The sequence below is a fragment of the Molothrus ater genome, chromosome 9 (genome assembly GCF_012460135.2).
Source record: "Molothrus ater isolate BHLD 08-10-18 breed brown headed cowbird chromosome 9, BPBGC_Mater_1.1, whole genome shotgun sequence".
In the NCBI taxonomy this organism is placed as follows: Eukaryota; Metazoa; Chordata; class Aves; order Passeriformes; family Icteridae; genus Molothrus; species Molothrus ater.
This window is the reverse complement of record NC_050486.2, coordinates 525,583-655,785: the sequence shown is the minus strand read 5'-3', so window position 1 is coordinate 655,785 and position 130,203 is coordinate 525,583. Positions and strand designations below refer to the sequence as shown.

Sequence of the window (130,203 nt, the reverse complement as noted above, 5' to 3'; positions counted from 1 at the left end):
ACATGGAAAAGCAGCAGTCCTGTTGCTGGGATGTTGTTAGGAGGGCAGTTTTAAAGGAAGAATCCTGCAGATAGCAGAAAAGTCACCTCCAAGGAAGGGATGGGAAAGTGTAAATAAATAAGTGTTGAAGATGCTGTTAGGAAAATTAATCCACAAACACCAGAGATTTATGTCCCAAAAAGAAGACAGAGGAGTCCTTTTTGACTGTATGCTAATAAAGGCAGAGGCCATGGGGCATTCCCCTGGGATCTCTCACATTTTTGGAGGACGCAGCCTCCTTTTTATCCCAATTTCCCAGCCACATTTCCCTTCTCTCTTTCCCCATTTCTGAGGTACCTGAGAGGTTCAGACTTCCCAAAACACCTGGTACCAAAGATTCCCCTCTCATGTATAACCCTCCCTTTTGATTTTTAATTCTTACGGAATTTAGGGGTTTTTCTTCCCCATTGTTTCTTTCACCTTTCAATGTCTGATTTCATTTATCAGCAAACCTAAAGTTTATTTGTAAAATCAAATCTCTTTTTCCATTCATCAATCAGTGGAATCCTTCCCATTGTTTCTTTTATCTCCCAGTGCTGATTTTATCTACCAGCAGACCCACAGCTTGTTTGTAAAGACAAATCCACTATTCCTGTCAATGCCCAGGTCCTCCCCACTGGTGTATCCCAGAGGAAAAGCCCTCATGCCTCACTGGGGACTTGCTGTAGCATGTTGATGGAAAGGATAAATCATCTGCCAAAGTCTGTCCTCAGAGCTGTGGATTTCCACATGGGCTCTTCCCAGCTAATGTAGCCCAATGTCTGTGTGAAAACACAAACACATTGTGGGCATTTTATGCTGAGTGCAACAGAGATAAAAATTAGTACAATGATCCATTGGCAAGGTAGGAATGTGCTGGAGATGGGAGAGCAGAATAATTATCTCCTCATGGCTGACATTTGCATACTGAGATGCACCCAAGAGGCCTTCGCACAGCCACCTGCCCAACTGCTGATGGGAGGATTTTTATAAAGACAGTTTACTAATTGCAACCCATTCCTCTAGCCCAGGCAGGGGTGGTGTCTGTTCAGTGGAGCCATGCACCGAGGAAGAAAACCAGCAGCACCAGCCAGCCTGGCTATGCCTGTGTGCCCAGGAGATGTGCTGAGGGCACCAGCCTGGCTGTACCTGTGTGCCCAGGAGATGTGCTGAGGGTGCCAGCCTGGCTGTACCTGTGTGCCCAGGAGATGTGCTGAGGGCACCAGCCTGGCTGTACCTGTGTGCCCAGGAGATGTGCTGAGGGTGCCAGCCTGGCTGTGCCTGTGTGCCCAGGAGATGTGCTGAGGGTGCCAGCCTGGCTGTGCCTGTGTGCCCAGGAGATGTGCTGAGGGTGCCAGCCTGGCTATGCCTGTGTGCCCAGGAGATGTGCTGAGGGCACCAGCCTGGCTGTACCTGTGTGCCCAGGAGATGTGCTGAGGGTGCCAGCCTGGCTGTGCCTGTGTGCCCAGGAGATGTGCTGAGGGTGCCAGCCTGGCTGTGCCTGTGTGCCCAGGAGATGTGCTGAGGGTGATGCCAGCCTGGCTGTGCCTGTGTGCCCAGGAGATGTGCTGCTGCTGCTGCTGATGCCAGCCTGGCTGTGCCTGTGTGCCCAGGAGATGTGCTGCTGCTGCTGCTGATGCCAGCCTGGCTGTGCCTGTGTGCCCAGGAGATGTGCTGAGGGTGGTGCCAGCCTGGCTTTTCCCTCTGAGCAGCCCAGAGTGCAGGTGCATGAGCCAGAATTTGGCTTCTGGGTAGGGCACAGAGAGGGAGCAAGAAGCTTTCTGGTGTCCCAAGAAGCAAGTGAACAAAACACATCCAGTGGTGGCTGGTGCAGACTGAGGTCCAAGGAAGGATCTTCCTTCTCCACCCTCGAGGAGATATTGCTACAACATCAAATCAATTTTGTGCCATAAAGCCAGCAGCCACAAGGCCTGCAGGGTTCTGCAGCCACAAATACATTTTCTAGTGCCTTTCCATGGCTGTAGGTGAGTCATCACCCTTGCCTTGCTCTCCAGGGTTCCCCTGCTTCTTCAAATCTGCCATGAAATAGGAACTCACCGCTCACGGGGCCGAGGATGCTGAGAACCAGAGTGCAGCACCTCGAGCATGCCAGGCACATCCTCCTGCCCCCAGGTGGGCCAGGCCAGCAGGCAGCTCAAACCCCAGCATGGCAGCTCCCAGGGCTGCTCACATGGAGCTGCCTCTGCCCAGCAGAATAAGTACCTCGAGCAGAAAAAGGCACTGTTTCCTTTCCTGTGCTGGTGCCAGGGAGAACTTAGTATTCAAAAACTGTTTTCGGATGTTTCACTTCACAGCTGGCGAATGAACTCAAAGAACTCAATAAACCTCTTTGTGAGACATTATCTCTGATTAATCTCTCAAATGAGGTTGGCACCTGGAATTGCATAAATCTTTACCTGCACATTGTAGGAAACAGGGGAACGGGCCGTCATCAGAAAGTGTGTTATAATGGGAGAGTCCCAAACAGCAAATAAAGAAGAAATCCTTGTAAAATTTTCCTCTCGATCTCCTCCTGGCAAGAGGAAATCAACTTTTGGAGGAGATGAGTCCTTGGAGGATTTTAGGAGATAGGGCAGCACCAGGGCCTTCAGCAGTCTGCAGATATTCCAGAGGCACTGCCTTTCCATCAGACATCTCAGGAAATGTCCAAAAACTTTAAATGGTGCTGCCAGCTCAGGAGCAAACTGCTTCACAAGAGCTGCCAGCTTGCAGATCCCTGCCTGATCCCAGCTAGCTGCTCTGGACACGGTGTGGTTCCTGTCTCATCCTTCTCCTGGCTAGACTGGCTTGCTGGAGCACCATGAACCTCCAGCATGTGCCATCAACCTCCTACGAGTGGGACACAGCCACCAAAGCCACCTCCCTGAAGCAAGACAGCTCTGAAAAATGGTTGGAAAGGAGAGAGATGATTTAGCAAGTCTTGAACAGCTTCATGTAGAAATAGCATCCAGAGTGTTCTATCTTGCAGGGGATTTTGAAATTTATCTGGGCATCCTTTGCTTTGGTGCAACAGATGGTAGGGAGGCATGGTGGCCTGGAATATTAATGCTTCCTCCAGCATCCATGTCCTCAGAGCAACTGGCAGCTCCATGTTTTTGCTGAGCCTCATGCAGCCTCATCTCTCTCAGGGCTGGGCTCTTCCCACATCAGCAAGGAATTAAAATGTGTGGCTCTGTCAACAGTGGCCCCCTCAAGGGTGGGGCATTTTGCATCAGAAAAGCTTCAGGGCAAAGGCTGGGGCTGGGAAGCAGGGATGTGGTTATGGCAGGGATACCATCCACTTTGCCCAAATGGGAAAGTTAGGAAAAAATAAAAATGCAGTGAAGCAAATCTGTTCTGTGACTGTAACCACCACCATTGCTGGAAAGGGTATTCAGCCTGGATTTTAAGAGTTGTCTTTTATTGATGCCTAATGTTCCATAACCAGTGTCCAATGAGGAGCAATTAAGCATTCCCTTAGATAAAATGTATGTCTTCAGGCAATAACCAGGCAAAGGATCTTCTACTATGATGTCAAGAAGTGGCTTTGTACCATGGAACTAAGTGTGTCATAAAAATCCCTCTGCTGCCCTGCAATGGCTGCTTTCTCCCTGCTCCTGGCATGCTGCAGCAGCTCCCTGCATGCTGGAGCAGGGGAGCACTGCCTGCCTCAGCTCCCAGCTGCTTGGTGAGCAGTGCTGAGCCCAGCCTGCCCTGGTGCCTCAGACAGCTGCACCTGGCACCTCCAGGAAGGGCACAGTGACACAGCTGCACAGTTCAATACACCAGCAATCACACAGATCCATTTCATGGTGCCCACTCAGAGATCTGCTGCCTGAGCTGCAGCATACTGGGATGCTGAGCAGCACACCAGCCTTTCTCAGCCCCAGGGAGGCCTATAAAAGCCAGCAGGACGTGGAGCAGCATTTCAGTCCCCTCCAGGGCTGTGTAGGGAGGAGCTGGCATGATCTGCCATGAATCTCAGCCCTCCCAAGCATGGTGCTGTCAGCAGGCCAGGTGATTTCTGCTGGGAGGACAATGCCATCAGTCTGGTGGCTCGTGCCACCCCTGCTTTGCCCTGCTGGGACTTCTGAGCATTGCTCTCCTGGCTGGCTCTGTCTGGCACACTCATCTCTCTCATACCTCACACCTCTGTCAGGCACTTCCCAGGGGCTCTGCCTGATGGAGCTCTGCCTTTATTTTTCTTACAAGTAGAAAATTACACCTATACTATTAAGTGCAAAGAACATGAGTGCTGTGGTGCTCAGGGTTTGAAAGGCAGTGTGTACTGATGGCTGCTGTGCCTGTGCCATCCTAACGCTCGCTCCTTGATTCTTTTGTGTTAAGAAGGGCAGCACCAGGCTCAGGGCACGTGGACTATGTCCCTCAATGCTGGTTCTGCTCTTCTTCCGTGGGTTCACATGGGATCCTGGAAATGCTGCCAATGCCCACAGTCAGCTAAAGTCTGGAGCCTTGTGGAGACAGCAGCAGCAGTGCTGGGAATGCCCTGGCTGCAGCAGGTCTCCTTGCCTCCAAACCCAACCTTTCCAAGGGACATACTCTGGGGATTTGTTTCTGTCAGGATCAACCTTAAAACAGATTTCTGCTTCTTTGTCTTTTCCCCCGACATCCCACTGAACACCACCCAGTGGCCCTTATCACATTTCCACATTTCCAGTCTGGAAGAAATCCTGCCCTTCTCCTGCTTAAACCTTGCCATGATGACCCTTTAATCCCTCCTTTCCTGGGCTGAGCAGCTTGCCATATACATCTCCTTCAGCCCCAGCTTTTGCAAAGACAAGCCCAGGAGCACAATGGCCCCAGTTTTCAGGAGCACAGGAATAAGCTTGGCATTTAATCTGCTGTAGCCCCAAGTAGGATTTAGCAAAGGATCTACCTGTAATTGTCAGTGCCTAAAGGACTATTAAATATGTCCTTTAACTGGTTTCTGAAGGACTTGTACTATTTTAATAAGCATCTCAAGAAAGAAAAGCTCTCTGTGAAGCGTTAGCTCTGAGATCCAAAAGCAATCTCACTAACATACAATATCAAGTGTGATTGACAAGGCCAATACCCATAAACCATGCTGATTGACACTAATTAGCCTGCCAGCCTTTAATTGCTTCTGATCATGTTCTACATCACTCTGATTAAAAAAATTAGTCCTATGCAAAAAAATCAATGCAGCAGGGGGTGGTTTGAGATCTTGGCTGGGCCCTGAGCCTTCACGCTGCCTCTGTTCGCAGAGCATGGACACATCTTTTCAAAGGGACATCAAGGAGCAGGCAGGGAAGAAGCCTGTTAGAACAAACCCCTCCTGCTCAGGGTAGGTTTTCTTTGGAGGATTCCAAGTGCGGGAAGAAGGGGAGAGTAGCTCAGCAGGCAAGGTGAGGCCAAGGCAGCAGTGTGAGCTGCAGCGTTATGGGCAGCAGGAGCAGGGGGCAGGACTGAGCTGAGGAGCTGATGGGATGATGGCCAGGCTTGTCCCCTTGGTCACTCATAGCCTTGATTCCCCACAAGCCCTGCTCAGAGACTGGGCCTGGATCTCTTGAAGACAGCATCACACTTGGCAGAGGAGCCTTCATCTCACCGAGCCCCTGACCTCCATGGATCCCATGTCCCTGCAGCTGCCCCTCGTGCCCATGAGGGTGGACACCCACTGTGCCCTCCTCTGAGAGCCTGCAGCTTCCCATCAGGCTTGGAACACCAACCATGGCCAGGACCAAGTCTTGTTTTTCTCTCCTGTCTCTTATTCCTTCCCTGTGACTGCCTTGGAAGTGCATCGTGCCCTGCTCCCTCTCTGCTGCTCCCAGGGTGGCTGTGGGGACAGGCGCCAGCCCCCGCTGTCCCCTCCTGCTGCTGCCCACCTCCCCCCCGGCAGTTCAGGGTGTGGCAGCTGCAGGACCCAGGAAATGCCTCCCCTGTGCTGCTGCTCTCACTCCCCTGAACAACTTTCAGGAAGTTTTTCACATCCCCCAGAGGGGCAGGGCAGCAGGATGAACTCAGTGGGTTTGGTGCTGAGGACAGCCCAGCATGGGGCAGATGCTGCTCCATCCCACACTCTCATGCAGGCTGCCAGGGTCCTCCCTTTGCTTTTCTGCTTTCCTTCTCTGCCACTCTTGGTTTTGCCCAGCCTGGATGCAGTGAGGGCGTTGATGAGCAGCAAGACTCAAGAATGGAGGGCAGCAGGAGAGGGACACCAATGCTGAAGAGCAGCCTCGACCAGGAAAGAGGGGCTGAAACCATCCCAGTGCATGAGTGTCTGAGGGGAGCTCCTCCCCGGTTCTTTGTGAGGCCAAGGACATCCCAGGGGTTCATCACCTCTCCCCTGACCTCCTTTTGATGCCTACAAGCCAGAGCTGAGGAGCTTTGTGGAAAACACTGTTCCCATGGCAGCCAGCAGCAGCTCCCAGACCAATAACAGCTAAGATATGATCACACTCTATTAGTTTGATAATATCATTTATAGTTGACTTAGAACTGCATCCTATCTAATTAAAAGGGAGCTGCTTGTGAAAAGCACAAGAGCAGAAAAAGGCAGAGAGGATCCTTGCCCTGAGCTCTGTGCCTGTGCAGATGTCTTGTTGGTGAATGGCTTTTTATTTCCCCTTCCACACTGGAGCTAATTTCATCCCTCACCAGAACCAATGTGACTCATGCCCCCAGCAAGAGGCAGATGCAGTAAGTGAGCACTGAGAGGGAGGGGCAGCACTGCTCTCCAGAGCCAGTGTCATCTGGAGCTCCTCTCTTCCTTAATTACACTCCTCTGTCTCCTGGGCTTTTCAGGGCCTCGTGTTTCTGCAAAGTCAGGAAAAAGCAGGAGCAAAACCACAAAAGGCAGCCCAAATCCTCCTCCTCCTCCTCTTCCTCGCTGCAAGCAGACAAGCAAAGGGAGGATGGTACAGGGCTGGCTCAGCACTCTGCTTGGAAGTGTTCAGCTGGAGGCACAGGAGAGGGCATGGATTCCTCACAGAGATATGTCTTGGCAAACCACCAATTCCTGTGGAAAACAAAATGCTGCATTTTCTCTTACAGCCATTATGTCAGAATTCCCCAGAATGCCCCCAAATTAGGAGAGGAAAAGGAGAGCTTGCATGCTCAAAGAAGGAAGGTCGGAATAGGACTGTGTCCTATTTTCCACCTGTGGGCTGCATGCTTGAGGCCGTTCTCAGCTGCTGGAGCAGTCTGGATGCTGTGTTTGCTCCCTGGACCTGTGATGAACAGAGCCCAGATCAGTGTGTGGGCTGGTAAAGAACCACCCATCTCCACCTAGATCATGGCTGTCTCCTCTGCTGCAGCTGGCAAGGAGCTAAAACACATCTGGGAGCTACCTGGAGCTCACCTGAGCTGGGAAGAGAGATGAGGATCTCCTGAGCTTCACAGCAGGGCTCTGCACATCTCTGTCAGTGTGCAGCAGCCCAGCTGCCCACTACAGAAGTCATCCTGAGCATGAGCACTGCTGCTTTCACAGGCAACTGGTTGCCAGAGCTGGAGAGAGGCTGGAAAAGATTTGAAGGATGCAGGTGATGCTGATGAGGGAAACGCAGAGAGGGAGGTCCCTGGCAGCTCATGGCCCTGCGGAGCCGCTGCAGCCACTGTGGCCTTGTGAGGGGAAGGAGGGACAGTGAGCCTGCTCGGGTCCCACCACCTCTCACTGGTGCTGGGGGGTGTTTGTGACACTGGGGACATCACAAACTCCTGAGCTGTTTAGGTGCTCTTGGAAGATTTGCCCTCTGTCCCTGGGCAAAGGCACTGAAAGAGCTTCCAGCCTGAAGGATCCAGAGCAGCTGTGGCTGAGCTCCCTCTTGCATCCCAGAGCATCCCCAGGGAATTCCTGGTGCTGTGCAAAACCAGCAAGGAGCTCCTGCCCGTGCTCCCCCCTGTCAGTCCAGGACAAGCCCTCTGGCCACAGCATCCACAGCACAAGCTGCTGTCCCAGCCTGCCCTGAGGGCTGCCAAAGACCTGGCAGCACTAAGCACAGCTAGCTGAGAATTCCAAGGCAATACGAGCTGCTGCTTTTCTTCAAGATGTGTTTGCTGGAGCACTTCCCAAGGGGAAAGCTGTGCAGAATGCTGAAGGCAGAGGGGCAGCTTGCACAGGGCTCAGGGACTCAGGGGAGAGGGGAACAGCAAAGCCCCTCATCCAGTGCCCACCCTGTGCAGGGAGCTGTGCACTCCCTGCAGCCTGGGCACAAGCTCTTCCCTGTTCACCCCTAGGCTGCCTCCCAGGGCAGGGGGATTTCCTCTGAGCAGGGCTTTCCCTAGATAGTCCTTCAAGGCTATCACCAGTGTCTCACAGCATCATGGCCTGGCTGCTCCTGCTGCACCTGCCCTGACAGGTGAGATTTTCTGGGCCATCAAAGCACACAGGGCTGGCCAGGAGTCCTCATTTGGAGAGCAGAGACCTGCTTGCCTTTCAGAGAGTGATAACAGAGCTGTGAAATTTCATCTGCTTCATTCTGCAGGCAGCCTCCAGCACGCTGGTGTTCCCACAGGCTGCCAAGCTGTCTGTTCTCACTCCACACTAGCTGTGCTCACTGCAGGCTCTCACCTCTCCATGTCAGCACCAGCATCTCCCTCATGGCTGCAGGATCTGCTCCTCAAAAGTCAAGCTGCCAGCCCTCAGTTCTCACACAAAATGCAGTTTTCTAGGTGCTAAATCCTACTCTTGCAGGCTTTGCACTGCCTGAAATTCAGGTCCCAATGAGCCTTTCCCTGTCAGAAGGATGCAAGTGGCAGCCTCTGGCTTGTGCCCCACTGAGGAGCTTGGGGACCAGCTCCCAGCAGAGCTGCACAGCCCTTGGCATAGGGACATTGCCACAGGACCCTCCCCTGTTTGCCTGGGCTGCTGCTTCTCACCCTAAACTCAGAACTTTGATGTTGCATTGAAATTCTTCTTCATTTAACATTCCACCTCATCCAGGGAGGATCTCTTATCAAGACCCAGGGCCACCTTTCCATGTCGTTTGAGGCCATCACCAGACTTCATCTCACAGTTTTCAAATGCAGCTGTTCATTCTCTCTGCAAAACACCACCTTTCCTTGGCTTTCAGCTGGGTGCTGCCACTGTCCTGCCAGGGAGCAGAGCCACAGGAGCTGCCTCCAGGAGAGCTGGACTGGCTGTGCCACACCCCGGGCAGGCTGCACTTGCTGGGGGCTGCATTCTCCAAGCCTGGTGCTCCTGCAGCTGCCTCTGCTGGCTCCATCCTGACACTTTCAGGGGACACACTGAGATCCTGGCTCATACCAGGAACAAACTCTGTGAGTTATTGCAGCTCTGTCCCTACCAGAGCTTTCCCTGGAGCCTGGTGGCAGCTCTGCTGATGGGGCAGAGGCCACTGATGCCTTAAGGTTTAGCTTTCATATTTTCCAGATTCTGTACTGCATTAGTATAATGTATAGTTAATATAATCTGAACTCCATATAAAGTGTTGGCAGGTTCTCCTCACAGCTCAGTCACACAGAACAATCCTTTTCCAGCCCCAGAACCAAGGGCACCACTGCAGCTTCAGGCCCAAAAAGTGCAAACAACAGGGAATGATGGAGGAGAGCAAACTGGGAGGATGGGACTGCATCACCTGGAGCTGGAATTGGACAATTAACCCAAACATGGAAATGGACCAAAATTTATAAAAGTGTGAAAAACTTATAAAAGTGTGACCCAGGGTCCATCTTGGGTCCATCTCAGGCAGAGCCATGGCCAGGCTCTTGTACTGCCCAAGGTGTATCCTGTGAAGGCCTTTTTAATAAATCCCTATTTTATTCCTTCAACACTGTCTAGCCTCTGTTCTAGTAGCCTCTTTAGGCATCACTGCACGTGGGATTTTGCAGCTTGTGGCTGGTCACTGCTTCCCCTGTCAAACACTGTCAGGAGGAGCACAGTCAATAACTGGAGCTGATGAACTGCTTAAAGCAGAGACTCTTACCCCCTGTTAACACACACCACCAGGATGCAGGAAAATTAAGCAAACTCATGAAGCAGAAGCCAAATTATCTCCAAATGGGTTTTCTTTCCAGAGGTGTCAGTCACTTTTCAAAGTATTTTCCCTAGCTGGGGATGATGAGGGAAGATGTCTGGGATAAAGGTGCTCTCTGCTGCCGTCACGCAGAGCGGCTGTGTGACAGCCTCTCCACCTGACAGGCCTGAAGAATCAGATCATTTCTCTGTAAAATCAGCTTTCACAGCGATGTCCCCGGGAGCTGAGGATGACAGGCTGGCAAGGAGCAAGCAGCCATGGCAGGATGAAAGCCAGCAAGGGGCAGAGCAGCTGGAAAAGCACGTGACAGCAGCCTGGCCAGTGGTGCACGAGCTTTAATGGAAAATGAATTCCAGTCCATACATTTAAACAAAAAATGAATCCTGTCAAACCCTGTGTGTTTTTTCCCCCTAGTTACAAGGTTGATGGTTAAAAGTAAATGTGGTGATGTTACACATAGGCACCTATCATGGCATCAGCCAGCAGCCTGATTAATACACAAAGGTGTGCGTGTGTGCAGTTCATAGTCTGAAGATTGGCTCACAGAGGGATATCAAAGTACCTGGGAATGGAAAACCTTCACCCAATGGTGGCAATTCTGTGGCACCCCTCAGACAGCAGTCTTCTGTTGCATTATTTTCTTATTGAGATGATTTAAAGTGAGCAGGAATGGGTTTATTTAAATAATAAGCAGGCAGGGCTGGGAGCTGCTGTGCAAAGCTCCACATTTATCTCCCCCTCGAGCTGGTGCCTGCAGCACCCATTGCTCAGCCAGCAGGATGCTGCAGGTCAGGCCCTGCTGCAGGGCAATGCTCTTCCCCTGAAGCCCCCCTGGCCTGGAGGGCTCTGATATAGCCTCTGAAGTGCAAATCAAAGCAGCAGCATCCAAGGAGACAACAGAGGGGGGAGAAGGGAGCCTCCAAAGGCCGCTGGGCACGGGGCCAAAGAGAATCTATTTTTCATTGCTTCCTCCTGGCCCTTGCCCTGGGCTCTCCCTGCCCGAGGGAGGGCAATGTGTGCTGCCACTGCAGCCAGGGCCAAGGAGCTGGGAGGAGTCAAGCCCATAAAAATAAGGGGTCCCTGAGCTTCCCTGGAAGGCCCTGGGCAGCTGGGGTGCCCCTGCCTCCTCCAGCTGTGCCTTGGGGTGGCTGCTCCTGCCCAGGGTGGGGTGATCCCTGCAGCACCTGGCCCTGACAGAGCAGGGGCAGCAGAGCTTGTCACCAGTCACGTCAGGAAGTGTTTTCCCTTGGGAATTACTCCTGACAGGCAGCTTGCTTCCTTCAGATGCTCATGTGCTGCTGCTGTTCTTCTTCCTGCCACCCTGGCTGTGGTCTGCACCTGCTCAGGATTTGCTCACATTTATGGGCTGCTTCTGAAATTGGTCACCCTCTGTCACATAATTCCTCCAAAAATCCCACTCAGGACCAAACTCGGGTGTGAGACCAAAAGCATCCAAGCCAGAAGTCAGGATGCTCTTGAGCAAACCTGTCCCAAGGAGCCTTCACCCTCATCAAAAGGGATTAATAAAATGGCTGCATCTGCAAAGTTTTTGCAGAAGAACCCAGCTGCTTTGCCTTTTAAGTATCTATGACCCTTTTTATTTGTGAATGCTCAAAAATATCAGCTTATGCTCACGTTGGTGGAAAGGAAATGCATCACGTCCGTTTAAGAGCAGAAAATAAGGAGGGAATTTTCCTGCCATATGGAAAAGCTCCTCTTATTATCTGTATAATAATTGCACAGACTTGCAGTCTGCAGATAATTTGCAGAGGACAAGGTGCTCTCACTAAGGATAAAAACTCATCAAAAATAAACCTCTTTTGCCGGAAAAATATTTAATTTGGATTTGAGTCAGGGTTTCAAGCTCATGCAAAGTGCCTTTGCAAATCGCCCCCCACACACATGGTACCACCTTTCTGATGAGCACAGTGAATGACTGTATCTCCAGGGCTCAAAGGAATTCACTGTTTTCCACATCAAGACATTTCCTGACAATTTTTCAGCTGAAGCACACAGGTTCTTTGTAGAGGCTTGATCTCTCAGAGCACAAGGGCATTTTGCTGAGCCCCATGATTTCTTTCTGGATGTCCACCCTGCATCCATGGGCCAACACCTGAGAACACACCTGGGGGGTGATAACTGGCAGTGCCTTTATGGAGAAGGCAGCTTCAAGTGCTCCAGAAGATGGAGACCATGCAGTCTAGCCATGTCTAGGGCCAAAGGCAGCTGGGAGCTGGTCTGTGTGCCAGGACCCTGCTGGGCCAGCCTGGGCAATCCCACACCCACTGTCCTGCTTTGTTTCATATGTGTCATATATAGATTTGTTTCATATATTGATTTCTTTAAGGAATAAGCAGGCATTCATGCTGCATCCTGGCACCAGAACACGCAGCATTCAGGGTGAGGTTGGGCAGGGAAGGGGTCCTGCTGTGGGCAGGCTGTTCCTCATGTGTGCTGCTGGCCCTGCATCCTGCACGGCTCAGCTTCCACCCACCAGCACCAGCCCTGATTTCCCCAAGCCCTCACCAGCCAGTGGCTGTTTCCTTCCTCTTGTGCTTCCAAATCAGTGTGAAGCGGAAAGCAGCAGGAAAGATTTCCATTTGAACGCTTCGAGGCTGATTACACTGCAAAAGCAACTGGGAATAGGGCAAACATAATCACAGGTAGCAGTGTGAGCATCATTAAATCAGGCACTGAAAAAGCAGCCTCTTCCAAAAAACTTCATTTCCTCTAATTCCTGCCTTTTGCCAGGCTGGTGAGGTATTTATAGCACCTTGTTTGGTATTAAAATCCCTGCAGATGCTGTCCACAGAGCACACCCGCACTTGCAGCTGATTAATGGCAGCCTGCCACAGGTGTCACCCCTCCAGAACTGGCAGACAGGGCTCAGCCCCCACTGCTCTGCAGAGGGGATGGCACCTCAGAGCTTTTCCCCAGAGCTGGGAGTTTGTTTATGTGTTCCCTGGGAAGGGAAATTCTGGGGAGGCAGCAAGCCTTCAGGAGAGCAAAGCAAAGACTTTCTTCATCATGGCAAGGAAAAGCCCTTACACATGGAAGTTGTCAAAAGGATGGCCTGAATTATTTAGGGGGAGCTCTGTGATGCCTTCACAGAGTGCAGCGAACTGCTGTATCTACAAGGTGTGTGGGAAGCAGCTGCTCTGGCATCTGACACTGAACATCAGGAGAAGGCCCAGACTGGAAATGTTGTTTTTACAGCATTAATTATGGATGATGCTCCAAGCATCCCCCAGCAGATACCCTCTGCTTGGAGCTTTGCTTCTCTGTGAGCTACACTGTGGTTGTGTTCACAGGGGTTTTAGGATGAGGGAAGAGATGAGAATTTTGACTCTATGTTTCAGAAGGTTGATTTATTATTTTATGATATATATTATATTAAAAGAAAATGATATACTAAAACTATACTAAAAGAAAGAGAAAGGAGACATCAGAAGGCTAGCAAAGGAAAGGAATGGAATGATAATAAAATCTTGTGACTGACCAGAGCCCCAACACAGCTGGACTTGTGATTGGTCATCAGGTTGAAACAATTTCACATGCTGGGTAAACAGTTCTCTAAATCACATTTCAGAGCAGCAAAACATGGAGAAGCTGAAGTTTCCCAGCTTCTCAGGAGAAAATATTTTAACGAATGGATTTTTCAGAAAATATGTCTGTGACACTACACTACAACATCAGCCTGCTCCTGGGAAAGACGAGCCCCATGAGCAGGTGGAAGGGTGCAGGGGCAGCACAAGGACACCTTGGATGAGGCTGGTGGACTCAGTAGTTACATGGATTTATTTTCCACATGTGTCCTTTTGCAGGGATGCACCAGCACGGCCCGGTTACAGGAATGCCTCTGCTCCTGGGTTTGGGTGGGTTCAGCTCACTTGAGTATTTCAGACCTTCCTTTTTCCTTCTAAATGAATGCTAAGCCCTCAGCAGATAGGATCTCTCCTACTTCAGCATTTTCATGTAAGCTTAATTCTTGATGTTACTAGAAGGTGGTGTTCTCTCAGAGTTGCCATAGTTACTGATGCATGTGTTTCTGATTTCACACGCTAATGACTGTCCCAGCCTCTTGTTCGTGGAATAAACTATGTAACCCTGAAAGCAACATAAAATGAAATATTAAAGCACTTACGGTTCAGAAAGCAGACATCATGAATCAGCAATTGGAATTAATTGTATTATCAAGCCTGGATTAAAATAATCCAAGCCTCTAGGCCAACCAAGAGATCAGGACAGCCCCCAAACCAAGTCTGAGAGGCAGGGTGGTGTTGTGGGGAGTGTCAGCCCGTCCCTGCACACCAAGATTACCCAGGCAGTGCTCCAGCTTTGCTGCTGCATGAAATGATGGAGAGATTTGGCAGCCTGGCACCAGAGGGGCAGGTGCAGAAGCCGTGCCCTGGAGCAGCCTATCCTGAAGAGCAGCATCACTGTGTGAGGGACCAGCCCCACTTCCAATGCTTTTCTCCTGCCCCAAGGAAAGAGGAGCAGCAGATGTTCTGGATAGCACTGGGTAGCACCCAGAGTGGTGTGGGGATGGGTGAAGCAATGGCCATGCAGCAAAGCCCAGCCCTGCAGCCTGGCTCTCGAGTGTCCTAGTGGCCTCTGTAGCTCTGACTCCCACCTGGAAGGCTGATGAGGCCCTCCTACCACCCCAAAGCTGCCATCTCTGCCTGCTCCCACAGCACAGCCATGCCCTGGAGACTGCCAGAAGTTCTCATCCATCCCTGCTAGCCCCAAGCCTGAGAGTGGCTCTGTCCTCACAGAGGTCCCAGGTGAGGAAGGTGGCCCTGTCAGAGGCATTTTCTTCACCTGAAGACACCTGGGGTAGGTGAGCAGTGGTGACAGGCCAGAACTGCCTTTCCCTATGCCTGTGCCGATGCAACTCATTACACACTTGACTGGCTTGAGACTAAATTATAATAAATGCATATTAAAATATTTCCATTTCCAGCAATGGGGTGGAAGGGCAGCATTCCCCTGCCAATGCCAAGCTCTGCTGACAGTGGCCCTTTCCCCTGGCACTGAGGGGCCATTGCCTTGTCCTGCAGCACCCCTGTGTCCCTGGCAGCTCCCAGGGCTCCCATTCTCCCACTGTGGTGTGCTGACCTTGGCTGGCTGGCAATTAAAATAGATTTGGATAGTCCCAATTAAAACAAACACCGATTAAAGCTGAGGCAGGCTGGGCAGCAGCAGCAGTGTCCTGCCCTTGACCCTCCTGCTGGCTCTGTGTGCTCGTGCCACACAGGGAGCTGGGCCAGCACTGCCTGTCTGTGTGCTGGACAAGCACCCAGCCCATGGCAGCCTTGGGACGGGATCCTGACCCAGAGCCCAAATTCAAGTGACCCTTCCAGAGGCTGGCCTGTCCTCTGGCACACCTCCTGTCCCTTTCCAGCTCTGAGCATGGCCAAGCTCTGCCTGGGAGAAGTTTCATTCTCAGTGCCGTGGATGCAGGGTTATTTTTAACTCCCTCTGGGCTCTGGCAGATGGCAGCTTTGGCAGGGGATGTTTGCCATGTCCCAGTGCCAGGCTGAGCTGGGCTCCATCCCTCTGGGAGGGATGCTGGGGGCTGGGATACCCAGCAGGGCTCTCTCTGCAGGTGTGCGGTGCCAGGCCAGGGAGGCTCCCTCGGGGAGAGCCCCAGGGCCCAGCCAGGCCTCTCCTCTCGCCACCCTGGCACTGTGGGCTGGGAGCACGCAGGGACAGCAGCAGGGAGGCTCCTTCCAGAGCCTTCCTCCCGCAGGGCCAGGCCAGGCAGCAGAGGGAGGTGACGCTGCAGGCGGGCACTGAACCCTGGGGGCTTGGGCACAACAGGGCAAGGGAGGTGCCCCATGCCCTGGGATGCTGCTGGTGCTGAGCCCTCAGCCTGCTCTTGGCCCAGGGCAGCGGGGAGGGCAGGGGTCCTGCTGGTGGGGCTGAGACCCTGCTGGGTGCAGGGAGGTGCCGTGGAGAGGAGGTTCATCCTGCAGCCGTTCCCTGCTGCTCCTGCAGCGGGCAATCCCCAGGGGAATCTGAGGCTTCTTCTTTCTGTAAGGAGCTGTCCATGCCAGGCCAGCACACTCCCCTGTGTGCTCAGCCCAGGCTGGCTGCTGCCAGCACCCAGCCCCCAGCTCCTTCTGAGGGCTGTCAGCAAGGCACCTATGGCTAACCTGGGCACAAGGGCCCCCCACTGCACCTGGGGGGTTACAAGTGCCAGGTCCCTGAACCCAGGAGGTTTCCAGCTTGCTTTTCCCTGGTACTGAGCCCCTCAGACAAATAGGGTTGCAACAAGTTGAGATGAGGAGGAGAGGATAGGATGGGAATCACAGACAGACAGACAGACAAGCAATAGGTGTGCAGTGCACTGAGTGCTGTTTTCCACAGGAAGCCAGGATAAAATCACTTCTACCAAGCTGTGATCACATTGCTCTGTGTCCCAAATCCTGACTCCAAGGTAATAAACCCTTCAACCACCTTTACACCAAAGAGTGACTAAAGCAGCTCAATCTGTCTTGCTTATTAAAGAGCTGGGTGAAGCATAAACATGCCCCCACTCCTTAAGCACCTGACCATGGAGAAGATGTATGACATTATATAGTGTCACCATCATATTTTCTGAAAAATCCTCTTTGCCCAGGATTCTTCTCCTGGGAAGCTGAGAGGCCTCAGAGAAAAAGGAAAACAATATTATCTCACTTGCTTCTCCTGTGTTTTGCTGCTTTGGAATGTGGTTTGGACATTGTTTACCAACAGGTGCGTGTTTGATTCGTTTCATGTGAATTGTTTTTACTTAATGACCAATCACAGCCAGCTGTGTCAGGGCTCTGGAGAGAGTAATGGGTTTTTCATTAGTATCTTGTTAAGACTTCCATAAGTATCCTTTCTCTATTCTTTAGTATAGTATAGCATTCTATAATATTCTATAATATAATGTTCTGTGATATATCATATCATATCATATCATATCATATCATATCATATCATCCTTCTAAGAACATGGAGTCAGATTCATCATTTCCTTCCTGCCATGGGGGACCTCGAAAATACAAAAACAGGTTTTCACAGTAGATGATCAGGACAGTACAGTGTCCAGCACAGAAAACACAGCAAATTTCCAGCAGAAAATGCAATGACAGCTTTGCTTGCAGGAGCAGCTGACTGTCCAGATGATTACCAAGACCTGATGGGCTCGGTGCCACTCATAGCTGGGTCACCCACAGATAGTTGGCATCCTCTGGATGAGCAGGGAAACCCCCTCGCTCAGACACATGCAGGTGCCCAAATGAGGAAACCCAAATGAGGAAGCCTACACAAATCCTGCTTGCCCCAAGCTGCATGTGAGCACAGAAGGGCTGCCCCAAGCAGGGGATGGTGCATGGACAGATCTTGGGAGAAAGCAAGCACTGCATGGAGCAGGAGGACAATCTGTGAGTGAAGACAGGAGATGTAAGAACCAAAGCTGGAGAGGAAGGCTGAGCAGGAGTCCTTTAGAAAAGGCACAGGAGAGCATGTATTCTAGGCAGGCTTTCACAGTGTGCTCTGTAATGGGCATATTCCCTATAAATACACTGACATAATGCCTTTCCTCATCCCTGCTGGGGGCACTAGTGTATGCTTTGAGTTGTCCCATCATTGCCACTTCCAGTTCTTCAGCTTCCCTCTGAGTTGCAGCTTTACCTTATCTCTCTATGTACAATAGAGGAAAGAAATTGTGAAAGGAGGAAAGCAACTAATAATGTTAATTTTTTATTTCTTGTTAAGTTGCTGAAAAGACAACACTGATGTAATTCCTTAGCACAGCATGTGCTCAGAAAAGACAAGAGCAAGGATGCGGAAATATGTGATGGCCGCATCACCCTCATGTGATGGCATGGAGCTGGCCATGTCTCATAGGTCCTGGCTCCTGGCTCCTATCTTTGTGGAATTCCAGAGGTCCACAACACCAAGGGACCCTGAAGGAGATGTAAAGCAGCATACAGAATCACAGAAAGGCTTGGCTTGGGAGGGAACTTAAAGATCATTCAGTTCAAACTCCCCTGCCATGTGCAGGGACACCTTCCATTGTCCCAGGTTGCTCCAAGCCCCGTCCAGCCTGGCCTTGGACACTTCCAGGGATCCAGGGGCATCCACAGCTTCCCTGGGGAACCTGTGCCAGGGCCTGCCCACCTCCACAGGGAAGAATTCCTTCCTAACATCTGAGCTGAATCTCTGCTCTCTTGGAGGTGAAGTATTTTGTGAGGCAGCTCAAGATGCACCAGGTACTCGATGGTCCTGCCAGCCACAGCTGTGGGGCTTTGCAGACCATGGGGGGTTTTCAGGTCTCTGAGCTGGTCTCACAGGCTCTGGGGATGGTGGTGAGCACCAAAAGCATTCAGACACCTTTTCTGTTCCATACCCTCGGAGCCTGCACTCCTGGCTATTTGCCCGGAGCAGCAACTCAGTCCAGAGATTCCTCAGTAATTCTGGGAGGTGTTAACTTTACTGTTTCATATTATATATTTGCATACATGCAATTTACATTTCCTATAATCGAGCTGCCTCAGTAATTGGGCAGCTGGTCTCAGAAATGCTGATTTACTGCACTGCTGATGACATAATATGTGTTTGTGCTTGCAAGAGGCAGCCACGAAATCCCTCTCCCCTGAACTGAATCCCACTATTGATTGCTTCTATTGGATTAATATTACCACGAGCTTCTGGTTTAGTCAGCACATTTGATCCACTGGCAAGGATGTGCCTGTGTCTTTTGCCACAAACTGAGTTTCCTGCATGGGACACATGCATGTCCCCTCTCTTGGCACTGATGCAGGGGAATAACAATCCCTGACCACTGGGAACAGGAGCAAGACTGCAGAGAGTGCAAACAGTGAATATCACCTTGAGATGTTTATGGTTGTGTTGGGTTTTGCTCTGCCAACACCTCCTGGGCTGGGAACAAATTCCTGCTGCCTCTGCAAAACTCACAGAATGCTTTGGGTTGGAAGGGACCTTAAAGATCATCTTGTTCCAGTCCTCCTGCTGGGGGCAGGGACACCTTCCATTAGGTCAGGTTGCTCAGAGTTCCATCCAGCCTGGCTTTGAACACTTCCAGGCATGGCTCATCTCCCCCTGTCCATCACCAGATCTGGCTTGAAGACAAGCACAGGGTTTTGTGTGGCTGCTGAACTCTGGGCAGCAGGGGTCACCAGCCCTGGCAGCAGCAGAGATGCCCAAGCTGCCCACCCCACATCAGCACAGCTGACTCAAGGAGGACGATGCACAGGACAAATGGAAATGGCAACAAAGTGTTCCCATTGCAGAGCAAGAGCGCTGCAAGCCAGCTTCCCACACGGCCAACTGTCTCCTGTGCTTTTTCCGTTTGGTTTCTGTCCAACCTGAAATAAGAGCAGTCTCCAAAGGGAGGCATTTGTCACTGCCCAAGAGGACTTGCACGCAAGGTCAGCCTGGACTGTTACTGCAGCAGGGCTTGATGCTGCCTTGCTCTGGAGAAGGGCATGAACACCCTGTCCCCAAACCTTCATCCACATTCCCTTCCAGCCCCCTGATGCACAGCAAAGCAATCTGCTGCAGTACAGACTCGACACAAGTAAAAAGAGCAAGAAAAGAATTTTGCTTGTAGACATCCTTATTCTTACAGCCTGGCTGATTATTTTTTTCCTGTAGCTGGTAATTCCTGTAATTTCTTATTTCCTAAAGGAAAGCTTTCTCTTAGAAAGCAGAAATGACAGGTGCTGGTGTGGGTTCACACCATGCTTCAGAGGCTTGCACATCCCTGGCACAGTAGAGAGCTCCTACCAGGGGACACGGTGTCACTTTGCATCACCCACCAGCCTGGGACATCCAGCAGCACAGGGCAAGGAGCTTTGAAAATTTCTGTGCAGTCCTTTTGTACTGTGACTTACGAGACCCTCTTTTTCCAGCACTACACAACACAGTGGATTCAGACATTCCCCTTCACGTGTGGTTTTGGGTAGCAGAAAACAGGCGCCAGGAGGATAAATGCGAGTGAACGAACGACAAGGAGAACGTCACAAAAAATGAAAAGCACTGGAAGAGAAGACTTGCAAACAGCGAGCTGAGGCTGCCTGGAGGGGACTGGGGAGCACATCTCCACCTCTCTGATGGGAGCAGCCCCACACCAGTGAGTCCCAATCCCCAGCTCCCCACAGCAGGTGGGCTCGAGCAGATTAAAATGCCAGCCTCCCCACTTCGCCCATGCTCATTTTCTCCTGTCTCTTAGTAACTGGTTGGTACAGGTTATGTTAATATGGATTTAAATTCTCCAAAGAGCAGAAAATTAAAGGAAATTATGAATCAATTTACATTTCATCTGATTCATAAACCTACACACTCTACAAAATGAGTTGATTTGAAATAATTAAGGTTAAGAATGTCCTCATCACCTCTTCAATACTCCTACTAGATGCACTGCATCTTCCCTGTCTGCTCTTGCTCTCTTTAGCATTTCAAATTACACGTCCTCTGTTGTTTTTTTCCAAGATACCGCAAATTTACCAGGCAATTCAATAGTGATATGTAATAATAATAACAACAGCAAAACCAATAATGATGGCAGCAGGCTGTGTTTGCAGCAGGAGGAGTAGAATGCCGAAGGGAGGGAGATGGATGGCGAATTCCAGCTTAGATACAGTCCTGGCAGAGCAATCCCATCACGTGCAGTTTGGGAATCAGGTTATTTATCAGCCCTCTCACATGTGAGAGCAGGGCATAGCAGTGGGACTCCTCCCCAGCAGGCAGTCCCTGAGTCCAGCAAACATCTTCCCCAGAGAGCTGCTGGAGGCCCCATCCTAGAAATGTTCAAGATCAGGCTGGACAGAGTTCTGAGCAACCTGCTGTAGTTGAAGATGTCTTTTCTCATTGCAAAGGGATTAGACTAGATGGCTTTTAAAGGTCCCTTCCAACCCAAACCACCCTGGGATTCTGTGATCTGCCTTTCCCTCGCAGACATCCATGCTCTGCTGTCAGAATTCCTTCTGCAGAGCTGTGAGGATAGTCGCTCCAACCTTCTTAAGATTTCTCATTAAGGTAATTTTTTTCCCAGCAGGTTTCACTGTCAGGATGATACATTAAAATCAGCTCCACCACAGCTGAGTCACATGTGAATAGCCCCCAGTGAGAAGCAGAACCCACTCACCACGCAGAAATTCTAAGGGGAAATAGAGAAGGGACTTTTCCATTACCTCAGAACTGGCAGGCCATCTGTATGGGAAGGTGACCCAGCTGAGTCTCAGGCCCCACAGAGCAAATGTGTGGCAATTTTCTTCACCTATTGAAGGTAAAAGAGGGAGAATGGAAGTTCTTGTGGGTGTATTTTTGGGCAATGGGATGACGTGCTTCGGCATGTGCTTGCTGCCATTGCTGCTTTTATTGGCAATTATAGATTTGTCAGTGATTACAGTAATTCTCCTCATTGGGAAATAAACATCAGCTACATGCAGCTCTGTGGTGGCAGCAGTATTTCTCTCCAATATCCAAGTCCTTTCTGTCCATATTGTTCCAGCCATAAAGCAGAAGGAAAATGTCATGTACCTCCAATACTGCTTCCAAGGGTCTCCAGGGAGTGACGACATGTACTTTCTCCACCTGACCTCAGAAAAGCATTATGGCAGGGATTTGCAGGCAGGAAATCCCCCAGTTCCCAGCTTGGAGTCAGGATGCAGCAGGCAGAAGGGTTCCTGGGAAGCAGGGTCCGTTGGCATGAGGAGGCAGTGTCTGCTGCCAGCCGAAGGGCTCTGCAGGCACCTGTGATGTTAAATAGAAGTGAATCGTGTCTTTCCTTGGCTTGCCTTGGCTTGCTGAACCCTGCAGTGCTGTGCAAGGGGCAGGGGGCTGGATTTGGCTGGAGTGACACAGAAGCTCAGCTTCCTCCTCTGTGCACGGGCCCAGCTTCACCCACTGCCAGCCAGAGCCGTTGCTCCACGGTGGATGGCCCTGAGGCTGGTGGCCAGCTCTCTGCCATCTCTGGGAGGACAAGGGTTTGTGTCTTCCTCCTCAGAAACAGGCCCAGGGGCATGCCAGCCTGCACAGGCATGGCAGGGCAAGGCAGCCACGTCCTGGCCTCCTTTGGGAGGAATAAGGCCAGGAGATGAAGGGGACTTGCTGCCCTCTGCTTGGTGCTTGGGAGGCTGCATCTGAAACAGAGCTGGTTTGGGTCCCTGCCCCAGATCAGGAGAGACCTGGAGAAATCAAAGGCAGCTAAAACAGTCAGGGCCAGATGCAGGGCTGGTGATAGCCCTGTCTTGAGCTGGGGGCTGGACTGAGGCCAAACAGCCAACTTTGGTGATTCTGGAGTTCAACACAGAAAGCCTTCCCTGGGAGGGAGGGACTGTGATGTCTTTGGGGAGACAAGCACATCACCTCTTGTCATGCTGCAGAGACAAGCTGAAGGTACTGAACCCCTGTGAGCAGCAGTCTGAATTTCAGCCCTGCCAAAATGACTCAGCTGCATTGAATGGTGAGACAAATGTCCAGGGGCATGTCAGACTCTGGGAAATGCAGAGCAACTACAGCAACCCTGCTGACCAGGCAAGCCTGTGGCTGGGGAGAGCAGCTACGCTCTTCTCTTCCAGCCTTCCAGGCTGTGCTGTGCCTTGGGAACTATTGCAGCTATTCCTCCTCTTCCTCCCTGCAGTGTGGAGCAGCAGCCTGGATCCCACTTGTTGATACAAGTGCTGTAAATCCCTCTTGACAGGTTTAACAGTGACTCAAGGGCAGCAAGGAATCAGCAAAGAATGGATGTGGCTCCTGCCAAAGCTGAGGTGCTTCCCCCAGCTGCGCCCGGAACACGCACCCACCACGGCCAGAAAGGTCACTCACCCACTCAGAGATAAAATGCCAAATCACAGCTGACATTTAACTTAGACTCCTCTTACTGAGTGTGCTGCAACAGGCACCTGAGCCTGCTGCAGGCTGTGCCAGCCCAGGCACGGGGAGCCCTGGCACTCCTGCAGGTGGGCTCTGCTCTGGGGCTGTGGGACATTGGGACTGCTGCCATCCCCAGGAGCCAATGGCCACAGGCAGCACAAATCCTGCTTGAACCTCTCCTGCAAGCCCCCACAGTGAGAGATCAGCCCCTGGTGCTGCTGGCTGCAGGGGCTCCCAACCAGGCATCCTGAGAACAGCTCAGGTCATGCTGCCAGCACAGCGAGGGCTGAGCTTTCTCCTGCTAAAGGGGCTGGAAGTGGAGCCACAGCTGGCTGTGCCAGCAGTTCCCTTGGGGGGCTGCAGGTCACTTCTCTCCTAAATAAAGCCATGGGGCACAGTCATGAGAGCAGCCCTACAGCCCAGTGGCCAGGATGGCACATGCCCTGCTGCTCCCTGCTCCAGTGCTCAGTGGCACATCCAGAGCACACAGCGAGCAGCCCAGAGTGGGTCCTGTCTCTGACATCCCCCTCCAGCAGCACCAAAAATGGCACTTGGCTGCCAGGCTGCCTGGCTCTTACTGCCCGTGCCCTGAAGCCACCCAGCCCCCCTGGCCTCGGGCAGGGCTTTTCACCAGCTGCAGAGGCTGTGGAGGGACTCCCTGTGCCTTGTTTTCCATGTTCTGCTCTGCAGACCCCTGGGCTTGGGTGCTCGTGTACTCCCAGCAAGGCTGGGAGAGTCTGACAGGCTGTTTGCATGGGCAGCAGGAGATGTGATGGCAGGGATATCAAGCTGTCATCCCCCTCATCTCGTGGCTGAGGTAACGGTGGGAGGTGGGTTTGCCTCGTTGAATCCCTCTTCAGATGAAAACCAGCGAGCATCAAGCTGCTCTTGTTCACAGATTCCTCCTGTTGGGTTTCTAATACAAGGATCCAATTTGCTCAACACAGCTGCAGATTTTGGGCTCCTTCCAGCTCCGTGTGTGATACAGAAAGGCTGCCTGCTGCACAAAACGAGCTGTGCCCCTCCCCTTGCACTGCTCCCTGAGCACACCGTCCCCATGCCCCAGGAATTGGTACACACAGGAACCTTCCCTTTACTTTTAAGGATCTGTTGCCCAAGGCACAGAGTTTGAAAGAGGGAGGGGATGCCCAAACTGCCACTGTGCAGTCACATCATCCCCTTTTTTACCCACAGCTCTTTCCCAAGGCACTGGGACCTCTCCCTTTAACAGAGGTCGTTTGGTCCCTGAACTCTTTTGCTGCAAGATTGAGGTGTGTGGCAGAGAAGCAGAGCTGTCCAGATGGAGTGGCTCTGGGACCTGCTTGCCCAGGTGCAGAGGCAGCAGAATTCCCTGTTTCTCAACTGGAGGGGGGCAGCAAACACTCCCTGGCCTCTCCACTCCTCTGAAGCATCCCAATGCTGCAGGAGAGGAGGCTAACATGGAAGGGGATGCCCCCATCCTCCCTGTACACAGCTCTGAGCTCACTCTTCTTACCTGTGCCTTTTTCTTACCCTGAGCAGCAGCGTGGGTGGGCAGAGCCCCCTGCCCATGCCATACTCCCTGTGGGTGGGATTACTTTTCCATGCCTGCCCAGAGCCACACTCTGACACAGCTTCCAGGGGGCAGCCAGCGTGCTTGTCTATCCAACCATCTTCCCTCTGCTTCAGCAGCAACCCTCCAGAATCCAACCTTGCCCTGGGCAGGGCCTTGCCAGGCTTCCCCCAGGGTGGGAGCTATGGGAGCTGTGGGGCTGTGAAACCACGGGAGGGCTGCCAGCCCCTGCCCATGGGGCTCAGCACCCACAGCTGGGCACTGTCTGTGACAGATCCCATCCTGCTGAGCAGCCCTGGCAGGGGATTGATCCCCCCTCAGCACCCTCCCACAGCAGGACAGCACCTCTGCACCTGGTGCTGTCCGTGCCAGGCCCCAGGAGTGCAGCCCAGGGCTCTGACCTGGGCAGGGGCAGGCAGGGGCAGAGCAAACCCTGCACCTCTGCTGCCAGGGCAGGCAGGCACAGGGCCCTGGTGCCACCCAAGGGTCACCCTGCTGTGCTGGCAGCGAGGGCACAGTGGGGCAGGAAGGGGACAGGCAGGGGCACTGTGCTCATGCAGCTCCAGGCAGCTTCATGACAATGTTGTCCTACTTATTTAATCTTTGGGAAAGATGCCTGATGGGTTTTATAAAGTGTCTGAGTGCAGCTTATGCTCTTGGGTTGCAGGAAATTAAATGCCTTTTGGTTGTCTCTGAGGGTAGTAAAGAAAGAGCTCAGGAGCCTTATTAGGCTTCATTTCCATTTCTCTCCATGTTGAAGGAATACTAAATAACTTCATCTTGGTGGACTTGAAGTATCTGTCATTTGCTTATCTGCAGGACAAGCCACAATATAGAGTATTACAAGCTCAAAATCGAAAAATAATCTTACTAATTTTCCCATTTACTTTATTTTTCACTTTTTTTTTCCTATACCCATCATCCTGCAATTGTAAACAACTTGGGCAGCTGAAATACTGCTTCTCTCCAGTTTCACTGCCCTGACTCCAGTCCCTGAGACTCCCTCTAGAAATCCAGACATGCAAAGGCTCCCACAAGTTCTTATGCTGGGCTCACATTTCTCAATTAGAAGTCTCCAGGAAAAAGTGCATCGTATTTCATCTTCATTTTGGGCTCAGAAGAGTTTTCTCCTGTGAGTTTTGGATCTTTTCTTCTGAACAGAGCAGCCTGAGGGGGCCAGGCACAAAGCAAGTGCAGGATAAAGTGACTGAACCTGCCTTTAAATTGGCCCCTGAACTCCTCCCCTGGGTTGCTGCACCCAGGAAGGCTCCGAGGCCTCGGGACGGCAGGAATTGGACAGAAAGGGAATAATTGACCTCCAGGGAGGAAAGGCAGCTTTCCCTTGGGCTGCTGTCTGGCTCTACACCCCTGCTTGTGCCATGACTTCCCAGGGCTGCTGAGCAGGTGGTCGGGGTTGGTGGGAGGTGGGTGGAACTCAGGGCTCCTGGGAAGCAGGAGGGGGCTGCTTCTCCTTTTCCTAAAAACAGCACAAAAGGCCACCTGCTGACTTACTGCAAGAGATGGAATTTATGGTTTTTTGACATTTTTGTTTCCATGGGACACTCCTCTTTCATATTCTGTGTATTAAAATATATTTCAAATGATTGTTATGTCACAGGGAAGTGGCATAGCCATTTTCATACTGACCTGATTTATAGATTCATAAGCTTTAGGGCCAGAAGGGGCTATTATATTATGATCTGCAGAGCTGTGGCCAGAGTCACTTGCCTGATGATTCCCTGCTTCAAGCCCAGTGTTTCTGGCCAAGTGACAGTCCATCTCTGCAGAGAGAAACCCTGTCAGAGCCAGAAAGCACCAAATGCTGGAGAATTCACATCACCTGCAGACACCCCATAGCTGTGTGGCGTGTGTGGCAGTTGTCCCCAGCTGTCCCCAAAGCTCCAGCGTGGCCAGCTCCCAGCTCACTCTCCTTTAACACGGAGCTCTGTTCATAGCAGGACAGAAATCCTGCTGCAGCTGTCTCCTTGCAGAGATCTGGAGCAGTTTCAGAGCTGGCCCAGGGCTTGGCTGTGGTTCTGATGCAGCTGGCAGCTACCATGGGGCCAGGAGCATGCCCAGGCTCCCCTGCTCACCCTGCCCATCACCTGCCTTGTCCCCACAGACCTGAGCCTGTCACAGCCAGACACCACAGACTCTGCCAGAGCCCCCAAGCATTTCATTTATTTTCCTTTCCTTAGTGCAGAAGTGCCTGGGGGTGGGACCTGCGGTCTCTGCAGAGGTTGCTGCTCCAACCCCAGGGGTTGTGAGGACATTTAGGAATTGCTCTGATGTGAGTTGTCCATCTGCCACCTCCAATCCTCCAGGGAGTTTTACAAGTGAAGTGGGCAAAGACCAACTCATTCCCCACACCCTGAGGCTGCACAGGAGCACCAGCCCCAGTGCCAAGTCCCCTGGAGTCACTGCAGCAGCTGCAGGCAGCTGTGGCACCATGAGCTGCTTCACCTGCACACACAGCGGGGCACCAGGGATTAAGTGGACTCCAATTTTATCGTCAGGGTTCATTAGGTTAATTAACACTGTGGACACACTCTGTTAATCAGCTTTGCAATGGGAGAGTGGTTTCAGCAGGAGTCGAGGAGCTGCTCAGAAGCTGCTCTGCTAATGGTGCTAAATCCAATTTCATGCAATGGCACAGTGCAGGGAGATGATTAATGGGTTTCATGTCTCCCCAGCTGTGGGGACTGTCCCAGCTCCCCTCAGGTCAGAGGGACCAGGTCATTGCTGGCTGTCAGAGAGGCAGAGCCCCCTTTGCTCCTTGAACCATCTCAGCATATGGGCAAGGGAGAGAAGAAGTTTTTCAGTGCTGGTGTCAGCATCCCAGTGCCAGGCAGGGCCAGCCCGGCTGACCTGAGCCCACCCAGGCCAGGCCCCCACTGAGGCTCCAGCCAGCAGGGAGGTGCTGATGCTGACAGCAGAGAGCACTCCAGCACAGCACTGAGGCAGGGCAAGGCCTCAGGGACTGGTAACAAATTTGCCACACAAATATATCGCTGGAATCAAGGGTCTGATGGCATTTGGAAAGGATTTGCATTTTCATATGTCTGAGAGGAAGATTAGAGACAACACCTTCAAAAAAGCTCTCATGGGCTATTCCCTCCTCCTCAGAACACAAAAAGTGACTTTGAAATATGAAACAGCATTGACTGCAAATAAGTTGAAATAAAAGTACTCGTTGTGTGACCCAAAGGATTTCCTGGTGGGGAAAGCTATCACCTGAACAAGGAGGAGGATGTGATGGTGCTGGCTTGGAGCCTGGGCTGCCTGCAGAGCAGTGACACAGCTGTCCCTGTGGCAGGGGACAGCCCCGGGCTGCTGAGCTCAAGCATGAGGAGGGAGGGAGGTGGGAAATAAGGATCTTTTCCCACATGAGAAGGAGGAGAGAAGAGGTGGGCATCAGTGTGTGCTGCAGCTAGGCACACTGACTGAAGCACTGGTGCTCGGATAGCAACCCTCAAAACTTCCTCCCAGTAAATAAGGAGCATCTTTAACTGGGATTCAGTGGGTTTAGAGTGGGCAACGGGGAGAAAACCCATCCCCATCCTTTGACTTTTGCAGGGACTCTGCACATCAGATAATTCTGTGTTGCTCTTTGATGAGATCATGTCTTTGGCTGTAAAGGTAACAGCACAGAAACAGTGAAACACTTTGGCTCTGCTGGCGTTTGAGTCGGGACAGCCCGGCAGTCTGATTTGAAAAGTTATCAGGAAAAGACACATTATGTGAATTAAAGTGTGTCTGACAGGCTCACTTTTAGAAGGCAGCTGAGCCAGAAGCCCTCAGCTGACAGCATTGGTGGGTCAGGGCTCAGCATTTGTGTCAGTAACATCCCTGCTGGCAGCATGCATCCCTGGATGAGGATGGGCAGGGCTGGGCTTTGCAGGCTGTGCCAAGCACAGGGGCTCTCAGGGCGCTGCCCTTTCCTGGGCTCAGCCAGTGTCACTCTCATCTCTCCCTGTACGGCCGTGCTGGCATCAGTGGGCTCCTCTGGGGTGTTGCTGTCCTTGTGCCAGGGAGCCCAAGCAGCTGCACACTGGCTTTTCCCCCCATCCCCACAGATACTCAGGTGCTGGTTTAGAGGCACAAACACATCCCTGTGCCCTTTTCTTACGGGCGGTAATTTCAGCCTCTGTTCGGGCTGCAGGAGCACCTTGTGCCACTGGAATCGTGTGCTCTGATGTTTGTTAGAGTGCAGGATTACTTTCCATTGATTTCAGGCTAATCACACAAAGAAAAGCAACATCTGCTGAGTGAATGGGCTCCCAAGGAGAATTAACTGCTCTCACACACAAAAGAATGGGAAAGAGTTGAACCAGCAAGATTCTCTTTAGCAAGAAGAACATTTATTTTTAGCGCCTCGTGTGGCCCAATCTCTCCCTCCCTCCCTCCTTTCTGACAGCACCAGCTGGAGGCGGGAAAATACCACTGGCACTGGCTTTTCTCCTTCCTCCCCATCCTCACATCCTGACCCCCTCACTGACTGAGGCACTCAGGAAAAAATGCAGTTCCTAGTAGGCCATCCATCTGCAGAGCACATAAACTTATATGCCAGTAAAATGAGAGCAAGTGAGATGATTTGAATCCATGCCAGGGCTCCCCATAGCACACAAGTCAGCTGCACAAAGGTGGAGTGGGGAGCCTGGGTAATAAGATGGAAGCAGTGGAGAAAAGTATCCTAACAAGAGTGTGGTAATTAGGTTGGGCTGTTTGTTTCCCTTCCCGGGAAGAGGCAAGCCATAAATCAGGGAGGCATCTGCCGTGCACGATCCAAGGGCTCTCAAAGCAGTAGGAAAAAGCCATCCATCACTGTTAGCAGGAGGAGGATTCGAGTTTAAATTACAGATACTCGAACTATGCATTTGCAATTGTTTGGAAACAAAGTTTTCCTTAATTTCTTCCCTTACTCTGGGAGGGGGCTGAGCCAGCTACAGCAGGGTTCAGCTGATGCCTAATCAGGCCCCAAAAGGAGCAGAAAGGAAAAATTAGGTGGGGACCCGAGGGCTCAGGTGTAGCTGCTGAGCTCCCCCTGAGCCCCTGCACCCACTCTCACCCTCTTTGCCTTCTTCTCTTCGTGGGCATTTTTCCACAGTACGTTTCCAAAATAACCTGGTCCTTGAAACCAAGGGAGGGACAATGTCAAGAGCTTTCTTCCTGCTGAACACGCCCTCTGGCACGAGTCCCATCCCACTGACCTCTCTCCTTCCCCAAGCCGCCTGCAGGGAAGCAGCTCCTGTGCCCAAGGAAAGCAGGCTCCTTCCCTCACCAGGCACCTGCTCACAGCCCAGGGCACATCCCTGCCCCCTGATTTTGGACAGATGCCATTCCCTGCGTGCTATCTTCAGCTAAGGCTGTGAAAATGGTTCCAGTTGTATCCCAGCTCCCATCTCCTCGTGTGAGGCTCAGTTATCCCCCCCGTGCCCACCTCACAGCCCGCTGCCACATCTCTGTTCCCTGCTCTCACCCCACTGGCACGCCCAGCACATTGCCACATCTCTTCCCAAACCTCCTTCCATCCACGTGTCCATCTGTCCTGGCAGCAGCAAGCACCCGAGCCCCCAGGCGCTCACCTGAGCCACTCATCCCTCCTTTCCCCAGTGTCCAGGGATTATGTAAATTCTGCAGGACTATTAACTGTGCTGCTTTAATTCTCCCCTGGTATTTACAATCATTGGGATTTGGGAGCTGATATATATTATTGTTTCATCTGAATATATCTCCAGGCGAGAAAGTTGAGCTGCAAGCACAGAAATGTTCATTGCCCAGATAGGAGAGGTCCCTTAGGAGAATATATCAGAGCTACAGCGTTAGCATGTAAAATATGGGGGAGTGGAGCGAAATATTGCCTTTGCTGGCCAGCTCCTATCACCGGGGTGTGGGAAGGGCTGCGGGAGAAAGGCAGAGCTGAGGGAGGTTTCCCAGCTGGGGGCAGGGATTGGCACGGGTCCCCAGGAGCGCAGTGAGTGCCAGGCCAGGGGTTTGTGTGCGTGGACTCTGCCCCAGCAGGGCTGGGCACGGGCGGTGCTCTGGCAGTGCTGCACCCACGGGCACTCCCGCATGCCCTTGCCCCGGGAAAGGCGAGCAACACAACGACTCCACCGAGCCAGAGGGACCCTGCCCAGCCCGGGGGCCCCACACTGGCTCCCAGCCCTCACTCACCACCCTCCTGAGCAACCTCGGGTCAATCCCCGGATAAGTGCGGGCTTGTGGCAGAATTAATCACTGTGGCAGTTTACAAGGCAATTAAAGGAAGAGGCCATGTGTCTGATTATACAGCAAATAAGCCTTGGCGAATTACAAACGTATCAAAGGTAGTTCCAATTAACTGCAGGGATCCACGGGAGAGAGCACCCAGGATAATGCCTCCTCCTCTGCCTGGTGTCCTGCACTTGGGAACTGAGCAGTAACAGGTGTGAAGATCATCAGCTGCAGTCCCTCATGAAGAATGCCAAGTATTGTACTTATTTATCAGCCAAAAGTGAGGGATTGCTACCAGAAGCCTGAACAGCTAGACACTGCAATTAACATATTATTTGAATATGGCTACATGCTTGCCGCACAAATGAAGAAGATGTTCTTCTGGCTCCTTAGAAGTTAAGAAAAACCATATTCCTTGTCTCTGCTGCAACATAAAAGCCACAGCCAGCATCACATCCTCAGGATTGGGATCATAGGGACAAGATTAGCCTGGAGCCCCCGGTGCCTTGAGCACTTCCTGCAGAGATGGGAAGTCATGCTGTACAAATTCCTCCACCTAGAGACAAAAGCAACCTCAACACCTTTCTTTCTGCAGTGATTCCACCTTCAGAACAGCATCGTGACAAACTGGGAATGAATTTCAGATGATGTCGTGCCCCTGGAGTGGCTACAGGTGGCTGCAGTTGCCAGCCCATGGCACAGGCTCTCACTGCAAGGAGCATCTGTTCATGCAGCTACTGATTAGTTCACTGACAATTACTGCAGCTGATAAAGCTGAGAACAGTCAAGAGTGATGTTTATGCAGAGTGTGTTTCCCATAACACCATGTAAGGGTGTTTAATGGAGATAAGAGCAAGAGGAATATTGTGTGGGATGGCTCCTGCAAAGCTGTGAGATGTCCAGGGGATGTGGACACTGCCCCAGCCTGCTGTGGGAATACTCCTGCTCCATTTGTGGAAGTTCCTAGGGGTGGGCTCCCACTGCCACCAGCTCCCTGCCATGGCAATGGGGCTCTGGGTGCCCCAAATCTTGCAGGCTCTCACGGCTGCCCTGCAGGCTGTGCTGGGGCTGGCAGGGAGCAGTGTTAATTTTAGCCAGCACCTGCTCTGCTGCAGGGAGTGTATTTATTTCAGAAGCAAAAACAAGTGCTTGTTTTTCTGAAACAAAAATGTTTCAAGACATGGGGTTTGTGGAGAACTTCCAAAAACTTAGGATAATTTCAAATGGAAAGGAAACCACTGTGTAAAGATTCAAAATATCTATGAAAACAAAATGTGAGTTTTCAGGTGGTTTGATTAAGCAGTCTGTCTGAATCCCACTGGATATCAAAGATGTGTCTGTGTTTTCAAAACCAGCTCTGAAGCTGTTTCCAGGCCCACCTCTAAAATAAATAAATGCATACATAAGTGTGTGCCTGATGAGAATGAGCTCTGCCAGCTCATCAGAATAAAATGTCAGCAAATGCCAGCAAGTTCCTGACCTTAATTCCAACAGCCTTGCCTTCCTCCCCTTTCTGAAGTTATTTGCTTCCTTCCCAGACCCTGCTATTTAGCTGTTGATCACCATGTTTTATTGGGCAGAAAAAGCAGGCCCTGATGGTGCACACCTCGCCTGGTGCTTCTGCCACTTGGGGCTGTGCAGGTGACTGCAGGGACAAGGTGACAGCCAGCCCAAGCCCACCACGGGCTCACAGGCAACGAGCTTGGGGATGCCCTGATGCCTCACAGGTGCCTCTAGTGCACTCTCCAGTTGTAGGGCCATGACCCTAAAACAATTTGCTGCTGTAGGATTTTGTGGAAGGACATCAAAGCAATGGGGAGCACCGAGCTGTGAGCTGGATCCCACCTCTGCTGTGTGACTGCCTGCCTAAGGGCCAGTTTTCTTTACCAATTACTGTGCAGAGCTGCAAACTCTGCCATCTGCTCTCTTCTTCTCACAGCCATGCCCTGTGATGTTTCCCATTCCCACCTGCATCCAGCACAACAAAAAACATTTGCATTCCTGGCCAGAAGCCCTTCTATTATTTCTCTGGGAGGAGGAGCCTCCTGAGCACAAGCAGTGTGTGTTCCCCAAACCCACTGTGCTGTGCTGCATAAATGAGAGTTCATTGAGCCCTTCTTTGGGGAACACAGGCAGCAAGGGAAGGGGTACCAGCGTCCTGGGGCTGGGCTACGTGCTCACCACTGCCACCTTTGAGGGCAGCTATCTTCTCCTCCTACAGTGCTGTGGCACAGGATTGTGGGGCAAGTTTTGGGTCAGGCTGCAGCTTCATTGTGCTGGCCCCAACAGTGTTGGAGGTACAAAGTGCTCTGCAAACATTGCATTTTAGGTTAGATAAAAGAGGTTCCTGCTATAGACTGTGGATATTACAGTAACATATAGGACTTTGTGGTGGAAAAATGTGGTATTTTCATCGTGGTTTTTTATAAGAGTGAGACTAGGTGTTGCAGGCTGACACTCACAGGCCAGCTTGCATTTATAACATATTTGTACAATATGATCTCTTTTCTAGCTCTGAGACCTGCCAAGACTTTGGGATGCTTTTGGATAAACTCAAACCACCCTGATCAGCTCTTCTGGGTCCTTTGCTGCTGGGCTGTGTGGCTCACTGCAGAGCAAGGCACAGGCGTGTTCCCAGGTGGGTGAGGATCATCTCTCCCCGCTGGGTGCTGCTGGGGGGCTCAGGGCTGGAGGCGGCCCCTCAACGGGCACACAGCGACACTTTATCTTTTGGGCTTTATCTTCTGATGGCATCAGCTGCACTAGAACATCTTCTCGACTTCACAGGATGCCAAAGCAGTCTGTGAATGGCAGCCGGGGCTGTTTCCCCGGGCTCTGGTGCACAGCAAGGGGGGAGCAGCCTACACCCACGCACACCCCGAAAGCTGGGGAGAGCCTGAGGAAGGCGATCGCGGACCCTCCGTCCAGTCTGGGTTTGCCGTGCCGCATTTCTCGGCCTTCCCAGGAGATGGCAGGCCAGCCTTACAAATCCACATCCCGCAGATCCCGGGAGCGGCGGCACCGGCACCGGCACCGAGCCGTCCCCAGCCCGCGGGGCTGCTGGGAGGGGTCCCGGGCGAGCCCCAGCCGTGGCTCAGGGGAGCAGAGCCGTGTCCCCTGCCACCCGAGCCCCGGCCCTGCTGGGGTCCCCTCGGGCTCGGGGGACACCTCAGCCCCGACCGGCGGGCACAGACGGGCGAGCCCCGGTCCCGCCACCGGGTGGGGACGGCCGGGGATGTGACAACGAGCAAACCGGTTACACAACCTCGACGGGTTATTCCAGGGCTCCTAATTATTGATTTTCAATGGGAGGAGACAGGTTCTGGACTTGTAGGCCAAACACGGGCGTGAGAGGGAATTTCCTTCCCGGCCTTCCCGGATCTCCTGTACCTCGTGGTGCCGGGGAGCTCAGCTCAGCCTGGGCTCGGCAGCCCGAAAGGCACTCCCAGCAAGAGGCCGTGGTTTGGCAGGGAGCTGCAACGGTAGGGAGGTGTAAGGTCACTGATCGCAGGGGGGAAAGAAAAAAACAAGAGAGACCGCGCTGATTTTTGTAACACAACGAGGAGGTGGAACCACCGAAGTGCCTAAGCTGCCTGTGCGAATGGCTGGAGCACTGCCTGAGGCAGTGACTGTCCCCCGGTCACACCGGGCCATCGGGCAGGTGGCTTTGGGACAAGCTGGTCACAGCAGAGCTGCTGTCCCCTATGCTGCTGCTTCCCGTGCCTGTGGTGCAAAAGACCCACGAGTAACTGCAGAGGGAGGCTTGTCCCTTGGTCCAACCCCGATATTTAAAGAGCTGGCTCCGGGCACTGCAGCAGGCAGTGAGAACAGCCACCACACTGCAGGAGAAGCCAGAGGAGCAGGCTATGGACTGCCCAGGGCATCTGTCAGGAACTCCAGTGCTGCCAGGCAAACCCACTGGGACTGCCTGGAAGGCGCTGGTTTGTTCCCCAGGCTCTGAAGGCTTCCCATCAAATGCCCATGCCTGCACCTGGGGGAACATCTCCCCGAGGGCACCATTCACTGGGGAGATGCTTGCAAGCCCTCCCACACGGAATTCAGTTCTTCCCCAAATCCTCGGGGCTTTGCAGACTGTGGAAATTCTACAGTCTGCAAGAATTGTGTCTGTAATCAAATTTAGCACAGGAACAGGGCTCCAGAGAGGCAGTGAGATCTCTGTCCCTGGGGATACTTGCAATATGCCTAGACACAGCCCTGAGCTGCTGCTCTAGTCTCGAAGCTGAAATTTACCCTGCTTGGAGCTTTGGATGAGAGGCTCTCAGGGGACTTATGTGGTGTCTGTATCATTCCCAGCACCTGGGACTTCCATGCTGTCAGCCAAACCTTTGCTAAACAGAAACCTTCAGCAAGAACCATGGAGGAGATCCAGGCTCAAGAATGTTCTACCACCAGCTTCTGCATGTCCCAGGCTGAAGTGAGTCCAAGCAGGTGCTCAGTTCTCTGCACTGTTTTTCCCCATGGATTCCTGCAGGCACAGTCAAAACTGCAACACACGGCACTGATCCCCTGCCCTCCCCCAAAACCAGGACTAAAAGGTTTCAAGAGCCCAAGGCTCGCTCGTATCTTGCTTTCAGTGGGAAATCATCCCTTGATTCACTCGTCCAAGCGCTGGCAGCTCTGTGAAATCCCACCCTGGGCCTGGTATGGGGAAACTGGCAGCACAACAGATGCTCACATACACCTCTCATGGCACGATGGAGCACAGGGATTTCTCAGCTTGAGATACAATTGTTTGTGCCCAGACTGTCAACCGGGCCCCTGGGGGTGGTGGGGAGTCCACTCAGTTTTGAGTGGAACAATACATTTTTCAGATGTGGCTGAAGTGCTGTGGCTGGCACTGAACTGTCTTATAAACTCAAGTTTCACCACATTGATTCAGGCTGAAAAATCAATGGCCCTGGGTCTGTTCTGCCTGGGGAAGGATCAACATTCTGCCCGGGGAAGGATCAACAATCAGTGCTGCTCTTTGCACTGCAGTCATTTGGAACCCTGAGGGAAGTGGGCTCTGGCTGTAGGAACATGCAGGCATGGCAGGGCAAGGACTTTGGGAATTGTGGTTCTCTTGTGGAGAGGAGTGCCTCTGAGGCCCGTGTTGGCTCTTCAGGCACACGCAGGGAGATGATCTCTGCAGCATCCGTGGGTATCCAAACACCAAAGGATGGAGCCCTACCTCAGAATGCACTGTGCGTGTGGGGGTAAGGGATGCAACAGCCTGGACTTGAGGTCAGATCTAAGTGAGTTGCTCCCCGAACATCTGGAAAACAGCTCTGGGCTGCTTTCGGTGGGTGGGAAGCATATTCACAGCTTTCGGGACATTGGTAAGGGAGGGCCCAGTAGGGCGGGGGGGTCTGGTCTCAAGAGCTGCTCTTTCTTTAAGCGTAAGACGGAGATTTTCCACTTCCAGCCTGCTTGGTATCCACCGTGTCCGGCGTTGAGACAAAGATTTGCGTGTGGAGTTCCCTGGCGCGGCTCCCCAGCCAGGGGGAACGGGCGCCCGCTCCCGCCGGGGGGCGGCCGGCGCTGCCCACCCTCCGAGCCGCTCCCGAGGCACCGTTTCCCATTATCCCTTCTTTGGTTTTCCATGCATTTGAAGTTTGGCGGCGGGGCGCAAGCCCGGCCCCGCGCACCAGGTGTCAGCGGTGCCGGCCGGGGAGGGGCACGGAGCCGCCGGGGCCGGTGCCGGTGCCGGTGTCGGGGCCGGGGCCGGTGTCGGGGCCGGGGAGGGGGGCGCAGCCTCGCCCCCGCCCCGCTCGCTCCGCGCGGGCGCGTCCCCGCCCCGGGGCCGGGCGGGGCGGGCCGGCGGCGGCGGCAGGGCCGGGCGCGCTGCAGGGCTGCCCGGCCGCGGGGCCGCCATGCCCGCCAAGTCCAAGTACAACCTGGTGGACGACCGGCACGACCTGCGCATCCCCCTGCACAACGAGGACGCCTTCCAGCACGGCATCTGCTTCGAGGCCAAGGTGGGCGGCGGGCGCGGGGGAGCCGCGGGGGTCGCTGCCCGGCGCTGCGCCCCGGCGCTCCGGGATGCCCGGTTTTCCAGCTCTCTTTTGGCATAGCCGAGGGGATTTTCTGCTTTCCCCGGAGCCCTTCCCCTTGGCGTTGCCTGGTCTGCCCTAAACTCAGCCGCGGAGTCGGGCGAGGCTTCCCGCCTGTACGGTAGGGATGCCTGGACTGGTGGGACGGGTCAGGCTGGAGTGGGGTCACCCTCTTGCTTCACCCCTGCATCCCTCCCTGGCCCTCATCCCTCCAGGGCTCCGCGTGGTGTTGCTCGGGGACGCTGGCCCCCAAAGCGGGGTCCGTGTGCCTCTTTCCCGGCAGGGAGGAGCGGAGGGCTCGGGCTGCGCTCTGCGGCTCCAGCGCTGCGGGCAGCGCCGCTGGGATGGGCACGGCTGGTGGGGTCTGCACGGTGCCCTGGACCCGGGTGCTCCTCTGCTGTGAGCAGCCGGATGGACTGTGTGCCATTGGCGGTGCAGGCGGTCAGGGACACGCACCCGAAATAAACGCTTGCTATTCCTCTTTACACACATAAACCGTCCTTGCTGGTGGATTTGGCACGGAGCGCTCTTGGCTTTTTATCTTTTCTTTTCCGTTGGGACTTTTCATTCTCTCGCTCCACGTCGGCTGTGGCTCCCCGCAGGCTGGCACTTGCCATCTCGCAGCGGGCTGGCAAAAGCCAAGCTACCGAGCAAGGCACGCTGGCCAGCAGGAAACTGGGAAGGAGCTGGCCGGGAGATTTGGAAAGCGGAAACGTTAAATTCTGCCCCGTTTTTTCTTCTCTTGGGGAATACGGTTATCATGCTGACGGAGGTACTCAAGTGAGGTTGACTTAGGAGGAAAGCCTGGTGTAAAACGAGCGGCAGGAAGGCAGGCGTCTGTCACACACTGTTGTCTTCGGAGAACATGTGCTGTCAGGGGAAGAAAATTTGGCATCTAATTGTGTGCGATGCCCTCGGGGCAAAGGCTGCGCTCATAGGAAGGTGTCAAAGTGTTATTTTCCGCCTTTTCTCGGGCGGGAGGGTTCCTCTGCAGAGGCCATCACCTGCCCGATGGCAGGCACTGTGCTGCAGAGAGCAAAACAGTTGTTTATGGAGCAAACTTAAACCTTCCTTGCAACTATTTCCTGGGAAAGGCTGTTCAAGCTGAACTTCGCAGCCTTTTGCTCCTGAGGGATTGGAGCCGATTGCTGTTTTACTGTCAGCACCTGCTCACCCCTCACCTGCGGGGAGGCTGCAAAGCATCTCCCCTTCTAAATCCTGTGTGCCTCTTCTGTGCCACCTTCGGGTGACCCGGCTGGGAGGCTGGGCAGTGGGACAGGGTGTCAGCAGCCCCTGGGTGTGCTCATGGCTCATCTCTGCTCCACGCTGCTGCTCTGGCTGCATTAGTGCAGTGCTGCATATTAGCCTTTGTTAGCTCCTTTCTCTTATTTGGTATCCGGTGGCACGCGCTATTGCCAAATGCAATCCGTACCAAACCCGGCTTCCCAATTCCTGGGTTTCACCAGCAGCCCTTGATGCCAGATACGGAATGCAGATGGCTGAGGCAATTACTCTATCCTTTTATTAGATTGCTCAAGATTAATTAAATGCTTACATTCCTTTACTTCCTTTTATCCCCAAGAATCCCAAGCTCTTACACCCGCCGCAGCTCTTGTTGCAGCCAGGCACCCAGCACGAGTCACAAAAATGTGGAACTCTGATTTAGAGCAGAACTTTGGGGGAAGATTAAACCAGAAAAATGCTCATCTAGGATGTCAGGACTTGAGTGGCTGTCTCCTCAAATCCTCCTGGGGTAGCTGATAGTGCGGGCAGCGGGGATCCCGGTGTTCCAGCTCAGCACTGGAGCAGTGCTCTTTGCTCCAGCAGCCTGAGATTCCTGTTGAGCTTGCTTGGGGCTCCCTGCAGGGGGGTAGTGTGGGCCTGAGGCAGTGTGCACTGATTTATTGCTTTAATTTTTAATTGTATTTTTACACTCGGACCTGCTGCTGTCTCTAAGTGGCACATGTGGTGGGTGCAGTGCATGTTTTGGTCCATCAGTAGCAGCTGGCATCAGTGCTGTTGTCCCCTTTGTCCCTCTCCTGAGGGAGTCTTGCCATCCTGGGTGACTGGGTGGCCATAGGCAGTCAGAATTTGAACCTTTGTCAAGCAGAGGGTGATGGACGTGATGTGAGGTGAGCGGTGCTGTCACTTGAGCTGTGATGCCATCGGGAGGCTTGTGCCTCTTGTCCCCACTGGAGCCACTTGCAGCCATATGTGCTGGCACAGGGTCACCAAGTCAGAGCAAAGTGTCCCTAAGGATTATGTTAATCCATTTTCTGGAGATAAATCCAAGAGATGGAAAATCCCACTCCATCTTTTTAGGAACAGTAATGCATTTCACACTTTTGGATCTGTTTTCATTGGCCACTTCTCTTGGCACCAAACCCGGCTGTAACCCTGAGATGCCTTGGTCAGGCTGCAGGGAATCAGAGGAGCTGGCTCCAATGGGAGGCAGGATGTTTGTTTTCTTCTGTGTCTTGCATTCTGAATTGTTGATTAAAATCAAAAGCCTGGCCTCTTGGGTTAGCTGAAACATTTGGATGAAAGAACTGGGAGCTGCAGCATGGTGCAAGGGGAATGGACAGAAATTCCCACTTGTGCAGTGGTTTTCTGGTTAAATAAACAGGGATGTAGAGAGGAAATATACCTCCTGTACTCCTCCATGAGAAGGAGAGGGATGTGAGCTTACTCCTGATCTTCCCAAAGCCCTGGTGGTGCAGGACAAAACCCAAGGGCCACCTTGTGCAATGCCAGAAATTCTGTGTGTTCAGAAAGTGTGACTCAGAAAGGGAATGGAGTGGGGCAGTGGAGCCTGGCCCTGGACTCCAGACCCTGGTCTGTTGGAGTGCTGGGTGCTGCTGGGTTTGCTCAGGGAAGTTGTTACTGTCCCTCTCCTGGGAGCTGCTGCTGGGCTGGGGTTTCCCTCCTGCCCCAGGGGTCTTGTGGTCCAGAGCCAGGTCCCACCTACCAAATGCCCATTATTTGGAAACAGCTGTTACTCCCTCAGTCCCATGAATCCCTTTGCAGTGCCTTGATGTGCACAGTTTCCAAAGAAGGGGCAGGTGGCTGGGAGGACCCTCTCTGCTGCTCCCCGTGGCTGCCCAAACACATCTCAGTCCTTGGTGGACCCAGTACCTGTGGTCTCGGACTGCCTGGGCATCCCACATGCTGAAACCTGCTGTTCCTGATACCAGACCTGCTTGCAGGTAAAGGTGGGACTGGAGGTTCGGGAGGGTTGCTGTTCTGTGCAGCAGGTGGGGTTTTTGTGTTTGGCTGGTGGGGTGGATTTTTTTCCCTTAAGTGGTCTTGGCAACCAGGCACTTTCTCTCATTTTTGTCAGTGCTTTTCTCTGCTTCCGTGCGTGGGAAACTGAAGTTGAACTGAGCATCTGCTGCTGTCTATGTTTGGAGATGGGACATGGAGGAGACTTAAGTCTGATCCATGATGTCTCTTCCTCTGAACCTCTCCAGCCCACCTGCCTGCCACCTTCCAGGGACTGCGAGCACCGGCAGGCACTGCCAGTTGCTCCAAAGCAAAATCCTGTATCAGGGAAATGATTATAGCCTCAGGTGAGCACTAAGCAGGGAGTACATGTGTGTTTCCACTCGTGTGTATATTTTTATGTACCTTAGGGCTGCAAATAACAGCATTGGAAGTGAACTGAATTGCAGGCAGCCCTGATCGAGGCGTTCACTTCCCCTCCACTGCTTCAGGCTCCCTTCCCAGCAAAGGTCCCTTTCCTGGAGGGCTGGGAACTAGGAGACAGGTTGTGTGATGCTCTGCACCAGTCTGGCTGGCTGGGAGAGAGCTGGCAGCTCTCTCTGGGGGCTGTTTGTACTGGCAGCTCTGGTGTGCTCTGTCGGGGCTGCTCAGCCCAGAGCAAAGCTGCAGTGAGCCTGAGCTCGGGATTGCTCGCCCCAGGCTATAAATAACCTTCCCAATTCTGCAAAGGTTCTCGTCTGAAACAGTGGCATATTTCTGCCATACTTGTGGAGTCGGTTCCTGGGCTGCTTAGTGGAGCTCTTAGCAAAGAAAACTCTGTCTGGCTCTGGCAAAGCCGTGTGTGCCCAGGCTGTGGGGCCGGGCACGTGGGCTCTGCAGATGCCCAGAGGTCCCGTGGGAGCAGCAGGGGTGGGATGCTGCCAGCCCAGCTTTCTGCAGCGCTCTGGGCTTGCACAGCCCTGCTGTGGCAGGGTGGAGGAGCAGGAAGCTCAGGCTCAGTGTGGGGGCAGCCTGCCTGGGGGGGTGGAAACCCAGCAAATGGACGGTCCTGCTGCACTGCCTGGAAAAACGTCATCCCTCAGCACCTGCTGGGTCTGGGCCCTGCTGCACCATCACCTGCAGCACAGGTGTCTCCCCTGTTCAGGTGAGCCCTGTTTTGGCTGCTGGGAGGGGAGAGTGGGTGTGGTGAGTGTCCTGGGGCCCCCAGAGCTCGGAGTCTCTGGCACTTGAGCCCCGGGGCAGCTCCTAAGCAGGGCAAGTGCTGCTGGGACCAGCAGGCTCATGGGCACAAAACCGAGTGAAATCCACCTGAAACCACCCAAAACTGAATAAAAACAACCCCAAATGGAGTGAAAATGACCCAAAATTGAGTGAAATCCCCCCCAAATTGAGTGAAACTGACCCAAAACCAAGTGAAACCCTAAACTGACTGAAACCCAGAATTGAGTGAGACCACCCAAAACTGACTGTCCTTAAGGGCTCTGCCTGCCTGCTGTGAGGTCCCTGCTGTGTCCATGTCCAGTCTCCAGCTGTGTGGCTCTGGATGGCTCTGACACATGGCCTCAGGCTGCCAAGGCTGAATGTGTTGGCCTTGGGGTGCAGAGCTCTGCTCAGGGAGCAACTGGGCAAGGCTGAGGTGCCCAGCTTGGCAGAGCACCCATAAGCTGGAATAGAAGCCAGGGCCTTTTTCCATTAAAGTCAGCTGGCATTGTGAATTTTCCATCCCTTTTGGCCTCTGAGCCTGCACCACCACAGTGTGAGCAAACTTCCCCCTCTGCACCCAGCAAGGCAGGGTGTTCCTGAGGGGCAGGACAGAGCGTGCCAGCCCAGAGCCTTGGCTGCCTGGGCAACTGGAGAGCAGGAGCAGTGGGACAGCCAAAGTCCTGGGAATGGGCTTCTCCCTGCTTTCCCTGACAGCACAGCCTGGGGAGAAGCCCTTATCCGACAGACTGCAGGCAGACTGGGTGTTTCCCAGTGCTGGAGAAATAAGGAGGTTTCAGACTGGTGCCTGAGCACTTTGTCCCTCACTTTGTGGCACATGTAGCAGGGTCAATGTCCCAGTACCTGGCGCAGCCTCACACCACCGTGGACTCTGTAGAAATCTGGGGACCCTTGTGCCCTGCATCTGGCACTCCCTTCTGGCTGCTGGTACCTCTGGTAACCCCTCCTGGCTCTGAGGGTGGCCTGGGGCTGGTGCCAGTGTGTCCCCTCCCACTGCCTGCCTGCAGCTCCTGTAAGGAAGCAGTGGCTCCTCATCTGTGGGGTCTGTGGCTCAGGGTGGCTCTGGGAGCTGGAAGCCGGCAGGCAGCCAGGCCAGGCTCCCCTGTGAGCTGGGGATGATTCAGCCCTGACCTTTGCACGCAGTGCTGGGCTGGGAGCAGCAGGAAGGAGGCATCTCCTCCCCAGGAAGGCTTTGGCTGCCCACCTCTGCCTACCACCGATCTCATCAACACCCCTTCCAAGGTGTCCCCCGGCAGTGATGCGATTGGCCTTCGGTTTTCCGAAAATATCTGCCACCTGCTGCCACAGAAAAAGCAACTTCTCAAGAAAATTCGTTTCTGACAGAGCAGAAAACGAGCAGTATTCAACAGCCTCGAGGAAAAACGAGAAACTGAGTGACTTGTGCAAACAGTGCTTTGGCAAAGTGCTCCCCTTTGTTTTCTGTTTAAAAAGCAAATTTATTTTTTCCCTGGCATTTCCCAGAACTGGGCAGATCTTTTGTAAGCTGTGGGCAGAGGGTGCAGGCGATGTGCAGGGGTCCCTGCCCACTGAGAGCCTGTTTGCATGGGGAGGGGACAGCAAGCAGAGTCCCTGTGGCTGCTGGGAAGCCTGGTGGGTGCTGCCACCTCCCACAGCAGGGGGAGGGATGCCCTTTTGGGGCTCTGGAAGGATGGATGGAAGGCTGGATCGCAACACGGGCATGAGGAGCAGCGGGGCATGTGAGAAGGACCAGAAGCACCCTACAAAAGAGGTGCTTCATGCTGGCATCACAGCCTCGAGCAGCGCTGGCCTTGGCAGTGTGAGGGCTGGCCCTGCCTTTGTGGGGCTGCCAGGGTGGCACCAGGGACCCCCCTGGCTGCCCATTCACCCAGAAGGTGGCCTTTCTTCCCCTAATTGGGCTGGGGAGGAGGAGGCTGCCCAGGACAGCCTGTGGGGATTTGTGACCCCCTGGTCCCACTTAGCTCTTGGGTGTGGGTGAGGGACTCCAGCTCTGTCCCTCCATCCCTTGGCAGGGTGGTGGGGCCGTGGATCTCGAGGGGATTATTTGGAAAAGCCACATCCTTTACATACACATGTTCTCCCCCTTGGCTCGCGGGGCTTGGGGAGGGCGAGTTCTTTCACGGGTTTATTTTCTTTGTCAGCTCTTTTGCACAGCTTTATTCTCTTCCCTTTTGTCTCAGGCACCTTCCTTTGTCCTTCCTGCCTCCCTTTGCCGTGGGGTCAGCTGGCTGGCACGGATGCTGGCCTGACAATGGCCCTGCAGGGCTGGGACCACCTCTGTGTGCCTGGCACCTCGCTGGGGGCCCATGTGTGTTAAAGGAGGGCAGAAATCTGTGCCTGGCAGTGCCCATGCTTGGGGGTCTCTGAGCTCCTGCCCTGGCAGAGAGGGAGCTCAGTCTCAGGGGTGGGGTGAGTGGGAAGTATTGCTCTGTGGAGGCTCTGGCTGCTTTGCTTATCTTTGTCTTTGCCTCACCTGCTTGTTCCCACACCTATTCCCATAATTAAAATTGGTGCTGTGAGTAGGAGGGCTGGAGGAGAGTGGAGCAGGAGCAGCCCTCATTGCCTGCAAATCCCTGCTGAATATAGACGGTTTCTCAGACCATTCCCCAACTCACCTGGGAAGTTGTTTAGCTGAAAGACCAGCCCCCAGGTCCACATTTTGGGGGGATATTCACCACATTGTGAAGGGTTACTCTTCTGCAGCACACTTGTCACATGTGATTTCTGCCCTGAAGGCAAAAATAATCTGGAGAGACTTTGTCCATCTGCTGAGTTGTGTGAAATGTGTAAAAAATACCTGCCTGCAGAGTGGAAGGAGAGGGGGGTGTTTTTGGAGCTGTGAGCAGGGTGATTGTGAGCAGTGAGCCCACGCTGGGGTGGATGTGCCACGGGCTCTGGTGGGAGCACCATGGGCTGTGGGATACAGCAGGACACAGCTCTCGACACCAGGCTGGGGAGCAAAGGTGAATCCTGCAGCCTTTGTGACCCGTGCCCTTGGTTTGGCTGCATGTGGACATGAGCTGGAGCACAGAAAGGACAGCATCAAGACAACCCTACTGCTGATGCTGTTTCTCAGGAGGCCAATCTAAGGAGGTGGTGCCTGGCCCAGGGTGGTGTCTGGTTGTGCTTGCAGGGCACCCCAGCCCTGCTGGGCTCACACACTCACTCACTTGTGGCCACGGGGTTGTGGTGAGCAGCCAGGGTGCTTGGCATGGCTGGAATTCCTGTGGCCATGGGAGCCAGCTCTCCTGCCCAGCTGGCATTGCCTGCCCTGGCCTTGGCCAGGAACAGCCATGGCTGTGTTCTGCACCTGCCTGGGCAAGGAGAGCACAGTGGAAGGAGGGGGATTTCCAGGCAGTGACCTCATGCAGCTGGGAATAGCTGGAGGAAGACAGGCTTCCTCTGGGTGCAAAAGTCTGCCCTTCTCATATAGGATGAGAATCCTGCTTCCCCAGGTGGTCCCTGGCAGAAAAGTGATGTGGGAAGGCTTAGTGAGGCAGTGCCATAGGGATGTTTGCCTGGCAGAGCAGGATGGGGCAGGGCTTCTTCCTTAGGTCCTGCCTGGTGACTGCAGGTTCAGGGCTCCAGCTGCCTCTGCCCTCCTCCTCAGCTCCTGCTTTTTCCTGATGGTTTCCAGGCCTCACCTCAGAGAGGGGGATGTACTGATGTCTGAGATGCCTCTCTCAGATGAGCTGCCCCTTTGAAGGGGTGGCAGACTCTGTGCAGGGGCTGTGACAGGGAACTGCTGGGAGCTGTGGGCTCTCAGCAGGGCCCTGAGGGGCTGAGTGGCCTGGGCTGCAATTCCCAGTTATGTAAGGCTGCCCTGCACTGTGCAGCCTGCACGGCACGTGATGGACACGCCAGCTGTTTGGGGTTATTTTTATATCCTCTCTCTGCACATCTCCTCTGAGCACTGACTGCCCTGTGCTGGTCACTGGGCACTGCCTCTGTGACCCCCAGGCAGGAGCTGTGTGCTGGGGATGGCCTGGCTGAGCTGCCACGTTGGGTCTTAGCAAGGAGGGCTCTCAGAAACACAGGGCTCCCTGAGCTTCTGGGGCAGCTCACACACAAAGCCCAGCTTTGGTCATGCATCCCCTGCACCATGCCATCCCTCCTTGGAGGTGGCAGTCCCAGTGCAGCGATGCTGGGAGAGAAATAACCCCTCTGAGCAGCCTCTGCCTGAGCACTTGTTCAGGCCCTTGGGCAGCCATGTCAGTGCTGCTGCTGGGAACCAGCCACCTGGGCTTCCATGGTGCCAGCAGAGGTTGTGGCCATGCTCCCAGGAGCAGGAGCCCTGCTGGGTTTGGTGCCCGTGCTGCGCTGCCGAGGTTACGTCAGCCCTTGTGTGGAGATGAAGCGTGGGAGCACAGAGGGCCAGTAAATGGGCTCAAAACGCTTTTCTTCTAACTACACGTTTTTAGCGCTCAGCATTGACTCTTCATCGCTTGTCTGTTTTCTGATCCTTCTTCAGAATCTGCCCTCTTCCATTTTATTTTTAAAAAGGTTTTTGTTCCGCGTCTCTCCGTGCTGGGTCGCAGTGGCGCTGCCTTTGGTCCCCTTTGAATAGCAAAGCGGCTCCTTTATTCTGGAGGCTTGGCCTGGAGGCTCAGCATTCCTGCAGAAACAGCCACGGCTTTGGCAGGGCTGCAATTAAATAATGGAGGGCCTGTCACAGGACAGGTCGGGCCGGCTATTTTAGGGATATTCCAATATCCAGGTCTGTAATAGATGACTCACGGCAACCGAGGGGATACTTGCTTATACCTGTGTGCTTTGATCATGGCCTAGATGAGTGAGTCCCGCTGGCCCAACGGCTGAAATGATTTTATTGCTAGAAAAAGGGTTTTTGACTGCTTGCAGTGGTGTGGTGAGGGAACAGCTTCATGGCTGGAGGCATGCAGGCATTCAGGTGCAGCAGGCAAAATGCTGCTCATTCCCCAGAAGTGACCCTGGGTTCCCTCTGTGGATACCACTGGGGCCCTGGTGGGCCCATGGGGTTTCCAGGGCTGTTGGAACTGGACTAATCTCCTTTCTTTCCTTGCAGTACATCGGGAGCCTGGATGTGCCGCGGCCAAACAGCCGCGTGGAGATCGTGACGGCCATGCGGCGCATCAGGGTGAGTGTGCCCAGGCTGCTCCTTACCCTTCCCATCCCAGGCCTGGCCTTCTCCTCCATCTGCACCTGCAGCTTTGTCTCTCATCAATCCTGTCCCCCAGTGTATTGATAACTCTGTGTTTCACTGTCCTCCTCTCCATGTCAGCTGGGCCCGGTGCTGGCAGGCTGAGTGTGGCACAGAGTGCTGTTTGCAGCACGGCTGTCCCCAGACACCCCCTGTGCTAGGGCTGTGTGTGCTCACAGTGCTGCATCCTGTGCTGCGAGGCAGGGGTGGGCTGGAAGGTGCATGTGGGATGTGGCACCCCGTGGGAACTGTAGGGTACCCGTGGCTGGGAGCATTTCCTCATTTGTCAGTCCCAATAACAAAGTAACAATAAGCTACTTGTGCAAGAGGTTTCTTAGGGTTTTACTGCTTGTGTAAGAGTTTCAGCAGCATGAAAATTCAGGTGCTGCCTGGATATGGCAGCAGGTTAGCGCTAAATGGCAGTGTGCAAGGTGAGGTGCATAGTAGCAAGCTCTGGGGCTGGCCAGCAGTGAGCTTGTTTCAGGGTGAGTAGGTCAGGGGGTATGATCTGGTAATGAAATCATCTGGCTTCCCAAAGCACTTGCAGCCAGGATATGGGACACCCTTGCTGTATAATGCTTGGCCCATAACCAAGAGAGGAGCTTTTCTTCTGCTCCCCAGCCTCTGGCCAGCCCAAGTGCAAGGTGTTCACAGGGAGGGAGGGGAGCAAACCATGCACCCCAGAACTCGCTGCCCCCAGGCTGAAAAAAGCAGGAGCTTGACTGCTCTTCAGCAGGGGACAGCCCCTGGGGCTGAGCTGGCCCTGGGTGTGCTGGCTGCAGGCACAGGTGGTTTGGTCTGTCCTTGGGCCAGACCTTGCCCTGTCCTCCAGAGATGGCTCTCTCCTGGGAATAACACCCTGAACTGGAAGGGCCTGAAGGCACTTGCAGGGACATTGGGTAAAGGATGAGCTGTCTTTCTGCTGGTCTCATGGGATCCCATAAGCACCAAAGCTGCTCCTGTTGCTGAGCAGCTGCACCAGAGCTCTGCTCCTCTCAGCCCTTCATGCAGACTCTTGCTATAATCTCATTTTCTCTTTCACCAGAGGAGGAGAGGAGGATCATATCCCAAGATAAGGAGTATCATGTTCAAAGGACAGACATTTCGAGGCTCTTCTGTTTCAAACTTTCAGGGTGTAAATAGTTTGTGGGTTTTCCTCAACAGCTTCCCTACTTGTTCTCCTGTCCTCTCTGTGGGGGTTAATGTTGTGACTGGGGCATGACATGGGAAGGCCTTTATGGCATTAGGTTTGCTCACCTTGTGTCCAGACAGTTTGGGACAGAACAACTGTTATGTCATCAAGAGCTCTCATAAACAGCAGTTTCCTTCATTGCCTTCCAAGATAAGACTTCTGAACAAATGCACTTCCAGCCCCAAAATCACAGAACTCCACCTCACCTGGCACAACTTTGAGGGTTTAAGTAAACCCTCAAAGGGGGGGAAAAATAAGAACACCGGAACGTCCTTGTTGACCAGTATGAATAAACTCAAGCACAGTCTAGAAAATTCATACAGCTCTGAGGGGCAGTGAAAGGACACAGAATAGGGTAAAATAATGGTTTCTCATGGTGAATGATGTGTTTGAAGCACGTGCTCAGGCTTTCTTCACTTAGTGTAAGACAGGAGAGATGCAAGTCATGAAAGGCCGTGGAGATCAAATCTGCCAGAGAGACTTTGAATGTCTGTGTATTTGTCAGGGGGTGCTATTTGTGAGGGGGATGCCAGGATGGTTGGATGGATGGCTGTCTACAAGCAAAGCCCTCCCCTGATGTGCTGTACTTTGCCCTGGATGTGCCTGGCAGCAGGAGGGACCACAGCATTGCTGAGGACATTTCTGGCTGGGCTGGGTGCTGGGGACTCCTTTCAGCTTGGCTGGAGCTGAAATGATGCATGTCCTCCTTATAGAGCACAGCCATCCTTCTGCTTTAGGGCATAAAATAATCCCAGAATACTGGCATGGGGAAACCAGAAAAGAAAACAGTTTATTTGGGCACAGAAAGCAACAGTGAGGGATCATCAAGTGCAAGCAGCAGCAGTTTTGTGTGTAGGGTGTGAAGGAGCTGCTGACCCTGAGGTTTGTATCGTTTTTAATGCAATCCCTGGTTTAGGGGCAAGGTGCTCTGTCTCAGTTTGTTCCAAGTGCTGAAGGTGGGGGACCCTCACCATCCCCTCTGCTGCCTCAACTCCCCTTTCTCAGTGCTACCTTTGCCATAGCTGCTCTCTGGGCTTTGCCTCTGTTTACCAAGTGATTTAAAAAATGACCCTGCAAAGAAGTGGGGGTGCTGCCTGCCCGAGAGTGGGGATCCCAGTGGGGAGAATGCCCTGGAAGCCCCCTGTGACTGCCTGTGCTGGGCTGGGAGCAGGAGGGGCTGGGACAGCAGCAGCATCAGCCCCTGTAGCACTGCCTCCCTTTTTCTCCCCCACACTCACTCGGGGCCAGGCGAGTGCTGCTTCCTGTTTGGATGGAGAGCTGACCCTTGGCACGGGGGAGGACAGTGCATAGCTGACATTGCTGGGATGCCTGCGCCAGGCAGGCCCCCCTACAGAGCAGAGCCTTGGTGTGGGCAGGACAGCTCCACCTGAGCAAGAGGGGAGGTCAAGCCCAAAGCTGGTCCCTCTTGTGGGTCAGGAACTTTAAACAGGGGGTTGGTGTTGCAGGCCATCCCCACAAATGCTATCCCCTTCTCCCCATTGCTGAAGGGCTGGTGATGCCATGGCCATCCTCCTGGTCCTGGCCAGAGGGAGTTTCTGTCCAGAAGCTGGAGAATGTGGAGAATTCCCGGGATTCTCACAGCTCAGGATGAGGAGGGAAGGGGAGGTGCTCAGCTGAGTGTCTGCTTTTGGTTCCTGCATGGGCTGGGCTTGCTGGGCACACAGCCCTCTCTGCACTGCACCTTGGTGTAAATCCCTGGCCCTGAAATGACTCGGTGGAATGGGACATTAGCCATGCTAAAGATGCACTTGAGAGCAATTTTGTGAGCATCTGCTGCAGCTTTCCTTCAAACCCTACATGTCTCCTGCAGACCACTGATGGCCACCTACATAATAAATGCAGTAGACCAGGGCTTGTTTCCTGGGCAAGCAGGGGGGCTTCTCTTAGTACAGCTGGCTCCTGTCTGCTGCTCATCCCAAACAGGGTGACCCAGTCCATGTTGCTTCATGCCCTGAACTGCTGGATTTGGCTTCCCAAATGCTCCTTGGCTCCTCTGGATGTGAGATACAAGGAACTGATCAGTAAGTCCAGGAAGTCACCTGGGCATCCAGAAGCCCCAAACTAGAGTGGTGTGTCTTCCCAACCCTAAGGATTAAAGAGCTGTTGCAGATTTCAGTTGAAAGTGCCTGAGCAGGTGGCTTTTTCCTGGTATCTTTTTCCTTCCCCTCCCTTCCCAGTGAGCTCATGGGCCCTCAGTGACAATGACAACTGTATATTTTTTGCATTGTCATGATGTAAATTCATGCAAGTGCTTTCCTCTCCATGCCCCTGGCATGTCTCCAGGGCAGCCAGTGCTGCCTTGCTGGGGCTTGGTGCCATGGTTCTGGAGAATTTGGAATCAGCCCTTTTGGATTGCTGAGTGCAGCTTTGATCCAGGTTTTCTTTGGAGCCAGGAAGGATGAAAGCCTATATAGGCACTTGGTAAAAGCTGTGGAAGTCTTCTGCAAGGCTGTTTCTGGGAAGTGTCCAGCTGAGTTTTGCAGGCTCAAAACAGGGAGGCATTCCAAGCACTTGAAAATCTTGCTCCTCTACACCTCCTACTCTGCCAGGTACATCTGATTTTGTGGGACTTCTGCTGCTTTGCATAGCTGAGCTCAATTTTAGCGAATTGGCAGAATTGCTGAATTTCTACAAGCTTGTGTAAAGCAAGATTTCACATCCTCTGCAGGCCACGGGTGCAGTTGGACTGGTGTGAAAATTGATGTGTGTGGCCAGTTACTGGTGTAGAGCTCCTGGTGTAACTCTGAGCTCATTTAATTGGAATATTTCTCAGCTATTCCTGCTCCTGCCATGGTGAGTTTTTAAAAGCATGAGGCCATTTACAGTGATGCCTTCCTTTTTTTTTCTTCTTTTCTCTCGCCATGCACAGGTGTCTCTTCTGTAGAAAGGAGCAGGATTTGGGAGCAAGCTGGCCCTGCATGCCTGGGGCAGCCCACCCCTGTCTGTCTGTGAGGACCAGCACAGTGGGAAATGGGCTGGCCAGGAGATGCTCAGGTTTTGGCCACATGAAGAGCACAGCCTGCTTGGTGCCAAGTCATGGCACTTGGTGCAAGGTGAATTATTGACAAGCTAATGACTTGATGTGGTTATCCAAGATGAACAAGATTATGTTGTATTAGATCTGGGAGGAACTGAAAGGATATCTGTAATAATTTCAGTTGCTCCTTCAGTGCTCTGACAGACACAATAAAGGGGTGAATCCTTCTGGGCGTGCTTGCATTTCTCCTGGCATCACCAGTGCCACTTAATGTCATAATAAAATAATGGCTAGTCTGGTACTGCTACCAGCATGGCATGAAATAGGCCAGGATCTCATTCTGTGGTTAGTATTTAATCAATAAACTGGTTAAATTAGTACCCAGATTGATTGGAGCAGCCTTTTGTCCAAGACTGCCCACGTTTCCAGGAGAGTTGGCCAAACTCTCCTGGAAGAGAGTTGGCAGTGTGGTGACCCTGCCCTGTTGCCTGCCTCTGTACCATGGCCAGGATGGGGTGAGGGCTTTGCAGTGGAGCTGTGGGCTCCAGTGGAGCAGTGAGTAGTGCAAGATGCAATGCACACACAGTAAAATGAGGAGTTCAGGGAGGTAAATGACTCTGTGTGGCAGAAGGCCGGCATCTGGCCTGTTGAAGAGGTGGAAGTGTGAGCCATTAATGCTGAGCCCTGGGGGAAGGCAGTGAGGGATGGAGCAGTGGGGCACTGCTTCAGAAAGGCCCTGAGAGGGGAGCCAGCCCTGCCTGTGCTGGCTGTGTCCTGAGCCCGCTGGCTCACGCAGGAGTGACTGGGCTCAGGCTCACATGTGACCCCACGGCTGCTGGGGAGATGAGGAACAGGCCCCTGCTCCTGGCTGCAAAAATGAGTCGTGACAAGCTCGTTGCCTTTCAGCTTCCAGCAATGCCCTGTCCAAGAGTTCTCTGCCAAACCTGGGACAGCAGCGTGTCCCTCGTGGCCAGGCTCCAAAACAGGGTGGGGTGGCCAGGCTGGGGCAGGAAAGAGCAGGGGGTTCCCAGCTGGATGGACAGCACGGTGGTGGAGCCAGTGAGGATGAGGGAAACCGTAAGCAGGTGGGGGCTCCTGAGCCAGGAGTGCAGCCACGTGTGGCCTTCCTGCACCTCCTGTGTCCCACAGGAGCTCAGCCCTTCTGCTCTGGGCGAGTGCCCCGCGGGCAGGGCAGGGCTCGGGCAGGGCAAGGCAGGGCTCTGGCAGGGCAAGGCAGGGCAGGGCTGGGGCAGGGCTCTGGCAGGACAGGACAGGGCTCAGGCAGGGCAGGACAGGGCTCTGGCAGAGCAGGGCTCAGGCAGGGCAGTCTCTGCAGGGCAGGGCTCTGGCAGAGCAGGGTTCAGGCAGGGCAGTCTCTGCAGGGCAGGGCTCTGGCAGGGCAAGGCAGGGCTCTGCAGGGCAGGGCTGGGGCAGTGCTCTGGCAGGACAGGACAGGGCTCTGGCAGGGCAGGGCTCGGGCAGGACAGGACTCTGCAGGGCAGGGCAGGGCTCGGGCAGGGCAGGGCTCGGGCAGGGCAGGGCTCTGGAGGGCAGGGCAGGGCTCTGGAGGGCAGGGCAGGGCTCTGGCAGGGCAGGACAGGGCTCTGGCAGGGCAGGGCTCTGGCAGGACAGGGCTCTGCAGGACAGGACAGGGCTCTGCAGGGCAGGGCAGGGCTCGGGCAGGGCAGGGCTCTGGCAGGGCACTCGGCTGGCACTGGGCATGCCAGCACAGGCAGCAGCGCTCCTGGTGGGTGGGTGATGCTGGCCTGGAGCCAGCCCAGTGCCTTGCAGAGGACTGGAAGCCAAATAGGCACCAAGCCCAGGGCATGAGTGGAGCTGCTGGCAGAAAGCTGGGAGGCAGCAGTGCCTTCTGTCCTCTCCAGCCTGTCACACATCCTTGCCCTCCCTGTGCCTGGGCTGGACTCTGCTCCTTCTCTGGGAGCCTGGGGTGTCTCCCTGTGAATCATCTCCCTCCCTGCCTGGGGGCTTTCCCCACCGTGCTCCCACTGAGTCACTTCACTGCCTTGCCTTGCCCACTGTGTGAGCCCTCAGCAAATGTCTGCAGGGAGCTCAGGGGAGAGCTGGGCACTGGTGTCTGCCAGGCTCCCTGAACGTGCTGGGAGGGCACAGCTTGGCTGTCACTCCCTCCCAGCCAGGGAATGCTCTGCTGCCTCCCACCCTCTCTAAGTTCATGGCCAGCATGGAAAGCCATTACACCAGTGTCCATCTGCGTGTCCTTGTGCTTCCTCCTCTTCCTCCTGCTTCCCACTTGCTCTTCCCCAGAAATGGTCCTTCAAGCATCTCTGAAGGACTGCACTGGTGGGTTGCACTGATGTGGGGCACAGCATGCTGGCCAGGTAAGCCTGCCTTTCCTGGCTCCTTCCTGTGCTGCACAGATGGTTCTGGCAGGGCAGCAGGCTGAGCCCAGTGCCAGAGCTCAGCTGCATGAGAAGCAGAAGAATGTGGAGCTGCAAACCCTGCTCCTGGAGCCCAGGCACACGAGGAGTCTGTGGGACTGCAGATGCCATGGGAGCTGCCCATGGGGCTCTCCTGCTCTGGCTTTTCCTCTTGCCTAGAAAGAAAGGATTTGTTGCACACTCTGCCTCCCAGGCATGAATGGATTCAGCCTGGCTGTCAAGGAGAGGACGTCTGCAGCTTGTTCTGGGAAATTTGGGTCATGTTAGCACTGGTGATTGCTGTTTGTGAGGGTTCAAAGAGTTCCTACAGAAACCATCATCCTCTGAAAGCCTTCTGCAAGGTGACAGAGCTTCCTTTGATGGCCTGAGCCTCAGGCTTGCTTAAACCTCTGCTGAAGGTGTTACTGTGGGAGAGGGCTGTGTTCAGTGTCACCAGCTGTCACACACCCAGCTCAGTGCACAGCAACCCCACCACTGTCACCAAGAGAGGACAGTCTCTTCTGCTGCTGCAGGATTGCTGGTGAAGATAGCCATTGCACTTCCCTTTGCATTTTGGAGTACATTTCTAACTGTGCCTAGGAATAAGCTCCTGGCTACCTGAGAGGTTGTTGATAAGAAAAATTGGGTTTGAGAGAGATGTGCTGAGGTTTGGCTGATTTCAGGCTCTGTGACTCGTCCTAGCATCTCTCAGCAGCATCTGGGCAGTGCAGTGAAGAACTGGATCTTCTCCCTGAGTTTGTGTCTCCTCTCACCCTTGGCATTGCTTTTATTTGGAGGTTTTTCCCTTCTTATTTACTACAACATGGATTCTCATGTGGTTTTTAACAAATCAGTGCTTTCATCAATTTTCTGCCATCATGGCAACATTTTACTCTTGGGATGGAGTGGGATCAAATGCTCCCTGGTGCTGAGTGCTGATGCTGCATGGGCCTGAGCAGGAGAGATGCAGGCAGCCTTATCTGGGCAGCTACATCTTCCAGCTGGACTTGAGTGTGTCCAGAGACAATAGCTCACTCTTGCTCCATGGTTAAAGGGAGAAATAACCTCCAAAAAGGAGAAATAACCTCCAAAAAGGAGACCAAAGAGTTACTAAAACTCACAAGCAGGGGTGGAGCAATATTTGGTATCCATTTTATGGGTGACAACCTAAGGCACAGGGAGGCTGTGACTTGTCAGACTCCTTCTGTGGGAGACATCCCTGTGCAGGGAACTGGGCTGAATTAAAGTCAAACCAAACTGAAGTCAGCTTTGAATGCTACTCTTGTATATGATCCTTTCTGCTCTTGGGCTTCCCTGCTGGTCCTCAAAGGCCGAGGACCCTTTAATTTAATGTGTTGTGGTGTTCTCTGCTGCCTCACCTCAGAAGAGAGACAAAAGCCTGGGGCTGCAGCCTTCCACAAAAATGCCACGTGCCCCAGTTTCTTCCCTGCTAAAATTAATTCTTGGTGGTTTTGGCTCGGTGCAGCAGGAAGATGTTCCAAGGGATGCTGTGCCCTGGGGAGGTGCAGAGTCAGAGCCTGCCCTGCCTCCTGCAGCAGGGTGAGAGCGTTTGGGGTGTCACTGCAGCAGGGTGAGAGCGTTTGGGGTGTCACTGCAGCAGGGTGACAGGGGTTTGGGGTGTCACTGCAGCAGGGTGACGGGGGTTTGGGGTGTCACTGCAGCAGGGTGAGAGCGTTTGGGGTGTCACTGCAGCAGGGTGACAGGGGTTTGGGGTGTCACTGCAGCAGGGTGACGGGGGTTTGGGGTGTCACTGCAGCAAGGTGAGAGGGTTTGGGGTGTCACTGCAGCAGGGTGACGGGGGTTTGGGGTGTCACTGCAGCAAGGTGAGAGGGTTTGGGGTGTCACTGCAGCAGGGTGACGGGGGTTTGGGGTGTCACTGCAGCAAGGTGAGAGCGTTTGGGGTGTCACTGCAGCAGGGTGACAGGGGTTTGGGGTGTCACTGCAGCAAGGTGAGAGGGTTTGGGGTGTCACTGCAGCAAGGTGAGAGCGTTTGGGGTGTCACTGCAGCAGGGTGAGAGCGTTTGGGGTGTCACTGCAGCAGGGTGAGAGCGTTTGGGGTGTCACTGCAGCAAGGTGAGAGCGTTTGGGGTGTCACTGCAGCAGGGTGAGAGCGTTTGGGGTGTCACGGGTGTTCCTGCCCTGTGCAGGAGCAGAGGAAGGCAGCACAGCTGGTTAAGAGGAGAGGTTGCAACATCTATTGTGTGAGCTGGTCTGTGGAATGGGAGTTTAATTAGGGAGTGGGAGGAAAGGATGTATCTATTGTAGAGCAGCAGAAGGAGCAAGCACTGCCCAGAACAAGGGAAAGGAGCCAAGTGCTCTTCCCATCCCAGCAGAGGAGGCTGGAGCCCACAGAGCGTGCTGCAATCCCTGGAGATTCCCTGCCTCCTCCTGCCTGCTCCTTGTCACCTCACAGGGAAGCTGCCAGGGCCACGCAGGGCTGGGCTCCTGCACATGGCCCTGTGGCCATGGCTGCTCCAGGTGGCTCTGCAGACAGTAGTTGGTAGGTGTCTGCTTCAGCTGGGATTTTTGGAAGGCACAGAATTTCTCATCTGGACTAAAGTCTATCCAGGGCAAAAACTCTAGACAAAGAATTTTCAGAGTAGAAAATGTTTCCTTCTCAGGCCAGGCTTCCCTGGTGGAGCATGAGGATCCCAGTGATCCTTAATCTGTCACTTGGTTTTCAGCAGTGGGAGAGTAACATGATAGGGAAAAATCCCCAACCAAACCAGTTCCCCATGCAATGGGCTTGCATATGGAACTGCTGATCTGTTCCAGCAGAAGCTGCAAAAGCCAGCCTGAAGTGTGTATTTGCCACAGGAAACTTCAGCAGAGATGGTTAAATTTCAGCTTAATTCTTTAAGAGGAAACAGCCAGACCTGTGATGTTGCAGTGTTGTTGTTGGAATGCAGTAGTGATATGCATCTGAGAGAGCCATCTCTTTCTTTTTCTCTCCAAGGCCTCCAGTTTTGTTTTAGCATTTTGCTCCAATGACATTTTCTTATTCCCTCTTAACATGATGGATGGGACTGGTCTGGACTCCTTCAAACATTCCCTGATCCTTGGGAACTTGGGGGATGTGTGTGTGTTTCCAACACAAAGAGCACATCTGTGCTGACCTCTGCTTACATGCTAAGAAATCCACATGATCCAAAAGGAGAAGAGAAACCCAGAATAATTGGCCAAAGCAGTTGGTGAGTGTGACTTGGGATGCAGGTCCCTTTGAGCTTTCTGTGAAAAAGACCTGTCTTTCTGTGATTTGAGTGGATCCAGCTTCAACTCCTAGCTAGCTGATTTTGTGCATTTGCCTAAAGTCAGAGCCTTTGATGTGAGGAAGCTCTTCCCAAGACCCAGGTCTGGGCTGTGGACAAGTGCCCACTGAGCCTGCTCTGTGGATAAGCCAAATACAGAGAGTTTGTTTTAACCTCAGGGATGTGGGAGTCTGGGGAAACTGCCTCATGTTCTTGTTGATTTCTTCTGAACTGTTTTCTGTTTCTTCTTTGAAGTGTGTGATAAAGCAGAAGTTGTTCTGTTGGAATGGATTGTATTGGTAGTGCTTTCAGTGGTGCCATGGTTTGAGAAAATGTCACCTTTCTGTTTTGCTGCACATTGCCCAGGACCATGCTGTCTTCATCGTGCCCTTTGCACTGGGATGACCCTTGCAATGCCTCCAGGGTCTTTTTAGGATACATTTCTGCATCTTGGCAGATGCAGCTACTGTTCCTTTTTCCTGTGAGAGGCTGCTTGGCCAATGCCATATAAAATCATCCTGAAATGAGTAGATGCCAGATTCCTGTGAACTTGGCCTGGATAGCAAATACTCTTTTTTCTCCATTTGGGTTTTTTTTTTTTTTTTTTTTGTTTTTTTTTTTTTTTTTTTGTTTTTTTGGTTTTTTTTTTGTTTGGTTTTTTTTTGTTTGGTTTTTTTTTTTTTTTTTTTTGGTTTTTTGGGGGTTTTTTTTGTTTTGTTTTTTTGGTTTTTTTTTGGTTTTTTTGTTTTTGTTTTGGTTTTTTTCTTTTTTTGCAGCCCTGCATTGCTGTGAGCACTGAGGCTTCCTGGAAGCACAATGGCATTCTGTCCTATGTCTCTCGTTGCTTCATCTGTGGCCCTGCTGCTGAGGTGGATTTCAACCTCTTTTTTCTAATTCCACCTAAAATCTTGATGCCTTTTTTACTTGGAATTTTTTTCTGTGATTCTGTCTAAACCACTCTAAAGGACATTATTCTTGTTGTCTTTAACATGCAGAATTTAGTGAATGAGTTTTAATACCTGCATTAGTTGTTGAAATAGGAACTGTGAAGCAAGAGTGATATGAATAATTACCTCTTTTCTCCATTTACAGCCCAGAAACATTGTTGAGCACTGCCAGCTTCTTAAGAGCCCCACAGGGCTGCCTTGTTTCTGATGCACCAAGTGTTTAATGCTGCTGCTCATTCATTCTTTATTAATTGTCTGAATTTCATAATCGCTGATTTAGTTACAGTATTACCAGCCTGCCTTCCTTGGCGTGTCACTGCTTCTCTGCCTGGCTATTCTCATTTGCCTTCTCAACTGATCTTACTCAAGCTTTTTATGCAACAGTGGGAGAGCAGCTCTGTGGTGAGCAGTAAAACAAAATACCAAAATAAATCCTGTATTTCACAACTTGGGGCATAAATATCACCGTGCTGCAATTTGGCTCGCTTTGCTGAGCTGACACCTTTCTGAAGTACTGTGTGGGTATCTTCTTAGGCTGCCCCTTGCTTCGTCACCTGCCCTCAGGGTAGATTTGGGGTGACTTTGTGCTCCTCTGCAGTATCAGCCCTGCCTTTGACCTGTCCATGTAGAAGGATTACCTCAGCTGCCTTGAGGCAGGGTCTGTCTTTGAAAGGATACATTTGGAGGAGAAAGCTAATTTTAAACACAGGAATTTTGTTTTCCTTCTCAGCTGGAGGGAGGTGCTGGGCAGGACATTGCCTATACTGCTCAGTCCTGGGGTCCCTGAGGCATCCAGGACTGGCTGGTGCCAGAGAGGGGCAGGAGTTTATCAGGGCTTACTGTAAAGGGGCATGACTGAACTGCTGCAGATGGCAGTGCTGCTCTTTAAGCCAAGCTTCTTCCAGCACAGGGGCTCAAATGTGCTCTGGGCTGGAAGAACAGAAGCCATTTCCAGGCTCCTGTAGTTCCTCACCTTCTTCAAAGGGTGGTTGCACCAAACAGCTTATGCTGCCTCTGCCTGCATAGGTCAAACCAATGCATGTCTAATTAAAATACCACAAATTCCAGTCAGATGTGGGCTTTCCAAGGAATGCACTTCTGCTTATTCTAGCAGCAGGTGGTAAATATTAAAACGTGTACAGCTCATTTCTGGTGTTCTCCTCCTGGGCTGTGAAGAGCAGAGCGAGAGCGGTGCCTGCAGATGCACACAGAGCCCGTCCTTGTTTCCCTTCACTGCAGGAAGCACTCAAAGCCCGGCTGTGATTTCTGTAACCAGTTTGACCAGTATCCCACACGCACCCACACACCAGTTCATTCACACCCTGCTGTGGGCACTAGAGATGCAGCATGTGAAGGCAGGGGGGAGCTTGCCTTGCCACCTCCCACACGGGTCCAGCCCGTGCTGTTGGCACTTCCTTGGATTTCTGAGAGGAGTTTGGAGATGTTTCCGAGGCTGGGCAATAGCGTGTTGCAGGGTCTCCACTGACCCATGCCTGGCTGAGAGGTGCTGTTTTTCCCAGCCCGTAAGCACTGCTCCCACTCAGAGTTGTCACTGAATATGCCCAGGCTGGAGGAGAAATGAGAATATGGCTAGGCTGGAGTCCCCAGCTTTCTTTCATAAGCTTGGTATTAGTCAAGCCCCCATGGAATGAACAGTAACACTTGCACAGGGACCTCGGTGGCTTTGGTGAGCTGCTGGTGGAACTGAGGGATGTAGCTGGGAGGTGAGCTCCTGCTCCAGCACCTGCATCCCTCATGACACAGTGCTGCTGCTGCATGCCCCGTGGGCTTCCTGTGCCTCAGGCCTCCTTTGAACCTCTGATTTAAGGGTGTTTTAAAAAAAACTCACAGAGAGATATGGAATGCCTAAGGATTTCTTGTAAGGGAGGTAAATCATCTTGCAAATGGAAGTCTTCAAAAGAAAGGGTTAGCATAAGTTGTCGCCTGTTAGCTTTCTCCATTTAACCCTGTGACTGATATTGATTTCATTCTTACCAGTTCTGATTTCTCTGAGCTTCCTGTGAAGCTGCTTCTCCTGCAGATGGCTCGTGAGTGTGTCCCAGTTTGCCACCTCAACTTGTGAAACTCGGAGGTAGTGAGGGGAGGCTGGAGGAAGCGGATGGAGGCAGCTCTCTGGGAGGAAATAGCAAACCGAGCAGAAGGCATTTATTGTGAAGCATTTGATGTTATTGGAAAACATATTTTGTGTGATGGATGGGTATGCTGCAATCCTAGGGTGGTTTTGAAGCAGCAACCTTAACTTTGCTCTACTGCTCTCACAACAGGGGTATTTTTAGCCTGATTCCCATTTTTACCCATCGGTACGCACAACCATCACAGACGCTTACCAAAATTAAACCTGAAGTTGGATGGGAAAATAGGCACTGACCTTGTCAGTGCAAACCAAAATCACATCTATTTCAGACAAACACATGTACCTCAGAGCTGCATTTCCCATATGTGCAAATGCAAACTCCAAGGAACTGCGGAAGAGTTTTAAAAAGCATCATTAAGCCCAAGAACAAGCATCCTCTACTTCATTATTCTTCCTCTCTTTGAAATTACTGTGGCCTTAAGTCCAGCTCATGCTAAAACCACCAGCAGTGGAGTGTAGGCAAGAGCAAAGGGGAAATTTAATCCTGAGGAATAGTTTAAACCCAAACTATCAGGGTAGCAGAGGTGTCCAGCATATTTGGCCATGCCGTGCTGGCAGTCTATCAATGGAGTGGCTGAGAACCTTCATCCTGGCCCCAGATATCTCCATGTTTCTGTGCCCCACAATGGGACCCATCCCTGCTCCAAGTGTGAGCTCCAGGGGCTGGTTTTGTCCTCAGATTTGGTGGCAGGAGCAGGGAGCCCAAGCAAAATGACCACACTGAGAAGATAATTTCCCTGCTTTTCTCCTCTTTGTATCCCAGCTACTGGAGGGAGCAGGGAGGTGCTGCTGGCATCCCTTGGCAAGTGCCCTGCTTGTGTGTGGAGCCTGGGCATAGTCATGGTCAGATTTACAGATGCACAGAGGAACTGAGGTGCAGTGGGTTCCCACAGTGAAGGGCATGGGAGTCCTCAGACACAGGCAGCAGCACAGCACTTTGGTAGGATGGCTCTTAGCAGTGTTTTAAAAATGGCTTTCAGTCCATTTATTGCTGATCACATTAGCAGGCTAAGCAGGTATTTCAATGTGCTCCCCTTCAGCAAGCCTGAGTCCCCTGAGGGCATAAAGCGCAGCCCAGAGCAGTGGACTGTCAGATACTCTGAAGCCTTGTTCAGAAATGCCTTTTGGATGAAGCTGTCTGCCCTCCTGGGAGGTGCCCTGCTTTCCAGCCATTTCATCCCCTCACACCTGCTGCTGCTGCCCCAGCTGGGCTGGAGGAGCCGTGGGCCAGGGCAGGCTGGCAGGTGCCTTTCTGTTTTGGGGGCAGCAGGGAGTGATGGATGCTGCATGGCTGGGGACCCCCTGGCAGGACTCTGGTTCTCTCTGCCCTACCCCTCTGACCCTGGGCTCTGGGGAGAGCCAGTGCTGCCTCTGCTCCCTGCCCAGCTCCTGCTGGACACCACACAGTACCACAGCTTGCGTGGTTGCCACTCTTCTGACCTGCAAGGCTGCTTCTGGCCAGGTTATATCATTTCTGCTGCTTTTTTAATCCAAAGCTGTATCTAAAATCATTCCCTTCTCTCCAATGCTCTTTTCTTTCAGTTAAGTGAAAGGCACACTTCTCCAGTTAAGCAGAAGGAAAAAGGAAGGCAAGAGGTGTTCTGGCTGCAGTCTGCTCCTGGTGCTTTGGCAGGACCCCGGCACCGAGCTCAGGGTGTTGGTTACCCCACAAAAGGCTCGAGGGAAGCTGATGCTGCCTTCCTGCTCCTCCTGCTTTCCCTGCCCAACCCCAGGGTGGCTTGGCACCCCTGGCCAGGAAAAAAGGGCCTTTTTCTCACAGGTTCCTGTTCCTGCACAGCCCACAGGTGGCTTTGAGTCATTCCAGGGCACTGGGGCCGCTGCCATTTCTTTGTGTGGTTCAGTAAAGCGAAATCCTCCTGCCCTGTACAGAGCTGCGTTTGCCATTCCTCCCAATTATGGCTATTAGGATCCCAGCAAGGTTTCTCAGCCTTCCCTCCTGGGAAGCTCCTGGAGGGTTCTGAGCTTTGCTGTCACTCTTCATGTTTTCAGCAGCAGGAATTGTGAGGTATGTGCCTCCCCCCAGCCGTTCATTCCTGGCACCGTGGAGCCATTGAACTGGATCCCAGCTGTCATTTTGTAATGAGTTAATTCTTCAGCAGAGCACAGCACCGCTCCTCCCCTGACTGCTGGGAAAGCGGCGCTGCTCTGCCATTAGCCCGGGCTGACCCGGGGTTAAAATCTAACTCGGCAGGTATTTTATTAGGTATTTTATGAGCTGCTGTGCCAGCCAGCTGCAGGAGGAGCTGGGGGGCACGACCAGGGGCAGGGAGCAGAGAGCTGAGGGTGCTCCCAGCAGGTCCTGCCCAGCCAGCCCTCTGCTGCAGGGGGACCCAGCTTTGCTCACGGTTCCATGTCCTTTCTGCATAAACACACAGAAATACAGCTTTCTGGCAAAAATTGCATCCTCTTCTGTGCTTTTACTTATGGCAGATTTTTGTCTCCTGCCTCCCGAGGTAGCAGAGCAGCATTGAGTTTTGTGGGAATTGCTTTTTCCCTGTTAATTGAATTCTCAAAACACTGCTCTTTCCCCAATACAAGGTACAAGCTTGTAACCTTTTTCCTCTTTTTGTTTTGTTTTGAGGAGGGGGATAGAGGGTGGATGGGAACAGGGACAATTCAATGCACTTAGAGCAACTTCCTTTCAAAAATATTCTGTTTATTTGTATTCTGCTGCCACAATGCCACCATAAAGCATTCCTGGTACCTTCCCTTACTTACAGACAGTGCTAGTGGGCAGACTTAAATTGTACCTAAGGCACTTTAGATGGGCTGGAACAAAATGAGGGCATTTTAATTCAGGTTAACATTTTTCAGATGCTTGTGAATGTGGGGGGATGATGGATCTAGAAAAACATCATCTCTCCTCCTCAGAGCCTGATCTGCCTGACCTTGCATGCAGTGTGTGGTTACGAGTTTTCTCACATTTCTGCTGTGTGGAAACAGCCTGATAGGGATGAGTTGCATCTTTCTAGGGATGCTGAGTTTTCCCTGCTTTTCACACGTAGCCGTCGCTCTCGGATTCATACATAATTTTACTCCAAGCTGACAAGGTTACATGCGCTCTCTATTAAGCAACATATGTTAGCTCAGTTCTCCAGAAAGGGCAATTTTAATGCTCTGCCAGTAGGAGTGTATTTCACAATAATGCATACACCAGCTGGCTTCTTTTCCTTCCAAAGTTATTTAAATACTGAACTCTGCACAAAAGACAGATGTTGAAAATAGACTCCCACTAACCTGAGGTTGATGGGAAGGCTCCTGTTCTCTGATGGAATAGATATTTCTCTTCCATTTGAAAAGATGAATGCGTTTTTTTGTAGGCAGGGGAAAATTAAGGGACAGTCTTTATTCACTTAGTTGGTTGGATTTTATAAGTGATCTTGTACTTCTTTTGCATTACTGAGACCACCTTTGATTTTTTTCTCAAATAGTTGCAGGGCTTTTTAACTGATGTATCTCAGATGTCCATTTTCAGTCTTTCCTCAAAAATTTTAATGCAGCTCTTAGAGCTTCAGTGGGAGACTGGGGAGCTGTGCAAGTCCAGGAACAGATTATTTTGTTGTTTCCTTTTCTGTGTATTTTCCTGAAATTAATACTTTTCTTTCTTCTGGCATTGCTACATAGCTATAAAAAAGGATTAATATAAATAACCCAAGCTTGTAGTATTATTAAAGATATTTAAAGGTCCAGAAACATACCCAAGATGGGCAAAATGGCTGGGTTGAAAGCTCAGAAAGCTCTTCTGTTACGGCATTTAATTGGTTATAAGTAGTACAGTGAAATCCTGCATGGTGTGAAAGCAAAGGGGATCATGGGAATGCTGTGCAAATCCTCTTTCCTTTCTTGATTTCAAGCTGGATAATTATTTCTGTATCTGTTCTTTATTGAGCTGTAGGCTAGGATTCAGCTCTCCAAGAGGGAGCCATGGGTGGCTGAGCTTAATCACATATGAAATGTGGTTTTTCTCCTGAGGCAGTCACCAAATCCCAGTGCAGTGCCCAGCGAGTGTGGGGTGAATTGCTGCCACCCAGCTCCCTGCACCCACATACACAGATATTCCTACTGCACATCTTTGGGAATGCAGGATATACTCCCAGCAAGGATTGGGTGGCAGTGGAAACATGGGGGTTTCCTTTACCTGTGGGTCAGCCAGTGCCTGCTTGTTTTGGGTGCAGCAGCAGCGGCTGTGGCTGTGCAGACCATCTCAGAGACCCTTTGGTGGCATTTCCAACCCTGCCATCATCACCTCTGCTCTCCTCCCAGCAGCAAGAACAGCTAAATCCTAAGGCTTTGCAGCCCTCTTAAGCTTTCTCTCTTTGTTTTGCAGCGGAAGGAGGAACACTGACAAACATGGGCAGGCACAGCAGATCTCTGTGCCTGGGCAGAGCAGTGGTCAAGAACAGCTCCAAGCCAGGGAGGTCCTGATCAGTTGTACAGCTGTTCTTCCATGGCCCGTTAAGGGTGTTGGTTTCACCCCTTGCAGTCTCTGTGGCTCACTCAGAGGAGCTGCACAAAGCTGACACTTCCTTAGACCAAATTAAGAAGCCCCTCAAAATTAGCACTGGCATCTCCTGGCCTGTGGGACCCAGCATGCTTTCCTGCAGAGCCCCGGGATGTGAGAGGCAGCTGGGCTGAGTTGCTGTCCTGTTGAATGCTCCTCCTGGCTGATTTGTTCCTGAGTCAGGGTTAGTGTTGCATTAGAGCCCCGTGGGCTGAGTTCATTAGTGTGCTGCTGGCTGGGGCTGCGCTGCAGAGCTTGGGGAGAGTCCCAGGGAGCCACAGGGCTCGCTGGGCTGATTGCTCTAATGAGGGCTGGGATGGGCAGCAGCTCTCTGAGCACATGGCTCAGGCTTGCAAAGGAGCTTGGCTCTCCAGTCGGTGTCAGGATAAAAGCCTGGATTTATGGAAGGGCTTAATAAATCTGTCTGCTCATTCCTTCGGAGAATTTGACTTCTTTGCTTCCAATGGGTTTTGCTGGAGTTCTGCTGTGACCCAGGCACAAGGGGGCTTTGGCTTCAGCATGGCAGAGGCTCAGCAGCTCTTCCCATGGCACTCCCCAGTGCCAAGCTCAGGGTGAGCCTGGGCAGAATCTCTTGCCTGCAGCCAGGGATTGTGGAAGGCTCTCCAAGGAGCTCTGTATGATTCTGTCCCTGAAACGTGCCAGAGCTGGGTAGCATCTTTGCTGAAACCTCCTGGCCTGTCTGCATCGCTGTCCAGGGGCTGTTATTCACTCAAAAAACATACTAAAAATAGTCTGTCTTACCCTGAGATATTTTTCTCTCTTCCAAGCCTACATCAGTTGCACTTGGGGTAGCACAGAATAGAAACCCCACAGCACCAGGAACTCCAAAATGCAACTGGATGTGTGTAGCTCCAAAATGCAACTGGATGTATGTAATGAGTGATTTGTTAGGACCAATACATCAGGCATCAGCACCAAGGTGCCATGCAGTCACCCTGGATGCTGCAGAGAGCTTCCAGATCAGCCTGCAGCTCCTGGAAGATCACATGCAGAGCCTCACAAAGGACTGGGATAATTACTGCAAGGTAGTCAGGCCAAAGCTCACCTTTTCAGGGCTAAATCAAGACATTTCTTTAGTGTTAGGTACCAGGCACTGGTCTAGTGTCCTGACAAGACACAAAGAAGGGAGTCTTGAATGCAGTTTCATCTCTGCTGGTAGTGATGGGGATGGCACTTGGAAGCTTACACCAGTGGGTTCTTTGGTGAGACCCTTCTCCGTGTGGAATATGCCATGCAAGCAGCATGTGGGGATGTGCTGGGGGCTTTGAGGCTGACCAAAGCCACGGTGGGAGCCTGACCTCTGCTTTCTCCAGCCCATCACCATGGCTTCAGCCCCAGTGTGGGTGGGCTTGCCCGGTCAGTGCTTGGGGGAGGGCAGAGCTGCGTTCCCTGCACTGTTTCCCAAGCCTTCTGAGTCTCCCATCTCCTTCAGCCACTTTAAATGGCTTTGAGTAATTGTGCTTTCAGGTCTTTTATCATTTGCTCACAGGTCAGGGCCAGCAGCTTTTCCTGCCTGCTGGCTCTGGCTGCCAGAGCTGATGCATCACGCTGTGCTGGAGATGTCACAGCGAGGCTGGCGCGGACAGGGCACCGCTCCCTCTGCAGAGACACTGCCCAAATGCTGAGAGGATAAAGCAAATCCTCTGCCTCAGGCAGGCCAGGGGCAGCATGCAGGGCTTTTTCTTGGCACAGAGGGTCTGTCCCCATGGCTGTGCACAGCTCCCTGCAAATGGGACCAACATATCAGTTGCCTGATGTGGCTACACCTGTGGCAAACTCCTCAAAAGTCCCACAGCAGGATCATGCTTATTGGGCCTACTCCTCTGCCAGCCTTCTCCCCACTTGTAACACACTAAATACCAAAGTGGGTGGATTTGAGGGAATCTGATTCTCTCCCCAGGCCAGAGCAGAGCTTTGTGTTTAGTCACTGATCTTTGGGAGTTCCTGTTGGGATTTTTTCCTGTCCGGTGACTTCTAATTGAGGTGGATAATTGCATTATCCCATATCCCATGGAAGTGTCCTCAGAAGCCTCAGCAATCATCTTCAGTTTTATACTGGGCCCAAAAATACCCAGCTCAGAATGGCATTTCACTTTCCAGAGCTCAGCAATGGCCACAAGCCAGGGGGGCAAGCGCAGCCAGGCTGTGGATCCTTGGGGGTGTGGTGGTCCCTCTCTGGGGAGCCACAGCCCTTCAGAGGGGCAGACCAAGTGTCTTTGAAACACAAGCTAACATTCCCAGCAGCATCCTGAACTGGGTAAAGCATTATCCACATCCAGGGGCTGGATTGCTTTGCTGTGTGCTCCTCCAAGATGCTGGGCCCTGAAGGGCAAAAAGACCCCTTGTCCTGTCCTAGCATGGATGTACAAGGTTGATGTGGGAGACAGGAGAACCTGCCCCTGTCCTTCTTGCCCCTCCCTGGGGCTGTCCTGGCACAGGAAGGCTAATTCAGGTGTTTTCTTCCACCTCCCGCAGTATGAGTTTAAAGCCAAGAATATCAAGAAGAAGAAAGTGAATCTCATCGTGTCAGTGGACGGCGTGAAGGTCATTCTGAAGAAGAAGAAGAAGGTAGGTAGCACTGGTCCCTGGGGCAGCAGTGCCTCAGCAGCAGAGCCCCTCCCCTCCTGGTGCAGGGACCTTGCAGCATCCTTGAACTTCTGGGAAACTGGTGGTCTGGGAGAGGGAGGCATGGGCTGGGTCAGCCTTGTGTGAGTCATGTTCTTGCAGGGTGGCTGAGCCAGTCCTGGTGTGGTGCAGAAGGGGCTCAGGGGGCCCTGTGGGAGGTGATGTGGGATGTGGCTGGTCCCCAAAAGGACCTGACCCTTGGCAAAGGCTTGCAGGGGAGCAGCAGCAGAGCTGTGACAGGAGCTTCCCAACTATGTCCCTGGACTGTCTCTCTGTCCTGTCCTTGTTCTCAAGGACAGCATCTGACGTACTCATTTTCAGCTTCTTTCATTGCAGAAAAAAGAATGGGCCTGGGACGAGAACAAAATGCTCGTCATGCATGATCCCATCTACAGGTAAGGCTGTTGGGTGAGGGGACAGAGGCTTGTGTGGCTCTGCTGTCTCCCTTACCCACACCACATCAGCACTGTGCTGGGCACTGGAGAGCTGCCACCATCCTGCAGAGGGCAGCTCATGGAGCTTCCTGAAGCCTCCAGCTCTCCTCCTTCTCCTTCTTCCCAAAAGCCAAGAGCAGGGCGTGTCTGTCCCAGGGAGGCCAAACTGGAGCAAGAGAGGCCCCCAACCATGCTGGAGAGGGGGTGGCAGGCACCTGGGCAAGGCATCCAGCTCTGTGAACCGGCCAGAGTGGGGTTTGCTTTTCTCAATCCCTGGAGGGCTCCTGGGCTGCTGATGCTGTCCCTGGGGGCTGAGCAGAGAAGTCCTGTGCTGCCTTTGCAAAATGTTTGCTGCTGCTGAATCAGCAGGCAAATTTTCCCAGCTGAGGTAAAACCACTGCCAAAAAATTCTGATGGGCTTTAGCAGGGATGTGCTGCAGAGGTTGAGCATCTGCAGCACCCTGTGCCTTGGGAAGCATTGGTTGTGGCCTTGGCCTTGTCTCCTGGGAATGTGGGTAATGTGTATGCTTATATTCTCCTTTCCATTCTATCCTTGCAGGATATTCTATGTGTCTCATGACTCCCAGGACCTAAAGATCTTCAGCTACATTGCCAGGGATGGGTCTAGCAATGTCTTCAGGTGCAACGTCTTCAAGTCCAAGAAGAAGGTAAGATGCCAGGATGCACATCTTGTCCTGGTGTACACTGGGTGGAGCAGCTGGGGCAGGACCCCTTGGATCTGAGACCCTGTGGCAGCACAGAGACCCCTGAGAGCTGTGCCAGCCTGGGGGGTGACCGTGCAGAGGCAGCCCAGCTGCAGTTCCACGTGCCCTCCCCGGCAGAGCCAAGCCATGCGCATCGTGCGGACGGTGGGGCAGGCGTTCGAGGTGTGCCACAAGCTGAGCCTGCAGCACACCCAGCAGAATGCTGACGGCCAGGAGGACGCAGACAGCGAGAGGAACGGAGACGACCTGGACGTCCCAGGTATTCTGCAGAGGTGGAGGTGTGGGGGTGGTGTGGGGCCCCAGAGCCTGGCAGATGTGGTTCACAGAGGCACTGCCTTCCCATACTGCCCCTAGATGGCTGACACCTCTGGGCAATGGATTTGCACAGCAATCTGGCCTGCTGTGCTCCAGGCTCAAGCTGGGATCTTGCCCAGCAAGAAACCTTCTGTAGGTGTTAGCCATGATCCTCTCAGACATCCCCCTTGCTGAGAGCCCATTAGCAGAGCCCGGGGCTCTGCTCTCTGCTTGGCTGCACACGCTGCAAACATTCCCTCGCTACTTCCGCACAAGGGGCCCCAAGCACATACCTTCCTCGTGTCCTCTCTGCAATTCCCAGAATGGACACAGCCGTGTTTGTGCTCTCCCATCAAGCTGTCAGGGCTGCAGGCAGGCTGCAGACCCCGCTCCTTCTCAGCCCTGTGGGTAGAGGGTGCAGGGATGCCTGGCTGGAGGGCTGCTGGTCCAGCCCCATCACCCTGAGCAGCGTCCCAGGGAGCAGCCTTGCTCCTTGGCACCAGTGCCTGTGTTGGAGGGGAGGCAGAAGTTCTATGAGAGGTTAGTCAAACCCTTTCAGTGCCAGGTGGGACATTGGCAGGTCCTGCTGCCTGTGTGTGTGTGAATTCCCTGCCCTGCCCTGCCCTGCCCTGCCCTGCCATGCTGTGGGCTGGATCCCCCACATCCTAACAGGAGCAGCCTGGGCTGGGCTGCAGTTTCCTGCTCGCCTCTGTAACCAGTGCTGTTCTGATGATCTAATCATTGGGCTGCCCTGGACCGGTCATTGTTTGGTTTTCCTCCACACAATGTCCCGGCCACAATATGCAGCTCCCTGGGGGATTCAGAGCATCTGTTTTTTGTTTTTCTTTCCCGTAATCTCTTGTTTACCCTTCTTCAGCTTTATCTGTGTTTTCTGTTCTTGGTGGCCCGTTTGTCCCACATCAGGGCTTTTGGCTGCCCTTCCCCAGGTTTGGTGTGCTGGGGCTGGGTGTGTTTTTAGCTGCAAGCCTCCTCCCGAGCAGCAGCAGGAAGAGCAGCCACGTCTCTCTGTACCTGCTTCCCGCCGGGGCCAGAGGGTGGGTGGCACGGGGGCGGTGGGGACCCACGGTGGGCATCGCTGCCCACGCCACGGGTGAGCTGCAGTGGGCTCCTGGGGCCATGCCCTGCCCTGACCCTGCTCCTGCAGCCTGTCGCCTCTCCGGCGTGGAGAGAGCGGCCGCCTCCGCCGAGGAGACCGACATCGACGCCGTGGAGCTGCCGCTGCCCGGAGCCGACATCCTGGACTTCAGCCGCGGCGTCACCGACCTCGATGCTGTGGGCAAGGAGGTGGGTGCCACGCCGAGCCCAGGGCCCCTGCCCTCCACTCTCAGGGGGTGGCACAGCCCCAGCCCCACGACTCTGACTGCATCCCGAGGGCCCAGGGGTCAGGAGGGATTGTGCAGCATTCCCCAGCTCCAGGATCAAAGCCATCTGCCGCTGCAAGGCTGCCCTTTGGCTGGGGCCCAGGGGAGAGAGCTGTCCCGAGGCTCAGCTATGTGCAGCCACACGGAAAAGGGTTGGGGCAGAGCTGATAGGGACTTTTTTCCACCAAAGACACAAAAATGAAAGACTTTTTTGATACAGTGGAAATTCCCATGGGAAGTGTCAGCCTTTTCGGGAATTTTCTACAAAAGTATGTGGGTTGTTGTTGAAACTGAAAAAGTACTGTTTTCAAAGGTTGTAAGCACCCTCAGCAAAGTGTGCATTAGCTGTGAATGCAGCTGCTTCTTTTCTGGGTATTTAGCATGTTTCCTCTGTGCCAAAGCTCATGTGTGCCCAGTGGCTTTCTGAGGTGAGTGCCAGGGGATCACACCTTCAACGCTGGTGTTTTGCAGAGCTGCCTCCACCCTGAAGATATCCTGACAGCGTCACCCAAGATGCTGCTGCCCTCGTCTGCCCAGCTGCCTGACCTGGGAACACCCCTCTCTGCCCACCACCAGATGCAGCTTCTCCAGCAACTCCTGCAGCAGCAGCAGCAGCAGACACAAGTGGCCGTGGCACAGGTTCTCCCCTCCATTCTTTCCCAGGGACAGTGGCAGGGCTGGGACACACTACTGAACCCCTTGGGGCTGCTGGAGTCTCCTGCCTGGAGGCAGCATTGAAGGCAGGCATCTCCATGGGGAGGGAGCTCCATGAGGTGCTTGCCACCAGGTGTCTGGGGCCTTTGGCTCCTGTCTGCTCACCAGAGCCCTGCTTCAGTGACTGGTGTGCCTGGACTGTGCAGCTGGCAGCTCATTCTCCATGCAGCTATTTCTCATTGAAGCAGCTCTGGCTGCTTTATCCAACTCATTACCTGAGCTTTAATTGTTCCCTGACCCTGCACCGAGCTAGCTGCAATTCATCAACTTTTTCATGGCCCAAGCGATGGGCTCCAGCAGCCTTTTTGTGCTGCCCCTGCTCCTGCAGCCAGGCTTTGCTCCTCTCACATCAGTTGATCAGTTCTGGCTGAGCTGCTGCCTCCAGAGCCCACATGCCCTTTGGGGTCACAGACTGCCAAGTTGCTTTCCCCTCTGGAAGAGGGATCTGTATTACTGGGGAATCCTTTGTGTCTGTCCAAGTATGGTGTTGCTCACAATCCAAAAGGCTCCATGGTGCCTGCTTAAAGTGTAAAATATTGCACCCCTTGCTCTTGCTCTGGCTTTGCAGCATGTTGTAAATCCCAGTCCTTTGCCTGGTCTCCTGTCCCAGGCTCACTGTGTTCAAGCTCGGCTCTGCCAAGGACACTGCTGTGGCACCGCATTGGGGCAGCAGCTGCCCGCTGGCACAGCTGGCACTGCCTCCTGATACCCATCTGTGGGGGCAGGTGGCCCCCAGCTGGGCAGCTTCAGGGGCCCTGCAGCTGCAGCTCACAGCTTTGCAGGTACAGAGAGCTTCCTCTTCTTCCTCAAGGTCACTTTCTAGGGCACAGTAAAATAGCCTTTTGTGTTTGATGGGGATATTTTTGGTTTTGGGTTATTTTTGTTTTGTAAATTTTTTTGTTTGATTTTTTTGTTTTTTGGGGTTTTTTTGTTTTGTTTGTTTGGTTTTTGGGGTTTTTTTTTGTTTGTTTAGTTGTAAATCTGTGCTTTCCTGGTTCCAGTCCTTGCTGGAACAGTTGTAGGAGCTGTGGGTGGGTGCCAGGAAGGGGTGCTGAGCCAAAGTGGCCCCCAGGTGACTGCTGTTCCCTTGTGCAGTGTACGTTTCTGGAGTTCTCCCTGCTGGAATGCAGATCAGAGAGCTGCCCTGGGCAGGAGCTCTGGGCTGTCTGCCCTCGGGGGCATGGTTCTGGGGACACAGATGTTTGCACAGAGGTACCTGTGCTGAAATCAGTGGTGGTCTTGCCTGTGGGCTCCCCACGGACATTGCTTCCCAGAGCCAGGCTGAGCAGCCAGCTCGCACCTGAGAACCGGCACCCCTCAGCAGCAGCCTGCCATCTGTGGTGCTCCAGCCCCTCCTTGGGACAGAGGCCACTGGCTGGGCCCTGTTTCTGGGAAAGCTTCCCAAAAAGACAGCTTTTCCAGGGCCAGCTGCAAGGCTGTGCCCTCGTGCACCCACTGTACTATCCCGTCGGTCGAGTGTGTCTCCTCTGCTACATCCATCTGGCTCCTCCTGGGCTGCCCTTTCCATGCACATCTGCAGCTCACGTGCACCACTGACAGTTCAGCCAGTGCTGCCTGCCTGGCCTTGAGCTTTCCATCAGGGAGGCAGGGGACAATGTGCTGAGTCCCAGTGTGACACCACCCACACACTCCCCATCACATCTGCAGTACCTGCAGGGAATGGCTGCTTCATCACATCATGGGTTGGGATGCTGGTGAGCCCTGGGAGATGGGCAGGAATGGCCAAAGTTGAAGCCCTCAACCCTCAAGGAGCATCTGCCTGTGCTCACCTGCTGTATCCTGTCCAGGTCCACCTGCTGAAGGACCAGCTGGCAGCAGAAGCAGCGGCACGGCTGGAGGCCCAGGCTCGTGTGCACCAGCTCCTGCTCCAGAACAAGGACTTGCTGCAGCACATCTCACTCCTGGTCAAACAGGTGCAGGAGCTGGAGCTGAAGCTGGCGGGGAACACGACCAGTAAGCGCTGCCACCCATTCCTCTCCCCTCGCAGCTAGCCAGGCCTGTGGGGGACATGCATGCAGGTGTTTTTCTTGGGGTTCTGTGTGCATTTCCAGTTATTTTATTCAGAGGGATATTTGTGCCGTTCTGGCCTGGCTTGTGTGTGTGCATGCGTGCAGCATGGGAAGGGGCTTGGGAAGGGCTGTATGGACAGGTAGTCACCTACCTCCATCAGCTGTATGTTCGCTTTCCCCAGTGGCTGCATGCTCCAGGCCAGCTCCATACCTGCCCAAGAGCCCCTATTTGACCTTCCATCTCCAACAGATGTGGCCATCAGCTCTCTGCAGGAGCTGGGCTGGAAGATAGTTAACTTCTTGTCCTGGAGAACTGGCCCTTTGTTGGCCAGCAGCAGCTCCTGGCATTAGTGACACCAAATAAACCCCTCAAAGTAGCAGGAGTGGAGAGGTTGATACTCAAATGACCCCAGACTGTCCTCCTCTGGCCAGTGTGCAGCCAGCTGTGGTGGCCAGCTGGGCCTCTTAGCCGTGCCCTTCTCTTGCAGCAGGCTCCCAGGACAGTCTGCTGGAGATCACCTTCCGCTCCAACGCCCTCCCCGTCCTCTGCGACCCGACCACCCCGCAGCCCGAGGACACCCACCCGCCGTCGCTGGGCCCCAGCTCGGCCTTCCCCAGCACCATGGGCAGCCCCATAGGTAGGAATGACTGTCTGGTGAAGCTGGAGTGCTACCGCTTTCTGCCGGACTCGGGGCCGCCCGCCCCGGAGCCAGCCCTGGGCAGCCTGGAGCTCATCAAGTTCCGCGAGTCGGGCATCGCCTCCGAGTACGAGTCCAACACGGACGAGAGCGAGGAGCGCGACTCCTGGTCCCAGGAGGAACCACCGCGCCTGCTCCACGTCCAGCCCAGGCAGGAGCTGGGCGACAGCCTGGAGGACGAGATCGCGGTGTAGGGGTCAGCAGGAGGTGGTGCAGGGCAGCCAGGGCCTGCTGGAGCTGGGAAGGACCCTGGCCGCAGCCCCATGGCCCTGGCAGGGATGGCACAGCCCAGAGGGAGGGGGGGCAGAGGAGGGAGCAGGAGGATTCCAGCGCCCAGTCAGGAGTGTCTGGAGGTGAGGATGGAGCCGTGCCCAGGGCGTGCTGTGCTCTGACACGTGTGGGCTTGTGTGCTGAGCTGCAGCATCCCTGCTTTGCAGCAGACAGAGCTGACAGCTCCTTGTGCTCCCCCCCGGCCCCGTCTCCCTTCAAACTGTCAAGGTCAGGCAGAGGTAAGGGACTTCTCCTGGATTAGCCTCTGCTGCTGCTGGGGAAGCAGTAAAGCAGAGGAGGGCTTTTACTGGGAGAATGGGAGAGCAGTCTAGGGCAGTGAGCGGGGACAAGAGGGACTGAGGGGGCAGCTCCAAGATGGTAAGCAAGGACAGAGCAGCTGGTCTGGCTCTCTGCATGGTGGGCAGGGTGGGGGACAAGTACAGGGCCATGCTAAATGGGGGTTGGTGATGGTGCACTGTCAGAGTGGGTCTGTGAGTGAGAACTGAGCATTGAGGGGCAGTGGGGATGAGCCTGGAAAGGATTTGAAGAGGTGAGATGAGGTTGCACAGGCCGGCCAGGTGCAGGTAGTGGTTGGCAGGGGGACGTGGTTCTTTCAGGACATGGTTTATCTATGCCAAGGCAGGTGGGGGGCGTGCAGGCAGAGCCTGCTCCTCTGCCAGGCTGTGGACCAGAGAGGAAGGCACAGCGCAGTGTGGAGCAGGGAGCCAGGGCATGCAGCATCAAGCTGTGGAGTGTCCTCCCCCTCATCATCTAATCCTTTGGCTCCTTGGCGCAACTGCCAGGTTTCAAAGCCTTTTTCATGCTCTCAAGTCACATTTTCAAGCACTTCCAATCACCACAAACTGCCTGCTTTGCTTTATAGACAAACCCTCCCATTTCCAAGCAGTTGTTTTTCCCCAGACCAAGGCTGGGATCTGCAGTGCTGGCATTGGCATCTTCAGGGATGAGCACACTTCCAGCCCTCAATGGGGAGTGAACTGCTGGTGTCTGCAAGGGTGCTTCATCACACCTCTGGTTTGCACCCTCTGGAAAAGTGAATCCAGGATCTCAGGGGTCCCCCACCAGCCCTCAAGACACTTATGGCTGAAAGCCATCTGTGGGGGCCTCCAAGGGACCCAGATCTTGTTCCTTTTCTGCAAACACTTTTATCACCTGTCTGGTGCTGAGCCTCTAAGAGGCCAAGATTGGAAGGGGTATGAACCAAAGTCCTGATGTCCACCCTGCTTCATGTGGAAGCACTCGATGAGGTGGGGATTTGGCACAGTTGTCTTCCTCTCCATCCTCCCTCCTATCCTGCTTCTGCTTTGCTTTGTTGCTTCCTTGCTGCTCTCACCTTTGCCAGCTCTGTCTCTGCTCAATCTGCTTGCAACTAACCCCTGGCTGACACCACCTCTTGCTCTCCTCCAGGGCTTAGCCTGGCTGCTGAGGAAAGTCCATCACTTCTCTCTGCCCTGGTCCCCTTGGGACTGAGAGCTGCTGAGGAGTGTGTGGATGAGAGCCCTGGGGTCAGCACAAGCTGTGCTATGCACCCTCCACCACACGACAGGACTGGGTGGACTTAAGGTGCTAGACGGTCTAGTGGGAAGGAGAGAAGGACATGTTTCAGTGTCCCCAGCAGTGCCCTGGTGTCCGGGGGAGCTCTGCAGCAGCCACAGAGCAGGCAGAGTGGGAGAGGGTGCTGTTTGGTACATGGTACTCCTGTCCTCTAGGCACCACTGCCTCCGTATGCCCTGTGCCATGCGGCTGTGGGCACAGCTGTGTGCCAGCCCCTCTGCCAGGGACCTGACAGAGTGCCACTGCCAGCTCGCAGCAGTTGAAGGTGAAAGCAAGGGTGCGAGGGTGGTCCAGCTGGGAGGAAGAAGGGAGCATGACAGCATGCACAAGGCATGGTACTTACAGGGTAGGGATGGTTGAGCTTGGACAGGGATTTCCATGTGGGCAGAGAGATCGTTCAGGGGAAAGAACAGCAGGAGCTCAGCTGTACACACGGGGCAGGTGAAGGGAGAGCCCAAGAGGAGCAATAACTGGCCAGAGGTCTCTTCCAGGCTGGGTTGCCTCAGGAAGCAGGTTGGAGGAGCCATCTCCTGAGCCCCTGCTGCAGTCCATCCCTGCTGCACACACAGAGCTCAGGCCGTGTCCCGTGAGGGGCTGTCAGGACCAGATGTGGCCTCAGGCTGCTGCCCCACGCTCTGCCCACAGGGGACAGGGGCAGGTGCCCCACAGGCCGAGGGGGTGCTGCTGGGGCCAGGTGGGATCCTGCCAGCCTCATGCTGCACCATGCATGTACACATGTAAATGACCCCTCCTAAGTCAGTGCTGCCTCCAAGACTCTTCTCTAGCCTCTCACTTTTGTTATGGACCTTGACAGGAGTTTTATAGCTATATTTTTTGTCCTTTCTTTTCCTACAACTGTCATATTACTAACTGTTGAATCTATCTGGGAAGCCAATCTGTCAATGTAAGTGCACTTAACCCTTGGGTGTTGTCATTAGTCAACTGGCTTTTGCTAAATAAATCTTTCTATTTCTCAAGGCTTTCTGTTGTCTCTTTCTTCTCACTGATTTTCTCTTTCTGTACTTCCTTCCCTCTCCATGCTGGGTGCCAGCACCAGCAGTGGCATCCTCTGGCCTTGCAGAGACCCCCTCCAACCTAAGCTTCCTCTCCTGTGGGACCCCTGCTTGTGGTGCTAGCCACAGGATGCCCACGAGAGCAAGATGCCCAGAATGTTGCTGGGAATAGAGGTGTTTCAGTCTTGCCCTTCAGCCACTGCACAGCACAGGCTTGTCTCAGGGCTGATCCAACAGCTGGAGGGTGCCAGGGACTTCCTGGCATCTGCAGAGCTCCCCACAGAGATGCAGAGATGCTAATCGGCACTTCCAGGGGCTCGGGAAATTTTTGGCAGCTGGAGAAGGAAAAATAGGGAAGAGCCTCTCTTAAAGGATGGCAGAAGTGTTGTGTAGGCAAAAGCAGCTCACTGGCAGGAGCTGACTGCTCCTGAAACAGTTCAATGTGCTGCTGGCAGGAGTGATGGAGCAGTGCCCTCCCGTGGCAGCCGCCTGGCTGCTGGGGCTGCACGGACACCCCGGGGGCTGCAGCCTCCTGTGCCTTGACCTCCTGCTCCCCCAGGACCTCGGGCCTGCAGTAGAACCCCTCGAAGGTGTAGCCCTCCTGGGAGCTGTGCTGGATCTGGGTCTTGAGCAGCCGTGGTGTGGGGAAGGTGGGGCAGCACAACATGCACTGGTAGCCACGCTGGAGCAAGCTGGCACTTAGAAGCAGTGAGTTTGTCCTGGACCATAATGCTGGCTCTGCTGCTGGCCAGCCTGTCCCTCTCAGGGGCTGGAAGTCATCTGAGGAGCCAGAAGAGAGCTCTTCAAGAAGTTGTCAGGCTGCTCACACTTCTGAAAGCTGGTGTCCAGGCTGGAGGAGAAGCCGCCCACGCACTGCTGGGTGGCTCTCTTGGTGCAGATAGATAGCTGTAGGATGAACCCCAGGGCTGGTAGATGCTGCAGGTGCAGGCAGGAAGCTCGCTGTTCAGCAGGACTGTGGGGCCACAGAATGCAGAGGAAAGGGCCTGCAGTGAGTTGGGAGTCCCTGTAAGAGTCCAGCCCACCACAAGATTGGAGCAGTGCTGGGAACCCTTCCTCTCTGCCTGTGCCATGGGATGTGGAGGTGGTTGTCTCTGTCTCAGTATGTGCCCCCGGATGCAGAGGTAGAGTTGGGCAGAGGATGCTGATGGGCAGCAAGGCCCCAGAACAGCACCAGGCTCACCCAGGAACTAGCTGGAGCCGTCACACAGACCCACTCTGACATAGAGGCAGCCATGGGGGTTTGAGCTGACATTCCTGGGGGCAGCCCCCACAGCTTCAAGAACTCTTGCTGGGAAGACATGGTGGAGGAATCCAGTGTAGCTCAGAGGTGGGGTTTGATTGCAGAGCCCTTTCCTCTGCAAGCACCTGCTGCCACCCACCACAGAGACCCAGCCTGGGCTGAGCTGAGGGAGCCCAGTGCAGAGCCCATGCCATGGGTGTCCCAAGAGAAGACTCTGTGGCTTTATCAGGGTGGGGCTGACAAGGGACTCACCCCCATGTGAGTCCTATCTCTTCAGGTAGCATGACATATCTGAGCAGGGGGTTGGCAGCACGCCTCACCTGGCAGTGTGGAAGGGACAGGCCTCGTCCCTTGCCATTCCCCTGGTAAATGCTTTCTCGCTCTCTCTTTTTCCACAACCTGCTTCCCAAGTCGCTTGGTGTCAGGTAAGAGAAGCTCTCTGTGTGTTGGCAGTGCCAACGTGGGGCCCTTGGCTCACTCCTGCCCTCTCTTGCCCCACACTGGTCCCCTGTGCATGCACTGCCCTGTGCAGCCCTGGCATCGCCTGGCTGCCCACAGCCTCTGCAGGGCTGTAGGAACATCCTCCCAGTCCCCCAAAACTGTGTTCCTGCGGTGCTGCTGGGCCGGCCCTGCTAGGATCCCCCTCCAGCCTGACTCACATCCTCTCTGTTCCCTTACCCTCTCCAGTGGACCAGAGCATGTTTGAGAACGCCAGCGCCAGCACGGCACCCGCGCCACGGGCACAGCATGTCCCTGCCGCGGCGGGCACCCTGCCCCAGCCCTGCCGGCCCGCTGGCAGCCAGCACCTCCGCAACCTGGGCAAGGCCGTGGGCGCCAAGGTGAACGACCTCCTGCGCCGCAGGGAGCCGGCCGGCCTGCCCGCCGTGGGAGCCATGGAGGTGAACGCCAGTGCGGGCGCCGTGCTGGGCACGGGACAGCCGGCCGCTGAGCACGGGTGAGTGTCCCCGCAGCGTGCACCCCGTGCCAGCGCCATTGGGACAGGCTGGAGGGGCCCGGCATGGGGCTGTATGCAGCTGTCCCTCTGTGCTTGCAGGGCTGTGGGACTGGAGGCCTTTCCCCGGCTGGAGCCCCCACCCCCCATCACCAAGAAGCGGACACCGCGTGCCCTGAAGACCCCCCAGGACATGCTCATTGCTCCACAGCCGGAGGGGACCAGCACGAGGGGTGGCACCGAGGAGCCTCCTGAACCACCCCCAGCTCACCCTGAGCCCACAGAGGAGCAGCCGGGGATGGGGGACCCGTCTCCTCCAGCATGCCCTGGTGTCCTCAGTGTGACAGGTGCCCTAGAGCCCAGCGGGGACCAGCCTACCAGTGCCCTACCCGTGCCCGACCTCATCCATAAGGGCAGCCAGGAGAACCAGTGGCAAGTGGGTGAGAGGGCCACTGAGATGTCAGCCAGCACAGAGAAGCCCTCATGGAGACAGGGGCTGGAGCACGAGCCACCAGGGAGCACAGGGCGGCCAGAGCCACGTGCCTCTGGCTGGGAGGTGGAGGGGGCCCATCCCGACCTACTGTCCTTTGAGTAGCAGTGGGTAGCTGTGACAGGGGTGATATGGGGGCTGCCTCTCCCAGACTTGTCTCTCACTGCCACTTGCCTTTTTTGGGGTGATTAGTTTGGAAAGGGGCAAGTCTTGGAGTGGAATGAGCCATTTGCTGTTCAGTGTGGGCTCTGGGGAGCCATGACAACCTGTTTCTCCCCAAATTCCCAGGAGGGGCACAGCCTGTCCTGCCATGGCTTCTGCAGCCCCATTCTGGCCCCCTATTCACCCTAGTCAGTGCCAAGCTCCTGTCCTGCCACAGTGTCACTGCCACCCTGTCTGCAGCCAGGAGCCTTGCTGAACTGGGAACCAAGGGGGTGCGTGAGGGTAGAAGTGCCAGCCTGCCCCAAACCCCATTGGCTCTGCTGGAGTGAGCATCCTGTGAGCATCCCACAAGCACCACACGCTTCCCCGTGTCTGCACTGGCTGCCTTGGTCCAGAGGATTTCCCAGCTTACACCATGTGCTTGCTGAGATACCCCATCCTGGGGTACCAGCAGGCTCACCCAGCCCTGGTGCCAACGAACCAGGACAGCAGATGTGTCCAGGGCCTTCTCCAGGTGCTGACCTCGTGATGTTACTCTGCTGAGTGCCATCTCCTTGCACTGGGGCTCCAGATGCAGTAGTCCTGGGCTCTGGCAGGGTGTAGGGCTGGGCACCTGGGCTGCACAGCTGCTGGCCAGTGGGCTCTGGCAGGGAGCTGAGCTCTCTGTGAAACTCCCTTCCACCTCCTTCTTGTTTCCTGGTCTCGTCCCAGCCACCATGGACAGAGCTGTCCAGGCAGGCAGCCCTCTCCGTGTGAGTCAGTGTCACTGCTCCCCTTTATTTCCTGGTACAGTGATCTCTGCAAGACTGGGACACACAAAGCCACGTGGTCCTCTGTTATACTGGGAGGTCCTCTGATATATTGGGATACTACTGTATGAGTGTTTTGCCATGGATTACAGGAGGGATTAGCCAGCCTGGGGACATCTCTGTCAATGCAAGGCAGCAGCTGTGAGATGGAACTTTTTGCTTAGAGCTTTTATGTACATCCTCACCACAAAGGTGGTTTTCAGAGGCAAAGCTCCAAAGCCCCAGGTTGGGTTGGAGGAACCCAGGAGCTCATGGATGGGCCTGCTCGCAGTTCCTTCTGGGCCATACAGGGTGGTTGGGCTGAAGAAATGTCTTCCACCACCCAAAGCCATGCTATCCCACTGAAGGAAGGAAGCTGTGAGCATGGATCCCCTTGCCCTGGGAGCAGCCACCCATGTCCTTGCTGTTGGTGTGGGGATGCCACAGTGGCACCGGGGCCCTGCAGCTCTCTGCTCTGGAAAAGCCCTGCTCAAGAGTGAAGGGACGCAGAGTTGCACAGAACCCATGTTCAGTGCTGAGGTGTCACTCACCCTGACAATGTGATCACACTGTGCATGGCCACCTCCACCCTCAGGTACAGGGGTGTGTGTGTGCTGCCCAGGTCTGCACTGCAGTGTAGGTGTTGATGGAAACCAGGACTTGTAGCCCCTCTCTCTGAAGAACCAGTATCTTCAATCGCTGTGATCCCAAGGGAACCTTCCTCCCTTGAGGGTTGTCACTCACAGCCGGTGAGAGTCCAGTCCCTCTATTTATGTTGTCAGGGTGCGTGTGTGTGGTTTGGGACAAGAGATGCAGATTGCACAATAAATTTTTTTGCCTTTTGTACCTAGTGATGTGTGGCATTCCCTTGATGGGAGAGGACACCCTGCACGACCCTGGCGCCATCCTGGTGGGGAGCCAGGGGGCGGAGGGGGAATTTGGTGGTGTCCGGACTGGGATGGAGAACGTGGCTGCCTTGCTGCGCTTGGCACCACCGGGTGATGGCTGGGCTCGGGCACAGGGGACCGGATCCCGGGGGTGCTGCGGTAATGGGAGCCCGCCGGTGCCTGGGCTGAGGGGACGGAACTCCGAGGCTGTTGAGGGACCTCGGGGGTACTGGGGAGACGCGATCCCAGCGGAAGCCCTGGTTGGTCTCTGGGCTGAGGACCCCCAGCAGTGCTGAGGGCGCTGGACTCCGCCCGTACCGGAGCAGAGGGCACCGGGCCCGGGAGTACCGGGGGATCCGCTCGCTCCCGGGCCGAGGGCCCCGCCCCACCGAGGGCGGTGCTGCCGCCGTGCCGCCCCGTTTCCGGTGTCATGGCGGCCGGAGCGCGGCGGCGGCAGGGGCAGGGGCTGGGGCCGGTGCCGGGACAGCGGCGGGGCCGCGGCGGGACGGCGATGTGAAGCGGGACGGCGCCATGTCGGGGTGCGCGTGGGGCGCGGCGCCGCCGCTGCTGGAGGCGCTGGGCCGGCTCTGGGAGGTGCAGGCGCCGCTGGGCAGCGGCTCCTCTGCCTCGGTGTACCGGGTGCGCTGCTGCGGGGATCCCCGGGCCCCCCCCGGCGCCGTCAAGGAGTTCGTGCCGCCCCCGGGGCCGCGGCCCGGGCCCGCTCGCCGCCCCGGCGCCCGCCTGCCCGCCGCCGACTGCGCCGAGTACGGGTTCCGCAAGGAGCGCGCCGCGCTCGAGCAGCTCCGCGGGCACCGCAACATCGGTAACGGCACCCCCGCACCCCTGCCCCACTCCCCCGATCCCCGAACACCCCTGCTCGGGCACCCTCTGTCCCTAGAGCACCCCCAGGGCAGGCTCCCCCTGCCAAACTGGTGTCTCCAGACCGCCCTCGCAGCCAGGGAAGGGAACTCCCGACTGCTTTGGGAATACAGGCAGCCTCGCCCCCAGACGCATTCCCAGGTCAATATGCCCCTCGGATTGGCACCCCTGGGTGGGCAGATTCTAGAGACCCTCGCCTGGACACTCCAAAGCAGCTTCCCTGCAGTGGGTGCTCCTGGGTACCCCACCCCTTCCCTGGGTGGGGGCTCTGCAGTGACATCTCCAGGGTGGGTGGGAGAGATGGGCAGAGGGGGTCCCTGCAGGCGGGGCACCCTGGAGCCCTCCTTTGGGCAGGGTGCCAGAGCCCCAGCAAGGACTGGGGTCCCTGCGGGCCAGCTGTGGACCGTGTGTTCCCATGTGCTACAGCTCCAGGGCTGCTTCCCTGGGTGGGAATGGGCCTGGGAAGGGAGGAAGCTGTGTGTCAGATGTGATTGCTGGAAGTGCCAAAGTTCACCCACCACTGATATTTTTTGTCGGCACGAAATGCTTTTTAATGCCTGGGCACCCAGACAGCACATGGGTTCCCACTCTGCAAAGTTTGTCTGTCACTGGGTGAGATTGACAGGTCTCTAAAGAGTGGCACTGTGTCCAGTTTGCCCACTGGGATATGCTTATCCATGTCCCAGAGACTGTCCTTCTGAGCAGGAGCGCTCAGCCCTGTCACTTTAGCAGAGCCTGGGGAGTGTTGTGAGACCAGCCTGTCCTCTGAAGCTCGTAGGGGGGAAATGGCTGCTTTTCCCTTGCTTCTTCCTCCCTGGTTCTCCATCTCTCTGAACATCACCCGTTACAAAACATCCGAGCTGCCTGCTGCAGCTGTTTTCGTGTGGAGCAGTGGGAGGTGCTGGCTGGTGCTCGTTACCCATGCCTGTCCCCGTGTCTCGTTGTAGTGACACTCTATGGCGTGTTCACCAACCACTACTCTGCCAATGGCCCGTCTCGCTGTCTGCTCCTGGAGCTGCTGGACATCAGCGTGTCCGAGCTGCTGCTGCACTCCAGCAACCAGGGCTGCTCCATGTGGATGATCCAGCACTGCGCCCGAGATGTCCTGGAAGCCCTGGCTTTCCTGCACCACAAAGGCTATGTGCACGCAGACCTCAAGCCACGCAACATCCTGTGGAGTGCAGAGGAGGAGTGCTTTAAGCTCATTGACTTTGGACTTAGCTTCAAAGAGGGGAATCAGGTTTGGAATGTGCTACTCTTGAGGCAAGATGGCTCTGTGTTGAGTTGTGTGGCTCTGTGATGTTTTCCAAGTGACCTGATCAGAGTAGGAGCTGAGCTGGTGCTGAGGGTTAACTGGAAAGGCTGAAGTTATGTCTGCCCCAGAGACTGAAGCTGTGTTTCCATTCTGCTTGCATGTCTCTGGTTTCTGTTGATGTCTTAGCCTTTGTGCTACAAATTCCAGTGTTAATGATGCACTGAGAAAAGTGGTGTCTCAGCTTCCTGGAAAGTTTGCTCATTTTTATGTGGTCAGCTGAGTGGGAGCACCCAGAAATGTAGAATTCCCTTTTATCATCCTTTACCATGTGTTGTAGTAATCCAGGCTTTGCCATCAGCCTCCCTAACCAAGTGTGTTATCTCTGGCAGTGTCCTTGTGCTTGCCTTTACTTTCACCCTATCTTGAACAGCCTCCCTTCCTCAGGGAGTCTGGATGTTTCTTTCCCACACGTATCAAAAGTCTATGGTCTGGTCCTGGGTGGGCAGTGTCTGTTGTACTCTTTGTCCCATTTGCTGGTCTCCTGCTCTGTCTCCTTGCTGTCACTTTTGTTTTGGTGCTATGAGTTGTTTGTCCTTGCCCATTTTACTCTCGTCCATGGCTTCTGATGGAAGCAAGGAGCCTCAGGAGTTTCTGCTGTTGGCTTGATAGATCTTCCTTTCACTCCTCCCTCTCTCAGTAGCAGCCTGTGAGGAGTCTCAGTAAAGCTTTTCCATCAGGTAACCTTGCAGCACACTTGCCTTTAATCACTGGGTGATAGATGGTAATTTTTTCTGTGCCTTCCTACAGTGTCCTGGTTTGTCCCTATTCCATGCACTTTACCCACTTAGCAGTTTTAAATTGATATACTTTTTTACTGGTTTGCCTGGTATTGACAGCACAGCCCACTGATTGTGAATATCAGGGGGTTGTGTGGGTGACCTATCTCTGAATTCTTTGGTGCAGGAGTTGTTTTTAATGTTTGGACTTCTTAACTCCCCCGTGTTGTCTTCAGTTCTCCCACATTCTTGGCTGAGTTTCCGGTGCTAATCTGTTGCTGTCTATCAGCAAAATACACACTCCTGGTGTCCTGTGTCTAATGCAGGTATTTTTATTTAATTCAGGTCTGTGTTTTGCTGCTTGCTGTGTGAATTGCCTCATAATATTTGATGAGGTGTTTTATTTGCTTCCTTGGTTTCTGCCAGTCTACTTTCTTTGGGCTGAGTTTCCTTTGCCCTTTCTCAAAACCACACTGGTTGTATGTGTGAACCTTCTGACCTTGCTTTGAATGTGCACCAGGTACCAGAGTCCCGTCCCCACCCCTGCCTTGGGCCGCAGCCTGCATGCATAATTTCCTTATCTGAGTCAAAGACCATGCTACTTTTATTTGTGACAGCCCTGCCAAGCTTATCCTTACACAAAATTTCCTGCTATTGCTGTTTAGCAGGGAATGGTTGTACACAGAGCAAAGTTTCAACCTTTACAGCTCTCAAAATGCTTTAGGTGGTAGGAGTGAAATTCCCTCTCTCTCTTTTTGCTGGTGCCATTGATCACAGTGTTTTCTCTATCTCTAAATGTTGTTTGGGGGCCTGCCAAGTTGCTGCTATTGCCATGCTGGAGGTTCTGCTCCCTACTGATAGGAGGAGGGATAAGGATGAGCAGTTTGTGGATAATTTTTAAGATCATAAACCACTTTTGAGCTCTGATGCTGGAAGATGTCTTCTGTAAACTTTATTTTCAGTCAGAGAACCACATAATCTTGTTCTGAATATATTCTCATGGTAAAAATTCCTAATCCTATGCCTTATCCAGGAGGAAGTAGGCTTGCATATTCTTCTGTCATTCCTTGTGTTGCATCAGTGTGTCTAAAATGAGCCCCAACATGTTAAAAAGATCCAGCATGCAGTTTGTCTTTGGACACTTAGAAGACTTGGCTGGACAAAGCCACAGCTGACTGACCAGGTATTGCCTGTTAGCAGGAGACTGGACTGGAGCCTTCAGAGCAGCCCCTCAGCCAGTACCTCTGAGATTCTATAATTCCCTCATTTCTTTGGAGCAGGCAGCTCCAGTGTGGGCATTTCCTCTCACTGTGCCAGCCACGGCAGCTGGGCAGGTACTGATTGTGCAGCACTTGAGGCTTCAAGGGGAGATGGAAGAGGTGCATGGGAAGTGCCATTGATGATTTCCTTCTCTGAGCATTTTAGCTGCTTGCTTCCAGAGAGCATCAGCACTTGAACAATGGCAGCAGCTCCTGGTGCTCACTGCTCAGACAGGGCTGTCTGTGCTCTCAGGCAGCCGATGTGGGAGCATATTGTGGGTGTTCAACCCTTATTCCAAATTTTCTAGCATCATCTGCATGTAGGAGAGGTTAAAGGGCCAGTCCACAGGAACATCCAGCCCCTTCCTCCCAGCAATGCTGTGTTTCAGAGGTCAGATGTTAGTGCTGTTTTGCTGGGAGATGTTTTTCTTCCAGACAGTCCTGGTTTTCCCTCAGCACAGCAGTATAGGGAGCTGAACTGCCTGCCTTGCACAACTGGCTCTACAGTGCTTTCTGTCAATTTAGCAATAGTATTTTGAAGACCCCTTTGGAAGAATATCAGAACTGATTTAAGGATAGAGTGGAGAACCTGAGTGTGGAAAATCAACTTTTTCCCTGTGTTTTGTCTCCTGTAGGATGTGAAATATATTCAAACAGACGGGTATCGGGCTCCAGAGGCAGAACTGCAGAACTGCCTGGCACAGGCAGGGCTCCAGAGTGAGACAGAGTGTACCTCTGCTGTGGATCTGTGGAGCCTGGGAATCGTTTTACTGGAAATGTTCTCAGGAATGAAACTGAAACATACAGTCCAATCTCAGGAATGGAAGGTGAGACAGTTCTTGCTTGCACCAAATGAATCCTTCTGCCTCTTGTTCATAATCTGGATTTGTGAGGTAGCACCTGGCAACTAGGTAGTGTTTCCAGGATGTTTGTCTAATCCTATTGTCTTGAGAATTAAGATTCCTGAGCCTTAAAGACCCACCTGCCCTGTGGGACTGCCTTGTCTGAATGCTACTTGTGTTCAGGTTACTGAAATAGGGGTGTTCCAGGAGACTCTCTTTGGAGCCTGTGTCTTGCCTAGATTTGGTAGGCAAGCTGTGCTGCCTGTAGTTGTGGCATAGGAGGAAGAACAAAACCAATGCCTGATGACTGTCAGCTAGTTCAGCAGCACAGTGACAGAGGAATTATTTGCTGGCTTTAGTTTAATGTTAGCTGTAATTTGGGGGTCTTCTCGTAACTCTGTATCCTGAGAAAACAAGAGGAAAGCTCTGTATTGTGAGCCTGGAACCTGACTGTCCTCTGTTCTGTGTGAAATAACTTTTTATGCTCCTCTTCCCAGAAGGAGTATCCTTTCAGCATCAGAATCTCCACAGCAACAGAAAAGTTTCTTGCATGTGGACATTTCTAGCTTTTGCTGGCAAATGGGAAAAAGTTGATTTGATGTGAGCCTGCTAGCTTAACATGTGAGGCTTGGGCATTGGGGATCTCTCACAAAACCCCAGAAAACCACAGCCCTCTGCATCCACTCTGGAAAACGATGGGATATTGCAAGCTTTGCACAGTCTGGTTTTTACCTCCCTAATCACTGTTTCTTTTTCTTTTCAGACAAACAGTTCTGTCATCATTGATCGCATATTTGCCAGTGAGGGGGTGGTTAATTCAGCCATTCCAGCTTATCACCTCAGAGACCTTATCAAAAGGTACTGTAGCATATTTGATAATTGTTGCTTAAAGATGTGCTCTGTAAAGTCAAGCCTTGCTCTTAGCAACTTGGAGCCCACACCTAACACTTTTTCTTTTTCTTTTTCTTTTCTGTTTCTTTTTCTTTTTCTTTTTCTTTTTCTGTTTCTTTTCTGTTTCTTTTATTTTTCTCCTTTTCTTTTCTTTTCTTTTCTTTTCTTTTCTTTTCTTTTCTTTTCTTTTCTTTTCTTTTCTTTTCTTTTCTTTTCTTTTCTTTTCTTTTCTTTTCTTTTCTTTTCTTTTCTTTTCTTTTCTTTTCTTTTCTTTTCTTTTCTTTTCTTTTCTTTTCTTTTCTTTTTCTCCTCCCTCTTCCCGTGTGCTGGTAACAAGTGCAAGCATTAGCAGAGATGTTTCAGTTCCTCCGATTTTGGCACAATATGGGAGTAAGCACATAGAGAGTGTCAGTCATGATGTTGATCATTTGCTGTTTCAGTGCTTTGCACTTGCAGCTGAGAGATTGTATTTGGAGAAAACTGCAGACTTTGCTGCTTTTGGGGATTGTTATCATAAATATGAGGGAGGGGGCAGAAAGTGCTGCTCTCCACTGCTGCCAAGATTCAAAGGCACTTTTGCAACTCTCCTGAGAAGTCTGCCAAGGGGGTTGTTTTCACTGTCTTGTAACTGTGCTCTGAGGCTACAGAGGGAAGAAGACACAACTTGGCACAAATAGCATTAGGAGCCCCTGGTAAAGCCAAGTTAGGGATATTCTCAGGCAAGCTCTGGGTTATTAGCTGCTTTGATCCCCATTTAAGAAAAGATGTGGGAGCACCTTGGAGTGTGATCACTCTCGTGGGACTGCATGTATGGGATGAATGGCCTGAGGATGTGGAGCTGGAACATGCTGTGCTCCTTGTAGACTTGTAAGTGAGCAGTTCTCAGTATTTGGTGCTGAGAGACATCAGGAAGGAAAGCCTGCTCCTCCATCTACCCAAAATGTTTTCAGGGGATCCTTCTGGTGTGCTTCAGCTGCAAATTGCAAGATGTGCTCCCCACTCTTCTCCTTGTACCATAACCACCCCAAAGATAGGGTGTTCCTCTATGCTAGCTTCCAGCCTGAGTGGAATGTGTCAGTGCAGGAATATCATATGCATGAACATAAAGGTGTCTTCTTTTACAGCATGCTTCATTGTGACCAAGGAAAACGAGCCTCTGCTGAGAAGGCTTTATGCAGCCCATTCTTCAGCATTCCCTTTGGTAAGCTGTGGCTATGGCCCCTGCTCAGGACTCTCTCAGCTTGTGCTGGAAGCAGCACAGAGGGCAGTTAACTGTTGTTTTTTGGCCTGGCCTCGTTGCTGCTCCTCTGTGGCACTTGCCAGCTCTCCATGGCGCCGCAGGAGGGAGATCAGAGTGATGTCTGCCTGTGCTCTCAGTGCTGCTTTACTCCTGCAGCCCCACAAGCTGTCACTTTTTCCTAGCTGGACTCTGATTAAACTCTGTCTCCAAGAGTGTATTGGCAGCAGCATTCATCTGAGGGCACAGAAATAACCAGGATATTTACCTAACATTCTGACTGTTGAGGTGCATTTGAAGAGGGCAGTGCTGTTTATGGTGAGTGGATGGGTTTTCTTACACCAACTGTTTCCCAGTTCAGAAATCACCAGGAAGGTGAGCACCTTGGGCATGGCTGATGGTGGCATCTGCTGCTGCCTCTGCACAGGTGGTTTGTGGTGGCAGCCTGGTTCTGCAGTGACTGGCCTGCAGTAACCTGTGTGGCAGATCATGGACAGGTGTCACTGTCACTTTCATCTAATGCTGTCCCTTTGATTTAATAAAATAGTGGTGTTTCCTCAAGACCTGTGTTGCAGGCAGTCAGCAAAGGTGGGCTGAGACCTCCCTGTTTAGGCTTGTGTCCTTCCCTATTTTCTGTTCCAGATGCAACTGAGTAGCATTCTCCAGAGCTTGTCTGCTTTCAAGAGCACCAAGAGTAAGGAGCTGTACCTCCAGGTTTTCTGAAGCCTGAATTAATGCTGCAAGCTGAGCTAGCATTTCCCCTTGAATGTTAGCCCTGCTTTTCTTAAGCTCCTTGGTGCACCTTGCAGCCAAGATTATTAAGTATTGCTTCTTACAGATACTGATATTTCTGTATGTCAGGCAAAGGTAACAAACTCATTCCTGTTTCCAAACTTCACATGTGTCTCAGAAGCTGGAGCTGTTTTACTCAGAGCTGCCTTCCATGGCTGAACCTCGCAGCCAGTACTGCTTTAGAGCAGAGGGAATTGTGTATTGGCAGTGCTCTCTGGGCTGGTTTTAAACACACAGAGCTCTAACTGTACTGAGAAAGGTGCTTCTGTGGTTAGTGCTTGGAGTTCATATAACAGCTTCCATTTTGCTTGGTTCTCTTTGCTGCTTCTTTTCTTTGACAGACTTGCACATATGCTTGTCTGCACAAAGAAGCATTTACTGCTGCTTTCCCAGCAAGTCAGAAAATGACCTGTCATTGCCTTTCACTTGGACACAGCTTTTCTGTTTAGAGCAAAGACAGCTGAGAATAGCTTTCCTTGTCATATACAGCTAAGTCTTGACTTTCCAGTTCATCAAGTTCTTTCCTGTGTTGTCAGTGTGGTTGGTGTCACCTGTCATTTGCAGAGGAGCTGGGCAGAAAGCACCTCCTAGGGCAGAGGATTGCCAGAAATGGATTTGTCACTTGGGTACAAGTGACAAGGTGTCTTAGTTCTAGGGGCTGGTTTGTCTCCGTCTCTGAAAAAACTCATATGAAATGAAGGACAGATTTACTTTAGTGTCTGTCTTTTCTCCCAAGCAGCAAGCAACAGGACAAGAAGAAACAGCCTCAGGTTGCCGTGGAGGAGATTTAGATTGGTTGTTAGGAAAAATGTCTTCAGGGAAAGGGTTGTCAAACATTGGAACAGGCTGCCGATAGGAGTGGGGGAGTCACTATGCCCATTAAAAGATGTGTAGATGTGGCACATCTGGGGACATTGTTTAGTGGGGAGCTTGGCCATGCCAGGTTGGAGTTCATCATTTAAAAGGTCTTTTCCGACCTAAACAATTCTATGATTCTGCAAATAAAAGGAGTAGCATATAAGACCATGGTCACACTTAAATGTTCTTTCAGTCTTCAGTTCATCTGATGTGTCTTGGTTGCAAATAGTCCTAGAGGTGCACTAAGAGCTGGAACATGCCTGGTTATCTGAAGACAGCACCTTTCTTCAAAGGGCTGCCCCTGAGAGATGTTTGGGCATCATCTGTACTGATAAGGCCTTTCACACTCTGAGCTTTTCCTAAGGGCTCTTCCATGACAGGCAGGAGATTTACAGCTTCTGTGCTTGCCTTGCATCTCTTCCTGCACTGTGAGATCAACATCTGACTGTGCCTGACAGAGATGTCAACTTCCTCACAGGCATTGTGTGCTTAGCTGGGAAAAGTACTTCCTAGAAAATAACAGCTCACTTTGCAGGCATGGTCAGAAGGCTCAGACTGGAGAAATGAAGCCATTTTCCTTTCTCTCCCCTCTTACTGTAAAGTGGCAGAGCTGTGAGGTCCTGCTATTATGTTCATTCAGCTGCTGTAGCTCCCAAAACAAATAACTGCATCAACATTCTCCAAGTACTGCAAGTCGGGTGCCCAGATCTTAAATTCATTAATGGCCTGTCACTAGCGTACAGGAACATGAAATCAAGCTGTTTTTCTGCAGAAGTGACACTGTCTCTGTGGCTTTGGGTTTCTAGAGGGCTGCTTATCCTCAGAATGGGACTCTCATAGCTTGTCATTAGCCTTTTCTCCTTGGCTGTTGCCTTCTCCCACAGTGGCATCTGTGCTGCCCTGCTCCAGGCCATCCTGGAGCTGCTTGTTTTCTAGAGCCAAGTGCCCCATGTCCAGCACCCAGAGGGTTTTATTTCTGCTCCTGTGAAGTCCTTCACGGATCACTGCTCACACACCTTGTGGCCATGCCTGATTCTACACCATTGCATTGTTTAAGTAGCGGAAGTATGGTGGTCTTCAAAACAGTGGATTGCAGTTGGATTTTGAGGGGAGGGAGGTTTATATGGTGTTCAGGGAAGAACTAAAAGATATTCTAAGGAGATATGAGGCCTGTGCCTTAGTACAGCTGAAGATTGGAATTAGGGAGGCTGGCCAGCCTGCTTTCAGCTTGTCTGGGAGCAGTGACAGGAGAGGCAGTTGCAGAGTATGCCTTTGATCTTCTCATATCTCCATACATATATGGGGTAGCTTGTTCAACTAGCACAGTTCTTGAGGTCACATCAGTTTCTGAGACTGGGCTAAGTAGACACAATTCTGGCTTTAATTTGAAAAGCAATTTCAGATGCTAGCACTGCAATAATTGCAGAGTGAACTGAACCCTTTGGAAGAGTCTCTCAGTGCACAGGTAAAGATAAGGTGGAAATGGAGAATTCAGACTATAAATGCAGTTAATAGTGGAGAGAAGCAAAACTACTGCAGAGAGCAGTTAGTGCTTGAGTATCACAATGTGTATTGAGTCATCTTCCTCTTTGGTTGCCCCTTTGACATTGACTTTGTTTCTTTAATTCTGTGGGTGTCAAACAGCTCCCCATATTGAAGACTTGGTGATGCTCCCCACACCTGTGCTGAGGCTGCTAAATGTTCTAAGTGATGCTTCTCTGCAGTGTGAAGAAGAATATGAAGGTTGGTGCAATTCCCATATAGCAATGTTGTCTTACAGACTTTGTTTTCTGTGGCTCTGGGGATGTAAGAGCAAGCAGGTGATCAATTAATAGGCACAAGAACAGCAAACAGAGCTGCCCAGCTGAGCTTTGGTTGCAAGGGGTCAACTGCACCAACAGAGAATAGACTGAGATTGAGAGAGAAAGCAGAGTTTGTAGGGAATTCTTGAAGAATACCAGATTAAAAAAAAAAAATATATTTTCTTCTTTGGTTAGATGCCCACCGAATTCACAATGTGTTTGTGGCTCTCAGCTTCTGCTGGATATGTACAGGACTCGGAAGCCCAATAGCAGAGATCCTTAAAAATTTGCTAATGAACTTAGCCAAGATCTCAGCAGAGAACTAAAATTTCTCACTGGAGTTCCTAAAGCGTGGTGGATGGCAGGCATGGTGGTGACCCCACGGTGTGGGATTTGTGTTTCTGCGTGCTGTCAGATCCCCATGAGCGGCACAAACCAGAGCACTCTGGGGACACGAGCTGAAAGGCCCAGTTCTGCTCACACAAAGAGGGATTGTGCCAGCTCCTTTAGTCCCCTCCTCCAAGTGCCATAGCAGGCACTCCTAAATGCCCAGTGGTTTAGCTACTGGAACCTGCTGCTAGAGGTTCACTGTCTGTGGGTCTGTGTTCCTGAGCCTCACTTCAGACACTTCCATCTCATTACGTGGCCATTAATCAGTGTCAGCTTCTGCTGTGTCACCTGGTGCTTGTTTATTTTAAATTGAGAGGAAAGGAATATTTGTTGTCCAGGTGTTCTTGATGTGTTCATCTCGCCTTTGCTTGTTTCTTGGTTCACCCTGGTTTGCAAAGTGAAAGACAACGAGCTCTTTCCTTTCCCAGATATCCTGGAAGACATAAGGGAGGAGTGTCAGAAATACGGACCAGTGGTTTCCTTGCTTATTCCAAAGGAGAATCCTGGTAAAGGCCAAGTAAGTGAATGGGGGGAAGAAGCTGTGTGTTCCTTTGTGTTCCTGTGTACACTCCATGTGCTGCAGGACTGCTGCTCAGTGCCTGGAAATCTCCTGGCTGATGACAGTGCTAAAAATAAATTGCTATTTTGAGGGACAGCACAGGTTCCTTCCTGGTTATGTAAGGTTACCTAAACTGGGAGGTGCCCAACCAGCTTTAGCATGAATGGAAGGAATGAAGAGGAGAAGCCAATGGCTGGGAGAGGAATTGTTGAGGGTATAGACCACCAGCATACTTTCTCTCGCCTTACTAAATGGAGGAGCAGGAGATGAAATCCCAGTTTAAAGATTCAACTCTTAGCTTCAGTGCTCTCTGCTCAACCAAGGATGGAGGGGAAAAATTTGTTTAGGAATGGTTTCCCCCATTGCAGAAGTGGGACGGGGCAAGTGGCATGGTGCACTGGAAGTCCTACATCTCTCTCTCTTTCAGGTCTTTGTTGAATATGCAAATGCTGGTGATTCCAAAGCTGCCCAAAAAATGCTGACTGGAAAGATTTTTGATGGCAAGTTTGTTGTGGCTACGTTTTACCCACTGAGTGCCTATAAGAGAGGATATCTGTACCAAAACTTGCTGTAGGCAGTAGCAACAATCAGGAGAGTTGTCTTGTTCCTCTTCCTCACGTGTTTTACAGTTGAATGTGTAAAAGAGCTTCCTAGCCCTGCTTCCGAGTCATCTGTGAAGGAGAGGTGCAAAGGACTTGAATGGGCTTTGAAACTTTACTGCTGCTTTGTGATGTGCTGAGGAGGCCGGGCCGCTTTGGGCGTGCTTGTGTGTGTGCTGTGCTTGCTCATTTACAGGGGGTGTGGCTCTGCCCAGGGGCAGGAGTGGGGACAGGGGCAGCCCGGGAGCCGAGCAGATCCTGGCCGGGGCTTCTCACTGATTTGAAGTGAGACCAAAGTCTTGGCCTTAGCGCTGGGCTTGGCGCCGGGGAGAGGATTTCTTTGTTAAGCTTTCCTATAACCAAATCCTCTTCTCCGGTATTGGAGGAGGAGGAAGCCTTGCCTTCTTGCTTTTTGTTGATAAATAAAGAAGCAGAAACACTATCCTCTCTAAACCAGACCAGGAGGACTTTTGAGTCTTCTCCTGACATAGAGCAGAGAGAGGCAATGAAATTGGATCTGCTGAGCCTGTGGGGTTGCCCTGTCCTTGTGACTGAGCAGAGCCATGCAGCTGATGTTGGGCTGGGCAGTGATGTGTGGGTGATGCTGCCTGTGGGGAGCTGAGCTTGCTTGTATGCCTGGGGGGGGCTGGGACTGATGGTGGAGACCTGATCAGAGCAGTGCCAGCCTCAGTCCCAACACAACCTGTAAGCACTTTGTATCCTGCGTAGATGTGAAAACCCCACCGTGTGGATTCATCTTTCTAGCACAGACCCTGTGCTGGCACTGATGCTCCCTAGCTCTGATGCCAAATCATCTGTGATATGTAAGTGTCTTTTGGTGATATTTTTGGAAAGGAGTGCTACAGCACACAGTATTCTTTGTGTCACAGCAGGACTCCTGCCTTGGGAGTCTTATAAGAGCAAATATTTGTCCGTTGTAGGTCCCACGCTTGGCTTTTCTGTGTTGTGCGTTTTGGTTTTGCATTAACCCATTAAGACTTGTAGATTAGAAGCACTGACACTTTTGGTCCTTCAAAGGTTACAAAAAGGGCTTGAGGCAATCTGAGATCCTGTACAGAAAGGGCTTAAGCAGTCATCAGACTGGAGTGGCCAGGAGAAGGTCTTTCACAGTGTCAGGGACAACAGCCACATGCCTTTGGGGAAGACACTGTGGTGAGCAGCATCACTTCCCCCCAGAGCACGCTCTGCTCAGTCAGCTGCCGCCATGGGGCAGGCAGAGGCTGTTTGCCATGGATTTCCTAACCCATGCACCCAGCAGAGCCTCTCCCTCCAGGGTGGGCAGTCTTCTCCTGATGGGCACAGTGTGAAACAGCCCTGTTTAGAGAGTCACCAGTGTATTCTGGCTTGTGGTCTTGGTCCCAGTTTTAGTGAGGAGGAAGGCCCTCCTGAATTCTTTTCTTCAGACAAAATACTTGCGACAGCTGCCTGAACCATCCCTGACCTTCCCTGGAATAATACCTGAATTACCTTGCAGTTTACTGTTTGCATCTTGCTGATGCTGGACTTGATGGAATCCTACACTTAAAAAGTTCCTCTTGATTTTTTGCCCTTTGCGTGGTGTGTCAGGAGATCCAATGTCTGTAGCATTTCATGAGTCTGAGTTGCTCTCTGTGCTGGTGTATAGTGCTGTCTACTGTGGCCCTTACCAAACTCCCTCAGAAAGGACCAATCTCTGAATTCTTCTGTTGCCTTTGGGATGGTGGGCTTGCCAGGGAAAAGAAAAAAAAATAAAATCCCACAATGAGTTTTAAGGTGTGATTTGCTGATCAGATTTTTCTGGGAATGATGCTGCTTTGGTGTACATAGCTATTCAGCAGCCTTTGCATAGGTGGGGTGTGTGATTCATTGCTTTTAATTTAACTGTCCTTTGAGTGAAGCACCTTTTAGTGTCTGGGAGGAATTGAATGGTAACTGGGTTTTCCTGTGTGGAGAGCAGTGTTTAAAGTATGGTTGGGTCTTGGCTGACCTCCTCAGCTCTGCATTACTGCTGTCCCTGCGGGTTGAGCCAGGGGTCAAAGCACTTTGGTCCAGACATGCATGTGTTGAATGCCACCATGGCAGCAGCATTGAGCTGGCAGGAGCAGACCCCAAAGCTCCTGCTCTGCTGAGTGCCAGCCCAGTGGGGCCACAGGGAGCTCCCCTGGGTGCAGGGTGTGAGGTCTGCCACGTACAGCAACACTGGGACAGGGAGATGCTGGGATGCGGGTATGGAACTTGAATGTGTTCAAAGTTCTCACATCATTTGTCTAGGACTGTGAGCTGCTCTGTCATCTTTCAAGCATGACTTTTTCAGTCAGCATTCTGTCAATTAGAGATAGAGCTGGGCCAGGATTGATCTTCAGAGAGCAGCTACAGCCTATTCCTGCAGCATGGCAGCTCTTCCACCAGAGTTTGGCTGGGGTTTTGTGCAGCTTCTTTAACAGGGGCTAAATGAATCCTCATGATGCAAACTCCTGATACCAGACATTTTTCTCCAGATGTTCATTGACCAGGCTTGAGCACTGAGCTGGGTAAAAAAATCCAAAGCTGCTTTTCTTTATATTCCTTCTGGCAAGAGTGGAAAATGTTGATCTCTGTCCTGTCACTGGGTCCACTTTTCTGCAGGCTGTGGGGTACAGGGAGATTTAGAAGCATTGTTACTCCTCACACTCTGCCTTCAAAGACTTTTTCTATCAAGATGAAGCTCACTCTGGTGTCTCAGTGACCTGTTGGTGTCTTGGCATAAGTTTTAGCCCTGCTAAAACCTTTGAGTTCCTTAACTCTAGATTGTATCTGAAGTGTGCATGGTGATTCAGTCCAAGGCGCCTGTTGTGGTGTGTCTAGGATGGGCCTGGCTTTCCTCATCTCCAGATTACTGCTTGCTTGAGGTGCCCAAGTGTTGAGGGTTTCCCCTCAGATGCTCTCTGGGTTTCCAGGTCTGTGCTGCTCCCCCCAGTAACCCTCAGTGTAGCACCGACCTACACAGTCCTACCCTAGTTGTAGGGTAACTGGTGTTTAAATCACTGGCCAAAGCACAAGTCAGCTCCAATCTTAGCTGTATTCCTAATTTTATTCTCACTGGTCTTCAGCCTCGTAACAACGTAGCCTGAGCTCAGTGTTGTAGCCAGGTTCTTTCCAGAGGGTTCAGTACACTTCCTGCTGCTGTGCCGGATCCTGTAACCACGTGCCTCCCTTCGGGTTAGATGTCAATTGCTGTATCCCATCACGCACCATTGCTGAGCAGATGTGTGCTTGGTACAGATGATTAATAAACCATGCTTCAGTACGAGGTGCTTGTCCAGCGTGCCCTTCTTCTGGGACACTGAAATGTGTCATGTAGCTGAGCAAGTTCTCTGTCACCAAGCAGCAGGGCCTCGGTCTGGGGCAACAGGACTGTGGCCCAGCCATGGCAGCGTTGGTATTTGTGCTTGGAGACCATGGCTGTCAGAACTCCTTCCAGTTCCAGTGAGGGGTGGTCGTCGCTTGGAGGCAGGGAGCCGGGAGCTGTGGGATGGAGGGGGCTGTTAACATCATTATTGGGCTTTAACAAGGCAAGTTCATCTAAGGAGGGGAATTTCACCACAGCTGTTGGCTCAGCAGCAGGACATCTTGCCCTTTCTCCTGTGGTTGACAAAATATCACCTGCAAAGTACCATCGAGTTCCCCCTCCCTGCAAGGATTTCCACGGAGTCTGGACGTGCTGTCTCCACTCTGCTTCCGCACTGCACTCCATCCCCCTTAGCATGTGTCTGTATGGGAAATCATCTTGGAATACGTTTCAATTCATGCCAACTGCATTCCATCCAGGGAGCAGTAACTGTGATTTACCCTGTAATTTCCGTACTGTTATAACTCCTAGACAATAGGAGTTATACAATAAAAGGAGTTAGAAAAAATCTTCACATTTCTCTAATTGTACTCCCAGTTAGCTGTCCACAGCGTCCCCGGGCAGTCTTCCCCAGCCCCACACGCCGGGGTGGCCTCTGCCTGGCCTGGAGCCCACCGTGTGGGCACTCGGGGCTCGACTTCCTGCGGCAGCCCCGCTTCCCCACCGCAGAACGATGCTGTCCGCAGGCGAGCCGCCCGGTAAGCAGGCGGGCCCCGGGGGAGCTGCGGCTTGCACAAGGCCCGGGGCCGCTGCCGGCGCGGCGGGTGAGCAGTGTTTTGGCTGCAGCCCGCTTTGACGCCCAGCACCGGGACTGGCAGAGCTCCAGAGGCGTTTGGGGCAGGGTGTGGTTCCCGGGGCGCCCTGTGCAGGGCCGGGAGCTGGACTCCATGTCCCTGAGGGTCCCTTCCAACTCAGCGCATCCTGTCATTCCGGGACACCACGCGGCCCCGATGACGGCAGGAGCGCCGTGGTGTCATCGCTGCTGACGCCTCGAGGCTCCCGGGCCCGGCCGGGCTGACTCCTCCTCCGCAGGGACCTCGCCGGCGCATTTTGGGCCGCATTTGGGGTTTTTCCCTCCCCTCTCGCCGCCCCCGAGTCCGCCGGGGCCGCGCGCTGACGTGGCGCGCGTTGCCATGGCAGCCAGCGGCGCGCGCCCCCGCCGGCGCCGCAGCGGCCGCTCCGATTGGCGGGGGCGACGCGAAGGGGGCGGGCGGTGCCGCCTCTCCCCCGGTGCCCAGTGGGCGAGCTGCGCGCACCACGTGGCACGGGCCCCTGCCATTGGCCAGCGGGGAGCTATAAAGGGCGGCGGCGGGGGGCGGCGGCCCCGCGGTGGCGGGCGGCATGGAGGCGGCCGGGGGTGAGGGGGATGTGGCGGCGGAGCTGCGGCAGCGGCTGGCGGCGGGCGGGCAGGACCATGTGCTGCGCTTCTGGCCCGAGCTGGACGGCGCGGCCCGCCGGGCGCTGGCGGCCGAGCTGTGCCGCATGGACGTGGCCGAGATCAACCGCTTCTTCCGCCGCGCCCGGGGGGACGGCGGCGGGGCGGCGGCGGCAGCAGCAGGGCTGGATGCGCGCATGGAGCCGGTGCCGCGGGACGTGCTGGGCAGCGCCTCCCGCGACCGCGGGCTGGTGCCGCGCTGGGAGAGCCGCGGTAGGTGCACGGGGCGGCGGGGCTCGGCGTGGTGCGGAGCCGGCGCGGAGGGCCCCACGCGTGTCTGCTCCCCCAGGGCTGGCGGAGATCGCGGCGAGCCGCGTGGCCGCGCTGCTGCTGGCCGGCGGGCAGGGCACCCGCCTCGGCGTCCCCTACCCCAAGGGCATGTGCGACGTGGGGCTGCCCTCCCGCAAGACCCTCTTCCACCTCCAGGCCCAGCGCCTGCGGCGGCTGCAGCAGATGGCGGAGGAGCAGCACGGCACTCCCTGCCACATCCCCTGGTGAGCCCCGGCCTGGGGGGGGACACGGCTCGGGGGGTGGTGTCAGAAGGGACCGCCCGGCATTGCTGGATCGGGGTCCTGTAGATTGGCATAGCCTCTGGGTGTCAGCAGCCCGCGCTCCTCTGGGGTGATGCAGTTCCCCTGTGCAGCCCGAGGTTAGCCTGGGTTGGTGCAGTTCCCTTTGGCAGCCCGAGGTTAGCCTGGGTTGGTGCAGTTCCCCTGTGCAGCCCGAGGTTAGCCCGGGTTGGTGCAGTTCCCTTTGGCAGCCCGAGATTAGCCTGGGTTAGTGCAGTTCCCCTGTGCAGCCCGAGGTTAGCCTGGGTTGGTGCAGTTCCCTTTGGCAGCCCGAGGTTAGCCTGGGTTAGTGCAGCTCCCCTGTGCAGCCCGAGGTTAGCCTGGGTTGGTGCAGTTCCCCTGTGCAGCCCCTGGGGTGGTGCAGTTTCCCTGTGCAGCCCAAGGACCATGGACTGGCATAGCCCCTCTTTGTGTCAACGCTTTGCAATGGGCATGGCCCCTTAGAGTGAGTGCTTCAAGGCTCAGGGTGGGACTGGCAGGTCCGACGTTGTCAGACTCAGTTCCACGGCCCTTTGGGAAAGGTTTTCATGTCCCATGCAGGACAGCAGCCATGGAGGGTGAGGAGATGAGCTGCTGAGGTGCTTTGTAGACAAGGCAAGACACCCACTGCAGCTGGGTGTCCCATGCATGGTGTTGTATGGTTTTGGAGATACGTGTTGCAAGGGTGAAACCCTTCATTGTCTTGGGACCACAGCAGCTCAGATCCTCCTGAGTGGGGGGGGGAGGGGGGGGAAGCATATCCTGGGTATTCCCCACTTTTGGGATGAGGGGTGTGAGATCCTGCCTCTCCTCCCTGCTCATTGGGTGTCTACTCTGCAACAGGTACATTATGACAAGTGGCCGCACTATGGAGTCCACCAAGGAGTTCTTCCAGAAACATCGGTATTTTGGCTTGAAGAAGGAGAATGTCATCTTCTTCCAGCAAGGCATGCTGCCTGCCCTGGGATTCGATGGGAAAATCCTGCTGGAGGAGAAGGGCAAGATTGCTATGGCACCAGGTTGGTGGCCAGGGGTGAGACATGGTGCTGAGGAACAGCTTTTGGAACTGCAGTCTTCACTGTGACCTGGCCCATGGCTGACTCAGCTGGGAGGTGTCTGTGTCTGCCCTGGCAGGGAGGACCAGGGTGGGGTGTGGCTGGGCTGAGGGCCCTCCACATCATCCCATGGGGAAGGAGGGTTAGTGTGGGTGGCTGACGGACAGTGAGGCGTTCCCTCTGCAGATGGCAATGGGGGCCTGTACCGGGCGCTGGGCTCACACGGCATCATGGATGACATGGAGCAGAGGGGCGTGCGCAGTGTCCATGTCTACTGTGTGGACAACATCCTGGTGAAGGTGGCTGACCCCAGGTTCATCGGGTTCTGCTTGGAGAAGGGAGCAGACTGTGGGGCCAAGGTATGGTTTTGGGAGTAGGCAGGCACTGCTTCTTTAGAGCTGGGTAGGGTCTGTCCTGCTCCTTGCCTGGCTTCCCTGACTTTTCACCATTCATCCCTTCATTTACTGGCTTGCCACAACCAGGAGGGATAGCTAAGTACCTGGAGCTCAGTGGTGAAGTAACACATGCTGCCATAGTCCTGCCTGCCCTTGGCATCCTGGAGGATGCCTGGCACTGCTCTTCTGCCTTGCACAGGAATATGGCACCAACAGGCCCAGGGCTCGGAGGTCCCCTTGGGGTCAAGAGGCTGTTTGGGAGCCCTAGCTGCCTGGAACACACCCAGATGCTGGGCAGCTCTTCTCTGGGTGGCTGTGGCTAGCACAGGCAGACAGGATCCTTGCCATAATGTGCCAGCTGTCCCCAGCCTGACATCCTGGACACCAGACCAGGATGCAGCTGGGTGCAGCTGACACTGAACCCAGCTCCATGTCTTGTGGACAGGACATCGCACACTTAGAGCTTTACTTAAAGATTGGCTTGACAGCCAAAGGTTTTGTTTGCGTTTGGCTTGGCTCTGGCAAACAGGTGAAAGGACTTACTGGTCTTGCAGCTTTCAGAGGCTAAGCTGAGAAAGGGAAGGCAGTTTTCTCCCCCTGGCCTGCATGAAAGAAAGAGGAAATAAACCTTAGCATAATAAAGCTCCTGCAGAAAGAAGAAAGCCCTGAGCCCCTGCATGCAGCGTTGGGTAGGGATTTGCTGGGGTATCTCATAACCTAGAGGGAGGTGTGTGAGGTGCAAGGAGGAGAGGAAGGTCAGGGGGATGTCTCTGCTGAGCCAGCAGCCTTCTAGTTGTGAACAGCAAGCTGGCTAAAAATATCCGTGCCTGCTGCCAGCTGCATGTTAGCTTGGTGCCACATCCTGCTGTGCCCTCTGGGTGTGTCTGACACCTGTCACCCAGCCCTGCCATTGCAGCTTCCTCTAATCCCCACTGCCAGAAGCACTTGGGAGGGGAGGGCTCATGCATCGCCAACCCTGCACCATCCCAGCAGAGGAGAAAGCCTTTCTAAATAGGGCCCGCTGTTTCCAAGGGAGCATGTTGGAAGCGTGGGGCTTCGGGTGCCTTTCCCTGACAGCACTTCCCTTGGGCAGGTGGTGGAGAAGACCAACCCCACGGAGCCGGTGGGCGTGGTGTGCCGCGTGGACGGTGTGTACCAGGTGGTGGAGTACAGCGAGATCTCCCTGGGCACCGCCCAGCAGCGCGGCCCCGACGGGCGGCTGCTCTTCAACGCGGGCAACATCGCCAATCACTACTTCACCACTGCCTTCCTGAAAGATGTGGTCAAGTAAGGGCCTGCTGCAGTGCCAGGACAGGAGTGCTGGCGCTGAAGTGCTGCTGCCAAGCAGAGCTGGCTGTGCCTTGCTTGCTGCTGGTTGAGCTCCAGGCATGCTGTGATGAGGCCCCTGCAGAGCTGGTCTGACCCCCACCTGTCTGCACAGCCCCTTCCTTGAGATAAGAGTTTTCTGGGCCGTATCTGGATGCTCCTTCCAGAGTGCAGGCATGTGGGGCTGTCTCCTGGCTGCTGTGGGGATGAGCATGTGGGGATGTGCCTTGGGGCAGCCAGGGTAAGAGCAGGGCAGCCATTCTGCTGCAGCCGTGTCTGAGCTGGGGATGTGGCTTGCTCGGAAAAGTGACATCTCTGTCTTGGCCTGTTGCAGCATTTATGAACCACAGCTGCAGCACCACGTGGCTGAGAAGAAGATCCCACATGTGGACATCACTACAGGGCAGCTAGTCCAACCTGAGAAGCCCAACGGGATTAAGATGGAGAAGTTTGTCTTTGACATCTTCCAGTTTTCCAAGTATGTCCTTTGCTCTCTGTGGGGTCCAGGCTGGCTGCTGGCTCTCCCTGGGGAAGCTCTGAGAGCCTCTGGGGTTGTGCCAGGGTGTGCCCACTGTCAATGCCTCGGGATCAGGATAGGATGGCAACTGGAGGCTTGGGTGTTGCATGCCTCCTGCTGGGCTGAGCCCTGCTCCTGTGCCAGAGGAACATCTGCTGACCCTACAGGCCAGGGCCTCCCCTCCCTCCTGCACAGCTGTGAAAACAGCCGATGGGTGTGGGTCAGGGGAGGGCTGTGGGCCCAGCTCAGCCGCCCTGGCAGGGGAAGCAGCCACAGTTTCCAAACCCCACCCTCTCATGCTGTGTTCCCCCAGGAAGTTTGTGGTGTATGAGGTGCTGCGCGAGGATGAGTTCTCTCCCCTGAAGAATGCGGACAGCCAGAATGGCAAGGACAACCCCACCACAGCCCGACATGCCTTGATGTCCCTGCATCACTGCTGGGTTCTCAATGCAGGGGGGCACTTCGTGGATGAAAATGGCACACGCATCCCTGCCATCCCTCGGTGAGTTGCTTCTCCTGTCACTTCTGCTCCTTTTTGGGCTGGATATTAAGCACAAGGCAATTCCAGCACTGATAACAGCGTCACAGAAGCAGCCAGCTATGGGTCCCCTCTCCTGGGTGATCCGTGGAGCAGAGCTGAGTGTAACCTGTGTGGTGACAACAGGAGTGGTGCTCAGTTGGCAACAGCTTTCCTTCTCAATTCAGCCCCTATGAACTGAATCCTGCCAGCCTCCATTGCACAGCCAAGGTTGCCTCTGCAGGAGGGAGGTGGCTCCCTAAAGACAGAGCACATCAGCAGGTCCATGCAGCAGCCAGGCTGGCATCAACGCATCCCTCAACCACAAGATCTCCCGCCAGCCTCTTTAGGGATCAGTAGACCCCAGACTTGTTTTGCTCTGTTTTTCTCCCCTTGCTAACCCTTGTTTGTTCCCGTGTAGCATCACAAACGGAAGGTCAGCTGCCAGCCCAGCAGATGTCAATGACAAGTAACTATCCCTGTGCCAGGTGCATGGTGGCGGGGCTGTGCTTAGGGACTAACGGGCTGCAGGCAGAGCGGCGTGCCAGGCTAACGGGGCTGGGGGCGCATGTGGCCGCTGGGGCATGTCACCCCTGGGGACAGGGGGTGCTGCTTCTCATGGTGGCGGGGCAGGCAGCACTGCTCCTGCTGGGCTCCTTTCCACAGGGATAACTGGATGGGGCTCATGCTGTTGGTACAGATGCAGGATGGCAGCAGCCTGATCTGACTGCACACAGCCCCCAAAGGTCACCCCGCAGGCAGGGTGCTGTTGGCAAACACCCTGGCACGTCCTTTGATGCCACTCCCCTGTTTGTCACAGCACGGCAGGGACTGGTCCCAGCCGGTCCCAGAGCTGGGGATGGCTGCCATCTCCTGGTGTCTACCAGGCGTCCAGGCAGACCGAAACGGGATTAAAAACATGAAGCAAACGTCAGGCAGGCTTTGATGTAGCAAGTGTGAATCTGAGCACAGCAGCCAGCTGGGCTTTGTGTGACTCCAGCTCTTGAGTTTGGAAGATCCAGAGCATGACACTAGGGAAAGCCCCTGGCTCAGTGCTTGACAGTTAATGGGAATACACAGGGAAGTTTTAACTCTTCTGTTATGTTCTGTAGGCACAAACGTGCTGGGACTTGGAGCTGGTGAGTGTAAATGACTCACAGAGTAAGCAGTCTTGTTCCCTTCCACTCTTTCAGAAACTTTATCTTCAGTTACTTCCTGGTGGAATACAGCTGTTTTATCTCTGTTTTAATTCCAGACTCCAGGTGTTTTCAGGCTTATGACTAAGCCATCACACTAGTTAACATGCAGGAGAAAGGCTGCACCTTGTCCCACATTTACCCTTCATTACCAGTTAATATCAATTGTTTTTTAAAACTACTATCTTGAATCTAACATTCAAGGTAAATACCAGTGGGGGTTGGGATGGGTGAGTTTTATTTACTGACACCTGGGACAGGAGAGGGCTGAGTGAGTGTGTGGCAGAGGAAGGAGCTTTGACCTGGGTGAAGGCAGCGTTGTCACAGATGGCATTCTGCCATGCCTGCCTGGCTGCTGTGGCCACTGGCTGGGAAGAGGCACCCTGGGGTGCTGGCTGCTTGTTGGGTCCACACAGCTGCACCCCCAGATTTACATGCCAGCTAGATCCAGGGATCATCTAAGCATGTCCTATGAAGGCTGGTGGCAGCAGGAGCAGGGTCAGGGACCCCACACAGGCCCCTGCCCAGCAGTGCTGCTGCAGTGGGCAGCACTGGTGTGGTTCTGAGATTTTGCTCACCAGCTCCATCTCACAGGCAGAAGAGAGGAGCCAAGATAGTTGATCTAACAAAGGCAGGAGGAGCAGACAGTGCCACAGGGAGTGATTCTGAGTAAGCAGAAGGGCTTACCCTGTGTCCTCAGGTTGTGCTTTAAGTGAGAGAGCGCTAAAAGCAAGACCTCTTGCTCTATGAGAAGGTGCTCTGTGAGTGCATCTCACATCACCCCAGGGCTGCAGGAGGAGAAGGAATGGGTGACTCATTTCCATGCAGCATCAAAATAGCGGGGCTGGGGGCACAGGCACTGCTGTAGCTACACACATGGAAAGGCATCATGAAAGCCCCATCTAAAGCTCTCTTCCCTTTCAGTTGCTGGTGGTATCTAAACTTTAGCTGGCACCTCTGTGGAGAGCACGCAAGGCTTAACTAACCCAGGGCAGCTCTGTGCTGGTGGGGCCTGTGTGGGCCCAGACAGCCCCTGACCCTCCGCCTGGCCTCGGCAGATGTTGGGCCCTATCTGTGTCCCCCTTGGGCTGTACCTGACTCTTCTGACTGTATATTGTTCTCTGCAGCTTGAAGGATGCAAACGACCTGCCAGTCGAGTGTGAAATTTCTCCCCTTGTGTCCTACGGAGGAGAAGTGAGTACTGGTTCTGCAGAGCTCGGGGCCCTTGGGATGGGCCGGGCTGGCAGGGCACACGTGTGAGGGATAAGCCACAGAAGCGACTGTAACTCACTGGGGAGCTTTTTGGGGCAGTGCCCCCAGGCTGCCAGCACAGGAGGGGGGCAGAGGCAGCTCAGCAGCCAGGTGATGTGCAGGGTGTTCCTAACAAGCCAGTCTCATCCCTGCAGGGCCTGGAGCAGTTGGTGAAGGACCGAGAGTTCCGCACGCCGCTGATCATTGACGAGGATGGGATCCACGAGCTGGTGAATAACGGGGTGTAGTGGCAGCCCAGTGGTGCCCAGGCAGGGCTGCCCATCCCGCCAGGAACTGGGGCACGCCAAGGTGGATAACTGGGCCTAGCAGGGACTGCTCCTGCTTGCTCTGGCCCTCTGCAGAGGAGGATTTTGACCCACTCGGTTCTTGGCATGTTGTATGCTTCTATTTATATTTTAATTTAAAAACCAAACGCTACAGATTCCCCTGCCACAAAGCACAGCTGTGGTGCTGCCCTTTGCACTCCAGGCTGTGGGCATTTATTTTTAAACATGTGTATAGTAATAGTCATTGTACATGCAGAGAGGGGATTTTTATGATATGGGGCTGGGTTTAATCTAGAATTTTTATTTTTCTTAAATCTACATGACTATTTTTTTTTAATAGGGTCCTTGCCATTGCCCTTGTCTTCCCTTTTGGTCATCCTTTGTATATTGCACAACTGGAAGCACCCAATTAAACTCTTGAGTTACTCCTGTTTGTCTTCTGTGGTGTTTGAGTGACAATGACTTTGCACCAAGAGGCTCATGGAGTAGAGAGCCAACTGCATCATGCCAAGAGCTCTGTTCAGTGCAGCGAGGGTCTGGGGTGGCTGCAGAGAGGGCCTCTAGCCTGCAGTGCTCATTTGGGGTGTTCCTGGACGAAGCAGAGAGTTGTACCCTCCTCTTATATTTCTGCAAACAGTGGCAAGCCTTGAGCAGGTAGGAACAGGCAGGTGTGTTGCACTGCTGGAGTGCTCAGGGTGAAATCAGCCTGGCACTGAGCCCTCCACCACTGCCATGTGCCCTCTGCTTTTCCTGGAGGGGCTCTGGCTCCTGCATGAGCCCACTGCCGAGGAGTGTGGTGTCCTGACTGCCTGGGGCAGAGCAGCTGTGCTGCCTCCACTCCTGTTTGGGAAGAAGGATGGAAAGTTTGGCCAGCTCCTCTCCTGATCCTGATGTGGCCACAGCCTCTCACTGCCCCATGGCTGCCTGGCAGGCAATTTTCCCTTGCAGGCCTGGGAATGGACCCAAACCACTCCCTCTGGGGGAAGTCACCACGTGGCCCCCAGGTGCAAAGGTGACTGCTGGGTTCCCCAGGCACTGTGCCAGGGCCACCAGGGCAGCGTGGGGGGTCCTGGCTGGTGCTGTCTCCTGCTGGCTCACCACAGGCTGGCTGGGCTGTGCATGGCCGGGCCTTTGGCTTTTGGGCTTTGCAGACCACCACCTTTGCATTCGGTCCTGGGGCAGAGTGCCAGGGTGCTGGCTGCTGCCAAGTCATTTGAGCAGCACTACCAGGTAGCAGGAGGGGAGTGGAGCAGAGCTGGCTGGTGTTTGTGCCAGTGTGCACGTAGGGCAGCCTGTGCTTCTCCCTGCCAGCTGATCTGGGGCAGCACATGGGGCACTGCTCAGACCTGCTCCCTGGCAGCCCCGGGGAAGCTATGCCCTGCCTCTGTCGCCCTGGGCAGTGCTGGTCAGCTGGTGCTGCAGCCCCTCTCTGGTGGCAGTGACAAGGGTCACCAGTGTCTGCTGGGAGCAGTGCGTGGCTTCCCCTGCCTGTGATTCAGTTGGTTTGTCTGGAGACTTCATGCTGCTAAAGAGGTTTAGGAGCGGGGCTACAGCCCTGGGGCTTTGGGGTGTCTAGTTGGACAGGAAAGCTTTTTCGGGAGTTGGTGGCCTGCTGCCGGGGGTGCTATTTCCTTCCCATAATGTGAGCATGGAATTCACCACAGCCAAAACAGTCTAAAAATTCTTTTGAAAAAGTTCTTTAATTGTGGTTTTTGATGTTGCACAAAAATTAATGTGAGCCCATTATTATTACTATTAGTAGTAGTATTATTATTTTCTCCCTGCCTCGTTGCGTAGCCGGTGGCCACCGTGCCAGGCTAGTGCCTGGAAATGATGTCAAGCCACGAGCTCTGCGTGGAGCTCGGAGAGCTGGAGCCCCAAGCCCGTGCCCTGAGCCAGGTTGGTCCTTTGGCTGCTGTCCTGGCCACGTGTGCCCGTGCAGGAGTCCCAGATCATTCCCCCGGGGCCCGGAGAGGGGTAGCCTATGTGGGACCCTCTGGGCCAGCCCTGGGGTCTTGTGGAGTGTCCCCATCACCCACATTTTGGGGATCTCCTACCCAGCCCCACAGTGCAGGAGGAGGGTCCTGGACGCGTGTGCCGTGCCACAGCCACGGGACAGGCACTGGAAAGTGAAACGTTGCCTATTGCTTTAAGTTCCCTTGCTGGCCACGGGGACTTTTTATTTTTTTTTTCTCTCGCGCTATGAATGGGTTTTGCTGTAAATTATAGCTCTGCGCACATTCCCTCGGGCCGAGGAAAATAACCTCTGCCGAAACGCCATCCCGGATCGCTGACTGGCTCCCCTTCTCCGCTCCCTAATTGAAACCAAATGTGCGAGATGTAGGATTGTGGGATTTCTGGCCGGCTCCCAGGAATCCGCAGAATGCGAGCGAGCTCCCAGAGGCATCTTGCATCAGCCCGGGGAAGTTCGCTCCTCACCTGGCTCCCCCGGCCCGGGCGAGGGGCGCGGAGCCCGCCCGCCCTCCGGCGCTCCGGTGAGTCCCTCGGGGTCCCTCAGGGCTGTGTGGGGATGTGTGACCCTCCTGGCCTGGCGCGGTGGGGGGACACGGCTCAGGCTCCGCGGCGGAGCCCAGGCAGAGGGGCTGAGGTGTAGCTCTGTCCGGGAAGGGTCTGGGGCAGCAGCAGGGCACTGTCCTCACTCGGGGAGATGACAATTGGCCCCTTTTCGCCAGCTGACCCCACAGCGCCAGCGGTTCCCCCCGTGCCTCGTGCCAGGCCGGCGTTTCCTGGTGTCCCTCCTCAGCTCCCGCCTATGTGTCTGTTGGCAGAGCTGGCGGCAGCGCTGGTCAGCCAGGGAGGCCCTGCTGTCCCCAGGGTCCCTTATCCAGGCACCGGGTCACACTGGGAGGGGGAGCACAAGGCCACTGCCCTGGTGCTCGTGAGCATCGTGCCCCCGTGCTGGTGCTGGGAGCCCACTCGTGGCTGCCAGCCCTGGGTGGTGTTGGGGCGATGCTGCGGAGCCCTGCTGACAGCGGGGCGACGGCTGGGAGCGCCTGGCTGCCAGGGAGCACTCGCAGTATGCAGCACCCGCAGGACGGTGTCCCCAAGCCCCCAGCCGTGCTCCTGGCAGGACGGTGTCCCCAGGCCCCCAGCCGTGCCCCTGGCAGGTCTCGCCGGGGCAGCTGGAGCCATGGGGATGTGCTGGCTGCTCCTCGCACCCCGGACAGCTGCGATGCCCCGGGCTGAGCCAGCGAGCCCGTGGCTGGAGAGGCGCTTGCTGCAGCAGGAAATGGGGCTGCATCCAGCCCAGAAAAAGTCTAAAATGGCATTTTTGGAAGGAAGGAGGACTACGGGTCCCGGCATGCTGCACTGTGCTCCCACCAAGGCTGCCAGCAGCACGGCATGCTGGGGGCTGTAGTGCCAGCTGGGGCAGGGATCCTGAACCCCCTTATCCAAACATCCTTGGGCCGGGCTCACAGCCAGGTTGTCTTCACTCAGGGACATTCCCTGAGTGGCCTTGACCTGTCTCACACAGCAGGAGGGCAGCCCCAGCCCCGTGTGAGGACTGGGGCTCTGCAACAGGAGCCCTAGAAGTCTTGGCAGACTTGTGTCCAGGACCTGGTGTGCACAAGGGGTGCAGGCTGCTGCCATCCAGCCTCCTCCCCATGCGTGATGCATCCTCCTGATGAAGCAAAGGTGGCAGTGCCCACCTGGGAAGCAAGCTGGGGACCTCGCCCAGCTGGGGACCTCACTTGGAACAGGCTGAGAGCAAGAGGGATCATGGCTCGGGTGGGGGTTGTCTCTTAACAAAAGCGAATTTAGTTTCTCCCCCAGTTATTTCCTTGGTTATTTCAGTGGAATAAGGAAGGGGGGAAATAAGAAAGGAAAACAACAAAAAAGCAGCAGCCAAGGGAAACTCAAAGCCCAGGCAAGGAGGAGCTCCAAAAGCTGTCTACACTAAAACTTTCCAGTGATTGAAAAATTTCAGCAAACATTTTCAGTCAAAACGTTGCAAAGCCATCCCTTTTGCGGGGCTGGTGGCACAAAACTGAGTTCCAGCTGGGCTGCCAGTACTGCCCCTGTGCTTGACCGTGTGTCCCTTAGCCCTCAGCCTTGTGGCCTGAGTCACTGTCCCCACACTGTCCCCCAGCCCCACACCCCTGAGGAGCAATGAGCACTTCCCAGTGGCTACGTGGGGATGATTTCCCTATACTAGGCTAAATGTAAATGCATTCCCTGCAGGACATTACAGCATGTGATATCCTGATGCTTAAAGAGTTTACTCAGCCTGAAAGAATAGTGGGGAAAATATCCCTGGATATTTTTTGGAATGCAGAAGGAAATTAAGATTTTAATGTTGGTGGGGAACTGGCAGGAGCTTCTTGTGTGTGCCTCTGGGCAATGCAGCTGAAATTCCCAGTTGCAGCTGAGTTAGTTGCAACTAGCTACAGTTTCCCAGCTAGGAATAGAGGGGGGGAAAGCAACCACATATGGGCTTTAAAAAGAAAGGAAAATTAGAAAAAGCGGGGGGGGGGGGGGGGGGGGGGGTGTGTGAATCATCCCAAGTGGAGGTGTCTACTTGTGGTGTTTGGCAGAGTCTCCCAGGAATCCAGCAGGGTGCTGTGGGGTGCAGAGAGCTCCTTGCAGAGGGCAGGTGGCAGCTCCTGGGGTTTTGCTCTCCCCCTGGGTGCTGGTGTGGCCACAGCAAGCTCCGCTCTCGCTCCTGCCATGCCAAGCCCCAGCTGTGGCAGCGCCCAGGGCCATACCCGGCACCTCCCAGCTGGCTCTGTGGGATGTGGGCAGCTGCTTCGGGTGTGTTTAGCCTTTCTCTCTGTAGTGGGGACAAGGCCGTGGGGTGATGCAGGGACACAACCAGGCATTCACCTGCAGCATCAGTGGTTGGGCTGTTTCAGGGAGGTGCCAGCCAGGACAGACATCCCTGGTGCAGTGGGCTTGGCTGGAATTTACCCCAGCAGCCAGGCCCTGTTTGGCCAGGAGCTGTAGTCCTTTTAACCCCCAGGTTAGAAGGTTGCTCTCTCAAAGGTTAATGTGCATTTAAACTAGATTAAAACAGCCTTTTTAAATAGAAAGAGAACTGATTGCATCTGGTACTGGTTTGAAAGTGTCCTCTTGGCAGATAAGGGGGGCTCAGAGAGCCTGAGGCAGGGCTGGTGACGTTTAGGGGTGTCCCTGGTGCTTCCCCTTGGCATGGTGCCACGCCCCATGGTGGTGGCCCAGAGGTGTGTGGGCACAGTGGGAGCTGCTCGGGCCCTGGGAGCTCCTGGCAGCTGAGGGCTAGCCAGGGCCAAGGCCATGGCTGTGGTGACAGCCCTGACACAAGGGCAGGCACGTCCTGGGGAGGTCCCCTTGTCCCCTCTGAGGAGAGGCCTGGCAGCACCAGTCCTTTCTCTCCCCAAGCCCCGTTCCCAGGACCCCCGGGTCCCCTCCAGCCCCATCCCATGCTCCCCTCGAGGCAGAGGGTGCAAGGTGGCTCCCACGCCCTCTGTCACACTTTTCTGTGTCACACAAGGCCCTGGCATCACTCTGCCATGGGGAGCTATCCCAGTAAATACCCTGTAAATCTCGGGTGATTATCTGCTCTCCTCTCTCGAAGCCAGCAGGCAGGAAACCGCTCTGGCACCCTGCTATTATTGTCTGATGTGATGGAGTTGTGCAACTTCTTCTTTCAAAGGCAGCCAAGGGTGGGTGGCCAGGCCAGAGCCTTTGTGCCCTGCGGTGGAGGTGGCCAGTGCTGGCCCCAGGGAGCTTCCCGCGGGTCCTGTGGCCATTCCATGTGGATGTGGCACACCATGGCTCCCAGGGGTGGGGTCTGGCATCCCTGTGACCTCCACCACAGATCTGAGCTTGGGGCTCTGTTCCTCCTCTGAGGCTGAGGTGGGGACACAGGGTCTGGTGCAGGAGAAGTGCTCCCACCTTCAGCTGGCTGCCCCAAGCAGGGCTGGTGTTTGCCTCCTCCTCGGCTGCCTCAGTGTGACGAGCCCTGGTTCTGTCTCCACAGGCCTGCTGACATGTCGGCCACCAGACCGGCCCTGCTGCCACTGCTGCCACTGCTGCCACTGCTGCTGCTGCACGTGCCACATGCTGCCAGAGCCCAGGTCAACCCCGGTAAGTCAGACAGGGACCAGGTGGCTGCAGGTGCCATAATTTCATTTCCCTGCTCCTGCCAGATGGCCAAGTTTGGACTCGCATCGTCTCCATCATCTCTGGGATTTTCTCAGCTCTGGGAGCAGTTTGTGATGGCCCCCAAGCCTGCACCTGCCTGGTCACTCTGCTGTCCTGCACCTCACTTGGGCACCTGCAGTGACCTTCACAGCCCCCCCAGTGTGCCACAGGTGCTGTGTGGCCCCTGGCAGCTGGCAGGGTGCTGGACATGGCAAAGCGCTTCAGCCCTGGGCTCTGAGCGGGGCCCTTGCCCATGGGGGCTCACTGAGGCTGGAGGCTGCCCAGGTGCCAAGCTGTTGTTTCCTCTGCTGGGCTGTGCCTTCTCTGGGGGCTTTGCAGCAAATCAAGGCTGGCTTTGGTGAAGTGGCTTGACTGGGTGCCTGGCTTCTGCTCAGAAACCACAACACTGCGCTGGCCAGCAGCACAAGTGTGTTTAGATGGCTGTTCCTGCAGGGCTCAGCCCCATCCTGTGCTGCAGGGATGGACAGAGCCCAGGTTTTCCCAGGGTTTCCCCACGGAGTTCCTTTAACAAGTCCCTCCAAAGGCTTCTTCCATCTGTGGGAGGAGTTAGCTGGGTCTTCCCTGGAGGTTGCACTGTGCTTATTTAGGGAGGCAATCCTGTTTCTCCTGCAAACATCAATGGCTGGCAGAATTGGATTTGCCTGGCCAGGATTGTCATTACCAAGACAAAAACACAGGGCTGGCCCTGTGTTTAGCAAGAATTGAACGGGAATTCAGCGGGAGCTGTGCTCTGCAGAGCATGACAAGTGTGAGAGCAAGAGACAAGAAGAGATGCTCCCCCTGTGCCAAAGCTCACGATGAAGATGCACTCATCCTTCTGCCTGATGCAGGATATGATCCCTGTGTCTGGGGTCCCGGGGATGGTGACACAATGGGACGTGGGTTCTTTGTGGATGCAGTGCCAGGCGGGCCGGGGGCTGTGGGGTAGGAGGTGGCCCAGGCGCAGTGTCCTGCCCGTCCTTGCCCCCTCGGTGCGGGTGTTTGCTCGGGGTGGTGTGTGGCAGGACCGCGGTGGGCTGGAGCCGGCAGCCAGACGGTAAACACGGCCAAACAAGCCGCCCTTTCAGCAGTGCTCTTGGCAGCCAGGCGTGAAAAAATAACTCCTGTGAAGCAGTGAGGATGCGGTGCTGAAGGAGTCGGTTGCCACTCGGGGGTGCAGCCCACCTGCCACCCTGGGTACTTTTCCACTTGCAGCCCAGCCAGGAGCAGGGCTGGGGGTGGGAGCTGAAGGGTCATCAGGGAGGATGAGTGCCTGTCTTGGTCACTTGTTCCCTCAGGCAGGGACAGGGAGCAGTGGGCAGTGTGGCACAGTTGCTGCAGTGAGGTTTCTGGGCAAGTGGCCCCCCAGGAGCATGGGGACAGCAGTGCCAGCTCCCAGGCTGTCCACCACAGCCAAGATCCTTGCCAGCAAGGCTGAGGAGATCCCTGGGGACAGGGCCCTGCGTGCCTGTTAGGCCTTGGAGCCACCTCCCCTTCTTCCTACTTCACTTGGAGCTGGGCTGGCATCCGCTTCTGGCCAGAGGCTTCACTTGCTTGAGAAGGTGCCTGCTTTGGCAGGACTGTCCCTGCCTTGCTTTGTCCTCTCTCTGTGAGCCAGAGGGATGGAGAGTGCTGCCCTGGGGCACAGTGGATGTGCCCCAGCCCAGGCCATTTCCATGGAGGGATTCCCTCCTGCTCAGTGCCCTGCTGGTGTCATTGCAGCGGTGTGTCGGTACCCCTTGGGAATGTCGGGTGGGCACATCCCTGACGAGGACATCTCAGCCTCCAGCCACTGGTCTGACTCCACGGCCGCCAAGTACGGACGGTGAGTGTGGGCACCCTCCTGCAATAGCCACAGCAGGGTCTGGGCTAGCATGGAGGGAGAAGGGGGACATGGGGCTGGCCTCAGCCACCTGCAAACAGCTCCTCCACTCTGGGCTCTCAGGCTGGACTCGGAGGAGGGCGATGGAGCCTGGTGCCCCAAGACCCCAGTGGAGCCAAATGACCTTAAGGAGTTCCTGCAGATTGACCTGCAAGCCCTGCACTTCATCACATTGGTGGGCACCCAGGGGCGCCACGCCAAGGGCCATGGCAATGAGTTTGCCCCCATGTATAAAATCAACTACAGCCGGGATGGCACCCGCTGGATCTCTTGGAGGAACCGGCACGGGAAGCAGGTGAGGAGACGGGTGGGGGCTGCATTGGGTGGTGGGTGAGGAGGCACCTCCTGCCCATCCCCACCATGCTTCTCTCTCTCTAGGTGCTGGATGGAAACACCAACACCTACGACATCGTCCTCAAGGACCTGGAGCCGCCCCTCATCGCCCGCTTTGTCCGCTTCATCCCTGTCACCGACCACTCCATGAACGTCTGCCTGCGCGTGGAGCTGTACGGCTGCGCCTGGCTGGGTGTGTGCTGCAGTCCCCTGCCTGTCCCTGTGTCCCCATGCTTGGGTGCTGGCCATCCCAGTGGGGGCTGTCTGTCCTGCAGCACCGGGATTGGCGGGGTGCCCATGCACTCACCCTTCCCTCCCTGCAGATGGGCTGGTGTCCTACAATGCGCCGGTCGGGCAGCAGCTCATCCTTCCTGGGGGCACCATCATCTACCTGAATGACTCAGTGTACGACGGGGCCTTTGGGTACAGGTGAGGACTGCGTGCCATGCTGGGCAGCAGGTGAGGGGCATTTTCAGGCTGATCCTCAGCAGAGCAAATGCTTGCAGTGTCCTTGAGGTAGGGGACATGGCCAGCCTGGGAAGGCTGCACATCATGAGGGAAGCAGCTCCTGCCCTTCCCCTGGATTTGCTCTAGCTGCACCACATGTTAAGTGCCCCACAGCCTTTTCCAGAGAGAACATCAGGAACAAAATCCCCCCCTGAGTGTCCTGGAGCCCGTGAGGAGCTGCCAGGGGGTGCTGGGTGCTGCAGGTTTGTGGGACTGGCAAGAGTCATGCTCCTTCTGTCCCTTTGCACATGCCAGCATGACAGAGGGCCTGGGCCAGCTGACGGACGGGGTGTCGGGGCTGGACGACTTCACGCAGACCCACGAGTACCATGTCTGGCCAGGCTACGACTACGTGGGCTGGCGCAACGAGAGCACGGCAGGCGGCTATGTGGAGATCACCTTCGAGTTTGACCGCATCAGGAACTTCACCGCCATGAAGGTCCTCACCCCCCCCACCCTGTCACCCTCCCTGTGCCCCTCGGTGGCTGTGCTGACAGGCTGCCCCACAGGTCCACTGCAACAACATGTTCGCCAAAGGTGTGAAGATCTTCAGGGAGGTGCAGTGCTACTTCCGCGACGACGCCAGTGAGTGGGAGCCTAGCGCCGTGTCCTCAGTGCTGGTGCTGGATGATGTGAACCCCAGCGCCCGTTTCGTCACCGTGCCTCTGCTCCACCGCATGGCCAGTGCCATCAAGTGCCAGTACTACTTCGCCGACACATGGATGATGTTCAGTGAGATCACCTTCCAGTCAGGTACTGGTTGCCATGAGCCTCATGGGGACCAGGCTCTCCTGGGTGGGAGGCTCAAGGAGGTGGCAGGGCTGTGAGCCATCCACACCCCCACCCTGATCTCTTCTCCCTGGCCAGATGCAGCCATGTACAACAACTCAGTGCCCCCTGCCGAGGCACCCGTGGTCCCCACCACTTACGGTAAGCATGGGAAGCAATGTCACCCTGTGCTGGGTGGGCACTGTGCCCCATCCCACGCAGGAAAGGGGCAGGGGGTCTCCCCATTCCCCACTGTGACCGGCCCTCTCTGTCCCCTTCTCTGGCTAGACCCCACACTCAAGGTAGACGACAGCAACACGCGCATCCTGATCGGGTGCCTGGTGGCCATCATCTTCATCCTGGTGGCCATCATTGTCATCATACTGTGGCGGCAGTTCTGGCAGAAGATGCTGGAGAAGGTGGGCAAGGGTGGTGTGGCTGGTGAGGTGCCTTGTGGTGTTGGGGTCATTCTGGGCAGGTTCTTCTGGGAGCTCAGCACGGAGAAAACCGACTCCATGCAAGCGCTGATGCTCCCTTCCCCTCCTCAGAAAGGCTTTTCACCCATCTCCCAAGGAAGGGGACTTAGCTGAGCAGGGTGGTGACTTTGGAACTTTCCTGTTTGTCCATCCCTCTGTCCTGAAGCTGATCTGGGGAACAGGAGCCTGGATGTGGAGGGTTCTCACCACAGCCACCACCTAAACAAGGTCACTCACAGAACTGATGAAGTTAAACCCTTTTCCATAGAGGCAGACAAGAGAAGGGGGGAACATGAGGACAAACTCGGGCAGGGATGGCAACCTAGGGACAAGGCACTAGAGAGGAGGTTTGGTCACATCCCTGGTACCATCCTGCCCATGCTGTGGGGAACCCCACCTCTCTCCTCCCTTGCCCTGCTGTCACAGGCATCACGGAGGATGCTGGATGATGAAATGACCGTCAGCCTCTCCCTGCCCAGTGAATCCAGCATGTTCAACCACAACCGCTCCTCCTCCCCCAGCGAGCAGGAGTCCAGCTCCACCTATGACCGCATCTTCCCCCTGGGACCCGACTACCAGGAGCCCTCCCGCCTGATCCGCAAGCTGCCCGAGTTCACTGCGGGGGAGGAGGACACAGGTGAGAGCCAGGACACCCTGCATGCTCACAGCCGTCTCACAGGTGACAGCCAGGATACCATTCACTGAGCCTGCTGCAGCCCCCTCTCTCCAGCCCCAGCTTTTGGCCGCTCACCAAACATTTTGTCAGAGAGGGAGAGGTCACACAAGTCCCCATGCATCCCCCATGAAGGTCACAAAAAGCCTGTGACTGAGAGCCGTCAGCGACATCCACTGCCAGACTAAGCTGTATCCCACTGTTATCCTTGGGATGCTCTGGCACCTCTTCCTCAATGATGTGGAGGCCAGGCATCGATCTCCGCTCCCCTGGTGCTCAGGGCTTGGTTGATGTTTGCCGTTGGTGGGGAAAGAGTGGAGCAGCCTGCGCTGCCTGCAGGAAGGCAGCCCTGCGGGGGCTCTGGGGCAGAAGGGGCAGCGTGTGAGCAGCCCCAGGGAGCAGAGGGTGCAGGGCAGGACACCCATGGCAGGGCTGGCCCCGCTGTGTCCCCCTAGGCTGCAGCAGCCCCACCAAGCCATCGCAGGCCAGTGTCCCCGAGGGCGTCCCGCACTACGCCGAGGCCGACATTGTGAACCTGCAGGGTGTGACGGGCGGCAATACCTACTCAGTGCCAGCCCTCACCATGGACCTGCTCGCTGGCAAGGATGTGGCCGTCGAGGAGTTCCCCAGGAAGCTGCTGACCTTCAAGGAGAAGCTGGGGGAAGGCCAGTTTGGGGAGGTGAGCGGGAACTGGGCCTGCTCTGAGCAGGACTCAGGCAAAATTCTTCCCAGCTCGCAGGGGCTGTGGAAGGCTGTCAGTCAGCAATGTAATGGCTGCCCCTTGCTCCCCCAGGTTCACCTCTGTGAAGTGGAAGGGATGGAGAAGTTCACAGGGAAGGACTTTGCCCTGGAGGGCCTGGATGGCAGCTCTGACCGCCCCATGCTGGTGGCTGTGAAGATGCTGCGGGCAGATGCCAACAAGAATGCCAGGTAGGGGCTGAGGGGGGCCATACACCCCAGCACTGCCCACGTGCAAAGCCTCACCAGGAGAGCTGGGATGCTTGGAAAGCATTCCGTGTCTCCATCGGCCATATGCTCAGTCAGTGCAGCTGCAAGGACCACACACCTGAGCTCTCTGGGGATGCTGGGCTGTCACACGTCAGGATCCTTGGTCCTAACCAGCTCCCCAGTGCCTACCTACCTGCTGAGCCCACCCTGCAGCTCATCTTCTCTAGTCCCAGCGGAAGGGGCCCACAGGTCCTCAGGAGGCTTGGGTGGGCGGGTGGCACTCTTGGCCAGTCTGTACTCACCTCTGTGGCCCTCTGGGTCTGTCTATCCCATCTGTGTGGTTTCTGTTCCGGAAAGGAATGATTTTCTGAAGGAAATCAAGATCATGTCACGGCTGAAGGACCCCAACATCATCCGGCTGCTGGCGGTATGCATCAGAGATGACCCCCTGTGCATGATCACCGAGTACATGGAGAATGGGGACCTCAACCAGTTCCTGTCCCGCCAGCAGGCAGGCGGCACTGCTGCTGCCCACACACCCACCATCAGGTAGGGCTGCCTGGGAGAGCAGGGGCAGGCAGTGCTGCTTGCTCCTGGGACACCCTGCCTGGAGCCATGCACCTTCTGGCTGTTGTCCTTCCTTCCTTCTGCTCATTCGTCCCGTGTGCCCCCAACAGTGACCTGCGGTTCATGGCCACCCAGATCGCCTCGGGCATGAAGTACCTCTCATCCCTCAACTTTGTGCACCGGGACCTGGCCACACGCAACTGCCTGGTGGGGAAGCACTACACCATCAAGATTGCCGACTTTGGGATGAGCAGGAACCTCTACAGTGGGGACTACTACCGCATCCAGGGCCGGGCGGTGCTCCCCATCCGCTGGATGTCCTGGGAGAGCATCCTGCTGGTACACGGGGCCGGGGCTCCTCTGATGGACACTGACATGGCTCTGGGGATGCTCACTGCCCTGCTTCCTTGGGCTGGGGGGTGCAGGAGGGAGGGGGAGGTCTCTGCTCACTGCAGCCCAGATTTGGGATGAAGCATGGGGACAGCGGGAGTGGTGTCAGCTTTTTGAGGCAGGCTGGGGGGGACTGTGGTGATTTTTAATGTCCCAGTGCAGGACATCCTTTAAACGGGATGCTTGGCATTTTATCCTGGCCGTGGTCAGGCCTGGAAGAGGGAGCAATGTTGGTTTTTACCTTTGCCAGGAGCTGGGTCCTTGGCAAGTCCAGAGCAGTCACTGCCAGCCAGACCTGGAGCTCACCAGGCTCTGGCCTCAGGCAGAAAGCAGGTCTGTGGGGCCAAGCACCTCTCTGGGACCAGACCTGGATGCTGAAGCATCCAGAATGAAGTTTTGATCCCCGAGCACCTGGAACTTCTGGGTAAAGCCCATGCCTGACCCTGCTCTGCTCCCTCTGGCCAGGGCAAGTTCACAACGGCCAGTGACGTGTGGGCATTCGGAGTGACGCTGTGGGAGACCTTCACGCTCTGCCGGGAGCAGCCCTACTCCCACATGTCTGACGAGCAGGTCATCGAGAACACCGGCGAGTTCTTCCGCGACCAGGGCCGGCAGGTAGGGACGGGATGGGATGGACGGGACAGGGGTGGACCTAGGACATCGGGGGCCTGGGGAGAGACTTTAAGGTGACCAGACAGGGAGCTTGGCTGTGAGGCAGCTATGGGACAGGAACTCCTCCAGAAGGAGTCCTGGTAAAGGGCCCATCGTGGCAAATGCTGCACTTCACACAGTCCAAGGCACTGCTTGCTCACTGACCCCACTGCAGCTTTTAGGGTCTGAGGGACAGAGGCAGGTGTCCCCAGCTGCCTCACTGTGCCATCTGGGGTCATCTTGCCCCTGGGCACATGGCAGCACAGCCCCCATCTCGGGCCATGGAGAGATGGGGCACCCTGAGATACGGGGCTCTCCAGGAGCAGTTTGCACATTGGTTTCTGAGGCAGTAATTCTCTCTTTGCCATTTCTGCTTTTTGTTTTGCAGACCTACCTTCCCCAGCCCATGCTATGCCCTGACTCAGTCTATAAGCTAATGCTCAGCTGCTGGAGACGGGACACTAAAGATCGTCCCTCCTTCCAGGACATCCATCGTCTTCTCCAGGACTCAGCCAGTGAAGAATAACCCTCGGCTCCTGCCTGTCCTGGTCCCATCCTTCCCTGTGCCCAGAGGAGCCCCAGATGCAAACCGAAGCCACTTCACTCGGACTTAGCCATAAACCTGGAGCAGCTGCTCTTGTTCTCATTGTGCAGTGAGGCCTCACAGGAGGCCCCCAAGGACAGCAAAGCCCCTCGGTGTGGGACAGCTCAGACCTCCCTCTTCCCCACGGACCTGAGCCCGGCAGCGGCTGGGGGAGGGTTATTTATTGGTGCAGCCTGTTCCTGGTGACAGGGACCAGGACAGAGTGGCTTCTCTTGCCCGGCTGAAGGGGACAAACTTCAGCTGGACTTTCTCCATGAGGAAGCTCGGCCCACACACAGGGCAGGTACCTGGGGAAGGGATGTGTGCAGGTGTGTGCCTGCTGGAGCAGGGACAGACCAGCAGCCACCACCTGCTTCAGGAGGAGTTGGGAGCAGCCTCTGGCTGTGCGATCGCGGGGTGAAAACAAGACTCCATGGACATTCGGGGCTTTGGACATGCCACATGGAGAGAGAGGCAGGAAGCGCCCTCCCTGCTGGCCAGCCCCAGCTGCACAGGGAGAAGACTGGGGGCGCTCCTGGCACCTCACCCAGCTGCTGGAGTGTGCAGCCGGAGCGGAGTGGGCATCCTGTGCTGAGGGGACATTCCCTCACTGACCACAGCCACTCCAGGGCAGCTCAACTGCCCAAGAAATGCATTTTGGATGCCCCATAGGTGATGCATGGCAGCTGGCAGCAGGATGCTAGTACCTTTTAGTTCCATAGGGAAATCTCCAGGTCCTCCTCCCCAGAGTTAACCCACATCTTCATCTGCCAGGAGAAGAATGTGTATAGCAGAGTTTCATTGGCAGCTGCCTGCTGCCCATGCCTGCAACAACCCCATGGGCATGGAGCAGGGCGCTCCAGCTCTCCCTGGCTCTCAGCCTGGGATCACAGTCCAGCTGAAGCCCCTGAGCTGGGCTCTGCCGGCCTGAGCATCCCACAGCATTCTGGCACCTGTCTGCGCTCCTGAAGCTGCCAGCATTCTGAGCAAACTGGGTAGGTGCCAAAGCCATGGGCCCTGGCAGGTGACCCACCAGGCCCCAGACTCGGACCCTCCTGTGGCTGGGCAGGAGGAACTGTGGACTTGGAGGGTCCATGGAGCCCTCCACACTCTTGTACGCACTAGCTCAGCACCAGCAGGCGCGCATGGCACAGTTCCCACTATCCCGTGGCTAAAGCATGTGTATATTCAGTAGATGCACCTATGTGTAGGGGCCAACCCGCTGAAGAGACACTCGGTATGTGATCTGGCTGCATGGTTTCCTTGTGACGCTTCTGCAGGCAGCTCAGCTCACCTCCCCCGAGGGCACCCCGGGGCTGGGGGGCTTTGGAGCTGCACTGTGTGCCTGGGATGTGGTGTGGAACACAGGTAACAGCCCGAGACTTGGAGCCAGGATGATCAAGGGAGCAGCTGGCTGACCCAGACTAGCTGTCTGTCCCAGCGGGCGGGAGGGAGGATGCTCTGAGGCTCAGCATCCATGGCAGGACATGTGCAGCAGCAGGGCCGGGGAAAGGGAAAGGTGTCTGGGAAAGAGGAGGGCAAGGATGGTGGCTGTGCCCCGCAGAGACTGGCTGGTCTCCCGCGTGCTCCTCCTGCCTGCGACAGAGGATGGATGCCTCATCCCTGCTGAGCGTGTCAAGACGAGGAAGGGCTTTGTTCGTGTCCTGGAATTGGTATCTCTCTGCCTGTCCCCTCGAATGGCCGCTCCGTGCTCAGAGTGCGTTGTGGCCCATCCCAGCCGTGCCTCAGCGGGCTGGGGCAGGTGGGGCACATCTGCAGCTCCCGGGGCCCGGGCACTCTGCACCGTCGGCATGGCCCCGCATTCAGTAACACGCTGGGGGGTCTGGGGGGCAGCTGTGGGGTCCGCTGTGTCCAGGCCCTGCTCCAGCTGGGACCCCGCCAGGGGCAGGACTGCCCCGGAGGGCCATGGCGGCAGTAGGGAACGGCGGCCGACTGGGCATTTCTGCCTTCCTCGGCGGCAAAGAGGGAAGGGAAGGGAAGGGAAGGGAAGGGAAGGGAAGGGAAGGGAAGGGAAGGGACAGCGGCGACACCCAAAGCTCTCCGTAGAAGGGGCGGGCCCTGAGTGGAATAGGCGTGGCCAACACGATGTGGGCGTGACCTAGGCGCCGGGGCGTGTTCATAGGGGCGTGGTCACGGAGCGCGCCCCGGTGGCTCCGCGCTCTGCTCACCATCACGCCACCGGCGGCGCGGGCCCCGCCTCCCCGCCGCCCGCCGATTGGCTGCGGGGCCGGGCGGGGCGGGGCCGGGCGCGCGCAGAGCTTATAGGGCGGGGGCGGCGGGCGCGGGGCAGCGATGGAGCGCGTGGTGCTGGTGACCGGTGCGAGCGGGTGAGCGGCGCTGAGGGCTGGGAGGGGCGGGCTGGCCTCGGCTCGGCTCGCCTGGCTTGGGCTCGGTTGGGCTGGGTCGGTTCGGCTCGGCTCTCTCTGACACCGTCCCGTTGCAGCGGTGTGGGGCTGGCGCTGTGCAAGCGGCTACTGGATGAGGATGGCCGCATTCACCTCTGCATCGCCTGCCGCAACGAGCAGAAGAGTGAAGCCACGCGGGACCTCATCCTGGCCACCCACCCCTCTGCCCAGGTGTCCACCGTGGAGATGGACCTGGGTAACCTGGCCTCCGTCCTGCGGGCCGCCCGTGAGCTCCGCTGCAGGTACGGGATCTGTCCCCATCGGACACCCCCGCCCGCTCTCCGCCCCACCGGACACCCCTGACCCCTCCAACCTGGCTCCTGTGCTCCTCTCCACGCAGGTTTCAGCGCCTGGACTTTGTCTACCTCAACGCTGGGATCATGCCCAACCCGCACGTGAACTTCAAGGCTCTCTGGCACGGTCTCCTCACCGGGTAGGAGGTGTTGCCGGGGGTTGCAGCCCCCGCCTGTGGGAAGCACGGGGGGCCTGGCACCGTCAGGCCGTGCCCCTGGGTGCCGTGCTGAAGAGCCTGTCTCCCGCCCGGTGCGAGAGAGAGAGAGCACGTCCCTGGGGGATGCCCTCTCTTGTGTGGAGTGGGTTTGCCGGCTGAGTGCCGTGCTGGGATGGCCCAAGGCACCCAGAGCCACCTCTACTGCCAGGTGTGAGGCCCGCTGGGTGCACGGGGAGGGCAGGAGGTCACCCAGAGCCTGCAGCCCCTGCCTGAGAAATGCTGCTGTGTTGAACTCTGGGTCTCCTCACTGTTGTTGTGATGCCAGTGTAGGTGTCTGTAGCTGTTCAAAGCTGTGGATCACAGTAGTTTGTGAGGGTCGTGGTTGGTGTGAGCATCGCTGCTCTGTAGGCAGCACGGGGAGGCTGAGCTGAGGAGCACAGTGACTTGCATGAGTCTGACAGAACTGCTGCGCTCTTGAGCACTGCTGCCAGACTGCTTTCCTTGCCTGCATTCGGCATGGCCCGAGGCCTTGGCTAGATGCTGAAGCTCGATTAAGTTATCTGAGAGTGAAATGAGGGAAGGAGGTGTTTTTAACAGTACTTTACCATGGGAAAGTGAAGGAAGGGACAAGTCTTCTCTGGTCTAGTCAGTATTGAGGCACTTGCAAATAAAGGGCCTGGGATACTCTCTAGACCTTTCCCATCTATTTTTTTAATGGTTTAATGTTGCCCTTGAAAGCGAAGCTGTAGGGAGCCTGTGAGGTGAGGGTACTGCTGAAGGGCTCAAGTGAGGAAGTGGTGGATTCCCCCTGGCAGTGTTCCTTACTAACTCCTGTTCTTGGCTTCCAGGAAGCTGCTCCACATGCTGACCACTGCAGAAGGCATCATGACCCAGACGGACAGGCTGAATGGAGATGGGTTTCAGGAGGTGTTTGCTACCAACCTCTTTGGGCACTTTATGCTGGTGAGGCTTCGTACAAAGATTGAACCCTCAGTCTGATGTTTGATGTGGGTAGGGATGGGTCTGGGCAGTACAGATCTCACAGGTTCAGATGCTGATGGAGGCTGCAGTCTGACAGATAAAGAATGACAGGACAAAGGCTTGACATTTGTTTAAATAAGCAATAAATGGTGACTTTTGTTGCAAGAGTTAATATAATTTTGAGGTTACTGTAGTGAGCCAGCAGACAGAAGTCAGTCATATGAAGTTCTCCATCCAGGATAAATGCTAAGGCTTGGCTGTATTAAACTCTGAGGTGCTTAACTGAGCTGTCCAGCTGAATGACAGCTGCTCATACAAGTGTCTGCTCTTGGCTAGTCTAGGAAAAGCTGTCTGGGAAAGCTGAAAGAAGCTCACAGCCTTAGGTGCTGTAAAGTCATACCCTAAGACTGGGAGACTGCTGTATTAAATAAGTTAAGGATTCTTTTTCCAGGTTCGTCAGCTTCAGTCTCTGCTCTGCGGTAACGAGAAGCCCTCACGACTCATCTGGACCTCTTCCAGCAATGCCAGGGAGTCTGCCTTCAGCCTCTCTGACTATCAGCATGCCAAGGGGCAGGAATCATACAGTTCCTCTAAATATGCTACTGACCTGACAAGTGTGGTTCTGAACAGGAAATTTAATGACCAGGTGATGATGGGGTTTGTGTTGCTGCAGAAACCTAATGAGCTGCTACTGTTTGTAATTATCATGACATTGTTGTTACCTAGTTGCATTCATTCACTCATAGCAATCTGATGCATTCCTTAGTGCACAGGTAAGAACTAAACATGGCTGAGGTTGAACTGGTGGTGTGGGGGGTAGGGAATCTACCAGAGAGATTGCCAGATTCTGGAGCTTTTGCCAGAAAAACTTCCCAAAGCGGGAGATTTTGGGAGCAGTTCTTAGCTTGCAAGCTCTTCTCTTTAGATCAGAATTGATGTTAAAGAGCAAAGAGCCTCTGCTTTTTTCAGGTGTCCTTGCCTATCAGCACAGGGCTGCTCTGGCAGTGCTGCCTGCAAGCACTGGAGCTGCAGGCTCTGCTGATGGCTCTGTGCTGCTGCTCAGGTTTGCCAGGGAGCTGTACAAGCAACCTACCTTCCCTGTCCTGGGGCATTGATGGGTTTTGCTGGCAGCTGCAGCTCTGGTCCAGCAGTAGCGCTTTTGCCATTCTCAAACACTTCTGGAGACAATGTTTTAGTCCCAAAAGGCTGAGCTCTTATATATTAAAGAAGAGGTAGTCTTAAGTCTGACTGGGCTGTAATTTTTGGGATATCTGCTGAGCTGCATGGAGATTGCACCAGGAGGCTGCATTTTCTACCCTGGAGGTTTGTAATGGGCACGGATCTAATGCAAACCTTTCCAATTTAGACCTCTTAAAAATCACTACATCTAATTGCTCTCTGCTCTGCTACTTAGTGGAGTATTACAGTCTGATGTCTGTACACACCCTCTCTGGCTGAGGAGTACTGGGAGGGAAGCAGCATGACCCACTCTTTTAAGTGTGGTGTAATTGCACACTGACTTGTTTTCTTCTCTGCAGGGTCTGTATTCCAGTGTTGTTTGTCCTGGGCTCGTTATGTCCAACATGACATACAGAATTTTGCCTGTTTTTCTGTGGAAGCTGCTAATGCCCATCATGTGGTTGGTGAGTGGATGTCCTGGCTGATTTTGGGCTGTGACACACTTCACTGCAAGTGATGTACAGCACACTTCTGGCTCCTTGCTGCCTGTGTTGGTATAGATTTCGTTCTTCTGTTGGGCTGGGCAGGCTGGACCCTCTGTAAACATTCCCCTTCTCATCCTGGGGCCCCAGTTTCCAAGCTGAGTTTGGAGGTTTGGTGCTGGACACTGGCAGAGGAGCAGGGTTCAGCCCTTCAGCTACAGCAGTGTTTGTCAAGGCTCTCCTTGGAAGCTTTGCCAGTTCTGCTTGGGATTGTGAAACACCATTGGCTTGCTGGCAGCAGAGCTCGGGATGTGGCCCTAGCTTGGCCCCTGTGCTTTGAGATGCTGTTCATTTCTAGAACAACCTCTTTTCCAGTGTTGTTCTTTCCATTCCTCTAGAAGGCAGTGTTGTTTTTTTCTTTCCAAGCCTATGGAAAGCAGAGCTTCCTGCTCTCTATTGCCTCCCTCCCTGCTTCCCCAGAAGTTTCCTTGCCTTTCTTCCTCTGGCCTTCAGCTTTCCAGGTTCACTGCAGTTCTGTTCCTGAAGGCTGCCTGTTCTGAGCCTTGATGCACTTTCTGCAAGAGTGGCCTTTCATCTTAAGCTGCCCCAGTCGCAGCAGCTGATCCTGATGGATCACGTTTCTCCTGGCAGCAGAGAGGCAGTGCCTTCTCAGTTGTCCCCAAGGCTGGCAGTCCTGCAGATCCCCTCTGCCTCCTGCCATTCCTGCCCTTGAGACCCTTCTAGAAGAGGCACCTGCAAGGTGTGTGTGGCCTGTTGCTCCTGCCTTGGGGTGAACTCTGTGTGGGACCATGGAGTGACACTTGCTGGGGGGCTCCAGAAAGCAGTTTGTGGTGATAAGGGATGCTTTAGTCAGTGTGCAGTGTTACCTATTGCCCAGTTTGAGAAGCTTTTGTACCTCTGGTAGATTATCTGAAGTGTTTGGGCTGCTCAGGGCTTGCCAACAAACCTTGGGCCACAGTACAAATTCTGCCATGTCCTTTTCCCCTCAGATCCGATTTTTTGCCAAAACTTATACTCTGACACCCTATAATGGAGCAGAAGCTCACGTAAGTAGTTCACAACTTGATTTTAACATTGCTTCCTTCTGAGTAGCTCTTCTGGGGTCTTGTAGCTTGAGCAAAGAGCCTCTCAGTGAGGCTGGTGGGTGGGAGCTGTATTTGACCCCCAGATAGCACACAGCAGTGAGTGTGGGGAGCCAGCTGTCCCCAGGGCTGCTCAGCCACATGGAGCTCTATGACCTTCACCCAGTACCCATAAAATAAATGGTTTTGGGAAAACATCCTGACCAGGGAGAATGATGTGTAGCACAGGGGATGGAGGTGGGTCATGGCGGGCACAATGTGTCTCAAACACAGTGGGAGCAAGTTCAGCCATGCTGAACTGCTTTAGCAGAAACCTCCATTACTATTGGCTGAAGTAGGTCGCATCTGAAGGGAGCCAGCTCAGAACTTCACATATCACATCTTCCCCTGCTTGGTGGGTGCTCCTGTGGTGTCTTCTCCTGTGTCTGCTGGCAGTCAGGTCTTTGCCCACAGGCATGGCTGGGACAGTGTGTGCTGGACTTGTACATCTTTGTGTGGTTCTTCCCAGGTGTGGCTGTTCAAACAGAAGCCAGAGTACCTGGATTCTCTTGTCAAATACCACAGCTGTACTTCTGGACTGGGGAGATGCTACGTGGAGCCTCGAAAGGTCAATGGAGAGGGAGCTTCCTGCTGCTGGGGGTCTGCCATCTGCTTTGTATGGGAGGGCTGGTGCCAAGGGTGTCCTGTGCCTGGAGTGGAAGGAAGATGCTTGTTGAATGCTAAGTAGCAGGAAGGGATGTGGGGTTATCTGCAGTGCTTCCTAGAGTAACTCCTGGCTTAGGCTGGAGTCTGGAAGACAATGGAAGTGATGATCAGAACAGGTTAAGTGTGTGATGATACTTTCCCAAAATATGTTCTGGCTTATGCCCTGGTGACAGATGTCTGTAGTTGGCTGTTTGTGAAGCTCTGGAAATGGACCCTGCTTATCCCCAGAGCTGCCCTCAGTGTCTGCACTGGCTGCCACCAAGGTGATGGTCTCACAGTGCTGTTTCCTTGCCTTCCAGATGGATGTGGATGAAGACACTGCCGAGAAACTTTACCAGAAGCTGTTGGAACTGGAGGAGCAGAGTCTAGAGAAATACCATGATCTCTTAGATTAAGTAAAGCTAGTCTCAGTGGGGTGAGAGTCTTGTATCAGTAACCTGGGGTTTCTTCATTCTGGTGCTACCTGTGTTGCCGGCTCTTCTGCAGGCACATGGCTTCAGACACAATCTTCCTTCTCGACAGAAGGTGAACAGTTCCTGAAAATGGAAGTGTGAAAACTGAAGAGAAATACTTAGACCTTTGGCTACGGGATTTTTCTTTTGGCATAAAACTGGAGACCTTGAGTAGGCAGAGTTTGTCTTAACACAGTTGCAAAGTGGTGTCTTGCAGAAGCGTGACTGAGCTGTGTGTGGTTCAGGAACAGCCTCAGAACCTGTGGTTTCCATCTGGCTCAGGGCAATAAAGGCAGCAGTCTGGGGTGCTGCCCTGCATCTTGGCTCTGCTGGTGTTTGTAGATGGCTCAAACACATCACCTGTGGCTCATCCTGATGTACTTGAAGGCTCACCTTCAGCAGAGCTGCCCTTACACTTGTTCACCAAAGCTGGGGCTGGCTCTACAGACCTGCTCAACGAGACTGAACCTTACTGGCAGGCAGGGTGTGCCCAGCAGCTGAAACCAAGCTCCTGAAGAGCTGGCCTGAGAAGCACACACCTGCCTCAACTGTGAGGACAGATGCCTTGCTGTCCCCTGGGTATGGGCACTTGAGGGTTTTAACCATGACTGCCTTGAAAGGATGATGCTAACCTGGACTCAGGGTCAGTCTGCTCTGTTTAGAGCAAGAATGAGAGGTTACCATGTTGTTTTATCTATTTAACTCTTTTATATAAATCTATTGTACCAACCATTCTTCCTGTTGTTTTTCTGGAGACCTTCACCAAGTACCTGCCACCAAGTAACTTCAAGTGCTGTAAAGAATAAATGACTGAAATTGAGTTGTCCTTAATGCAGTGGTGTTTTTACTCCCATATCCATCTACTTCTGACTTGGAGGCTTGGAAGGAAACTTAATTGGTGCCTTGTGCTGTAAATCTGTGCATACCTGGGAAGTGTGGAGTGTCTCTGCCACTGAAGAGCTGTTAACCACCATTCTGGCTTCTTTAGTTAAGGAAAGACATGAGTGATTTCTAAAGACTTCAGTGTGGTTTTGTGTGCTGAGCACCTGCGGGAAGTCTGGGACTGTTTCCCAGCCTTAGGCTCTTGGGAGATGTCTCTTGGTGCTTGCTCACCCTGGTGTGTCACATAATGACTCTTAATGCTTAATGCATCAATTAATGGCTTAATGTGCTTCCCTGGGGCTGCCCGGGGTTGGGTGCTGTTAGAGTGGGGTGTGCTGCATGCCCTGGCTGCTGCCTCCTGCCAGGGTGCCCACAAAGAGGGGCTCTGCTAGGAAACCTGCACAGAGCTGGCAGCCAGGAGAATCCAGGCTCTTCACGGACTTGCCTTGCAGGGATACACATTTAAAGAGTCTTGCTTTCATTTTTAATTTCTTCCCATCCTCCATTGGTTTGGAGCAGAGCAGCAGGGTACTGGCAGCAGAGATGTCTCAGTGTTGAGTTTGGGCTGAGGGGACCCTCCCAGCTCAGCACTGGTGTGGGCAGGAATGTACTGGGTTTGGCCTGGCAGTAGAACAGAATGAGGAGCTGGCCATTGGTGGTGCTTCCCTCACCTGTGGCTGGAGCTGTTCAGAGCTGTGAAGCAGACTGGGCTGTGCTTATGTGGGTGTTTTATTTAAATGCAATAAAGCCAGTCAGAGCACCAGATCTGGATTCTGTGGCTTTGTTCAGCTGTGTCCTAAAACTCCCTGGGACCAAAGCTCTCTATTTCTGGTGGAGTGCCTTCCCTTCTCCACAGGGAGAGTCGGTGGCTGATTCTCTTCCCCACAGCATCCTGCAACAGTCCTTGGCTGCCTGTTCTAGAGGAGATGAAGCACATTGCCCTGCTTGGTTATAGATGAGTACCTTGTGCTTTGCTGTGCTTCTGCCCTGGGCTGTAGCAGGTAACACTCACCAGCTCCACCTGTAGTATTCCCCCCCACCCCAAATGCAGAGGCACTCAGTCATTTGTTATCCCTGCCTCATTTTCTCTCTGGGCTGAGACAAATGAAATAGCAAGTGTTACTCAAAACAGTCTGACACAATTGAGCTGAGTGCAACTTAGTGGGGAATGGGAGGGTCAGGGCTCTTATGCCAAGCTGATCACTTGTACTGCCCTGTGCCAGCTGGCACTGCAGCTCTGCCAGGCTTAGGGTTTGAATGCAGTGAGGTCTGAAGAGCCTAGAAGAGGTAGCTTTGCTTAATCTAGCATACTTAAGGAAAATAAATGTCTTCTGATATATGGGTTTGCTGGTTCTGTTGGAATTTTTTTCTTAAAGCTTGGAAAAAAGAGGAAAATTTCTTGGATGGGCAGAGGTTGATGACAAGAGCTAGGACCTTTTAGCTCCTTTTATCTCAAGTGTGCCTGTAGGATGAAGTTAGAAATTTAACAGGAAAAGCAGGGATGGGATGGGACAAGTGCTTTTTGCCTATGGAGCATCCAGTGGCTGCTGAGGGGAGAGCATGTGTGACCAGTCTTTATCCATGACATTGCTGTCAATAAAGCTATGCATTTGTTTCTGGTTTGTCTTAAAAGCTCTGTGTAGCTCTCCCTTGAGGATTTGCAGCTCAGGCTTAGAGAAGACATGTTTCTCTGTCCTGCTGTGAGCTCAGCCTGCTGTGTGGTTTAGCTTTCCCTTGGTTGCTGTGGTGGCACTTGGTGCACTGAGGTGTGTGTTCCATCCCGGGAGATGCATGTGGGGGATTCAGGAGTAGAGAGGGATCAGCTGCTGCCCATGGTTGTCCTTGGTGTAGGTGCAAAGTGGCCTCTGGAGACCTCGAGCTCAGCTTCCTGTTCAGAGTGACACAAAGAAGGAACAAAAGGTGCTAAAGCACAAGCTGAGCCCTGGAGAGTGGAATGGCCTGGAAAGATGGGATACACTTGTCATTTCCCACAAGTTTTGTGCTGCATGGAGCTGGAGAGGCACAGCCAGCCCAGGTGTCTGCAGAGGAATCTCTTCAGTGGGAGGAGGTACTCCACTGTTCTGCAGCCTTGTCACAGGTCCCTGCTTCTCTACAGGGGTTCCTGTCTGCTTTTGTGACCCCAGGCATCGTTGTCCATGCCTTTCTGTAGAAAAAGACTTGGCTGTGCTCAACCTCACTTTCTGCCCCTCTCCTCCATGTGGTGAGAAGCTGGATGTCTTTGCAGCCAAAGGATGGGACTGTTTTGTGGGGTGGGAATCTTCCACATTTTTTTCTCTTGTCCTGAAAGCACAGGTAGGACCTGAATCCCTGAAACAGGGACTTCCCAAAGAGTGGCTCAGGTGTTGGCTGCTCCCAGGGTTTGGCTGCCCACCCCAGGTAGCTGTGAGAGGAACGGGCCATTTTTGTGCATGTGCCAGTCTGCAGGGGAGCACGGCTCCTCCTGCGCTGCTCCTGGCCAGCAGATGCCTGTGCGTGGAGATTAATCCCTTTCAGCTGGACCCAACTGCTCTGTGCAATGAAAACAGGTCCTGCCTGGAGCACAGGGCCCTGGGATGCAGGGTGGTGAGAAATTCCAGCTGGGATAGGGAAGAGCTGGCAGTGGCAGCCATGAATCACTGCTAACACAGGATCTTGCTCTTTGTGATCCTTGGATATGGAGCTTTCCAGAGAACCTCCAGGGCAGGTCTTCAGTGTAAAAACTCATTGTGGTTGCTCTGTGAAACCCTGCACAATCAGCTGTGTGATCTGGTATCTCACAGCTGTGCCTCATCCTGAGCCACTGGTTTTTCACCTTTGTGAGCAAACACATTGCCTTGCTCCAAGCACAGCCTGAGTTCTCCATTGATTTTCAGCTCAACGGGCTGTCAGCTATGTAGGGCATGGATAACAGGAGGGTGGGTGGGAACTGAGCCCTGGCCAAGGAAGGAGAAAGCTTGAGATTGGTGTCAGAGCTGAAATCCCGTGGCTGGGTGACCTCTGCCTCTCCAGGAAGGGAAGGGAGTGGGATGGAAGAGAACAACAAGTTCCTGTATACAGGTGGATGTAATACAGCCAGGCTGTTTGGAAAGATCCAGGCTTAGTGGATGGCAGCTTTGATGTTGAAAGTCTTGGGAGCTGCCCAGAGTGGGGAGAGGAGACACATAGCTCTGAAGGGCTGGGTGAGAAACAGGGAGCAGAAGCCCCTCTGAGAGTGTTGCAGCAGCATGACCTCTCTGTCTGGCAGAGAAGAGACAAGAGGGACCCGGGTCTGGGTGGGTTTTGCTGAGAATGGGCAAATTGTAGAGCCAAGACTGGCTCCAGAGTCAGGGAAGATCATCAGCACTGCTTTGAAAGATGGAGCTGTGCTTAGAGGAGAAATCAAAAAGGAAACTGGTGGATGAGTTTAGGAATAACTCATGAGAGGAATCAGAATGAATGGTAAATTCCTTGTTAGGCTC

General features: G+C 54.1%; 6 protein-coding genes across 10 annotated transcripts; all 6 read left to right on the top strand.

Annotated features, from left to right (window-relative positions):
* The first annotated feature begins 36,455 nt into the window (after positions 1 to 36,455).
* NOS1AP (nitric oxide synthase 1 adaptor protein) lies at positions 36,456 to 75,532 on the top strand. Of its 4 annotated transcripts, none has more exons than XM_036387724.2 (10): positions 36,456 to 36,611; positions 46,174 to 46,245; positions 66,284 to 66,376; positions 66,770 to 66,828; positions 67,427 to 67,535; positions 67,710 to 67,851; positions 69,052 to 69,191; positions 69,740 to 69,907; positions 71,791 to 71,956; positions 72,501 to 75,532. In XM_036387724.2, exons 1-10 carry the CDS (start codon positions 36,507 to 36,509, stop codon positions 72,902 to 72,904), a joined length of 1,458 nt encoding a protein of 485 aa, XP_036243617.1. In that variant the 5' UTR covers positions 36,456 to 36,506; the 3' UTR covers positions 72,905 to 75,532. The 4 variants fall into 4 exon arrangements, with proteins under 4 accessions (XP_036243617.1, XP_036243616.1, XP_036243615.1 ...); XM_036387723.1 differs by having other exon boundaries at positions 66,755 to 66,828; positions 72,504 to 75,532; XM_036387722.1 differs by having other exon boundaries at positions 66,755 to 66,828.
* A 54-nt stretch (positions 75,533 to 75,586) lies between these two features.
* C9H1orf226 (chromosome 9 C1orf226 homolog) lies at positions 75,587 to 80,067 on the top strand. Its single transcript, XM_036387728.1, has 2 exons — positions 75,587 to 77,784; positions 77,884 to 80,067. The coding sequence occupies exons 1-2, from the start codon at positions 77,528 to 77,530 to the stop codon at positions 78,374 to 78,376; spliced, it is 750 nt and encodes a 249-aa protein (XP_036243621.1). The 5' UTR covers positions 75,587 to 77,527; the 3' UTR covers positions 78,377 to 80,067.
* A 469-nt stretch (positions 80,068 to 80,536) lies between these two features.
* On the top strand, positions 80,537 to 95,536 carry UHMK1 (U2AF homology motif kinase 1). The gene is made up of 8 exons (XM_036387727.2): positions 80,537 to 80,931; positions 81,935 to 82,227; positions 84,913 to 85,104; positions 85,883 to 85,977; positions 87,135 to 87,211; positions 90,542 to 90,640; positions 91,518 to 91,606; positions 92,076 to 95,536. The coding sequence occupies exons 1-8, from the start codon at positions 80,640 to 80,642 to the stop codon at positions 92,220 to 92,222; spliced, it is 1,284 nt and encodes a 427-aa protein (XP_036243620.1). The 5' UTR covers positions 80,537 to 80,639; the 3' UTR covers positions 92,223 to 95,536.
* Positions 95,537 to 96,959: 1,423 nt separating this feature from the next.
* On the top strand, positions 96,960 to 104,588 carry UAP1 (UDP-N-acetylglucosamine pyrophosphorylase 1). Of its 2 annotated transcripts, none has more exons than XM_036387720.2 (9): positions 96,960 to 97,283; positions 97,360 to 97,564; positions 98,462 to 98,637; positions 98,860 to 99,032; positions 100,162 to 100,355; positions 100,729 to 100,872; positions 101,225 to 101,413; positions 103,752 to 103,818; positions 104,031 to 104,588. In XM_036387720.2, exons 1-9 carry the CDS (start codon positions 96,977 to 96,979, stop codon positions 104,121 to 104,123), a joined length of 1,548 nt encoding a protein of 515 aa, XP_036243613.1. In that variant the 5' UTR covers positions 96,960 to 96,976; the 3' UTR covers positions 104,124 to 104,588. The 2 variants fall into 2 exon arrangements, with proteins under 2 accessions (XP_036243613.1, XP_036243614.1); XM_036387721.2 differs by having other exon boundaries at positions 96,987 to 97,283; positions 97,497 to 97,564.
* Positions 104,589 to 106,490: 1,902 nt separating this feature from the next.
* DDR2 (discoidin domain receptor tyrosine kinase 2) lies at positions 106,491 to 119,329 on the top strand. Its single transcript, XM_036388069.2, has 17 exons — positions 106,491 to 106,657; positions 110,143 to 110,249; positions 112,029 to 112,131; positions 112,252 to 112,483; positions 112,567 to 112,714; positions 112,845 to 112,950; positions 113,284 to 113,467; positions 113,538 to 113,781; positions 113,896 to 113,958; positions 114,085 to 114,215; positions 114,699 to 114,909; positions 115,401 to 115,624; positions 115,739 to 115,875; positions 116,251 to 116,442; positions 116,571 to 116,799; positions 117,316 to 117,465; positions 117,890 to 119,329. The coding sequence occupies exons 2-17, from the start codon at positions 110,153 to 110,155 to the stop codon at positions 118,025 to 118,027; spliced, it is 2,589 nt and encodes an 862-aa protein (XP_036243962.1). The 5' UTR covers positions 106,491 to 106,657; positions 110,143 to 110,152; the 3' UTR covers positions 118,028 to 119,329.
* Positions 119,330 to 120,381: 1,052 nt separating this feature from the next.
* HSD17B7 (hydroxysteroid 17-beta dehydrogenase 7) lies at positions 120,382 to 126,683 on the top strand. Its single transcript, XM_036388070.2, has 9 exons — positions 120,382 to 120,432; positions 120,549 to 120,752; positions 120,851 to 120,943; positions 121,810 to 121,924; positions 122,394 to 122,588; positions 123,481 to 123,585; positions 124,614 to 124,670; positions 125,215 to 125,313; positions 125,711 to 126,683. Exons 1-9 carry the CDS (start codon positions 120,398 to 120,400, stop codon positions 125,804 to 125,806), a joined length of 999 nt encoding a protein of 332 aa, XP_036243963.1. The 5' UTR covers positions 120,382 to 120,397; the 3' UTR covers positions 125,807 to 126,683.
* Positions 126,684 to 130,203: the final 3,520 nt, after the last annotated feature.

Coding starts and splice junctions, on each gene's coding strand:
- NOS1AP (XM_036387722.1), top strand. CDS start 36,507: ATGCCCGCCAAGTCCAAGTACAACCTGGTGGACGACCGGCACGACCTG. Junction 46,246..66,283: donor CGGCCATGCGGCGCATCAGG/GTGAGTGTGCCC, acceptor CACCTCCCGCAG/TATGAGTTTAAAGCCAAGAA. Junction 66,377..66,754: donor TTCTGAAGAAGAAGAAGAAG/GTAGGTAGCACT, acceptor ACTCATTTTCAG/CTTCTTTCATTGCAGAAAAA.
- C9H1orf226 (XM_036387728.1), top strand. CDS start 77,528: ATGTTTGAGAACGCCAGCGCCAGCACGGCACCCGCGCCACGGGCACAG. Junction 77,785..77,883: donor CAGCCGGCCGCTGAGCACGG/GTGAGTGTCCCC, acceptor CTGTGCTTGCAG/GGCTGTGGGACTGGAGGCCT.
- UHMK1 (XM_036387727.2), top strand. CDS start 80,640: ATGTCGGGGTGCGCGTGGGGCGCGGCGCCGCCGCTGCTGGAGGCGCTG. Junction 80,932..81,934: donor CCGCGGGCACCGCAACATCG/GTAACGGCACCC, acceptor GTCTCGTTGTAG/TGACACTCTATGGCGTGTTC. Junction 85,978..87,134: donor CTCAGAGACCTTATCAAAAG/GTACTGTAGCAT, acceptor CTTCTTTTACAG/CATGCTTCATTGTGACCAAG.
- UAP1 (XM_036387720.2), top strand. CDS start 96,977: ATGGAGGCGGCCGGGGGTGAGGGGGATGTGGCGGCGGAGCTGCGGCAG. Junction 97,284..97,359: donor GCCGCGCTGGGAGAGCCGCG/GTAGGTGCACGG, acceptor CTGCTCCCCCAG/GGCTGGCGGAGATCGCGGCG. Junction 100,873..101,224: donor GACATCTTCCAGTTTTCCAA/GTATGTCCTTTG, acceptor GTGTTCCCCCAG/GAAGTTTGTGGTGTATGAGG.
- DDR2 (XM_036388069.2), top strand. CDS start 110,153: ATGTCGGCCACCAGACCGGCCCTGCTGCCACTGCTGCCACTGCTGCCA. Junction 110,250..112,028: donor CAGAGCCCAGGTCAACCCCG/GTAAGTCAGACA, acceptor GTGTCATTGCAG/CGGTGTGTCGGTACCCCTTG. Junction 112,484..112,566: donor GGAACCGGCACGGGAAGCAG/GTGAGGAGACGG, acceptor CTCTCTCTCTAG/GTGCTGGATGGAAACACCAA.
- HSD17B7 (XM_036388070.2), top strand. CDS start 120,398: ATGGAGCGCGTGGTGCTGGTGACCGGTGCGAGCGG. Junction 120,944..121,809: donor TGGCACGGTCTCCTCACCGG/GTAGGAGGTGTT, acceptor CTTGGCTTCCAG/GAAGCTGCTCCACATGCTGA. Junction 122,589..123,480: donor ACAGGAAATTTAATGACCAG/GTGATGATGGGG, acceptor TCTTCTCTGCAG/GGTCTGTATTCCAGTGTTGT.